Source organism: Sceloporus occidentalis, unplaced genomic scaffold (genome assembly GCF_023333645.1).
Source record: "Sceloporus occidentalis isolate IW3139 unplaced genomic scaffold, rSceOcc1.0.p SCAF_14, whole genome shotgun sequence".
Lineage (NCBI taxonomy): Eukaryota > Metazoa > Chordata > Lepidosauria > Squamata > Phrynosomatidae > Sceloporus > Sceloporus occidentalis.
The window spans coordinates 1972526-2097931 of NW_028316994.1; the positions used below are offsets into that span (position 1 = coordinate 1972526).

The 125406-nt window shown below is 43.6% G+C and overlaps 2 protein-coding genes across 11 annotated transcripts; both read right to left on the reverse strand.

Moving 5' to 3' along the window:
• Positions 1 to 12292: 12292 nt before the first annotated feature.
• LOC149303500 (von Willebrand factor A domain-containing protein 5A-like) lies at positions 12293 to 37074 on the reverse strand. 4 transcript variants are annotated; one of them, XM_089479933.1, is made up of 21 exons: positions 36405 to 37074; positions 32007 to 32100; positions 30956 to 31158; positions 30633 to 30855; positions 30092 to 30264; positions 28370 to 28484; positions 28093 to 28256; positions 26885 to 26973; positions 25917 to 26061; positions 24573 to 24652; positions 24376 to 24490; positions 23803 to 23967; positions 23517 to 23620; positions 21494 to 21699; positions 20492 to 20554; positions 18682 to 18771; positions 18421 to 18486; positions 16128 to 16276; positions 14643 to 14766; positions 13449 to 13501; positions 12293 to 12768 (listed from the first exon to the last, which is right to left on the reverse strand). In XM_089479933.1, exons 2-21 carry the CDS (start codon positions 32044 to 32046, stop codon positions 12766 to 12768), a joined length of 2370 nt encoding a protein of 789 aa, XP_089336059.1. In that variant the 5' UTR covers positions 32047 to 32100; positions 36405 to 37074; the 3' UTR covers positions 12293 to 12765. The 4 variants fall into 4 exon arrangements, with proteins under 4 accessions (XP_089336059.1, XP_089336061.1, XP_089336060.1 ...); XM_089479935.1 differs by lacking the exon at positions 18682 to 18771 and having other exon boundaries at positions 12293 to 13501; positions 18439 to 18486; XM_089479934.1 differs by lacking the exon at positions 18682 to 18771 and having other exon boundaries at positions 12293 to 13501.
• Positions 37075 to 37148: 74 nt separating this feature from the next.
• Positions 37149 to 112237, reverse strand: LOC149303501 (von Willebrand factor A domain-containing protein 5A-like). Of its 7 annotated transcripts, none has more exons than XM_089479925.1 (19): positions 112162 to 112237; positions 109135 to 109192; positions 108674 to 108876; positions 107082 to 107304; positions 104731 to 104903; positions 102854 to 102968; positions 102561 to 102733; positions 100778 to 100866; positions 99828 to 99972; positions 97069 to 97148; positions 96860 to 96974; positions 94584 to 94748; positions 94291 to 94394; positions 92548 to 92753; positions 90979 to 91152; positions 45701 to 45757; positions 44656 to 44792; positions 39354 to 39477; positions 37149 to 37666 (listed from the first exon to the last, which is right to left on the reverse strand). In XM_089479925.1, exons 2-19 carry the CDS (start codon positions 109175 to 109177, stop codon positions 37587 to 37589), a joined length of 2406 nt encoding a protein of 801 aa, XP_089336051.1. In that variant the 5' UTR covers positions 109178 to 109192; positions 112162 to 112237; the 3' UTR covers positions 37149 to 37586. The 7 variants fall into 7 exon arrangements, with proteins under 7 accessions (XP_089336051.1, XP_089336053.1, XP_089336054.1 ...); XM_089479927.1 differs by lacking the exons at positions 90979 to 91152; positions 92548 to 92753; positions 94291 to 94394; ... (10 more) ...; positions 109135 to 109192; positions 112162 to 112237 and adding exons at positions 48197 to 48367; positions 49749 to 49954; positions 51741 to 51844; ... (10 more) ...; positions 65011 to 65068; positions 68035 to 68115; XM_089479926.1 differs by lacking the exons at positions 37149 to 37666; positions 39354 to 39477; positions 44656 to 44792; positions 45701 to 45757 and adding exons at positions 78399 to 81358; positions 82754 to 82877; positions 84722 to 84858; positions 87540 to 87596.
• Positions 112238 to 125406: the final 13169 nt, after the last annotated feature.

Genomic DNA, 125406 nt, shown 5'->3' on the forward strand with positions numbered 1-125406 from the left:
AGACATTTTCAACTTATGGTGACCCTCAGGTGATCCGATCACAAGGTATTCTTGGGCAGATTTATTCAGATTTGTTCAAAGGGGGTTTGCTATCACCTTCTTCTGAGGCTGAAAGCATATGAATTGCTCAAGATCAGCCAATGGCTTTTCATGGATTCAAACCATTTTCCCCAGAGTCGTAATCCAATGTTCAAACCATTACACCACACTGGATCTCAAAGTTTTGACTACTAGACTACTATAAAGCATGAATATAGGTTCAGTGCTTTATAATGACATCTTTTAGTTAGTTAATTAATTAATGAGCTAACTACGTTTATTTACAGGCTTTCCATTAAAAGCAGTGTTTATGGCTGCACCCACACTGCAGAATAAATGTCGTTTGGCTCACTTTAACTGCCATGGCTTAATGCTATGGAATTCTGGGATCTGTAGTTTTGTGAGCTATGCCACCTTCTCTGTCAGAGAGCTCTGGTGCCACAACAAACTACAAACCCCAGGATTCCACAGATGGAGCCATGACAGTTAAAGTGGTGTAAAACTGCATTAATTCTGCTACATGGCAGCAACCTGAGTCAGCCAACAGCAAAACACAGATAATGTGCAGCAATATAAAGTATTAAAACAGATAATTTATGAAAACACATAAAAGTAAAAAAAGAAGAAGAAGCACCCACCACTTTTAACCTTCAGCGAATGCAGCAAAAGACATTTTCTGAATAAAAATGTCTGCCTTCTGGTGAACAAGGGAATTCTCTAGTTTGGAAGTAAAGGTCCTAATGTGCCTTTAATAGTGCAGAGGGCAGTGGAGAGGGAGATTTAGGGGATGGAGAGCATGAGATTGCCAGCAGATGGGAAGCAAAGACGCTCATTTCAGCCATGCATATATTTAATAGCAAATAATGGGGGTGGGTGGATGTTGTTCCTCAAAATTAATATGTATTTTTACAGGGAGATTGGGTTACTACCTTCTTTCCTGACCTCTCCTTCAACAGGTGCAGCTTTACTTGTCAGAGTTATGAGTATCCAGGATAGAGCACCAGTCAGACTTCTTCCCAGTTACCTCTATACAGCTAGTAAACATACAGAAATCTGTCAGAGTAGCAAGTAGCAAGCCCAAGTAAGGAGGGTCCAGATATTATAAATGGTCCCATGACAATTTAATTTCTGTCGGTATTCAGCCAGCAAGCTTGATGCTATGCACATTTACATAAGCAAGTTGTTGACATGACACTCTTAAGTATGAGTTAGAGAAACAGGGCCTAGAATGTGTTACAGCACCACACAATTGGTTGGAAAGCTGCACCCAAACAGTAGCAATTCGTGAAACAATGGCTGGCATCTGGTACTGCAGTTACGGATTCGGAACCTAGAGTTACAGAGCTGTAGCAGCTCCATGTTCAGATGTGATAACTTATTAGTACTAGTATGTGTAATTTGTATCTCATTTCCCAGAATTGGGGCCCAAAGCAGCTTACAGTCTAAAAACTTACAATTAAAAACTTACAAAAGTGACAATTAAGATAGAATTAAACTATTGCAGAGTTAAAACAGATCAATTGTTTAAAAATAGAATACAATTAAGATAAAAGCACTTAAAAACAATACATGTTTAAAACACACACCACCCCCAGGGACATTCTTTAAAAGCTTTCTGTTTTAAACTCCTGTCTAAACAAAAAAGGTCTTAGCCTGCTGGCAGAAGAACAACAGAGAGGGGGACAGCCTGGTCTCGCTGGGAAGTAATTCTAGAGTCTAGGAGCAGCCACCAAGAAGGCCCCTCTCGTCAGCTGTGTTTGCGATGGTGGTAGGACTGAGAGAAGGGCCTCTTCTCAAGATCTCAATTGCCATGATTTTAAATATCCCCCAGATCCCACCCTTCAACTTGAGGTAGCCACTCCAAGTGATGGAAATCTGACACATGGGCAAGTGGGGCACTTCAGGATGACATTTGTCCCCTTTCACCCCAAGTTGTGGTGAATTGAGCCCCCTCCTGCCCCGGAGCTGTAATGCACAATGGTGGTGGTGGGGCTAACTGTGTAATCCTGAAGTGCCCCACTCACCCATGCTATTGCTTGGAACAGCTACCATGAGTTTATTCATTACTACATTTGTAAAATAGGGTTTTAAAAGATCTTACAGAAACAAACGTAACTGACAAAAGCATCTCAGATCCAATAAAATGAGGCATACTGAGTTGGTGTTTCTTGGCTATTATTACCAATCATCCTCATCCTCATTATCATCCTGCCTTTCTCCTGATATAGGAACTCCAGGCAGCTATCAAGAAATTTAAAACAGTACAAATTAAAAGCAATACAAAAGCATTGAAAAGTGTAAATATAAAACTTTAAAACCAACTAAACAATTTATAAAGTTAAAAACATTACACATTAAAAATATTGAGATGTGTTAAAACAATATGCAAACCTTGACGTCAAAATTACATAGCATTTAAAAGCTCAACTCTCATCAGTATGAAAAAGTACGATGGCACACAAATATGTTTACCTGCTGCCTAAAGGAGTGCAGGGATGGGGCCATCATGGCCTCTCTAGGGAGTGAATTCCAGAGCTTGGGAGCAACCACCAAGAAGGTCGTCTCTCTTGTTCCCACCAAATGATCCTGAGATGGTAATGGGACAGAAAGGAGGGCCTCTTGGGATGATCTTAGCACTTTAATGGGCTCATAAAGAGAGATACGGTCCTTCAAATAACATGGACCCAAGCCATATACTTGGCTGTCAAGTACAAAATCTCCAGATGACATGACAATTTATTGTTGTTGTGTGCCTTCAAGTCATTTCCAACTTAAGGTGATCCTAAGGCAAACCTATCATGGGGCTTTCTTGGCAAGTTTCTTCAAAAGGGTGGGGTTTTTTTTTTTTGCCAGTGCTGTCCTCTGAGGCTTAGAGAGTATGACTTGCCCAAGGTCACCCAGTGGATTTCCATGGCTGAGCAGGGATTCGAACCCTGGTCTCCAGAGTCATAGTCCAACGCTCAAACCACTATGCTACAGTGACTCATGAGAATTACAACAGAGTATCTTTTTAAAAAATCAACGTGTGAGGAAGCAGGAATGAGGTGTCTACTTTTACACAGTTATGAATGCAATGTAGGGTCTTGAGCAATGTCCAGATGAGACGGAGGTAACTGCTTCTATGACCAGTGGCCAGCAAAATTTCCACTGATTAACTTCTTAAAGAATTTGGAAATATGCTTGTCAAATATGCATACAATACCAAGTGGGAAGAACCTGCAAATACTTGAAAAGATATGAGTAACATTTAAATCATGCTTCATTAAACTAGAATACAGGTTTATAAGTAAAATTCATGAGATACAAATATGAAAAAGGAAGCAAATGTACATTAGAGATGGAAAGAATATTTGAAAAATGGTTGAAAAACATGTTTTTCAAGAGTTGAGAAATCCTGAGAAGGATACTGGAGAGACAGGAATCTTTGTAGAATATGTTTAGGACTTATTCTGTACAAAATTCACACATTGCAGTTTTGTGCTAAAACCAGCATTTTCTGTATAAGAAATAGCATCTTCTGTGCAGGAAATAATATTTCTGTGCATATTTCCTGTGCTGAAAAAGCTGGTTTCTATGTAGAAAATGCATTCTGGGATTTGTAGTTTGTTGTAACACCACTGATAGAGAAGGCTAAATATCATACAAAACTACAAACTACAGAATAACATAGCACTGAACCATGCATTATTTCTGCAGTGCAGATGCAGCCTCATTGAAGAAATACATTCCTAATGTACAGATATTAACATTTACTTCTGCTAATAGGAAATTAATGTGGAGAATGCTGACAAGACTGGATCTCCAATAGCGCAATTACAAACAGGAAGGAGGGACATGCATGTTCAGGAAAAATGTCCATTTAAAAGTCCATTTAAGAGCACCCAAAGGAACATGTGCGTGTATGTGCCCTCAAGTTGCATGTGGCTTATGCAATTCATAAGGTTTTCTTACTCAAGGAACACTCAGAGGTGGTTGTGCCAGTTTCTTCCATGGTGCTCTTGGACATCTCAGCGGCTTTCGATACCATAGACCATGGTATCCTTCTGGGACTCCTGGCAGAGGTGGGGATCGGGGGCACTGTGCTCCAGTGGTTCCGCTCCTACCTCTCCGGGAGATCCCAGATGGTGCAGCTGGGAGACGTGTGCTCCGATGAGAGGCCCCTTAAAACCGGGGTCCCTCAAGGGGCCATTCTGTCTCCCATGCTATTTAACATTTACATGAAACCGCTGGGAGAGATCATCCGGAGACATGGGGCGCGGGGTTATCAGTATGCTGATGACACCCAAATCATCTTCTCTATGTCTCCGACTGATGCAGTGACTGGGGATGGCGTCTCTCCTCTCGTGGCCTGTCTAGAGTCAGTAATGGGCTGGATGAGGGAAAACCGACTCAAGCTGAATCCAGAGAAAATGGAGGTACTAGTGATAGGTTCTCCTGGCCCAGGCATGGCGGTGGTTCCACCTGTCCTGAACGGGGTCACGCTCCCTGTGAAGGACTCCGTGCGCAGTCTGGGGGTGCTTCTTGACTCGTCGCTTCACCTGACAGCTCAGGTGAATGCGACGGTCAAGAGCACCTGTTATCAGCTTCGGCTGATTCGCCAGCTGCGCCCATACCTGGCCCAGAGGGACCTAGAAACTGTTGTACATGCTCTGGTAACTTCGAGACTGGATTTCTGCAATGCACTCTACATGGGGCAACCCTTATACCAAACTCGGAAGCTGCAAATGGTACAGAACATGGCAGCCCGGCTGGTCACTGGTGCTCCCAGGACCAACCATATAACACCGGTTTTAAGAGATCTTCATTGGCTGCCCATTCGTTTCCGAGCTCAATATAAGGTGTTGGTAATTACCTATAAAGCCCTAAATGGCTTGGGCCCAGGATACCTAAAGAACCGCCTCTCCTCGTACATTCCGCCTCGCACCCTCAGAACGTCTGGGCAGCAGCTACTGAAGGTGCCTGGGGCTAGGTTAGCCTCCACTTCTCGGAGGACGTTTTCCATAGCTGCCCCAGCCCTTTGGAATGCGCTGCCCACAGAGCTCCGCTCGTCTATTACCCTGGCCCAATTTAGGAAGGACCTTAAAACCTTCCTATTCCAACAGGCATTCCCCGAATAGATATCCTGTGGGCCTCCCTCCTCTTTCGTGGCCAAGAGGTTGGGCTATGGGGCTTTTTACTGTTGGTTTTGTTTTCATGTGTATTTTTATTTAGTGTGTATTTTAACTTGTTATATTTTACTGTGTTGTAAGCCGCCCTGATCGAAGGAAGGGCGGCATATAAATAAAAATTTTATTATTATTTTATTAAAATATAGCCTACAGAACCTGATATTCCTTAGTGGTCGCCCATCCTAGTTCTAATCAGAGCTGCCCCTGTTTGGCTTCCAAGATCAGACAAGATCTGGTGCCTTTAGGGTATTTCGGCATGGTCAAAGGAATGTAATCCCCTTCAAATAGCAAGCAGAGGACAAATCATGTTCAGTGCCCACATAACCTTGGATGTAAGATGGAAAAGAAAATGGGATGAAAAAAGGTGGAGATGTAAAACTAGGGTATTCTGGAAGACACGGCTTAAGGGGGACTGAGATGGATTTCCAGATAGAATCAGTATTACAGGCCAGAATTAACTGCAAACAGCATGTGGACTTGTAACTTGTCACTGCTGCAAAAGGGGCTCAACCAGGAGTGTATCTACTTTTGATTTGGAAGGGTTACTTCCACTGGGCTTCTGGGATTGCTAGGCTGAAAACTAGGAAGGACATTTGCACTTTTAATGATTGGGTGGAAGAGAAGGGTTGCTAGTCACTCAACAAGGAGTGGTCTACCCTTCTTGGTCTTCTAATTGAAATGTAGTTCTCCATTGCTAGTGTTCTGGTTTTCCTTTTAGGGTTGGCATCTGATAATGGTGAGCTCCTCTTGTTCCATGACTCTGCTATCAGCATGGCTTTGTATTACATGTGGGCTCATTTTTTTTATTGTGTCTGACCTTGCAACCTATCCTAGGACATGGCTACTAAGGGCTAGCTAGGCAGAGTGTAGGAAAAACTAAAGTTCAACTGCAGGGTAATTACACGAAAAGGAAAACATTTACATGTACATCTATCTCTGTAGCACTCCTTTGAAAAACTAGCAATTTCTTTTATACTGCTCAATATAACTTGCAATGGCAACAAGTGTAGACATGTAATGATAACATCAACATACTGGAGCCAAGATTATATATAATGTGAATTACCCTTGCCATTTTAAACAAGAAGAAGTTCATAATCTTCAACAAGTTTCACACTTGCCATACCACAATGTATGTAAAGAGATCTTGAAGAACCTTTGAGACTAAGTGAAAGAAAGACGTTGGCAGCATGAGCTTTTGTAGACTTAAGTCTCCTTCCTCAGATGCCTTTGGACATACAATGTGTTAGGTATAAGACTGAATCAGTTTAGTGGAGTAGTTAAAAGTGCTGGACTATATGTGGTGCCCTTTCACACTGCACAGTTACAGCACTATCATACTGCTTCAGTTGTCACAGTTGTATTCTAGGAGATCTTGGGGTTTGTAGTTTGGTGAGGCACTAGAGCTCTCTGGCTGAAAATTCTTGATACCTCTCCCTAAACTGCAAATACCAGGATTCCATAGATGTTCCTAAAGCAGTTAATTCAGAATCATGATGTTATAATTATGTAGTGTGAAAGGGGTCCTGGAAAGAGGAAGGCAGAAATCCTTGCAAAGTCACAAAGTTTAACTGTAATTCTTGCTTACCCAAGGTGATCAGACAAACAGATATTCACTACCTTGAATCAGCCAGGCCGGTAGCTTGTATTAAAAAGTTCAGTAGATTTAAAACAGATAGACTGGTCAAAATATGACCTTGTGGTAACCTTTAGAATGGACTATTTGGAACTGGCAAGTTTATTATGCCAGGTTTTGATTTTGGCATCAAAAAAAGGAAACAAATAGTGAAGGGAGACCTTTAATAAAGGTAATTATGGGTTTGCCACATACACATGCTTAAAGGAGTTTACAAGGAATTAGGCACATATAACTAAAACAAAGGGGGGGGGGGAACCTAAGCAGGGCAGAATGACAGTTTGTAAATATTGAAAAGTAGGTTGTGTAGCTTTGCATGCCAAGAAAGGCTAAGTATGTGCCAAGAAAGTTTAATCTGGAAAATACAGGCTGCACTTTAAGTCTCAATAATACAGAATGTAGGCCACTTCCCTCACTGGTGATTCTGACCAGAACAGCTTAAGTACAGTCGAAGAAATGATGACTGTCATGTGTGTAGGTTTAATACAGCATCGGACAGGGACAGATCTTGAAAGTGGTGATGCATTTGTACAAAGTCCACTGCCACCTGCTGGGTGCTTTGTGTTTTTGTCAAGTCAAGTTTTATCTAGTCTCTTATAAGCCACCACACGTGACAGGAGGCCTGTGTTTAGTTTAGCAGCCCACAAAGTCGTACAAATTATGTTTGCATAAACCATAGCTTTTATACAAATAAATTACAAAGACTGTTTATTTGCTCTGGGCAATAAGTTGATGTGGTAAAGGGACAGCTACTGTTCTTCAATGCCATGGACAGAAGCTTCAATCTTATGTGACACTGCTGGTAGTGTGTAGGATTGCCAGATCTCAGGGCCTGGCCTGGAGTCTCCAGTTTTCATGAGTCATTTCTGGCAAAACACAAGGCTTCAAATTCTCTAGTTTTTGTGGGCTCAGCTCTGGACAAGGAGAAAAGACTATGTGCAAATCTCCAACTCACCTTGGAGAGCACCAGCTTGCTACATTTTCAAAGATTTGAATGGTTACTACAACATGCAAAGACTCTTGGGACAAGTCTCTTAGTTAGCTTTCTCCTTCCTTCCCCAACAAAATGGGGGGAGTGTTTTAAAAAATGTTGAATCTGTTCCTGCTGCCACCACCACCACCATTAATCTCCTCGGGGGGCTGTGGCACCCTGAAATGATGAGCAGTGGGGGGTGGTGGTGGTGGTGGTGGACTCAGGCCTTTATATTCCTGCTGCCACCCTGAGAGATGAGTAGCAGTGGTGGCAAGGGAGTGGAGGATTCAGGCCTCCATGTTCCTGCCACCATCGTCACTTATTTCCTTAGGGGCTATGGGCCTCAAAGAGATGAGCAGTGGTGGCAGTGAGTGCATGCATGGAGGACTCAGGCCTCCATGTTCTTGCCACTAGTTTCCTCAGTGTGCCATGGGCCCCAAAGAGATGAGCAGTGGCAGCTGAGTCTAGGACTCAGGTCTCCACATTCCTGTCCCCCTGACATTTTTTCCCCTCAGATTGGCAAGGGCCCCAAAGAGATGAGCAGTGGTGGTGGTGTGCGCATGCATGGAGGGCTCAGACCTCCATGCTGCTTGTTTCCTCAAGGTGCCACAGGTCCCCAAAAGCTGAGCAGTGGCAGCTGTGTGTGTATTATGACTCAGGCCTCCATGTTCTTGCCACTGCTGCCAATGCTCATATGTGTAGGCTTAAGTCCTCCATGTTCTTGCTGGCGCCACTGCTGCTCGTTTCCTCAGGGAGCTGCAGCACCCTGTAGAGATAAGCAGCAGGTGATGGGTGAAGGACTCAAGCTTCCATGTTCCTGCCACTGCTGCTGCCATTCCATTCTTTAGAGGGCCACACCAGGTGACATCTTAGAGGAGATGATCCAGACTTCCTAGTGACACCCCTCCTTGGGCTCAAAAGTGATTGAAAATGTTCTTGCTCTGTGCCAGGCATTCTGGTTACCTCAAACTCAGTGTCCTCATGCAAAATCAGCTGGGTGGGCAAAATCCCCATCAGATGCCCATAAGAATAGCAGATGACCTCTAAAGGTAAGGATCTGGTTTCACAATCTTCACAGATCTTTGGCAGCAGACTTCCCACTGAAGTTGTCTGGTGGGCCACACTAACTGTATACATGTATAGTTGGATTTAGTACTTTTGAATGATTTCAGTACTTCCACAATTCACTATGCAAACCACTCATGCTCACAGTGTACATGAACTACAAGATTCAGTTCAGACTGAAGATTCAGAGGTTTGGCAAGCATTTTAGTTTGACTTAGGGTGATTCAGAGGAGGCCCAGTTGGAATCTAGTTTAAGGGTGTATCTACACTGCAGAAATGAAGCGGGTTGAAACCTTTTTAACTGCCATGACTCTTATCCTACCAAAATCCTGATATTTGTAGTTTGGTGAATCACCAGAACTCTGACAGAACAGGATGAACAAATCCCAAGATTCCACAAGTTGTAGCTATGACAAAATGGTGTCAAACTGCTTTATTTCGGCAGTGTGCCAAGTCTCTTAATCTCAGTTCAGAAAACCCCATTTTGTACCAACAATAATATTTTTGTAACAACTATAACATTTCCTCTGTGGGTCAGAACCGGCTGCTATTTAAAGGCTTCTGTGTCCTATAAGAGGGGATTAAACCTACCAAATGTCAGACAAATAGACAGAGCGCTACTTGGGTTGCACGTCTTTAAGAGCTGCCAATGACTGTTTCATATCTTAGTGGAACCGGATGTAATTTGCAGGGAGAATTTCCTCTTGTGTTGGAATTAAACCACTGAATAGAAACATCCTTTACAGTCTTGGATTTTCAAAACAAAAAGGGATATGCTTATTTCCCTCTGTTGTTTTTTGGGAAGTGGAAATATCATGTGCCACAAAAGTGTTCCTAGGCAAGAACCCTGTGAAATTTTATGTGATACATTATTGGGCTAGGGAGTTAGGTTGGATAAAAAAACAGTTTTAAGATATATTTTATTTTCCTGTCAGTTAGCACTAAAGTTAGTTACTGTGCAACAGGCCAAGGGGGCAGGATGAATGGGGAGCATACACTTCCTCCAAGTTCAATTTGCAAACACATCTGTAGAAGTATTCAGATTTGGATTTGGTCCATTTTATGAGTCCTGCACTGATTCAGACATCTGTTCAACCCAGCCCAGTTCAGTACTAGATCCATGCAAATCTGAAACAAACCCCCAGTTTTTACTTATGTCCAGAACTCTCTCTAATGAAGAAGGAAAAAATGCAGCCTTCAGTACAGTTTTATTGGGGATTCCAATGTTTTCCTCATGCAGAGTGCCATCTGGAGGCCACTATCAAAAAGCTTATACAAGCAATCTTATTCCAAATCTCTATGAGATTTTTCTTCTGAGTAATCAACTCCACACTCATTATACTTAAACAACATGCCTACCAAAAATGCAACTGATGAAGAAAATTGTCCTTCTAATACAGCTCCATTATATGGATTGAGCACAGTTAAGTCCAAGTTTACAAGATGGTGAGACTTTACATTATCTGAATAAATCATAACTAGCTTAAACACAGGACCATCTTAGAAACAGAGGCAGCTAAGTGAAAAGCCAGCATGGTGGAGTGGTTTGAGCAGGGTTAGCTGGTTAAAACCAAGTTTAATGGCTTAAAAACACTCCTTTTTTAATTATTATTTTTTAAAAGTTTGGCTATTTACTATTTTCCAACTCTTTTACCAGATCAACAGTGAGTGCTTGAATGTAAACATTTTAACTTTATTGGCAATTGCTCATTGCAAGGCCAGCATCCAGTGTCAGTCACTTTCTTAAAAAATATTTTATAGTGCAAAAAATGCCATTCAGAAAAAAATTATTCAACCCAAAAAACAGAGTATTTTGCATGCATTATTATGTATAGTCTATAAATATTCATATTGAATAGGAAAAATAAGTAGTAAAATGGGTGTATGTTGAAAGCTATAAATCATATCAAAGCTTAATAACCTTGGCTTGCTAATGCTAGAAAGCATTAAAACATGATCTAGCTTTCTAATACATAAAACAATGTCTCACAGTATTAATATAAGCAAGATTCCAGTTTTACACCCATTAAAACATTCATGCAAAAAACCTGGTTTAAATCCCCAAACCCAGTTATTTTGTTTTTTTTGTTTTTGTTTAAATCTGTATTTTTTCCCAACCCTGGGTCTGAGTGTTAGACTAGGATTCAAGGAGACCAGGGTTCAAATTCTCATTCAGCCATGGAAACCTACTGGGTGACTTTGGGCAAATTACACTCTTTGAGCTTGAGGAAGGAAGCGGCAAACCTTCTTGGAATAATATTGCCAAGAAAGCCCTAGGCCAGGATTTCCATTGACTTGAAGGCATGTAACAACAGCAACAATGTAGGTGGCATCATGCAAAGGATGAAACAGTGGTAGCCAGTCCTCATGAAGCATTTGCTTGCAAAACTGTAAAAGTGTTTCAGATTCCTGGGTATTGACTGTTGTGCTTTGTCTATCTCTAACCACCACTCCAGCGAAGTTTTATGGAGCAAGAGCAGAGGCAACTTTTGCAACTATGCCCTATAAGTCACACCAATCATCAGACTCTTCCACCCATCTTCTCAGTTACTTCTATAATATACCCACTGACCTATTGTCTGGCACATTGGTATTGTTTACTTTCTTCAGCACTCCCCATGTCCCTTTCTTAATTGATCACAATGCATTATAATTGATTTTTCTGCCTCAAATGGGTGATGCTCCTGGATTGAGTTTGCTTCATATCTTTTGTTACTTCTAGTGCTCCCTCCTATTAGATTGGCACAAGGTGTCCGTACACGTGCAAAGATCCTGTGGCCAGCCTTTCTGTCCATTGTTGCATTGGGACCTAAGAATGTGATGGGTTCACAAAACCCCTGGTGTTTCAGCTATATCTTTTATATGTTAAGCATCTGAGCTGTTCCATTTTTTCATTGTTACAAAGAGAAAAAGGCTTACATAAAAATATTAGTTGCAAATTCTTCTGCGTCCATCAAATTAGCAAAGGGCCACAGGCACTATTGTGTGCATATGTGCCTTTAAGTCACCTGCCAACTTATGGCAGCCCCATGAATTTAATAGGGTTTTCTTAGGCAAGGATTATTCAGAGGTGGTTTTACCTGATCCTTCCTCTAAAATATATCTTACAGCACCTGGTATTTATTGGCAGTCTCCTACGCAAGTACTAACCAGGGCTGACCCTGATGAGCTTCCAAGATCAGAAAAAATCTGAACAGCCATTATTGCCTCCTCCCAAATCAAGAAAATCAAAGAGAGTTGTTTTCTGAGTATTTAATTAGATGATTTGGCTGCCAAGATTTACTTCATGTACAGATATGGAGCCAGGTAGATCCATGGAAGAAGGAGGGAGAAGCCTTGAAAGTGACCCTGCATTCCCAATAAAAAACAACACGAAGCACCCAGAAAGAAACAGACAGACATGTCTTTTTTCATGCAGTTTAATCTGGCTCAGTGACTGAACAGTGCTACAAGCACATACTTTGGTATAGCATAGGTGATAGTTCACTTCAATTACAAAGGTTCTTGTTGGTGATCTAATCCAACCTTGCGGCTCAGTGCAGGAAATTCCAGAGCAAAAACAACCTTAACAGATGGCTGTTGAGACTGCTTGCAGAACTCCAGTGAGAGAGAGAGACAGATCCTCCAAAACACGGTTCTTTTATCAAATTACTCTTATCGTTAAGAATTTGCTGTAATTTACACTGTATCTTAATTGTGTTGTGTCGTGAGCTGGATTTGATTTTTAAGATTTATTCATTTTTAATCTCATTGACTGGTACATTTTAAAAACTGACAGAGAGAAGGCCTTGGAAAAACTGTTGGAGCCGAGGCAGGAATGAGACTGGGCTCTGTAGCTTGCTTTTCCTCTCTATGGAGTGCACCATCCACTCCATCATTCCTATTTACTGCAGCATGAGAGAAGGACAACCCATTTCAGAATGTTCTCATGTAGAACAGTGAAAAAGAAGGAACTCTTAGTAGTATTGCTCAAGAAACATTGTTCTATAGAGAGTTTTGGGGAAAGCAACAGAACTTTGCTATGATAAGGCATTTGAGGGCCGGGGAAACCATCCTGAATGAGGGGAAATAACAGCATGCCATCAAGGAGGAAAGAGACTCAGGCAGGGGTGGGATGACTTCATTCTGACATGTCCTTCCTCCATTGTACTAGATTCCCAAATACTACAAAGCTAAAAAGCATGGGCGCAAACTCAGAATCTTGTAACAGTTAAGGCACCACCATTCTGTGTTGATTCTGAGAATGCCCTTTTGCTTTTGAATGTTTGCTAGGTTCAGCCATATGCACTTAAATCAAGCACTCACTGCAAAAGTAACAATATGCACCATACAGTAAAAGGTCCACCTGAAAAGCCAGTAGCCATGTGGCGGACCACCATTTATCTCTTGCCCACTCCCTGCACTAAGGCACTCTAAGCATTGGCAATAATCCTAGCAGAAGGAGGCACTGACATAACTGTAGAGAAACAGCAGGTTCAGGAACAGTAAGACACAGTAAAGCAGAAGTCCCAGCTTAAGATGCAGGATTACATATTGCAGCTCAGAGACCAAAATCTTGGAGGCTTACACTGGTTCCCAGCAGAACATTTCCAGCCTTTATACATTCAGCCAGCTGAAGTCCTGCAAAAAAGAGAGGCAATGATGGAAAGTCCAATACTGCACAAATATGCCTGAACGACTTTATATTCTTCTGAGACTGATAAACCCTGAGGCATGGCCAGTTGTTGTTACCTATGTGGCATCTACTCATTTAACCTTAAGAGTCATCCCTTCCACTTCTAAAATCAGGACATTGTCCCCTCTTAGGGCACGAGTCCTATCATGCTGCAACTATGCTTGTTAAAGAAAATGGAAGCATGGCTGTTTGTCAGCAGCCATTATCACAAGGCTTGTCAATTGCACAACTGGGACTGCTTCTGTCATCATGCTCTCTTCCAGATTCCCCTTAATCCTGCCTCCCTGCCCTGTGCATGCCTTTCAGATTTTAATTTTTTTGTTTTTATTTTCACTTTTTAATGCAATTCCAGAGTGGTTTAAGTGGATAGTGTGGTTTAAGTTAAAAAAAATTAAAAAAGGCTGCTCTGGAATAGTGAAGGGATGGGGGACAGGGGGAAAGGAGGAGACTGTGTCACTATGTGACTGTGAATATCATAACTGCTATGGCAGTGACATTTTGCACATGAAGATTAGAGTGACTGTTGTGCAATTGGTAGATTATTGATGGGTTTCCCCTTTCAATGAAAAGGAATGCCCATACCACACATCTCAGACACAGCAGCTACAGGTCGGAGGCAACATCATGTGCTAAGTATTGCCAAAGGTAGTATTTTACAACTATAATTGCAGTTTGAAAACCATATATAATCTCCTTCAAATGGTCCCTGCCTTCCCATGCCTAATTTTGACGAACTCTTCCAGGGAGCCTGGAGAGAGACTAGTTCTGCTACCCTCCCTAGCCAAAGGGAACACAAGTTATGGGACAGAATTTCAGTACTCAGTTTTTAATTGGATTTGACTTACTTTCATAAGGAGTGTTACAGACAACTGAGCCCAAATCCATTAAGAAAAAGTGGTTAGTACTTGATGAGAGGAAAATGCTTGGTCTACCCTGACAGATTCAAGAAATCTATATTTGGCAGGAGAATGGGTTGCAATAGGAATAAAAGATGAGTACTGGTGTTCATTTTTCCAAATGTTACACTCCCTATTCCAGTATCTTTCCTTAACCCATTCTTGGATCCCTCCAACCAGTACATATCACCTTCTGTTGCCCGGAGCCATCTTAGAGCTTTCATTTCCAGTAGCTCCCATTCATTGCACTGTTCTTTAGCATGGGAGTGGAGCCAGAGGATAGCCAGCACTGTTGCCCACACATTTGGGGCCACCTGGAAGTAATGAACGGCAAACAAGAGACACATTGAGTCTTGGTGTTTCATTGAGTTGTGCCAGACGCAAGGCTGCGTCTTATCTATTTTTTTTAAAACCCTATGAATTAAACATGCACTTGAATAGCTAGGTCATAGGCTACAAACCATGGCATGAAACTATGCTTTGAGGCAGGATGGCTGATGTCTCCCATCAGTGATTCCACCAGAGCAATTCAGGTTTTAGTCAGGCCTTTAAAGGAATCATCCAAGGAAGTAAATCTATTTTGGGGATAGGGTTGAGCATCTTGGGTACCTTCTCTAAATTTGAGACTCAAACTCAAGAGTGGATTCACCAACCCACTGACATGGGTGCTTCCAGTTACCACTTGGCATAGTCTCTGTTAACCATTATTAAATGTGACTCCTGTATAGAGCAAATCATGATGAACTCACCCAGCTGTTAAAGTGACAGGAGGATCACACTAACATCTCTTTAACTCTACAAGCTAAACCATGACAGTCTGCAGTTTTAAAAAGAAGAAAGCATGAAACTATGGTTATTTCTAATAGTGCTATATTTGCAGTGGAAAATTATGTCAGAAGTAGTTAGCAACAGTCCTTTGCATTAAGCTTCCCTACATTCTGTAGCCTTCATACATCCTTAAGACTGGTTAAATACATCCCTAACTCTAGCAGTTACAATTACAGCTAAGCAGATGGGATATGGCATCCACCATGCATGAGACAGCACTGGCATCTGCTTCAGGGGTTTAGTTAATTGGGTGCAGGAGAGGAATAAGGAGATTGCCACCTCAACTAAGAATTCTGGCCCTGATGAGATTTTCTTTCAGTCCCCAAGTTTCCATTATTGCAGAGTGAGACACTGAGTCATTCAAACCTGAAATTCATATATTTGCTGTGCCTGCATTTTCTTGGCAACTTTCCTTGTCTCTTTTATTGTTGTTGCACATTTGAGTTGCTTCTGACTTATGTTAGCCCTAAGTCAGCATAAAACCCTATGATTCAGTTTTATGGGCAAGATTTAGTCACAGGAGGTTTGCCAACCTCAGAGGTTGAGAAAGTGTGACTGGCCTAACACAGCTGGTTTCCACAGGTGACTGTGGCCTCCTGGAGTCCTAGTTCAATACTCAGATCACTATACCATATTTGATTCCTTCTCTTTGGATACCTAACATGTACTTCTGGAAATCATTATGAAGTTTTAGGTTACAGCAATGCTAGAAATTTGGGTACTGTAGGAAAATTTCATGAGGAGGAGAGAGAATTCCTATTTGGAGGGAATGTTCTCATTTTTCCTCTGCCTTCATGGCTATACCTTTGGTCCAGTCCAATGCCAAGATTTAAACCCATACACTCACTTGGGCTGGTGTTTTGCTCATAATGTCAGCTTCAGCTAACCCAAGGATGCTGGCCAGGCCACAATTGAGAAGCCAGGAACCATTGGCATTCTGCAAGGAGATCAGGGTCAAGAGAAGGGATTCTGCCTTTTTTGGCACAGACTCACTATCTGCAATAGATAAGACAGACAGTTAAAAGGGAGTTCACCCGTTTTTATCCATAGGTAACTGCAAGGTACAATATGGCCCAAAAAGGCCTATTTACTGTAAAGAAGACTCATTTAGGACTTTATCACGAGACCACAAAAGAGATTTTAACAGGATAAAATCATCTTACATTACCTCGTGCCCTTTCTGATGTCACCCTGCATTCCATTTATTGCTGTAGTGTATTTTTAATTAACAGAGAATACCCTCAATCTTGCAGCTATTCCATTATTGCTTTTGTGCCACAGGTTCCTTCTACTGCAGTTCCACTTCTCAGGCAGTCATGTAGTGTGAGTGGGCTTGATACTGCTCCTCTTTCCCCCTTGCAGTCAGCACAGCTGTCAACAGGTTTCTGAAGCCAATTGCCGTGTTCACATTTGCACAGCAGCTGGTTTTGAGAGGTGGTTGGCAGCCACGATTGTTCATTCCCACTCAGTTGTCTTCCTCACAGAAGGCAGCATGAGTATCCAGCTTGTTGGAAGCAACTGGCTTACACATTGTAAACTGCTAGAGTGTGCTTCGTTCACTATGAAGTGGTATAGAAATGTTGTTATTGCCATTTGACAGTGTAGACAAGAGATTGCGTGACCACGGACCACCAAAGCACTATCATGGGAAAAAGGGTGTTAAGAAATTATGCCAAACTGGTATGACTCCATTGTTTTACTAGCATGATTGTGAAAAAGCTGCAAGCTGATGTGAAAAAGTCCTTAGGTAAATAGCACTGGGGAGGGGTTTTGGTGGAAAAACAGCATGGAGAAGAAAGGTCTCCCTGCCCTTCTCAGTCCTGACTGGATCTCCCCATATTGCCTCAGATGGTTAAGTCACACATAATAAACTTAAAAAGTAATTAATGTAACATAGGGTTTTATTAACTCCTAAGGTGGTTTGGACATCCATGGCAAATTCACATGACTTCCAGAACCATCACTTATCTCTCCCTCATGCCAATGTCTGCAATATATTGCATTATGTTAAAGCTCTATTTTATCTTTCTTCTCTTGTCCAGTCACTTCATTTGCCCAGGCACTACTTTGGGTGCAACCTTTTTAAAACTTTAATATTCTGGAATGCACAGAATTTTTAACTAGGTAAACTCCACATTGGCAATAGTTGGACATCACACATAATGAATTTATAGAACTCACTGCCGTAAGATATGTTAATGTTCCCAGCTTCACAGGGTTTGAAGAAAGATAGATAAGTTTACAGAGAAGTCAGCCAACTATTTAGTGAGTCTTCTTCAAGAACAGGCTTTTGTGATGGAATTGCATGGCTCATTGAGTCACATTTTATTAAGGAGGGGTGTCTCCTCCTCATCTTATCATCCACTGAATTCTTCCTATGTTTTTCTAATGTCGTTGCCATCATTTTTTGTCTGACTTTTTGGGGGGAGGGGGTGACTGTGGTGGAAGAGCAATGCACTGTTCCCAGGTGTAGATTCCATTAGTGCAATGGTTCTTAAATTTTGGTCCTCTAGATATTTTGGACTTCAGCTCCCAGAATTCCTGACTGTTGGCCAAACTGGCTGGGACTTCTGGAAGTTCAGGTTCAAAACACCTGGAGGACTAAAGTTTGGGAATCATTGCCTTAGTGCTATTTTCCTGCCTTTTCTCCTGATAGCCTTGGCTGAAGAGCTGGGTATTATTATTATTATTATTATTATTATTATTATTTAAAATTATGGGCTTGACATAGGCAGTGGCTGAACAGGTATTATTCAGTGCTCAACAGGTATTCGTTATAGCCTTTGTGGTAGGTGCTAGGTCTTTTTAATTTTCCTTTTAGGTTATTCTAAAATATTTTTCAGATATTTACAAATATATTTGAAACAACAATGAAACATCACTTAAGTGAAGCACTGTAGCCCATACTGCAATCCAACATGTGACCCCTGATGTTATTTAAGGAAGAATGATTTCTTCATCTACCTGCTGGACAATTACTGCATCCCCAATTCTTCTTTGCACTCATATTACTGGAGGTTGGTGTTAAGCCTCTCAGCCTAGAGTGCATGAAGGCCCCAAGGCTATTTTTGGGGCACTTGGCCACTCCAAAATCCCTGCACTGCAATTGTTTTGAATTTAAAAAGGTGCGAGTTGCTTACAGTCCTTATGATGATTACCTGAAGATGGAAAGCCTATGGCATGTGGAGCATCTTCAGAATAGTGCTCTGCAAAGGAATATAAGTAAAAATGTTTTAGAAGATTTCTGCACCAGGGCATCTTTAAGTATCTTCCTTCTGTTGAATTAAATATAATGTCCCTTATTTCATACCAGAGTTAGGAAACCATTTCTGTTGTTCATGACTTTTATATCCTGTTTCATCATCCCCTTTACACTGAGCAGCCATTATGATTTAGATTACCTGAAGTTGGGGAGTTTACTGTCTGAAGTACACAGTCCCTTTCCTTAACACACATCTTTATTGCTTCCAACTCCATTGACTCCAACTTCACTGTGAAGAAGGATAAGAAAAGGGGATTTCACTGCACTTTCCCACCTTTCTTTAAAAGGTTTTGTTATGCAGAAACCACACTTTCTCTCTGTAATTGTTTCTTCTCTTTAACATATTTAAGTAACTCCTGACTGTTACACTCTATACTTGAAGGAGGCAAGCCATATCCCATTCCATACCCTTTCTGTCTAATCCCTTGAAGTTATGATTCAACAGCTTAACACAGGCTTTTGGAATCATTCTAAGGCAGATCAATCCCAACAAATGATGAGAGATTGTTTCAACTACATCAGAGCAATCCAAACAATGGGTATGGGTGGTAATTTGAAATATTTGAAAGTTCTAGCTAGAATTTTCAATCAGCTACTTCATTAAATATAATTAACATAGGGACTGTACAGACTGGCAAGAAACCGGCAAGAAATATACTTAACATAGGGGCTGTACAGACTGGCAAGAACCAAACCTAAACGTAAAATACGCCTTAGCCTGAAGGTAATTTTATACATACACAATATTTGTCATGATCATAACTTCCCCAAAATGTCTTTATCAGACATCAGCTTCATGAGGAGAAGGAGGTCCATTCTACTGGCTATTGGAGCAAGGCTGAATAATGTTTTCCTCAGGCCTGGAGGGGGGTGGTGTTGGGCCAGAATAGTCTTTCCTCCAATTTAAACTCTAACCTGCTCCACATGAAACTGCTCTTGGCTTCTCGTACAAGGAATCAAACAAGGAGCAGAATCATAGACTCATAGAGTTGGAAGAGACCACAAGGGCCATCATATCCAAACTCTTGCCATGCAGGAATGCACACTCACAGATAGCCATCCAGCCTTTGTTTAAAACCCTCCAAAGAAGGAGACCCCACCACATTCTGAGGGATGTATTCTACTGTCAAACAGCTCTTACTGTCAAGACGTTCTTTCTGATATTCCTAATATAAAGCCAATCAGTCAGTCAATCAGAGCATCTGTATCTGTTTTCCATTTCATTGCTAGTAGAAACTACAGGGTAAGAGGGTGAGTGAGGTAAGGATTTTGGATGGGAAGATAAGAGTGAGAGAGTTGGGCCAGGAGAAGTTACTTAGTTAGGTATATTTTGTTAACTAAGTAGATGATACAGAATTTTGGCCTCTGTTCTGAAAACTTAATTTCCAGACTTCACTTCCAAGACATAAAACAACAACTAATCCCTCAAAGTTGTTTGGAAATTATCAAGGGTGAAAGCACTCTGACACCAACAGTAAGAATTTGGAGGGTATAAAACCCTGGCTTCCATCAATGCATCCCATACTGCCACTCTTGCTCCATCCCATACATCAGTCTGTATCCCATTCTATGAACAGTTCCTCTCAAATCAACAGCACAACCTGCTCATCACTTTTATGAAACAATAACACTGAGTATTTCCAGTCAAAGCTTTTATTGTGTAACTGCTTTGCTTTATCTGTTGACTATCACAGGGCATCCAGGCCTTGTAATCCTCCATTTGTAACATTCCCAGTGTTACTGCAAAAGACTCATTAAGGAAAATTAGAACAGTTCCTCAAAGCCTTTTAGTTAATAGCATCAGATCCCTTTGCAATGACAAATGGAAATGCAACTCAAACTCATAATTCAAATAAATATCTTGATTTACATCATAGTAAATTTGTCTCCTGCATAAAGAGCTAGAACTTTCCAGTTGGATCAGTAAAGAACTAAAGTGATTTTATTACCTGTTGCAATGGCTGCACGTTTTGTTCGCTTTGCAAATAAACGTGGCTTTGAAGGATAGCACCCTAGAATGAGAAAAAGAGATGGCAAAAATGAGTAGAGCAGCCAGCCAAGACAAATACAACATTGTTTCTTTTTCTTCTTCTGTTTTGAGTCAACATCTTGTATCCTGTATCCTCATCTCAGGTGGAACACATGCTGGTAGCTGACTGAGGTAAGGATGCAAGCATTTCCCACACTGGAAATACCATAAAGGCACTAGATCCTGCCAACCCTCTCTTCATTGAGCATTTGAAGTGGGGCTTTGACACAATAACAATAACATCAACAACAAAAAACCCTGCAAAAGCTGGATCATGTTTTGCAGGATAACCCCTTCCCAAATAAGATTAGGAAGAATCTACATGACAGTATGGTCTGAGCTTGTTCTAAATTGGTTTCAGTGTATTTTTTATTTGAGTCAGCCCTTGGCATGCTATACTTTTTTTTAAAAGTCCAAATCTGAACTGATCTTATGAACTGCATAGTTGGTTTTCAAGTGCAAAATCAGAATAAAGGGCGATGCCAGCAATATGTAGGAGAGTGTCTCATTTGCATGGAATTTGGTATTGTCTTTATGATAGGAATTGGGGATAACCTACAGTCATTCCCCCCCCCCCCCCAAAAGTCACACATGCACATAAGCACTACACAGAGAGAGAGAGAGAGAGAAAGAGAGAAAATATTAACACTTCTCCTCAAATAACCAGCAAGAGGTTTAACTTATGTGGTAGATTTTTCAAAGGGAGTCCTACCTCATTCACAACAGCTTGTCCTCCTTATCACAGGCTGGCCTGTCTACTAACCAAGAAAATGTCTATCTTACTGGGGTAAGACTTTAAAAACAAAACCTTCCTCCAATCTGCTCCTGTGCCTAGAGTATGCTTGGGACTTAAGAGAGAAGCAGCCCTTTCTGACTGATTCAAAAGGCTCAGTCATCATCTCAATCATGTTCTTCAACTTACATTCAAGAGGTACTTCACGATGGAGAAGGGGCTCTTGAATTGGGATGCCCCTCTCTATGTTCACCCCCACAAATGCTGTTTGTGCACACACCACGCCAGAACTCAAACTTGTCTCAAGTGCCAGACATTTCTTTTCCTCATCCTTCTCTGCAGCTCCTTCTAGTTCTTGCAAAAGGGCATGAGCTGCCAGCCGGTGAATAGGGAACCTGGGTAAACAAGGAGAGTTTGGAGCACATCTGATTATTGCAAAATTTGTGGTTCTTGCCTCAGGCACTATAGTGAGCATAAGCAATCCAAATACAGAAATGCAAGGGCCTTTACTCTGTTTATTTGTACATGCTTATTACTTGAAGCTGTGTTGGCAAAAGAGGAGATACCTCTAATCTTATCTAGAAGCTTCTAATAATGCTTGGCTTATGCCAGCAAGACCTCTTTCTGTCAAAACAGAACTGATGGCAACCATTTTAGATATATCCATAATATGTTCCTAACAAAATTCTAAGCCACAGCCACAACAGTTTGCCATGCCATCTCATATCAATATTTAGTGATTACAACCTGGATCTTCAGACAGCAGCTATGGTACATTAATGGGTGTGAAGAGTAGCTAAAAATCTAAACACCTTGAACTTGTAATTCAGAAGTTGTGAAACAATGACTCCCCAGATGTTACTGGACTACAGTTCTCCAAATCCCTGACCATTGATAGTGCTGTCTGGGCTAAGAGGAGCAGTACTCTAAAAACCAAGGTCACAAGCTCTCCATCTTGGTCTTAGTTGAACCACTTTTTTCTGCAGGAGTTGTGTTTTAAAATAAGCTTAATGGATATCTTTATGATCACAGAGCAACTTAACACCTATTATCCACACAGCAACTTGGCACATATTTAATATGGTTGAAAACTAGGGTTCTGCAGACATTTTCAACTAGAACAGTAACAGTAGATGCTGCTAATGGTGTGAAATGTTACTGGTGAACTGTTTAAGTCACCAATACTAAATCAGTATGAAGAAAGAGTTCTAGTCTTTAGGATTAGTCTCTGTGAAGCACCACTAGTTCAATACTGTCAATACTGATGCATTGCCTACCTTTACAGTCAGCCTAGACAATATATGAGAGATATAACTGAGCTGAGTGCATTATTTTCATCTACCACCCCCCAACCCCATCAGACATAAATCAGATTGGATCAGGGCCTTGGCTCAGACTATGGGGGATACAGATGGGCAGAAAGTGGTGGAGGCCCAGATGGAGGCCACAGCAGACAAACCCCGACGGGTTCTTTCTACGCCACACTCGTGTGCAATGATGACGTATGCACAGTGTGGCACTGTTTGGGCACTGCACTGTGCAGACATCATCATTGTGTGCGCTGTATAGACAGGTGCATGCAATCATGGCACTCTCATGCCAATAGTAGGGTTGGACACATGTGGACGCCCAGCCCTACAGAATCCTAATTTTGGCTCCAAAGCGCTGGTCTGTACAGGACATATGGCTACTGCCACACTGCACAATTAATGCAGTTTTACACCATTTTAAATGTCATGCTTCCATCCTATGAAAACATGGGATTTGTAGTTTGTTGTTGCACCAGAGCTCTTTGACAGGGAAGGCTAAATAGCTTTAAAAAAATTCCAGTCTCAGAATTCCATAGTATTGAGCCATGGAGGTTAAAGCAATGTCAAACTGCATTAATTCCACACTGTAGATGCAGCTGGAGTGTGGGCTTGATCTTTTCTTTCTGCATCGCAGACTTGAGGAAAACTTTCTGGAGGGTGGATAAACTTCTGTTACGGTTGTGTTGTGGAAAGAACTGGGCAACACTTCCTCTATGCAATCTCAATCCTCATCTAAGGTAGCTACTATTAAAAAGCAATAAAGTATTACCATGAAAGTCAGTCACAGGTTTTGCATATTGTCTAGGTGGGCTCTTAGTCCCTCCTCATTCCTTCTATCAACCATACACAACATTTCCAAACATTCGATTTCTATCTCAGATGCCTTGATGGAGATGTCTCACCTGTCACTTTCCTGAACTTGGAGTGAGAACTTCATTGTCTCCTCTAAGGTTTCATCTTGGAAGGTGTACTGAAGAACAACACTGCCCTCTGTAGAGCCTGAAGACTGAGGGAGAACAAAAAATGTCACAGAAGAGGAAGGTGGAGTATGGCCAAGGAGGAGTACCTTATGGAACTGTAAACTCCAGTGAGCCAATACTTCAGGGTGTGACTTCCAGGGTTGTTGGGATTAGGAATCTGTTGGTGGAAAGGGAGTCTCAAATCATTCCTCAATTAGGAGCTACTTGCCTGATTCTGCCCATGGATCTGGGCATAGATGAGGCAGCGATGCCCTGGAAAAATGACCTGAGGACCTGATCCTACAAGCACAGCCTCAAGACCAGCAGGTAAGTCCCAATTCCAAGAGAACCCTGTCACTGCTGGCTGCAGGGCCTTCTTCAAAGACTGTAGTGCCTGCAAGAAGACAGCCATCTTATATTGGAAGTGGAAAGTGGCAATGCTCTATTACAAAATTAAAAAAAAGGAAAACTTTTACTTTTTTGTCCCCCCCCCCCCCCCCAAACTAGATCACTTAGCTAGTTCATCTGGAAATCAGATTTTGATTGAAAATTTGTGGCTCCTGACATCTGGGCAGGTGATGTTAGATTTCTTCTTTGGGCTGCAGTAGATAATGCCAGGGACCTCATGCCCACCCACCAGCACTTGAAAGCTACCTTCCAGGAAGAGCACTGTGCTCCAACTGTGTGATACAAGATCTTCTCCTTAGATGTGCAGAACACAATAAATGTAGCTCAGTTACCAAAAACTCAAGCTAAAGGAGTAAAAAAAATGGAGTTGGAGCCAAAGCTCCTTCATCCTCACCTTGGTCTGCATGCGCTCCTTTTCTGTGATGAATTCTGCACTGCCACCAGCTGCTCGAGCCATGCCATTGATGAGGGAGGTGGAGGCCCCTTGGCCAATCCCAAAGGTGAAGCACCTGTTGTAAAGATCAATTGTCAAAGCAGACACCAGCCAGTATGTAAAGGACAAAAAGATGAACTCGCATTTTCAGATCATACCTGTGGGAGCTTCTGTGACGAGAAACTTCAGCAATGACCTGCTCTGTATTACCCACCTCTCCATCGGTGAACACAAACAGCTGGGGAGAGAGAGGTGAGATCAAACCTTTCCAAGTCCTATGACGACCTGCTAATACAGAGCTGAATGCTTGAGAGTAGGGTAACCCTGGAAGTAATTTAAACACCTGCCCCTAGATACTGCCACAGCAGTTAAAGTGATATCAAAGTCTTCTAACTCTGTAATGTGCAACAATGGCATCACTAGGCTTGTTGTCACTCAGTGTAGTAAATCATGATGTCAGCCCCACACTGACCTCCTCCCACACCACATCATATGGAATCCTTAATTTTTTTTGTACTAGGTTACTTGTAAATTGTAACTCCCGTAAATCATCGAATGTAATAGCAATAGCTGTGGTATAGAACAACAAGCAAAATTAAAATTATACCTTTAAATTACAGTATCATACACACCGCCTAAATGTATTTACATGTACATAGTTTCATGCGGTTCAAGGGGAAATTTGGTATGCTGTGATGTTTTTAAAGAAAAATTTAAAAGAAAAAAGTTTAAATTTAATATTTTTAAATTAAAATTATTATTTTTTTAAATCTGGGGCTCCTCCTTTCTCCTTCCACTGGGTCTTTCCCCTCTCACACCATCTCTTCCACTGAACTCCACCATTTTAATGGGAGACAGACAAAAACTGCAGCCCATTTTTGCCAAAAGGCAGATGGTTGGGGATCCATGGTGTCACCCCCCACCCCCCCACTTTGGATGTCACCTGGTGCAATCTGCACACCCTTAGTGACAACCCTGATGCAAAAGAGACTTAAATCCTATTGGTTGTGTCAACTTGAGTAAAGGCATTGAATCAAATGTTGTATGATATTGAATGATATGTCAAAATAGGGGTAAACCCCACTGAACACTAACAACAGGATTTAGGCTTAAGATTCCTATTTGTCTGTCTATTTGTCTATCTATAGTATTTCTATATCCCACTCTACAATGGCTCCTGAAGCAATAAATAAATAAAATAATTAAAACAGCAAAAAGATAAAACATTTTAAAAATACAATTAAAATATTCTTTAGAATTCTAAAACAATTCTAAAATCCATTTTTGAAACAGTTGAAACATTAAAGGCCATGTGGAACAACACTGTTTGGGCTGCCTGCCAGAAGTTCAAAAGGGATGGACTCCTAAATCTCCTAAAAGAGATGCAGAGATTTCTAAATACTGGAATTGTACCTTGATGACATTCAGCAAATACAGTATTTGTCACAGTGTATACTTGGCTCAATACATAATGGAACAGTCCCTCATAGAACTCTTGATACCTGACGGGGATGACTTTTCTGACATGGCAGTTTGTAAATGGCCTTCAGAGGCTTCAAGATCTCCGTTCCACCCAAATTAGCCTTCAGCTTCTCGAGACGCTCCAGGGACTCTGACATGGTCTGCTGCGAGTACTCTACACTCTGCCTGCAAGGGTAAAGAATGCAGAGATCCTAGTTTCCTCGATCAAATCTCTGACCTCCATCTTGTTCCTTCCCCTGCTGGTCACACTCAGCCACACCAACCCAGACTATTCCAACACATTCCCAATTCCAAGATGCCTGTTGATTGATGGTCACCCCATGGATCTCATAGGGTTTTCTTAGGCAAGGAATCCTCAAGATGTGGTTTTGTCAGTTCCTTTAACTGAAATACAGCCTACAGCACCTGGTATTTGTTGGTGATCTCCCACCCTGCCTAACTTACAAGATCAAATGGGATCTGGTGTCTTTCAGGTATTTTAGGCCCTGTGTAATCACCAATCATCAGACAACACAAGCCATCAATTTACTCTCCCAAATTTTATTCACCTCATAATCCAATCCCTCATGCACTCAGATTCACATGTTTTATCTTGTCAATACCCCAGTGATAAGTGCAAATGGAACAAAAGTGTGGAAAGCAGAGATGGGGAAAGAAAAACCAGTGGGGCAATGTCAGGGAAGAACATATGTAGTGGTCTAGGCTATATTGCCTTGCATAATGAAGAGATCTAAGACAGAGAAATGAAACACAGGTAGAGGCAAGACCCTTCCTGGGCTATTCAACTGAAAACTTTTTCACGTTTCTTTTCAGTATCTTGGATAAGCCTTTCAATGTTTTTTCATATTCATTTTGTCAAAGTTCTGTTTTTGTCATGGTCTTCCCCTCCTTTCCCTGTTAGTATAAAGAGGTAACAGAGAGAGCAGGGAGCTAGAGAAACAAGGAACCAAGATGGCTGATAGGATACCTCTGACATTCTGATACTCACGGGTAGAAGGATTCATAATCAGTTCCAAAGCCATAGATGTTGAAGTAACACCCCAGTGGGAGACTCTTCAGCAGAAGAAGCAAAGTTTCCTGAGATGGAGAAGAAACAACCACCTTTAACAGTGCAGTTTATTATTACATGTCCTAGCAACATTACAGGCCCCCAGTTTCCAACCCACCTTTTCCCACAGATTACTTCCTGGGAGTTTGACTACCTAAAGTACAGGACAGAAGTTGGCTGCCTCAGCAACTGAGTCACGCTTTAGCATTGGTAATGAGATGGTTTTTGTTTTTACCACACCTAATGGCAGCAAGAGTGACTTGAGCAGGACTCTACTAATCATAGAATCATAGAGTTGGAAGAGACCTCAAGGGCCATCCAGCCCAACCCCTGCCATGCAGGAACTCTAGATCAAAGCATCCTGACAGATGGCCATCCAGCCTCTGTTTAAAGACCTCCAAGGAAACAGTCATTCAGGAATCACCCAGTATCCACTGCTTAAGGCAGTTGCTTCAGCTTGCCTAACTGTAGGGCTTATGCCAGACTGAATTTCCTCTGTCTCTGCAGGCCTGAGCCAACAGAGATGGGCAAAGTGTGACTGGTAAACCATATGCTGCTCAAACCTCTTTTTGGTGTTCCGAATCCTCCAGGATACCTCCAAAACCCCTCCCTCCAATTTGAAACTAAATATCCTAAAGATCCCAAAATGTGACAGTCTGGTTTGATTTACACCCCAGAATCCTCTCAAATTGAGAAAAAACAGCAAATATAGGGGCAAAATTTGATTAAAACTGAGAACAGCATTCTAAGAACTGTGTTGGTGGGCCATGTTGGGGGCACAGAAGCAAAAACTGGAAGTTGCCCATCCCTGAGGTATAACAAGGCAACAGCCCCAGGTAGCAATGATTAAAGTATGCCAACAAGTTGCTGGAGGAAAGAGCTGTGTGTGCTTATGTAGCTTGTCTTGTTAAGCAAGCTTGTTTTCCTCACGTGTTGTACAAAAAACTGTCCCATTTGTTGTTAAGTTGTAAGAGTCAATTGCCACTCTGCTAGGCTTCTATGACTAGAATAAGGGGCATCTTGCCCTTTGCCTCAGGTATGTCTTGGGCCTTCCATATTCCTGTGTATACTCGTGCTTGTTCCTTCACCCTTCCTTTTCCAAAGGCGCTGACCCATTCTATTCATGCATGCATGCATTCACAGAGCACCTTGGCACTCTGGATGCGTGATCGTGGTGAATAAGTGTTGCAGTCCATGCTGCCAGAGCGATCCAGCAAGAAGATAAATTCTCCAGCATCATTCGGGATAGGTTTTGGAGCAGGAAGACTGGGATACAAGGTAAGTAGAAGCACTGGGTCTCCCATCAGCGAGCCTGAGGGTTGCAAGAGGAAGAGATCCAACTGGCATTTTAACCCACAATTACAACATTCTACTTCTCAGCAGCCCTTGTATTTTGCTCCCGTCCCCATTCCCAGGCTTGCTCACCAGGGTCAGCTCCAGGCTTTCCTGCTTCTACAAGGGCACTGGGTTTATGAACATCATTGTAATAAATCAGCAGCTCCACATCTTGATTGAATTTGTGCCCTTCAGCCAAGGAGACCTTTGGGAGCAGAGAATAAAAAGAAAAAAGGCAATGTTGAGTTCTGGGTTACATTTCTGTTTCCCAGAGGTATTTAAGCCCAACTTGTTAGTTTGTGGAAAACTGAATTAGCTCATTTCTATATTTTGCACTCCAAGAACATTGTTAATATAACAAAATGGAAATGCATGAATTTTAAACAATGAAATCTAAATTTGAGCAGATATGGAGGCAACTAATCTTTGGATTATACACTCTTGACTTACTGCCAAGTAACCTCTACTAAGGGTGATAACTCTTTCCCATCTGTGAATTGGATCTGATGTAGCCATTCCACAAAGATATTCACATGTAATAGTGCATCTACACATGTTTTCATATCAATCTCAACATGCTGGTTGTATCCCTGAAAAAGTATAGTATAGGTATTCTCCATTATTCTACACATCCTGCAACCTGTATTCTTTTGAATTTCCCAGCTGATAAAGTGTGAAAGTAGAGAGGTCACTTGACCCTTATGGTCCTCTCCTCAGAAAGCACCAATGTCCGGCAGCTTCCCACGTTTTCAACAGATAGTACAACTGGAGAAGTGAAGAGATATGGGGCAACTAAAACAGGGAGAAAAATTAAAAAGAGTGCTGTTGCATTCTGAGATTTTTTAAATTAAAGATACAGGGGAATCATGGGCAGAGTGAGAATGTGCAAACAGCTTCCAGAAGATGAAAGATAGGGCAAAGGAAAGCAATGATAAACCATAAAATACAGGTTGAGTATCCCTTATCCGAAATTCCAAAATACTTCAAAATCCAAAACTGTCCACATGAGGGGCTGAGATAGTGATTCCTTTGCTTTTGGTGGTTCAGTATATACAAACTTTGCTTCATCCACATAAATTTTATACACAAAAATATTGTATATAAAATTACATAATATTTCAAGCTATGTGTATAAAGTGTATACGAAACATAAATAAATTTCATGTTTAGACTTGGGTTCCATCTCCAAGATCTCATTTTGTATGTGCAAATATTCAAAAATCCAAATGAATAAATAAATAAATAAATCTGAAAACCCCAAAACACTTCAGGTCCCAAGCATTTTAGATAAGGGATAATTCAACCTGTAACTCCATTCAGGGTTACATGATATAAATCAAGGAAAGCAAGAACTCCAGAAAGGAGGCATCCAACATCCCTTCAACAGTGTCATCCCATTTTGTTTTACAGGGCCTTTTGCTGCATTAGTTCCACCTCAAAGACTACCCATTCAGAAATGTTACATGGCAATACCATATCATTTCATGAAGGCGGAAAGCTCATCCAGGTTGGCAAAAACAAAAGGCCTCTATTCATACTGAAAACAAGCAAAACAATACTAGGATTAAGCTAGATCCTTTCCACTCTCCAAATGCTCATTTTTAAAGGCACAGTAGAACATGAAGAGTAAAAATAGCACTCTTCAAAGCTCGAAAACTGGTGCTGTCTAAAACTGTGCAGCCATGATTTAGATCTCCACCAACAGTAAAGAACTGTGATGAAGTGAGTAGGGATTTTATAGCACAGCAAGGAGAAAAACAACATTCCTCTGTTCAGATATAGTTGCCAATTCCATTTCCTAAGTAGCCTTACCTGGGCAGCGGTATGGTCTTCTGTTATGTAGCGCAGGGGATCAAGAGTGCATTTTGACTCTACGCAGTTGATGCCATAGGAGGACTTCACAGTGGTGCTGAGGCTGAGTGTATATGGAAGCTGACCCTCGGGCACTCGTGGTATGCATGTGGTGACACTTTTCTTTTCTGAGCCTGCAGAAAGAGCCATGGGTACAAATGCTGATTTATAGGACAATGTGGGCAAACCAACTCATTTACACAAAAATCAACCCAAGTCCATGTGGAAGCAGAACCACCATGAGGCAGATATAGGGCTAAATATCTGATTGGAACAGTGGCTGTTTTTTTGTATTTCTTTCCCCAGTGGGGCTGGTCCACGGTGGATAATGGAGGTACAAATACCTAGTTATTAAGAGGTAAGGCAGAATGGTGCCTGCTTCAGCTGGCTCAGTAGCATTGAGGTATACACACCAGCATTGTAACAAGATGGGTATGACAGCAAATTGTTTTTGTGAAGGGATCTTTAGGCCAGTTTTGTGTATTAGGTGGAAAGCTCTTACAATGAGGTACATAACGGGGGTTGAGGACAGCAGGCAGGACAAAGCGGATGGCCCCATCAGGCTCTGGAGCTAACGCCTGGACATAGCGCAGCTTCAGTGTGGCCTCCCCATCAGAAGGAAGGTTCCCAAGTACACAGGTAAAGACATCACTGGCATTTTCTTCTCTTTCAAGCAGGAAAGCCTCACGGCCTTCAATCAGAGCATCCTCATACTCCTCCTGTGCCTGTAATGGAGAACAGAGAATTAGTTATAAAGCAGGCAAGGAGAAGCTTAAAAATAATATGGAAGACTCTCTTCCATTAACTGATTGTATTTTGGCACACCTTTTCCTTTTTTCGGATTTGGGCCTCAATCCGTGTCCCCCCAATCAAGCCCTCAAAGGCATATACAGCAGCCTCTTCAGCCATGGGGAAGACAAATTTGACCTCCACTGGGTTCTCCTCCTCATTTTGGTACCGAAGTTCAGATACCACATCAGCCACAAAGCCTTGGACCACCACATCCACAGAAATGCTTCTCAAGGCCACTGGAGTATTAAAACAGAAAGGCAGGAAAGTGATTTCAAGGTCTGTTCTGCTCCAGATCAGTAAACCACAACATGTTCTTTGGTCAGGGTGTTGTTGTTGTGAGCCTTCCAGTCTTTTTCAACCTATGGCGATCCTATCATAGGGTTTTCTGGGCAAGATTTGTTCAGAGGGAGTTTGCCTTTGTCTTCCTCTGAAGCTGAGGAAGTGTGCCTAAGATCACCCAGCATCTTTATTTTATAGTTCAAGAAATGTCATTCAGAAAAAAATCCTCCCATTAACTTATGTTCAACCAAAACAACTTGCTTTAAAGGAGAACTTTGTAAAGAACAATTATTATTTAAGCTAATAGTCATAATATCTGAACTGTGTTTTGCTACTATGTTTTCTGATTTAGTCCTTTATTGGTGTAGTGAGAGTCAGTGTGGTATAATGGTTTGAGTGTTGGACCATGACTCTATAGAGACCAGGGTTTGAATCCCAGCTCAGCCATGAAACCAACTGGATGATCTTGGGCACATCACATACTATCAGCCTCAGAGGAAAGCAATGGCAAACCTCCTATGAACAAATCTTGCCACGAAAACCCCAAGACAGGGCTTTAGGGTTGTCATAAATCAGAATGGCTCGAAGGCAAACAACAACAGTGAAATCTGCATAAACTAAAAAAAAAAAAAAAAATCTGCTTTAAATAAAAACCAAAACAAAAAACCCACCACCATCACCAAAACCCCACAGTTTTTTAAAAAGCTGGGTTTTTCCTCAGGACCCTGCAATTAGTCAGCTGTCCTTCCTTTAAAAATTCAGCTGTAAGCACCCTTATTTGAATAACCAGAGGCAGGCGACTCACCTGGATCCTGACTGCCTGTGAGAAGGCCATAAGCAACCATGGCAGAAGATTCCTTACCAAGGGAGGCACTGGACTAATGACACACACACACCAGCTGTGAAAGTAACAATGAATATCTGCTTTTATTTTTGTGGGCAGAGATGGAAAGAGTTAATAGCTCTGAATTTGTTTACTCTCGTCATCTGCCTCATCTGTAACATACCCCAGCCTAGACACTACCCCATGCTAATGACAAGAACTTGAAACAGCTCTTCAAATTCTAAGCTTGTCCAATTTATGTAATTTAACTGATGCACATATGTGCTTTTCTTTTAACAATCATTTAACATTACAGTATGACCCATTGGCGGGCTTACCATGGACACGTGAACCTGTGGATGAAAATGAACTCTATTGAAGTGAATGACTTCATAGAAGCATACCAAAAAATTATGCTAGAAGATCCAGAAAATGCCTAAGGAGGACCTTTTTTTGGATGCAGGTGAAATACAGATATTGGTCTTGCAGTTACAGGGGGCTACTGTATATAATAATAATGATGATGATGATTTATTTATAGCCCACCTTTTCACGGGGAATCAAGGCGGGTTACAACATCTAAAAACAGTGACTTACATATCAAATCCAGTTAAAATTAATCCCCCGCCTAACCCCCCCTCCATGATAATAAAACTAAATTAAATTTACAGTATAAAAACATTGTGATGTTTTTATCTGCATTTGTTTTAATTTTTGTTAAGTACTTTGAACCCCAGTTTAAGAAAAAGGTGAGGTATAAGTAAGTGAATAAGAAAACAAATGTGGGAAGAGCCACACTACATCAGATAAGAGATAATCATAATCAAATTGTCTTCAGTTTACCAGTCTAGCTTGGAGGGAGAGAAATGGCTGGCAGAGCTCCACCATCCTTAGCCCAGAGGAAGATGAAAGGCCCTTCTTCCATTCCAACTGCTACCACCCTGGCCTTGGACGGAGAGAAAGAACCAGAAGTATCTTCCCCATTGCTGTTCCCTTCTCCTTTTGAGTCATGTCTTTTTTGATGGTAAGCCTGAGGGCAGGGAACTGTCTAACACAGTGGTTCCCAACCTTCCTAATGCTGTGACCCTTTAATCCAATTCCTCATGTCATGGTGACGCAAACCCATGAAATTATTTTCATTGCTACTTCACAACTGTAATTAAATAGGTGTTTTCCAATGGTCTTAGGTGACCCCCATGAAATGGTCATTCGACACCCAAAGGGGTCCCGACCCACAGGTTGGGAACCACTGGTCTAACAAATTGTAAGCCACTCTGAGAGCATTTCTGAAGAGTGGGGTATAAATATAATAAATAAATAAATAAATAAAAGGTTCATGCTAACCATAGTGCTTGAACCCATGGCTTGAATCCAAAGAAACTGTGGTTGACACTCCCCGATTACTGCCATCTGATCAACATTTGTTTCTTAAATACAAGTATTCACCTCTATTACTAGGGTGTAACACTATCTCAAAGGGCAATATTGCTATAACTGTATTTTGTGAATATCTTGTCAAACTGTCAACAGAAGCAAGAACAAATGTTTCCAAACCAGGTGCTACTCCATACCTGCTAACTTTTCACAGATGCATACATGGGCACCTGACATCAGAATATGGTCAAGATGACAAAAGATTATTAGCGAGGAAGAACAGGCAAGCTAGGAGACGCTGCGGCAGTTTGCTTTTGCTTGAGCCAAATTGCAGCAGTGAGAAACTGGAACTTTTGACTAGTGGGTGCTGTCCTGCCAAATTGGAGGTTATGTTATTGTGGTTGGGTAGCCCCCATCCAGAAGGCCAGTGTGGTATAGCAGCTTACAACTCTGGAGGACAGAGTTCAAATCTCCACTCCTACATAAAAACCCATTGGGTGACGTTGGACAAGTAACACTCTCGCAGCCTCAGAGGATGGCAACGGCAACGCCTTTCTGAAGAAACCTGCCAAGAAAACCCTAGGATAAGTTTGCCTTAGAGTCGTCATAAGTCAAAAATGACTTGGAGGCACACAACAACAACAGTAACAAGCCCCGTTCCAACAAAAGGTGGCTTTTAAGCTGACAGGTTCAGACCCAAAACTCAAAAGCATGGCTTGGTGGGATGAATGCAGTCTTTAATGGGAAGTACCCATATGTGCAATGAGTGCCTTTGGAGCACAGGCCAAACGTTTCTTCTTTCAGCACTGAACAGCTGGGGTTGGATTCACTAGATCAACTGGCTTCCGAGCAGAGTTAATCCCTTGGTGCCTCTGACAATCAGAAATTAAAGAAGGGAGAGGGACACAGCCCAGTAATGCTATTTATCTGGATGGACAGAACTGCAGGGAAAGCAGGATTCATTACTGTGCAATTGTGGAAGGGGAGGTTAGTGAACAGTTCCAGGATTCAAATAGAAAATGTGCACCAAGGCAGGTTTGCTGGGCGATTGTACACAGAAGACAGAAATGAGCGGCAGGACTGGCCTAACAGTACAAGTCGTGGTGTGCCTTTTCCAAGATGTGCAATGCAGTGGTTCTCAAACCTATTATCCTTATGACCCCCTTTTCATTTACATGGGAATGTCACCTCCACCCCCAGTCGATGTAGTATTTAAAGAAAAATATTTTGTTTGTTGTTGTTGTGTGCCTTCAAGTTGTTCCCGACTTATGGTGACCCTAGCATAGGGATTTCTTGGCAAATTTCTTCAGAGGCTGCCATCCTCTGAGGCTGAGAGAATGTGACTTGCCCAAGGTCACCCAGTGGATCTTATAGCAAAGCTGGATTTGAACCCTAGTCTCTAGGGTCATAATCCAATGCTCAAACCACTATACCACACTTTCCCTTTGGATGGGGCTACCCAACCACAATAACATCCCCCCCCAATTTGGCAGGGACAGTATTCACAAATCCTCTTTCATCCCAAATGTCCCAGTTTCTCGCTGCTCCTTCCACTTTCCCTCTTCATCCTCAGTTGTGCAGCCTATTTCAATGGCTGCAAACTGAAATCAAATAGCAAGCCTTTTGCTCGCAGCCCAGCAAGGAGGAGAGGTGAGAGGGCCAGAATCTTTTGCCTCCACCAGTTGCTGGGGAAAAGCAAACTGCTGCACCTTCTCTTTGCTTGTCTGTTCTTCCTCATTAGCAGCTGTGTTTCCATTTGTATATTCCTAGTTTAACACTTAATAAAGAAATAAAATGGCTCAAAATTGGAACAGGTTTGTCTGAATAAATGCAATACTTAATGCATGTGTAAATATCACATGTACTGTATCTCACCCACAACTGCAGCTCCAAGCACCCTCCTTGCCATTCGCTTCCCCTCCAGGACAGAAAATATTTGGGCAAAGGAGGAGGAGGAGGGAACAGGGCCTCCATGTCTTGTGCCCCCTTGGGCAACCCTCACCTCACAGCTGGAGAATGGCTGGCATAAGGCTAAGCGTGGAGGGTGGGGCAGGGATCTACTCCTCACAGGTCCAAGCAAGGGGGCATCCCCATTGTAGATATAATGCAGTCTGACACCACTTTAAATGCTGTAGCTCCTTCCTATGGAATCCTGGGATTTGTAGGTTTACCAGCTCCTCAGCCTCTTCCACCAAAGCGTGGGGGTGCCTCGTTGTTGTTGTTATTGTTATGTGCCTTCCAAGCTGTTTGCAACTTAGGGCAACCTTCAGGCAAACCCATCCTAGGGTTTTCTTGGCAAGTGTCTTCAGAAGGGCTTTGAGAGAGTGTTGCCCAGGGAGTTTCCAAGGGCCAGGAGGGTTTGAACCCAGGTCTCCCAGTGTTCTACACCCCCTGACAGAAGGACTAAACCCCCATGGAACTACAAATCCCAGGATTATGTAGGATGAAGCAGTGTCAAACCGCAATATTTTTGCAGTGTAGATGGACCCTCATAAATTCAGGGGAAGTTCTCAGCCTGACCTCCCTCTAAGGCAGGGTGACTAGACGTCCTAACCGCAAAGGAGGACAAGGCACCGCCAAATGTAGGACCCTCAAGAAAAATGTAGGACACAACCAATGAGAACACATAAGTAAACCTAAACGCCTGCTTCTTAGTGATGCTCAAAATGGAGGATAGAAGGCTGAGATGTAGGACATGTGCTGGAAAGGGAGGACAAGTGGCCACACTCCTCTAAGCTGAAGACGGGAGGCTTTTCTAAGAAGAGGCCCGGGGAAGAGTGTGACGGACCTGTCCTCTTTTCCCCGGACCGGTCCTCCATTCCCACCTCTCCAAGAGGAAGGCCCCAAAGGTCCCCCATTTGGAGCATGCCTAAGAAACATGCATTTAATAAAAGCTTTTCTTGGGTCAGATCCTCCATTTTTGCTGGGGCCAGGTCCTCCATTTTGTCCTCCTTGTCCGGAAAGCAGCAGCAGCAGCTCCTGAAGGGGGAGCCGGCCTTTCCTTACCTGGGAGGCTGGAGACCGCTCCTGGCTCTGCAGGCGACACTGAAGGCGAAAAGCACTGCCTTCCCTGCTGCTTTGCTTCTGCTTCCCTGCCCAGGGAACGTCCACAAATTCAGCCCCAGCCAGACGCTTGGAAGGCGGAGGAAGAGCCCTCCCTCAGCTGGAGCAGAGAAAGAGGAGGAGGCAGCTGCTGATCATCAGCATCATCATCAGCATCATCCCCACCTCCTGATGCGGATGAGGATGGTCACTCTGGGAGGGACTACAACAAATCAGGAATCAGTGGGGAACCTGATCCTGGGGTTTTCTTGTCAAGTTTCTTTACAGGGGATTTCTCTATCTCCTAGGCGTCCTTAGACCACAGATGAACAATCCCTGTTAGATGTTGCTGGACTGCAGCTCCTTGCAGCCCAAGCCAGTATAGCCAATACTGCGGAATGCTAGGAGTTGCAGTTGAGTAACTTCTGGGGAGCTGCACAATTCTCACCCCAGCATAATGGCTTGGCAGAGTTCCTTGGCTGTCCGGAGGATATCTGGCCATTGATACTATAAGCTGAAACATGGCAATGAAATGAAGGGCTGGTTTTCCTTCTGTGTCAACCCATGGCAGTTCCTGGGGTGTGGAATGCCCAAATTGTTTGACATATGTCATTAATAAATCCACTTGCCCATATGCCCAAGGGCAGCTTTAATCACATATCCAAAATCTGATTATTCACTAAGGAATAACACACTAAGTAAGCATGGTTATGTCGATTTGCAATTTATTTGTTCATCTAGAACAAGTAATATAGAAGAGACAATTAATCAACGTTAATGTGATATACTTCAGGTTACAAGGCATAGGCCATACATCTGAAGGCTTGTTTCCATTTTCTTTCCTTTTTCTGTAAAGATCTCTCTCTCTCTCTCTGAGCTTGTGTTTATTTTACAAAAGGAGATATTCTCTTTTTTGCATATTAATAGCATGTTTTTAGCCTGAATCACTAGATTTAAAAAAGGTCTAGACCACCTAGATAAGGCATCTTTAAATAAGAGTAAATTCCAGCACTTCGGAGGCATCAGAAGGAGCTATAACCCAGGGATCAATGCCACTCCTTGGGGAATGCAGCAAGAGATACTTTGGCAGGAAGACAGAAGAGAAGCAGAAACTCCAGTTTAATTTGCAAGGTTACATTGTAGAATTCAGAGCCCAAATATCTGGGGGCTGACACTGGTTCCCAGCAGGGCATTGCCAGCCTTCACACAGTCAGCCAGCTGAGGCCCTGAAAGAAGATAGATAGATAGATAGATAGATAGATAGATAGAGAGAGAGAGAGAGAGAGAGAGAGAGAGTTAAGCACTTCCACTTCTTTTTAGTCAATGGACAAGTATTCAGGAAGAGTTAAATATCAATCACACGTAAACTTGGACATACATAATGATTGATATGTTGGAAATATAGGTCCAAATGGGCCATTTGTGATGCCCTTGTCATGTGCTAGGGTTGCCTCAGGGTGCTCCACCCACATGCCCCTCAACCCTAGCATGTGACAAGGACATAATCATGGTGGCCTCCCATACACATGGGGGCCGCTATGATTACGTCACACATACGCTGTGTCCAAACAGCATATGTGACATCTTTGTGCCACCCCAGGCTGCTTACAGTGGCCTTGGCACGGCACAGAAAGAAGCTCTAAAATGGAGCTCCTTCTGGGGGCACACCTCATTCCCACAGCCACCAAACGGCTGCAGAAACAGCACCAGGGAGAAAGGGACCAAGTGGCCCCTTTCTCCTCTGGCTGTGGCTCTCAGGGTTTCCTGGGGCACCAAGCCCCAAGGACAGCCCTTTTCAGAACCAAGGAGGTGCAGTTTTCCCTGGTCCCAAAAAGTGCTGGATTGGGGCCTCTGGGCTGCTGGTGTGGCTGCCCTGGCCCTAATCTGTGCTGCAAAGTGGCAAGTGTAGGCCGCCCTAAAGGGGCGGTCTGTACCGCGCCTTAGCTTTTCATGATGCAACTCACTTTTTAAAGTGTTTGATGAACAGAAATATTCTTAAAGGGCAATGGGGTGGTAATTGAGAATGGAGAAATGAGCTTCTGGCATCTGGGCTGCTCTCATTCTGAATTATATGAGATGGTAATTCAAAAAGGAACAGAGAAGAATACCCAGTAGAGCCTGAGAGCATTAAGCCACATGTGAGTTAAAGGGGCAAACAACCAAGGAGAATTGATCATTCTTAAGCTATACAGCCTCTATTTTATGCTCTCTTTCATAGCCAGAGGGATAGCTGGAGACATCTTTCCTCTTATCTCTAGACTTTCCTTTCTACAATGATCACAGGCCTCTCTTGATTTACATTTGAAAAACTGTTAATTCTGGACTGATGAGAATCACAGGGCTTTTACAAAAATAGGTATTCCAGCTTAAAATACAGTTTGAGATAGGCCTAAGGCTCAAAACCAAAAGAACTTCAAGTGCATTTACAGGGATGCAATAAAGTGTTACCTGCTGCAGCTTTGGCACAACAGAAATGTTTTAATATGGTTTGGGCAGTATGTTTTGAAACTGAATGATACTTGCTGTGCATAATGCCCTTGTCATTTAATTAATTAATACATTAATAAAGTCTAATTTATTCAGTTTTCCTGTTTTTACAACTTCACATTATAAAATTTTCAGCTCCACATTTTGTGTCCAATGCACATAAACAAAAACTTGGAGAAGCCCAGTGATGCAACTTAATCTGACAAATGGAAACTCTGGCAGTAAGCCATTATGACCATCATTGTTACTATCATTTATTTTTTAAAAAATGCAGACCTTTCCCACGAATTTGAGCCTTAATGAGGGATTGATTCTACCAGAGGAATGGGGCTGCAGTTGGGGTCTTATCCCCCTCCCCTTCCAGGCCCTGTACCCCTCCATTCATCCTCATCCCATTCGTAGTCTTGCAGGCCTACTGCATCTCACCTGCAGCCACCTGAAGCCAGTTGAGAGCTTTTGCTTCCAGTAGCTCCCACTCATCCCTCTGCTCTGAAGCCTTGGAGTGGAGCCAGAGGATGGCAAGCACTGTTGCCCACACATTTGGGGCCACCTGGTGATAATGGAGAAAAAACAAGAGACATGTTGATTCCTGTTCACAGTGCCCATTCTTAAAGAAAACAAATGATGGTTCATACCCTCATGGCATCATTTCAAACCCTAAACTTTGGGGCCATTCACGTTACAATTTACCCTGGTTCTGAAATCGATTCTTGCACGTGAAGTTCATATTCACCCTGAATCCCCCACAAGCGAATCAGAGGCTTGCACACCCATTCCGTGGCAAATGCCCCTTAGAGCAGGTTAAAAGAAATCGGCACAAATAGCGTTTCTTTTGAGAAACCCCGGGTTCTGTGGAATATGAACTTGCCCCCGATCATGACCGGGGCAAATTGAGGGAGGGATTTGGGTCAGAGGGTGGGCAAAGGGCAGGGCATTCCCTCCCATCATCAGAAGGGAGGGGGAAGGGGGAGGAGGAGGAGGAGGAGGAGGAGGAGGAAAGAGCCGGAAAAAAGGGGAATCTGGATGCAAAGGGGTGACTTTTGGGCTGCAGAGGGCTGTCAGAGAGAGGTGGGGGTGGAGAAAGTTATGAAGGAGGAGGAGGAGGAGGAGGAGGAAGAGGAGGAGGAGGAGGAGGAGGATGAAGGAGCTGGGGGGGAAGAGTCAAGGGGCATCCCCGAGGAAGGAGAGGGTCTGAAGGAAGGAGGAGGAGGATGAGGATTTCCAGGGGGAATTGGGTTGCGGGGCTATGCTGGGGCATGTAGGGAAATCTAGCTGCAGCAGAAGCAGCCTCTTCTATTTCTGATAATTTCCCTTTGATGTGTATTTTTTAAAAATTATTTTTGGCAAAAAATGCGCATGTTCTTGGCAATAGATATATATAGATATATAGATAGATGGTGAGCAGGAGCAGGGGTCATTTCAGGGCAGGTGCGGGGGGGTCAGAGCAAGACAAGCCTCTCCTATCCATCAGGGACCTTTTCCCTTTGATGTGTATTCTTTTAAAATTATTTTTGGCAAAAAATGTGCATATTCTTGGCAATAGATATACATATAGATATATAGATATAAGATAGATAGTGAGCAGGAGCAAGGGTAATTTCAGGGCAGGTGGGGGGGGGGGCAGAGCAAGACAAGCCTCTCCTATCCATCAGGGACCTTTTCCCTTTGATGTGTATTCTTTTAAAATTATTTTTCTCTGTCTATTCTATGCGCATAGTCGTTCCTTTGGAATGACAGCTGGATTGCGAATGAATGTTACAAACCGAATGTAATGTTGCAACTTGGCAAATTGATACAGCTTTTGCTAGGGCAGGCTATTATTTCCTTTGGAATGACGGCTGGATGAATGTTACCAATTGAAAGTAATGCTTCTCTTTCCAATTATGTAAACTGACAAATTGATACAGCTTTTGCTAGGAATTCAGGGGTAGCCTAGGGAGAGCCAAAAAAAGCATCCTTTTCTGGCATTCCGAGGTGAGGAATTAATATTATTGATATTATTATTATTATTACCTGTGTATGAGGCATTATGGGGTGGCAAGGAATGGGGGATACTGGATGCATTAACTTGCATTTTGGGGTTGAAAATGGGGCCAGGGGGAGATCATAACCTGCCCCCCCCCCCCCCACACACAAAGAGGTTTATTTGACAAAAGGTGTGCACTTTGGGGCATCTTGTGCATGGCTCTTTAAAAAAAAGGAGGGGGGAGGACACTTCCGATGCCCCTGCAAACGTCACCTATGACGATTGCTTGATTGACAGCAGGTGCCCTCAAGTTAAATATGATAAGGCATTCGGTTTAAAATGCCCCTCAATCGGTAGTGGGCACTTGCTAATGGAGAGATTCGGGGGAGGGGCATCCGAATCTACCCAGTTCCACCCACGTTAACTGGGCCAGTGGGAATGGGGCCTTTGGTTGACAATCCAGAACATAAAAGCGTGGTTTGAAGTGGATGCAGAAATAATGAACAATGATTAAGCTTCAGATTTCCATGGAATAATGAAGCAGTTTCCTGTCTCCCCCATCTCCCTACTGCGGAGGGAACAGAATGCTGAACTGGATATGCCTTTGGTCTGATCTAGCTTGGTTCAGTCATTAATATCAGAATGGATAATATCAGAATGGCTATCAGATGGCAGTAGAAATCAGAAGACCAGGGCTTGGAAGGTCAGCTATGAAAGAATTAGAAAAGATCCTGAAATGTAAAGATATATCACTGAATATTACAGTTAGGATTGTACATACCATCATTTCCCCATTTCTATGTACGGTTATGAAAGCTGGACAGTGAAGAATAGAGATAGGAAAAAAAACCCTCATTTGAAATGTAGTGCTGGAGAAGAGTTCTATAGATACTATGAAGTGCTCAAAGGAAAAATAAATGGGTTCTAGAGCAAATCAAGCCTGAACTCTAACTCAAAGCCAAGATGACTAATCTGAGACTCTTGTACAGGGGTAGGCAACCTACGGCCTGCAGGCCGGATCCGGCCCGCCGAGGCCTTCCCACCGGCCCCTGCGCAGTCCTGCCGCCGATCGCCCCGTTTTTCCGCTGCTCCGGGTGCCATTTTGTTTTTCAAAATGGCGGCCGAAGTATCGCGTGATCTCAGGATGGCAAAGCTCACGCGAGACTTCGTCGCCATTTTGAAAAACAAAATGGCGGTGCCCATCTAGGAGGCCCGGTGCAGCCCCTGGAGCACTCCAACAGGACTCCAGGGGCTGCAGCAGGCCTGTAGCAGGCTCCACCTAGCCCTCCGCCCTCCTCCTCCCTAAGAGCAGGGAAAGGAGGAGAGGCAGAAGGAGTGCAGAGCGAGGGAGAAAGGGAGCCAGGGAGCCACAGCCACAGCGAGGCAAGAGAGGTTGGTTCATTGGGGGAGGGGGTTAGCTGAAGCTACACCAACTACTTGTGACTTTCTGGGTTGAGCCAGTGCATGCTTGCTGCCTTTAATTTTGAATTGCATTTTAGCAATTTCCATGCCTGTAACTTTAATATTATTATGATTATTATTATTATTTACTTGCCCTTGGTGTACTTTCTGCAAAATTCCCTCTCAATGAGAAAGAGGAGGAGGAGGAGTGTGACTTTCCAAAGTGCATTTCTGTGTATTTTTGGTGCATTTATTGCTGAAAGGTCTGCTATAACAATGATAGTAGTGGTGATGATGATGATGATGCTTCGGTGGAAGCTCTGCCCCTAGAGGGTGGAAGCTCCACCCCTGGCATGTGGCTCTACCCCTGGAGGGTGGAAGCTCCACCCTGGCATGTGGCTCCACCCCCTGGGGGTTGGAAGGTCCACCCCTGGCATGCGGCTCCGCCCCCGGAGGGTGGAAGGTCCACCACCGGCTTCGGCCCCCCAGTTGTCTGAGGGACAGCAATCTGGCCCCCGGCTCAAAAAGGTTGCCTACCCCTGCTCTTGTACCTTGGCCATTTCAGGAGAAGATGTGATACACTAGAAAAGACAGTTATGGTAAGGCAATGCTTGGTAAGATGGAAAACAGTAGAAAAAGAGGAAGAACAGATGGATAGATTGAGGGCCCGAACAGACAGGCCAAAATAAAGCTGCATTGGGTCACTTTGGAGGTATGATGTTTAAATGATGCATACCTCCTAAGAGGCCGGAACTCGCACCAAAGCCATGCTCCAGTCCTAAGGACTGGAGCACAGCTTTGGCGCAGCTTCTGGCCTCTTAAGATTTGTATGTCATTTAAACAGCATACCTCCAAAGTGACCCGAAGCAGCTTTATTTTGGCTTGTCTGTTCGAGCCCTGTATTAAGTAAGCCACAGCCTTAAGTCTGTAAGACCTGAGCAAGGGCATTGATGATAGGGATGATGTGGAGTTCTTTCACCATAAGTCAAAGCTGAATTGACAACAGGTAACAACAGCAACAACATGCCTCTTATTATTAATAATATTTTTAGATTATTTTTCTGCCCACTCAGGATCCCAAAATGACATGCAACAAAAACATTTTAAAAATTCTTTAAAAATGAATTCAGAACATATTTTAAAAGCCAATTTTTAAAATCAAAGCCCATGCTGAATAGTACCATTTTGGCTCCTTGTTGGAAGCTCAGAGCCCATACAGACAGGCCAAAATAAAGCTGCTTCAGGTCTCTTTGGAGGTATGCTGTTTAAATGAGACATACATTTAAGAGGCCAGAAGCTGTGCCAACGCTGCATTCCAGTCTTTGGGACTGGAATGTGGCATTGGCATGGATTCCAGCCTCTTAGGACTCATGCATCATTTAAACAACAGACCTCCAAGGAGACCTGAAGCAGGTTTATTTTGCCCTGTCTGCACAGGCTCTCAGTAAAGATGGAAGCACTCTGACTTCATATCTTCATAAAGCGGCCTCCCTTGCATCTCATTCCACATGTCATTAATTTACTGCACTGTTGTGTGCCTTCAAATCATCTCCAACTTATGGCAACTCTGGTGAATGAACACCAAGTGTTACAGGCTATATTTCAGGGGAAGGAACTGGCAAAGCCACCTTTAAGTACTCTTTACCTATGAAAATCATATGAAATTCATAGTGTTGCCATAAGTGAACAGGTGACTTGAAGCTGTGCGTGTGTATATACACACACACACAGCAAGTCTATAATCAGGTTTTCTTGGCAGGATTTGTTCAGAGGGGATTTGTCTTTGCCTTCCTCAGGGGCTGAGAGTGTGTGACTTGACCAAGGTAACCTAGTGGGTTTCCATAGCCATGTGGTATTTAAATCTGGTCTCCAGAGCTGCAGTCGTATGTTCAAACTACTATGCCATGCTGCCTATCCATAATTCATGCTAAGTATAAAATCTTAAACTATCTGTATGGCCACAATCCATAGGAAGCATTAATATTATCGCTTGAATCCTATTATGTTTCCAACTAGAGTAAAGAGATTAACTCAATTGGATTTACTTAGCTATTGATTTAACTTGGGTCTAGTCGAGACTACCAACAGGATTTTGGGCACATGTCTGAATGGAGTCACTTGTCAATCCCAATAGTTCATACTAAATTCTCTCCAGTTTTCAAATTTTAAAAGTTAAGACGGCCATTTCAAACCACAGGAACCTAGTATTTTATTGTACACCGCTATGATCATTGCGGAATAGCGGTCTATAAATAAAACATATTATTATTATTATTATTGTTATTGTTATTGTTATTAGTCAGATGAACAAGACCCTCATTTTTTTCCATTTTGGACATCCCAGCCCTGCCACAAACTCACTTGAGAAGGTGTTTTGCTCAAGGTAGTTTCAGTGTGTCCCAGAATGCGGGCCAGTCCAGAATCAAGAAGCCATGAACCATCAACATTTTGCAGGGAGACCAGGTTCAAGAATGGCGATTCTTTTTCTGCCGCTTCATCTAAAACATACAAACCAGATTTCAACGTTTTCAGAGCTAGAATTTATTTTGTAATCCAAATATGCTTTTAAGGATCTGTTTATTTTTCTATGAAATTGTTATTGTAGGTGTACTGGTGTTGCAGACCACCATAGATCAAGACATGATCCTAATCTATCCTTGCTCTATCCTTGCCGGGATCTTACCTGCCATTCCTAACTGTACTTTTTGAGCTATTGTGAGACCTTTGTTCCTGAGTTGATCTCTCAGGGGTCATGAGCTGTATCCACAACTGTGAATGCACCTAATCCCAGCTCATAGCTGTGTTTATAACCACCCTCATATGAAAGGCCTCATCAGGGCTGCAACCATGAGATTAGTTCTGTATAGATGAAAAAACTTGAAAGCCAGTTCCACCAGCTCCTATCTGTCCTATGCCACCAGATGGTTTTTTCTTATTTTCATTCAGACTCTCCCAGTCTTTCCTCTTTACCTTCTGTTAGAGCAAGGAAAAAAAACATTGACACATTCTCCGCCTCCACATGATCTTATCCACATTGGCTTGTGAGAGATGATCACCCAGGGGCATGGTCAAATTCCCAAAAGGGATTGCCCCATAAGCTACATTCCCACATGCACTTCTGGAGCGATGCAGTGGGCTGCCCTGAGTGGCATAGGGCCATATCTGTGGACATGGCAACTGATATGGTATCTGTGGGGTGAAATGGAGGGGGGCATGTGTCAATGACCCAAATCCTCACCTTGAGGAGTGGGGAGACTTCTTTCCCCCTAAAACTCCTGAACCCTCAGTGCTCAATGCAACCTGAAAAATTGGTGCTATCCAATCCCCCCCCCCCCCCCTTTTTGGGAACCTGTATCCTTGTTACCATGTTCATCTGCATGGGGCCCAGAATTGTCTGGAAACTCACCTGCCGAGTCTTCTTCAGACTCTTCACACTCGTCACCACCTTCGTCACACAGAAAGCCTTCCCAAAGGACAAGATGTTAAAAGCATGTTTTCTCTTTCCCTTATCATTACAAACAGCTGTCTTTTCGTGGGGCATATAGGTTTCCAACTACTCCAGGCTGGCCAGTGTCTCTGCCCTGCCTCCCATTTCTGGTCTAGTGAAGTGAGGGCCTATGTGGGCACTTGACAGGGGGCTTCTTGACTAGGGAGTTCCCTTTAGCACCTTTCCACGTTCATGGACACCATGCTCAAAACTAGGCAAACCATGTTGGAAAGCTCAGGTGATTCTGACCGACTGGATTCCTGTTCCCTCTCATCCAAAAACAACAATCAAAGGCAACCATTATCCTAGTCCAACACTCAAACAGAACCACCCAAAGGCTGGAGGTGAAATGCAGTTCACCGCATGTCTAAAGGATGGGGACTGGCTATTGCCATCCCCTGTATTGCCTTAGGCAAAGAAGTAACTCAAAATAGGCAGTGCCCCCAACCAGCAGGCCTGCAAATCTCCAGTGAGGCCAAGTACTGTACCCCAGAAGTGGGTGTGAATGCCCGTAGGGGCTGCCACGCCAGCTGCAAGCAGCCTCTCACAAACACACACCAACTGCAAGCAGCCTCTCACAAACAGACAGCCTCTCAGGCACATACACAGTGGTGGGTGGTGAATGCCCTCATGGTCTTCTGTGCCAGCTGTGGGCAGGGGATGAACACGCACAGGCGCTTTGCTCACATGGTTGCACATGCATAGACAGGCGGTGTGTGCAAAAGCCCACAGCATCTGCCATGCCAGCAAGAGCAGACTAACAGACACTCACAAAGGAGGGGTGATGTGTCTGGGGCAACCTATGGAACATGGGAAAAGTCACAGGGAAGGATGTGCAGGCTTTATGCGTGCTGAAAGTCCACCCCACCTCCAACATAATGAGGCCTCGTACCAGATGCAAAGGCTTCTGGACTCCTTCCCTTGGAGGCCATCAAAGGTGGTCCCTCCCACACAGCACTAGTTCTCATATGTCCAGGAACCCATTATTTTGCTGACTGTCTGACCTATTCTAGAATGCATGTATTTTATTTTTTTAAAAATAAAATCTTTAATTACCATATCTACTTGTGTGCAACTCGGCCTCAAGTATAAGTCAAGGGAAGGTTTTAGGACCAAAATCATGGATTTTGATATGATCTGTGAGTAAGTCGAGGGTAAAATTTAGGGACACATAACAAAGGTTGTAAAGGGGATCAGGTCCAGCAGTTCTTCTCTCCCTCTGAGGCCTGGACCAAGGCAGATGGACTGGAGGGAGGGCTCTTCTTCTTCAGGCTAGCCCTGATGGAATTGGGCCAGCCTACTCTCTCCCTCAGAGGCCAGAAGATGATAGTTATGGAGGGAGGAGTCTCTTTCTTCAGGCTAGCCCCTGATGAAACGGGGCCAGCCTACTCTCTCCCTCAGAGGCCGGAAGATGACAGTTATGGAAGGAGGAGTCTCTTTCTTCAGGCTAGCCCCTGATGGAACGGGGCCAGCCTACTCTCTCCCTCAGAGGCCAGAAGATGACAGTTATGGAAGGAGGAATCTCTTTCTTCAGGCTAGCCCCTGATGGAACGGGGCCAGCCTACTCTCTCCCTCAGAGGCCGGAAGATGACAGTTATGGAGGGAGGAGTCTCTTTCTTCAGGCTAGCCCCTGATGGAACGGGGCCAGCCTACTCTCTCCCTCAGAGGCCGGAAGATGACAGTTATAGAGGGAGGAGTCTCTTTCTTCAGGCTAGCCCCTGATGGAACGGGGCCAGCCTACTCTCTCTCTCAGAGGCCGGAAGATGACAGTTATGGAAGGAGGAATCTCTTTCTTCAGGCTAGCCCCTGATGGAACGGGGCCAGCCTACTCTCTCCCTCAGAGGCCGAAAGATGACAGTTAGGGAGGGAGGAGCCTCTTTCTTCAGGCTAGCCCCTGATGGAACGGGGCCAGCCTACTCTCTCCCTCAGAGGCCGGAAGATGACAGTTATGGAAGGAGGAGTCTCTTTCTTCAGGCTAGCCCCTGATGGAACGGGGCCAGCTTACTCTCTCCCTCAGAGGCCGGAAGATGATAGTTACGGAAGAGGAGTCTCTTTCTTCAGGCTAGCCCCTGATGGAATGGGGCCAGCTTACTCTCTCCCTCATAGGCCAGAAGTAGGATTTTGTGGAGCACAAATCCCTGGCCTCACAATGGTTCTTTCTAATTTTCTCTCAATACCACATTCACACCACTTCTCCAATTCAAAAACTTCAGCATCAAATAAATGTACCAGTGCAACTACTGTATATGCAAACATGCAAAAATACAGACAGCTGCACATGATTTATGGTACGTAATTCATTGTCATTACACACATTTGCACGCATCCGTGCACGCATGCACACACCTATGTTCAGTCTGTATCTTCTCTCCAGAATGTGAAAGCAGCCTGCAATTAATGCATTCATTTACTTACCACAGAGCCGTGGCTGACATCTCTCACTCTTAAGAAAAGTAGGTTTAGACAGTTTCCCACGCTTCGGTAATATCCCAGATATTTTAGGTGCACACTGTGCCTGTGCTGACCGCAACATTAAACACTGTGCTTGTAGCACTGCATGACAAGATGCTGCAGCAGAAGGAAAACCTTGGAAACAACATCAAAAAGAAAAGAAAAAGAAAAGAAAAAGCTCTGGTGACTGTAGTTTTTGGCATCCAAGATGAATACACTTTTCTTTCTTTCTCTTTAAATCATAGGGACACAGAAATCTTGAGATCACTGAGGCCAGAATTATCAACAGTGGCATCATTAGTACTGCATTGAGTGACACCTGAAAGGGGGTGTCACCTAGGGGGGTAGTATACCTGGTGTGGGCTGGCACAGCTGCCAGGTGAGTGAGAAAGAGTGTCTCATCCCTTTCTTGCTTGCCCTGGTGGCGCAGTGGTTAAATGCCTTTACTGCAGCCACTCACTCAAACCCATAAGGTTGCGAGTTGAATACCAGTGAAAGGGATCAAGCTTGACTCAGGCTTGCATCCTTCCAAGGTCGCTAAAATGAGTACCCAGATTGTTGGGGGAAATTAGCTTACAGTTGTAAACTGCTTAGACACTGTTCAGTAAGAAGCAGTATATAAATGAAATTGTTTGTTTTGCCCAGCAGTTGCATGAGAACCAAAATGGTTCTCTGCATGCCACAGCACTGGCCCCACCTCCACAAGGAGTGGATGCATTGCCTTTAGTTTGTGATTCAGTGTGCCTGCACCTCCAAGCAGTGATCCCAAACAGCCCTCTGGAGGCTCCCCCCCCCCCCCCCCGGGGAGTGGGCACAGTGCCTTTCATTAGGGATCCAACATGGCTGCTTCTCTGAGCAGCTGCTCCAAATCTCAAATGGCTGGCCTCAGCACTGGCCTCAGCACCCAGCAGCTTGGAGGAGGGGGGTGCCTTTTGTTCTGGATCTGCTATGGCTGCTCCTCTGAGCAGCCATGCTAGGCTCCAAACAGCCATTAGGAGGCTGCAGCAACCCCACTCCAGCAGTCTTGCCAGGCAGTGGCAGGCCAGGTGGGAGGCAGGCAAGCAAAGCATTGGAATAGTAGGAGGATGGCAGGGCAGTCTGCCTCCTCACTGACCCCCTCCCCTGCATTGAGTGATACCAACCATAGGGTGTCAACTCCTCTGACTGTCAACACTGACTGGCAGAAGCTCTCTAGAATGCCAGGCAGGATTCATTCCTAGCTCTTTCTGGAAACCCTTAGGAAATATTAACCAGGCCAACCCAGCTTTTAAAATTAGTAAGGTTAGTAAGTTCAGGTTTATATGTTGACCCCTGTTCTGCCATTCCTCCATGGAGCCAAGGGTGATCTAGAGCAGTACTAATCAACATGGTACTCTGTAGACCACAGATGCTTCCTGAGCCATCATCTGCCAGTCTGTGTTGAATTTTCAGGAGGGAAAGAAGTAGTTGTAGCTGTCTTTCATTTTGATTGTCCCTCAGTGATCAGCCCATTCAAAAAACATTTTCTTTAATTCACCTTGATATGTGACTGGTATATTTCTATGGATGAGAGGCCCTTGAATTGGTTTGCCCAGCTCTGTGTTGACACCAACATAGGCTGTCTGTGAACACACCACCCCAGAGCTCAGGCTTGTCTCCAGTGCCAGGTGTTTCTTGTCCATTTCCTCTGCCCCATCCAGTTCCTGCAACAGGGCCTGAGCTGCCAGCCGATGAACAGGGAACCTGGAGAGAGGGAGAGAGAGAGAGAGAGAGAGAGAGAGAGAGAGAGAGAGAGAGAGAGAGAGAGAGAGAGGTATGGGCACTACTCTGCAAGCTTGATTAGATTGAAAGACCACAGGCTTTGCCTTAAGATGGATGAAAATCACCAGCTAAAGAAATCTAGGTCTTTTCCACTTGCCTTCTTCTGTGTGAGCATGGAAAAACAAGCCACTAATCATGGTTTGACCATGTGACTTAAACTTTCAAAACCCACGGGAGTTAGTGTTTAGATGGCTTTCAGGGGAACCACTTTGGAGTAACTCATTGATTTGCGCATCTTACATGCTCTCTTTTTGTCTGAAAATCATCCTCCAAACATGTTTTTTTTTAAAATGAGGAATTCAGTATAGGCTTGCAAGAATGAAAACTGGAAAGTGGGATATAAATACTCCAAAGAACCAAAGAATTAATAATGATTGTGAAGAAGACAGAATGTTGTTTGCTACCTGGCTGTGTTCAAATTCTTTTTTCTACAAAATCATTATAGATACAATGTGAAGTCGAAGGCTTTCATGGCCAGCATCCATTGTTTTTTGTGGGTTTTTCGGGCTATGTGGCCATGTTCTAGAAGAGTTTCTTCCTGAAGTTTCGCCAGCCACATAGCCTGAAAAAACCACAAAAAACCATTATAGATACAGTTGGCCCTTCAGATCCATGGGGGTTCTATTCTGGACCCCCCCCCCCCACAGATGCTGGAACCCACAGAACCTCAAGTCCTGTTGATTTTAATGGTGGTGCAACTATGTGCATGCATCGCCATTGGAGTGACAGGTTGGGGCCATCCACGGATGCTCAGATTTGCAGATAACAAGCCTGTGGTTGGAATGGGCTGACTTTATATGTCCTAATTAGGTTGATTTGGGAAGGAGTAGTGTCTGCAAAAGTGGAGTCTAAGGGCTGCATGTGGCCCATGGGTTGCACTTTTCCCTTTCCTCCTCTCCACAGTGGTAGGGCTGGCATTAGTGGGAAATTATATTGGAACATCCAGTGTTATTGCTACACACTGTTACAGCTAGATAAGCCCACCAGATTATACTGACAAAAGGGTGCTCTGAAGACAGGTTGTCCAGGACCCCAACCAAACTTGTTGTACCTACTGAAGCTTTGGCCTGTTACAGACAGCCCAAATAAAGCTGCTTCGAGTCACAGTGGAGGTATGGTGTTTCAATGATGCATGCGTCCTAAGAGTCCAGAAGCCACACCAAAGCCACACTCCAGTCCTTAGGGATGGAGCATGGCTTTGGTGCGACTTCTGGACTCTTAGGACGCATGCATCATTGAAACACCATACCTCCACTGTGACTCGAAGCAGCTTTATTTTGGCTGTCTGTAACAGGCCTTTGTTAACTTCTCAACCACCTGCATGCAGTGAACTTAACAAAGTACACTCAGATATCTATAATTTATGTCCTAGGCTGAATCTGCACTGCAGAATAAATACATTTTGATACTGCTTAACTGGCTCCATCCTATGGAATCCTGGGATTTGTAGTTTGTTGTGGCACCAGATGGCTAAATATCTCACAAAACTACAACCCCCTGAATTCTATAGCATTAAGCCATGGCTGTTAAAGTGGTGTCAAGTGCATCAATGCTGCAGTGCAGATTTAGCCCTAAACATGGAGCTCAGGAACTTCACATTGGAACCAGGATGATCCTAGTTTTTCCATTTTGCTAGAAATCACAGTACAATGAGAACTCCCCTTTCATCAATGGCAAACTCTGTGAGAGTATACAAAGACAGACGTACCTATCCTTTTCTTGAGCACTGAGGGAGAACTTTGCCTTTTCCATGAAAGTCTGATCTTGGATGGCATAATGAAGGACAGCAGTTCCTTCTGTAGAGTGTGATGACTGCAGAGGAATAGAAAGTACCTCAGTAGAGTGATGTGGGTGGTAGCAGCTTCCCCTTGACATGCTAGGATTGTAAATCTCCAGAGGTTGCTATGCTAGAACTCCCTCAGCAAAGGCTTGTCTGATTTGTTATTTAGGATATGAGTCAGGGATTTTTCAGCGATTAGGATCCCGACAGAGATTACTTGCCTGATGCTGCCCACAGAGCTGGGCATAGATGAGGCACCGCTGCCCTTGGAAAATGACCTGAGGCCCAGATCCCACAACCACAGCTTCAAGATCAGGAGGCAAGTCCCAGTTGAGAGAAATCTTTGTCACTGCTGGCTGCAGGGCCTTCTTCAAAGACTGTAGTGCCTGTAAAAAGATAGCCATCTTATATAGGAGTTGGAGAGTGCCAGTGCTCTATTGCAAAATTAGCAGCTCAATTTTCACATCAAAACAACAACCCAACAAAAATTGAAACCCCACTACAAATCCTCTCAGTCTCTAGATCTTATGGATGTGAGGTTCTGCTTAAATCTGTCAGGGCACTGGCTACAAAGAAGCCAGAAAGGTGGCTGAAAAAGATGCCCGATTACATATCTTATCTATCTGGTTTTATATCCTGCCTTCTACAAGTGGGACCACAGGATGATTAAAGGTGGCATTAAATAAAAACAGAGTAAGCTATAGCATTGCGCTGAACTAGGATACTGTGAGGCCAGGGTACAAATTCCCACTTGGGCATGGAAATCCACTGGGTGTCCTTGAGCAAGTTATACACTCTCAGAAAACGCTCAGTCTCAGAAAAAGGCAATGACAATGACCCTCTGAACAAACCTGGCCAGGAAAATCCCATGGTCTCCATAAGTCAGAAAAGAATCAAATGCACACAACATTAATTTATAAAATCAATACACAGTTTTTAAAAGTTTAAACAGCACAACAACAACTATTATTATTATTATTATTATTATTATTAAAATAGAATATGCAGCACCAGTAATTTAAAAACCCTTCCTCAGCATCTACTCAGTTATCAAAAGTGTACTAGAATATGTAGGTCTTTGTCTGATGATCGAAGGAAAACACAGAGAAGGCCAGTCCAGCTGTTATTGGAAAGGAGTTCCAGAGCTTGGAAACAGCCATGGAGAGCCCTTCTATACCACACAAATACAGCACTATGCTTACACTTTAACAGCCACAACAGCCTTCTATGGAATTCAGGGATTTGTAATTTGGTGAGCCACTGGAGCACTCTGGTTGGAAATTCTAAATACCCCTCTCTAAACTGCCAATCTCAGGGTTCCATAGGGTGGAAAACATGGTGGTTACAGTGCAATCACAGTGCTATAATTCTATAATGTGAAAGGGCCTCAAGAATCCTTCTCCTGCATTCTAGCCAAATGTGGTAGGAATGAGATAAGAGTTTTTCCAGAAAATTTCAGCAACCCATGCAGGCTTGTATGGGGAATACAATATTTCAGACAGCCTGGCTGCAAGTCATATGCAGTATGACCCCTGTGTCTGTGGGACTGGTAATTGCGGTTTCACTTGCCATATGGGGAAAAAAGGTCTCTCTAGGCATCTCGACATCCTACAGCATGACTCTATGGTCAAACTCTGTAGAAATATACTGTTTGCATTTAACTGTGGTTTCACTTATCCATGGCAATCATGGGAATAGATCCCCTGCAGATACAGGAGTTGTACTTATAGCTTTTAAGGTCATAAACAGCATTCTGTACTTGCACTTCGAAACAGATGGCAGTCAGCAAAGCTGTTATAACAAGTTATAACATGTAAATGACCCTGGTCCGTAGTCTGGCGACCGCCTATAGTATAAACATTCTCCAAACACCCTTTGAATGCAGATTGACATACAGCACATTGTTGTTGTTGTTGTTATTGTGTGCTTTCAAGTCATTTCTGACTCATGGAGACCCTAAGGTGACTCTATTCCAGGGTTTTCTAGGCATGTTTAATCAGAGGGGATTTGCCATGCCATCTTCTGAGGCTGTTACAGGAATCCAAATTGAATACAACTAGGGCACTGTGGTCACATCAGACAAATCGAGGAATGGACACAACTGGCATACGTGTTTAAAATGTGCAGACTCATGGCCATTGAAGAATCTTAGGCCCAAATCCCACTAGAGCACAAATATTGACTCAGTGTGAAACAGGCATCTAGGCAAACAAAGGGAGGAGAGGAGAAGACTATGCCAAAATGCCAGTCCAAGGCTCAACTGCTTTAATGCCCAGCCTCTTAAGATTTGGATGAACATCCAGAGAGAGAATCTTTATTTATTGAGGTTTTACTCATGTTCTCCACATTAAACTCAACTGCTTTTTAGGGTAAGGATACTAAAATCTGACACTGAAAAGAAGTATGGCAAATTGCCTGCAGCTTAGGCAAGACAACTGGAGATGAACACATTGAGCAGGAAGAAGAGCTCTTCTGCCCTCACCTTGGCCTGCATGCGCTCCTTGCCTGTGATGAACTCTGCACTGCCACCAGCTGCCCGCGCCACACCTTTGATGAGGGCAGTAGATGCCCCTTCCCCAATCCCAAAGGAGAAGCACCTGTTGAGGGGAAGAGGAGGAAAGCAGGTCAAAGAAGTCAAAGAACCAGGAATGCAGGCTGGGAGGCATTTTAGCTTCTCTTCTCTAGCCTTACCTGTGGGAGTTGCTGTGACTTTTAACTTCAGCAATGACTTCATTTGTATTATGGACTTCACCATCGGTAAACATGAAGAGCTAAGGGAAGAGAGAATGGGGGGGGGGGACAGAATGGAAGTGTGAGGTAAAGGCTATTCTAGCCCTTGGGTGATTCGATGACAGAGAAGAACAGGAAAAAGGACAAGGGCAGTTCTATACAATGTCTCTACACCGAGGTCCACTCTGAGGCAGGTGATGTCAATCACAATGAAGGATGGGGCAAAACAGATTGCCCTTTTGCAGTAGCGTCCCACTGCCCCTTTCCTAGCCAGATCAGGGCCATGGAAACCTCATGCCATGGCCCCCATCTGGCACTTTGCCAGCACTAAAATGAACGGCAAAATGCTGCTTCTTTTAGCGCTGGCAAAAAGGTGCCCTTGCCACTGCCACAGTGGCTTTTCAGGGTTTCTTTGATACTGTGTGTCTAAACACTGTGCTAAAGAACTGGTGTGATGCTGCCTGCCATCTGGTTAGGCGGGCGGTATGATGCCAGTGTTGGGGCAGAGTCGGAGTATGCACTGTGTGAATATCATGTCCCCACTTTGCCCTGAGGCTGGCGTTAAACACCGGTCTGTTTAGCCCCTAAGTTATTCAAGTGTTTTTAAAGTGAGAAATAACTCTAATCAAGAATTGTGAAAAAAAATCAAAAATATCCTTGGTCTCCTTGTATGTCCTTCCATTAAGAGCCCTATATGAAAGATTCTGCTACTCAGAGACAGTGTGGTGTTGCTGGACTGGAACTAGGAAGATACAAATCCACAGTCATGTCAGGAAGACTTATTTGGTGGTCTTGAACCAGGCTCTCTCTGTTTCTCAGCTTGAGTTTACTTGTGGGCTAGTTACAATGATATAGTGAAAAGGATAGATTATACTTTGAGATCACTGAATGAATTGTAACTGAAAGTAACTAATTATTTAATAATTAGTAATTAGATATAATTAGTGGATTAGTTAATAAGATGTGAAGACATGTTTACTTATTTGTGCAGAGCTACAGTTAGAGATTTTTGAATGGTAACATCCATGGAACCACTACCCTTCCCAAAAAAATTAACATCCCTATATTTACTAATATTTTGGAGGTCTTTTGACTTCTCCACAAAATGTGATCCTCTACAAAGGAATTATTCCCCTGCACAGACCCTCAGTACCTGCCGAGGATGTCCTTCACGGCACGGCTGGCTGTAAATAGCCTTCAGAGGCTGCAGGATCTCTGTTCCTCCCAAATCAGCCTTCAGATTCTTGATACGCTCTAGGGACTCTGACATGGTCTTCTGGGTATATTCTACACTCTGCCTGCAGAAGAGACCAGAGAGACAAAGCTAGAATGGCATTTCCCCAAATTCAGCAAAACATTTTTATGGGTCTGGACCACTTGTCTCATTACTAAAACTCAGGCTCAGGTAGAGTTTACATAAATAGGGGGAGGAATGCATAAATAGGGAGGAAAAGACTTGGGATAGCAGGGCCAGTCCAAGATATTTTGCTGCCTCAGGCAGAGCAAGAAGGGATACCCTCCCTATTGGGTAATATATTGTATCTAGGGCATCTGGGCTATAAAATCCTAACAAAAGAATTTCATAGAAGTGAAAAGAGGAAGCATGGAGAAAAAAACTCATAGGAAGAACAGAATGGAAAAGAGGAAAACACAAGTTAGACACAGCAGCCAAGATAATTTACATCTAGGATGTTCTTCCATTAAGTAATCTGCAGATTACTACTGCAAGGAAAAGGAGCTGGCTTACCTAAGGCTCCTTCTTTCCTACTTTTCTTTTCCCTCCATGATTAAGTATGTTGGCTTTGATTAATTGCCCTTTTCAAGACCAAGAAAGCATCCAGTTCTCCAAATAATTCAATAGTACCTAGTTTTAATCAAAATCAAATGACAACCCAGAAACCAGTGGGAGTTGGAAAAGTGAGGATGTAAAGGTGGCTGGGAGAACTTTTGGTCTTCCAGGTGTTTTGGACTACAGCTCCCACAATACCTTGCAAGTGGACATTCTGGCTGGGGATTCTGGAAGTTCTAAAAACTCTGAGGGTCAAAAGTTTCACTCCCCTGGAGCATACTGGGTATGCTATGCTGATTTGTTTTAATACTCACGGGTAGAATGAGTCATATGTGGATCCAAAACCATAGATGTTGAAGTAACATCCCAAAGGAAGACTCTTCAGTAAGAGGATCAGGGTCTCCTGAGATGTGGAAACATGAAAAGAAAAAAAGGCTTGAGTCACCCTGAATATCCTAACCTACAATTTAGGATGTGTTTCAACATTATAGGTTCAACATTATTCTTCCGCAATCCCACCCACCTCCAGTCTTTCATAATGCTGTTCTTCAGTCCTGGTGTTGTGATGGTTGGAGTAAAGGATTAGGGCTTGGGAAAGCAAGGGTGCTAGCATTACTTAACCAAGAGCCTCTCTTTCTGACCTCATCCAATCACTACTTCACAGGCTTATTGTTAGATTAAAATGGGTGCATGAGAATGAACCACTGTGAGCATCAGTGGCATTTGACAGTTTCCATGTCAATAGGCCATAGAATCATAGAGTTGGAAGAGACCACAAGGGCCATCCAGTCCAACTATCTGCCATGCAGGAAATCACAGTCAAAGCATCCCCAACAGATGGCCATCCAGCCTCTGCTCCAAGGAGGGAAATTCCACTACACTCTGAGGGAGTGTGTTCCACTGTCGAACAGCCCTTACTGTCAGGAAGTTCCTCCTAATGTTCAGGTGGAATCTCTTTTCCTGTAGCTTGCATCCGTTGTTACGGGTCCTAGTCTCTGGAGCAGCAGAAAACAAGCTAGCTCCCTCCTCAATATAGCATCCCTTCAAATATTTAAACAGAGCTATCATATCATCTCTTAACCTTCTCTTCTCCAGGCTAAACGTCCCCAGCTCCCTAAGTCGCTCCTCATAGCACATAGATTCCAGATCCTTTAGTCACCCTCCTTTGGACATGCTCCAGTTTCTCAATGTCCTTTTTGAATTGTGGTGCCCAGAACTGGACACAATATTCCAGGTGGGGCCTGACTAAAGCAGAATACAGTAGCACTACATTACTTCTCTTGATCTAAACACTATACTTTTATTGATGCAGCCTAAAATTGCATTAGCCTTTTTAGCTGCCGCATCACACTGTTGACTCATGCTCAACTTGTGGTCCACTTGTACTCCTAGATCTCTTTCACACGTAGTCTCTTTCAGCCAGGTGTCCCCCATCCTATATCTGTGCATTTCATTTTTCTGCCTGAGGTGCAGTACCTTACATTTCTCTATATTGATTTTCATTTTGTTAGCTTTGGCCCAGCTTTCTAGTCTATTCAGGTCATTTTGAATTTTGTTCCTGTCCTCTGGAGTATTAGCTATTTCTCCTGATATGGTGTCATCTGCACATTTGATAAGTATGCCTCCAATTTTGACATCCAAGTCATTGATAATAGCACTGGGACCAGGACAGAGCCTTGTGGGACCCCCCTGGTCCCTTCTCTCCAGGATGAAAAGAAACCGTTGTTGAGCACCCTTTGGCTTCAGCCAGTCAACCAATTACAAATCCATGTAACAGTTACCTTGCCTAGCCCACACTTTACAAGCTTGTTTGCAAGAATGTCATGGGAACCCTTGTCAAAGGCCTTACTGAAATCTTCTCTTGGGTTTTCTTTGAAGTTGAAAGGGATTATCCAAGGTGATGAGCTTGATTTGGCCAGATATAGTTCAGCACCTTGGATAAAGTCTGGAGAAGATTAACTTCACCCACTAACTTGAGTCACATACATAGTAGCACACACTGTCCCCCACGTTTCCCAAAGTCCCATCATTCCATTTCATGCATCCACAGGGTACCTTGGCACTCTGAATACGCAAGGGTGACTCCTGATTGTAGTCAGTGTTGCAAGCCATGCTGCCAGAACGATCCAGCAGGAAGATGAATTCCCCAGTAGCATTCTGACCTGGTTTGGAGGCTGTGATACTGGGGTACAAGGTAAGCAGAAGTGCTGGGTCCCCCATCAGTGAACCTGTGTTTTGAAGAAAGAAGGGATGTTCAAACAAGGATTTGCAACCCATGGTGGTACATGGGTTCACAGCAACCTTTTCACTGCAGCCTCCACCCTGGCCATCACCTTAGGCTTTGCTCACCAGGGGCAACTCCAGGCTTCCCAGGTTCAAAGAAGGCACTAGGCTTGTGAACATCCTTGTAATATATCAGGAACTCCACATCTCGGTCAAATTGGTGCCCTTCAGCCAAAGAGACCTTTGGGAAGAGAGAGATAAACAAAACACCTTGCCAACTGACCTTCAGATAAGCTCCCCCTCTTCTGTTTTCCCTTCGCTGTACATCATTTGGAAACATTACTGCAGTTTGTGCAATATGTATTTCCAAACCATGTGTCCAGCTGAACTTCTAAGTGGGGATAATAAAATAAGTTATAAAAAATTGATGTAACTGATAGGGATCAACAGCTGAGGAGGCTGCCTGCTGTTTCGCTGCCGATCTGCCCTTTTTGTATAGGCATGATGATAGTTCTAGGCCAGAGTTGACTAAAGTCCTCTGAAGCCTGCAGAGGAAAATGAAGATAGTGGAGCTTGCTGTTTTCAGGGTGTAGTTCATGGGATGTGTGCTGTGCATCTGGGATGGAATAACTGGCCCTGACCCACATAGTTGACAACCCCTATTCTAGACTAATGCAAAGATCACTCATGAATCAGGATAAGTGTTTATCCTTCAAGCATAGGGCCATTTTTGATTCTTGAAGAGAATGTTTTTAGCTCACAGAAACATAATAAGAAAAGTGGGAGTAGTTTATCTTTAAAGCACTTGCATCCCTTTGATGTGATTTTCCCCACACCTTATTTTAATTCCAAATCTAATTCTTGTCAAAATAGGACACTGCCTTCCATTTGTTTCTAGTTTCATTTTGAGGGCCTGATGCATATCCCAGGTGATCCTGGGGAGCAGAACTAATGGATCTCAGACCTCAGGAGCTGCCCATCCCTCCTCTACAGCCTGGAAACTGGGCTTGGATATAATCACTTTAAGGCTGCAAGTCTCAATCTCTTAAAACTGCCAGTCTCAAATGCAATCTTAATCTAAAGGAATTCACTCTGGATTCAGCATGAAGCCTCTCACACCCTATGCATACTTTTTGTTAACCTGGTAATGTTTGCACTCGTTCATTCATTTATTCTATAGTGCTGTTTGCTCATGCATAGAGATGACAAATAGCACTGTAACTGGGATTAACTCCTCGAATCCAGCCTGCCTTGTGATATCAACATGTGACTTGCTTGATGGTGGTGGATTCTGGTGCTTTCTGTTTTTAAAACTTTGAGGCTACACCTGCTGAACTAGTCTTGCAGTTTAGTGACAATTCAGCAAATAGGACTACAAAAAAGCCATTGTGTTGTTTTCAGTATGCCTCTCCCTAGCTCAAAAAGCAAACCACCACCTGGTGATTCATACAGAAGATAATGAGTCAGTGTACTGTTATATGTCTATCCTTTATAGGTGATAAAGGCCCATTCTTGCTCAAAACAGTGAATTAGCAAACAAAATAGCAAGGTAACCTAGCTATGGGGAGAGAGAAGGTAATAAGGATCAGAACCGTGGCATGGGAGTAGGAGGAGATATAATATTAGGTTTTCCCCTCAATTCCCAAGGAAATCTTCCCTAACTATCTGCTGGGTATTTGCAATTAGAGCTTTTCTTAGAATGTTCTCATCTAAAAGTAGATTAGGAAATATGTTGACACAGATTAAGAAAACATTAAGCAGTGAAGACTTCATTTTCATATTTCATGACTCCAGTCCATGTTATCACTTCTGCCCGCACGGATTAGCTGTGTAAACATAACATTTCTAGCTTGGCCTGAATGTCCCAGTACAAACTGCCCTGGATTTGGATGGGATGTGTATGGGCTTTGCTACGGAGAACAGAACAAAAGACACACTAGTTTTCCAAAACTGTCATTAACTCATCAGTAGCCCTACCTGGGCACTGGTTTGGTCTTCGGCTATGTAGCGCAGTGGCTCAAGGGTGCATTTTGATTCTATACGATTGATGCCATAGGTGGACTCCACTGTGGCACTCAGACTAAGTGTGTAGGGAAGCTGTCCCTTGGGCACTCGTGCTATATTCTGAGTGACAGTGGTTCCTTCTGATCCTGAGGAGAAAGAGACACACAAAAGGTGATGACAACACAACTCAGTGGACTGAGAGCAATAGGAGAGCAATAACCAGGGTGGACTAATCTGCCAACTTCATTCCGCTCGCTCCACATCCAAATACTTTAAATCTCCATTTCAAGTTAGAAGAAATGTGCAGATACCAACTAAACACTAATCAGAAACAAATTTAAGTACTAGTCAAATTCAAAAGGTAGTTTTTATCAAAAGAGAGAGGGTCAACCTGCTATGTAACTGTTAAAAGATAAGAAGCCTCTTAGAAAAATACCTTGGATCTGTTAACTCTGGACAACAAACACAGTTGAACATATAGGGATTTAAAGCTAGACTTTTGGTTTTTCACTTACAGCCCTCTGTCTGGATGACAAAACTGGCAGTTTTGCATTGTACTACATTCAAATTATTTTAAATCTCAAGTTCCTACTACTATGTTTGTGAATTTTGGGTAGCTTGTTGAAAATCTTATAGTGAACTAACAGCATTACTTCATGCTACACTGAAAATTATATCCTAAATAATGCATCACAGCTCTAGGATCTGAAGGATAAAGGAACAGAACTGTGCATATCATTAGGTAAGAACCTTAACTGGGAGAGGCCACAATAAGACTGGGACTGTCTTAGGCTTACTCTACATACATCCTCATAGTGGAACGCATTACTTCAGGCAGCACTTTGGAGGAAGTAGGGATGCAATTTTGAATTCTGATTATTAAAAACAAAGAATGGAAAACAGACTGGTGTATAAGAAAGAGAGAGAGGGAGAGAGAAAGAGAGAGAGAGAGGGAATCCTCACACTCCTTACTTCTTTTCTCAAGCTCTTAAAAGTTTATTTTGATGCGAAAGAACATTAGTAGTGTGCCCATCTCCAGCTGCTCTCTGAATGGTATGCTACATTCTTGCACCTCATTCTGTCCCATGTGCAGACCAAGCTTGAATGAATGTGTTATGTCTTTATTATTACAGACCAGCATAAAATTATACAAAACAACAACAGTGTTATAACAATAATGATAAAAATGCATTAAGAATGAATGTGTGCATTTTTGACAGTCCACATATTGTGGACAACTATTCCCACAGTCCTTTAACATTGGTCATGGTGGGTGGAGCTTCTAGGAGTTGAAATCCCAAAGACCTGGAGAGTCTCTGTCTCTAGAAAGCCTGACATGTGGATGCAAATAGCATACAGAAACAAAGACATGAGGTGTGGGTAGGAGCAATTTGAGATGCCCCACTGTTGTTGTTGTTGTTGTTGTGTGCCTTCAAGTCATGAGGATGTCTGGAGCTGAGTGTGTGTGACTCGCCCAAGGTCACCTAGTGGGTTTCCATGGCTGAGCGGAGAATCAAACCCTGATCTCCAGAGTTGTAACCCAACACTCAAACTACTACACCACAATGGATCTCTCTGATGCACCAACTGGGGGTTCTCAAAATAAGAGAAGATTAAGGACCAGAACATCTATGTTCCTTGATGCTTTTTTATCTGGGGTCTAACTCCTAAATTTGCAGATTTGTAAGAGCCCTAATGGCAGTGGCACCCCTAGGCTTGGCCTCCTCCCATTTCACACCATACAATATCCTTAATAATGCCTTTTTGCACTAATGTTAGTTGTAAATCCTAATCCCCATATACCACTGAATGTACTAATAGTTGTGACATAAAACATTTAGCAAAATACACCTTCAGATTACAATAGCATGATTCACAGCCTAAATGTATTTACAAATACGTAGTGAAGATTTGGTTAAGATGTGATTTTTTAAAAAAATAATAATTAAAATTTCAATTAAAAAAATTCTGGGGCCTCTCCTTTCTCCTCCCACTGAGCTTCACCCCACTCCTACGATCTCTTAAAGCATTTTAAAGAGATACAGATGAATGTCACAGCCTGTTTCTGCCAAAAGATAGGTGTTTTAGAAGCAGTGGTGTCATCCCCCCCCCCCTTAGGCTATTACCTGGTGTGGGCAGCACCCTCTGCACCCCACTAGTGATGCCACTGCCTGGTGGCAGAGTGGTGAAATGCCAGTACTGCAGCCACTCACTCACAAACCACAGGTCTGTGAATTCAGTCCCAGCCAGAGGCTCAGGATTGACTCAGACTGCCATCTTTCCAAGGTCACTGAAATGACTACCCAGCTTGTTGGGGGCAATAAGTTTACAGTTGTAAACTGCTTAGAGACTGCCTAGTGCAGTATGAAGTGGTATATAAATGAAGCTGCTATTGCTACCTTGTGGCACATAGCGGGGGTTCAGGACAGCAGGCAGGACAAAACGGATGGCTCCATCAGGCTCTGGAGCTAATGCCTGGACATAGCGCAGCTTCAGTGTGGCTTCCCCCTCAGGGGGCAGGTTCCCCAAACTGCAGGTGAAAATGTCACTGGTGTTTTCTTCTCTTCCAAGCATGAAAGCCTCACGGCCTTCACTCAAAGCATCCTCATACTCCTCCTCCGCCTGAAATGGATGAACACAAAACAGAGAGAGAGAGACAGAGAGACAGGGATCATAAGGTATCAAGAGGTCAATGGTGCTGGAAGATATAGTAATAAGCAAGGACTTCTTTGAAACTTAAAAAACCCTGTGGCTTTTGACTGATTGGTTTTCATGCAAATAGAAGCCACTACTGCTGGCTTCCATGCAAATAGAACTTGTTTATTAAATCTTAACACAGGTTCTGCTATTTTGAAGATAGCTACAGAAAGCAAAAGTGTGAGTAAACCTGGAAAATATTTATTCAAATCTGGAAATGCCCTTCTTTAACTTCAGCACTTCAAAGACATATGAAATGGCCAATCTAGTTTGTTTGTGGGCTCCCTGGTGGGTTTTCTTTAATTCTAAAGGAAAGCACCTGTGGGGCCACCAGAATCATACTGAGGCCACGAAGCCTGGGGAAAGTAAATGGATTTAATCCCTTTCCTGGTTCCCCAGTTGAAACCACACTTCCATGGTAGAAAGCCTACAGTGATCACATCTTAAGATGTTGACTGTTCTGTAAATGCACAATCATGGCTAATAAAACACAGGAGAACCCTTCATGTAAATGTGACTGAGAGGGCCTTCTTGGGAATCGTTTCCAATTGTGGGATTTCTTCCTACTTGAGCTTAGGCTGCTCTCAGACACCCTGTTCTCCATCTACCAGCAGCCAGAGATCTTTGTATTTAGACAGGCTTTTGGCTATTAAGTGGTTGCTGCAAATTTGAGGTCTTCTCTCGGTTCATCATCAAGGTTATGTTTTAAATGCCTTTAAATGGTTTTAAATTTTTAAAGACTTTTTAAAAGAGAATACCTTAATTTTTTATCGATTATAATAATAATAGTTTCTTAGCTATATTTTTAAAAATCTTTTGTGTATGTCACCTTGGGCCTATATTGGGAGAAAGGAGAGGATATATATTGTATTAAAAATAAATGAATATAATAAATAAATAAATAAATATCTGAAAAGCTTTATGTGTAGAACAAATTCCAAGCATAATATGAAGGCTTCTTGACACAAGACGTTAATGTGAAGATCTTGTCTTGTGTGCCTTCAAGTTGTTCCTGATTTATGACAACTCTATCACAAGATTTTTTTGGCAAGGTTTGTTTTGCCTTCCTCTGAGGCTAAGAATGCGTGACTTGTCCAAGGTCACCCAGTGGATTTCCATGGTCAAGCAAGGATTCAAACTCTGGTCTCATGAGTCCTAGTCCAACACCAAACCACTATACCACTGCGACTCTCTCAATGTGAAGGTAATGTCTTCTCTAATAAATGTTCTGCCTCCCCTCAAAAACTAGACCACAATATTCCCCGAAGATTTAGTCTCTTCAAGACTCATATACCTGTTTTTTCTCTCGGATCTGGGCCTCAATCCGAGTCCCTCCGATCACACCCTCGAAGGCATATACGGCAGCCTCATCATCCAGAGGGAAGACAAAGACAGCCTCCACTGGGTTTTTTTCCTCATTCTTGTACCGAAGCTCAGAAACTACATCAGCAATGAAGCCTTGGACCAACACATCCACGGAGATACCTTTCAGCGGCACTGGACAAGGAAACAGACCAGTTAGTACAAAGCCTAGTTTGGGCTGCCCCTGCTCAGAGTCCTCAGATGCATGGACCCTTCTCCAGACACCTTGGCCCTTCAAGAATAGGCTAACCAATTGGCTGGACTAAGAACCAGGCCATCACAGTATCATTTTTAAGCTGTATACAGCACCTGAAACTCAGTTTACAGTTTGAAGTATCAGATAACTGCCATTCTGCAAACCGTTTGCTGAATAACCACAGGGAGAGGATTTACCTGGTTGCTGTGACTTTGTCAGAAGGCCACAAACAGTTGTCATGGCTGATGATGATCTCTGAAACAGAAAGAGAGGCCACGTGACATATCCAACAACTATAGAAAACAACACTTTTATCTCTGCTTTTGCTTTTAGTTGGCAGGACTGCAAGAGGTCATGAGAATAAGGCTACAATCCTTTAAAGGGTGTTATCTACAGCATCGAAATAATGCAGCCTGACATCACTTTAACGCCCATGACTCTATCCTACAGAATCCTGGGATTTGTACTTTTGTGAAGCACCAACGTGTTTGGTAGAGAAAGCTAAAAGTACAAATCCCAGGATTTCATAAAATGGAGCTACAGCACTTAACAGTTGTGTCAAATTACATTATTTCTACAGTGTAGGTTCACCCAAAGACTTGCAGGTCACCATAAATTCGAAACAATCTGAAGGCACACAACAACAAACTCCCAAATCATAAGATTCCCTAGGGCCGAATTGTGGGTCCAGGAGAAGCAGGGGAATCGGAGAGAGCAAACAGGGATTCAGGATGATTTGAATGGAGTGGCTTCCTCTTAGGAGCCCAAGATCCAAAACACACTGCAGAAATAATCCAGTTTGAGACCACTTTAACTGCCCTGGTTCAGTGCTAGGGAAATCTGGGAATTGTAGTTTATTGTTGCAACAGACCTTTCTGACAGACACTGCAAATATCTCACACAACTACGGTTCCCAGAATTCCCTAGCATTGAGCCAGGGCAGTTAAAACAGCCTCAATCTGGATTATTTCTGCAGTGTGTTTTGGACCCAAGCTGGCAAGCCCTGAGGGTTTTCTGTTGCCAACAGGACTAGATGTGAAAGAAAAGGGCAACATATCTGGAGGCGCTAGAGTGCCAGGGTTTGAGGGGAGTGCCACTACAGGCCAGGACATGAACTTTAAATTCCTGATCCTCCAGATATGTTGCTCTTTCCTTCTGCATCTAGTCCTTTTCGCAACAGAAAACACTCTGGGCTTCCCTAGGATCTTGGGCCCCTAAGAAGAAGCCACTCCATTCAAACCATCCTGAATCCCTGAAGGGACATAATGCAAAACAGAAGAGCCTTCTTATAAAGCAATAACATAAAAGGTAGAAAGAAGTGATGAAATGCAAGGTAGGCATAAAGCAGGGGGTGCCCAACTTGGAAGGAGGTAGGGGCCAAAATTAAGGTCAGCTAGGTTGTTCAGGCTGCCAATAGGTTTAGGACAGTGAAATGTAGGACATTCAAACAAAATGGAGGACATGGCCAAATAAAAGTTGAAAGCATATAAATGTAAATCCATACTTCTTAGCCATGCTCAAAATGGAGGACACTGTAGAATCCCCCCTCCTGGACAGGAAGGATGAGATGGGGGACATGTCTGGGAAAAGGAGGGAAAGTCTGGTCACCTTAATAAAGGGCAGGCATCCCCTCCCTCCCTCCCTCCCTCCCTCCTTTCTTTCTTTCCCTGCTTCCTTCCTTCTTTCCTTCCTTCCTTCCTTCCTTCCTTCCTTCCTTCCTTCACTCCATTTTTTCCTCCCTCCCTTCCTTCTTTCTTTCTAGAGGAGGAGGATGGGGAAAGAGACAAGGATGCCTGTGCACCGCGTTACCCTCCTCCTCCTCTGCCGAGTTGTTCGCCTTTGAGCGGTCTGGGGGTTTTGCCAGGCAGGCAGCCTTGCCAACTTGGCAGAAGAGGAGGAGGACAATGCACTGGGCAGGGTCCTTGTCTCTTCCCCCATCCTCTCTTTTCCCTTTCCCCATTGCTGGGTGGGCAGACTTGAAGGGGGAGAGGGAGGACGGGGGTAAGAGACAAGACATCCTGCCCATCGCATTGTCCTTTTCTGCCAAGCCGTTCATCTTTGAGCGGCAAGGCTGCCTGCCCGGAAAAAACCCCAGACCACTCGAATGACATGGCAGAGGATGAGGAGGACAACGCAGTGGGTGGGCTGCCTTATCTCTTTTCCCTTCTTCCTCCTCCTCTGCCGAGTCTTTCACCTTGGAGTGGCCTGGGAGCTTTGCCAGGAGGGTAGCCTTGTGAGGATGAGGATCTCGAATCCCAAGCCACTGGCCAAAAGCATGGCAGACTCCTGCTCCTCCACTCCCATCCACACCCCAGGGAAGACCCCAGGCCCCTTACCTTAATGAGCCAAACCCGTGCCCTCTCTTGCTCTTTTGCTATCTCGTTCCCTGCTCTCTCTCTCTCTCTCTCTGCCCTCCCGGCTCTACTCTGCCGCTTGGCCTGCAAAAATCTTCTCCCTCTGGGCCGCACTCCTGTAAGCCTGTCCCCACCCAGCAAAAGCTCTCCTGGGAAGTCTGGAGGAAGAGTCCATTGCTCCCATCCTCCAAAGTCCCGTGTGATCAGGGAGGACTCTCAGAGCCAGGACATCCTCCTGTTCCTAACTATTTGGCCACGGGCCTCCAGAAATCCTCTGGCGGGCCGCATGCGGCCCTGGGCCGCAGGTTTGTGCACCCCTGGTACAAAGGGAAAAAAGGAGATGATGGGAAAATAATTAAAGTAAGAAGGAGAGGGGAGAGATATGCAAGAGGAAAAAGAAGGAAGAAAGGGAAATTGAAAAGGAAGGAATATGAGAAAGAAAGGGGAAAGGAAAATAAAAGAGAATGACATAGAAAGAGATCTAAGTGAGAAGGTTAAAAGAGACATGTGAAGAGAGACAGGGAAAAGAGGAAAGGGACAGAAAAGCAAAATGGGAGAAAAGATTGTGATACCAGAAATGTTTGCCAGAAAAGAAGATTACCTAACTTGGTAGATGCATACACTTTACACATCAAACAGTTTGTATCCTAGGGTCTACACTGCATCAGTCAATAATGGAAGATTAACATTGTACCTAAATATAATTTAATATATTAACTGGAAAGAGGGTTCAGCAACTGTGTGCTATTGTACTATGCTGTCATGGTTTTTGTTTATGTAATATATATATATATATATATATATGTAGAATTTCTTAGTAAAAATAATTAGAAAAGAATGCAATCACAAAAAATATAAGAGTCTTACCCTGCTGATCCTGGGTGGTTTGCTGCTGCTTCCTTCTTTGGTCAAAACAACCAAAGAACTGAAAGTGAAAGGAGAGCTTGTCAGAGCAAAATGCTGAAAGCCTTGCCTCTTATCCCTGCCTCTGCTTAGGGAGCATCTACAAATTCAGTACCAGGCACAATGCAGTACCTTCCACCCACAAATCTCATCCTGATGCACAGTGGGCCCTCTACATCCCCTGGAGTTAGTGTGGGGTAATTTAAGGGCCCGAAAAGATAAGCCAAAATAAAGCTGCTTTGAGTCACTTTGGAGGTATGCTGTTTAAATGACACATGCATCTTAAGAGGCCAGAAGCTGTGCCAAAGCTGCACTCCAGTCTTTAGGACTGGGGCGTGACTTTGGCATGGATTCCAGCCTCTTAGTACTCAGGCATCATTTAAACAGCATGCCGTCAAAGTGACCCGAAGCAGCTTTATTTTGGCCTGTGTGTTCAGGCCCTAAGTTTCCTAAGGCTTCTGTCTTTTGTAAAAAATCTAGGGCATTCAAGAAAAGTGTCAGACACGACAAAATACAAGCTGAAAATACTGACATAAATTTATTTCATAGGGTTTATTTAGGTCAGGGTTACCAGATGCCATAACTGCAAAGGAAGACAAGGCACTTGCAAAATGTAGGGCATTCAGGAAAAGTGCGGGATAATATAAAATAAAAGTTAAAAACACTAATATTAATATAAATTCATATTAATATAAATATAATATTAATATAAATTCATATTCATATCCAGCTCCATCAGGGACAGCCTGAAGGAAGAGGCTCCTCCCTCTTTCAACTGTCCACCGGGCAGGAGCGGCCCCAGGGAACTTTGCTGTTGCCGCCGGAGCGGCGTTTTCGGAGGGGGGAGGTCGGTGACAACGGCCCTTTAAAGCCGACTCACCGGCTCCCGAAGAGGATGCTGCCCGCCCCATTCCATCGGGCAGGAGCGGCCCCAGGGGACTTTGCTGTAGCCGTCGGAGCGGCGTTTTCGGAGGGGGGAGGCCGGTGCGAGCGGCCCCTTTAAAGCCGGCTCACTGGCTCCCGAAGAGGACGCCGCCCGCCCCACTCCATCGGGCAGGAGCGGCCCCAGGGGTCTTTGCTGTTGCCGCCGGAGTGGCATTTTTGGAGGGGGGAGGCCGGTGAGAGCGGCCCTTTAAAGCTGGCTCACCGGCTCCCGAAGAGGACGCCGCCCGCCCCACTCCATCGGGCAGGAGCGGCCCCAGGGGACTTTGCTGTTGCCGCCGGAGCGGCGTTTTCGGAGGGGGGAGGTCGGTGAGAGCGGCCTCTTTAAAGCCGGCTCACCGGCTCCCGAAGAGGACGCTGCTCACGTTTTCCCCCATACCATCGGGGAGGAGTGGCAAGGACTGCTGCCTGCTGCCGCCATTGCGGACTCTTAGGAGGGAGGGAGATTGAAGAGAGGGTGTGCTGTTAGTACTGTCAGGAGACTGTTGGACATGGTGTGCACTTGGCTTGGTGAGGGAAAGGGAGACGTGGCTGTGTTGAGCGGGGCTCCTATTGGAGTAGTGTGGGGCAGGGGGAGTTATAGCGGTAGGAGAGTGGAGTCATTCCGCAAGGGAAGGCGGGATCGATGCGTAATATCTATCCCACCTTCCATCCACTCTCCTAGCCAAAGAGGTCTGAGGGTCAGTCCAACTGTACCACAAACCCTGTCTCTGCTCCTGTGCAATGCCAGGTCTGTAAAGAATAAGACCCACATAATATATGATCTCGTGGATGATAAGAACTGCGACCTGGCTTGCATTACTGAGACCTGGCTTGGGCCTGAGAGTGAAGCGGTGTGGGCACAGGCCCTCAGTGAAGGACCAGATCAGGGTAAGTGGGCGGGGGGGGGGAGTCGCCTTGATCTATAAGAACACCCTCTCCTTGACCAGGAACCATGTCCGCCAGACAGACTATATCGAGTGTATATACCTGACCCTGAAGGCCAGGGACAGGTTAGGGATTCTGTTGGTCTACAGGCCACCCCGTGTGCTAACAGACTCCCTGGCCGAGCTGACACAGCTAGTCTCAGAGCTGGTGCTGGAGTCCCCCAGGCTTCTTGTCCTGGGGGACCTCAACATCCCCTTTGAGGCCGGTTTTGTTCCAACTGGTGCGGCTCGGGAATTCATGGCTACCATGACTGCCATGGGCCTGTCCCAATTGGTCTCAGGGCCCATGCATTCTGCTGGTAATACACTTGATGTTGTCTTCTGTACGGACATGGAGTCTCCGTGGGCAGAGGTAACAAATATCTCTGCCCTGTCATGGACGGATCATTTCTTGGTCGAGGCTAGCATCAAGGCCCACCCAGATCCCCCCCGGGGGTGGCGGACCTATTAGAATGGTCCATCCTCGAAGGTTGATGGAACCCAAAAGATTCCAGGAAGCCCTAGAGGGTTATTTGGTTGGAACTGACGGCGATTCTGTTGATGCCCTGACTAACATCTGGGATACTGATCTCTCCAGGGCTATACACAGCATCGCTCCCAAGTGTCCTTTCCGGCCTGCTTCCAATAAAAAGCCCTGGTATACGGAAGATCTCAGGGCAAGGAAGCGGGCTGTGCAACGACTAGAGCACAATTGGCGGACACATCAGGACTTAGCCGACAAGACACTCCTAGAGTCTCATTTGCAGGCCTACGGAGTAGCAATAGATGCAGCCAAGAACTCGTTCTTTGCTGCACGTATTGCGTCCGCAGAGTCGCGTCCGGCAGAGCTGTTCAGGGTTGTGAGAGAGCTCACTCAACTAGCTCCCCCCCCCTGAACCCACTATTGGAGCCATCTAAAGCCTGTTGTGAGGAGTTTAACAACTTTTTCGCGGATAAAATTTCTCGGCTAAGGGATGATCTCGACGCTGTTATTGCTTCAGAATCGAGAGTAGAGGCGTCCAGAGCTTCCGTGGACTCAGTTATACTGGATCATTTTGAGTCTGTAAGTACCAAGGATGTGGACAGGATCCTCAGTAGCGTTAGGAAGACGACGTGCTCTCTCGATCCCTGTCCTTCATGGCTGGCAGTTCAAGGGGGAACGGCGATAACTGAGATGTTGCGCCGAATTGTCAATTCATCTCTCAGGGAGGGCCGATTGCCATCTAGTTTAAAAATGGCCATTGTGAAACCCTTATTAAAAAAGCCCTCCCTTGACCCCCTAATTCGAAATAATTATCGGCCTGTTTCACTGCTGTCATTTCTAGGAAAGGTGATCGAGAGAGCGGTTGTCTCCCAGCTACAGGGGGTCTTGAAGGATACGGATTATCTAGACCCATTTCAAACCGGCTTCCGGGCGGGCTATGGGGTTGAGACTGCCATGGTCGCCTTAGTCGATGATCTCCGTCTGGGCATGGACAGGGGTAGCGTGTCCCTGTTAGTGCTTTTGGACATCTCTGCAGCCTTCGATACCATTGACCATGGTATCCTTCTGGATCGCCTGGGGGAGTTGGGTATCGGGGGCACTGCTCTGCAGTGGTTCCGTTCCTACCTCTCAGGCAGATTCCAGATGGTGGAGCTGGGGGACTGTCGCTCCGATAAGAGGGCCCTTACATCTGGGGTCCCTCAGGGAGCGATTTGGTCCCCTATGCTATTCAACATTTACATGAAGCCGCTGGGAGAGATCATCCGGAGACACGGGGCGCGGTGTTATCAGTACGCTGATGACACCCAAATAGCCTTCTCTCTGTCTCCAACTGATGCAATGTCTAGGGATGGCATCTCTCCGCTCAGTGCCTGTCTGGAGTCGGTAATAGGCTGGATGAGGGAAAATAGACTCAGCCTGAATCCAGAGAAAACGGAAATACTTGTGATAGGCTCCCCCGGTCCCGGGAAGGAAATTTGTCCAACCGTCCTGAACGGGGTCACGCTCCCCGTGAAGGACACAGTTCGCAGTCTGGGGGTGCTTCTGGACTCGTCGCTTCACCTGACTCCTCAGGTGGATGCGACAGTTAGAAGTGCCTGTTATCAGCTTCGGCTGATACGCCAGCTGCGACCCTTCTTGGGTCAGGGGGACCTTGAAACAGTGGTACATGCACTGGTAACCTCTCGACTTGATTTCTGTAATGCGCTCTACATGGGGCAACCCCTGTACCAAACTCGGAAGCTACAGTTGGTTCAGAATATGGCAGCAAGACTGGTCACTGGCAGCTCCAGGGCCAGCCATATAACACCTATATTGAAAGATCTGCATTGGCTGCCAATCCGCTTCCAGGCACAATACAAGGTGTTGGTTGTTACCTATAAAGCCCTAAATGGCTTGGGCCCAGAGTATTTGGAGGACTGCCTCTCCCCATATAATCCGCCCCGCAATCTCAGGTCGAGTGAGAGACAACTTTTGAGAGTTCCTAAGGTGAAATATACAGCGTCTGCGCATAGGGCTTTTTCTGTTTCAGCCCCGCGGACTTGGAACTCTCTCCCTGACGAGCTCCGCTTGGCCCCCTCCCTCGAGTCTTTTAAGAAAAATCTCAAGACTTACCTCTTCCGCCAAGCTTTCCCCCACATGTCCTAATCACTATTTTTCTCCTGTGTATTGTGTGTATTGTATTGATTGAATTGTCTGATTGTTTTTTAACTGGTTTTAATGATTGAATGATGCATTTTAATTGATGTATTGTACTGTTTAATATGGGGGACTTTTGCTAATGTAACTTGTATTTTATTATTCTGTAAACCGCCGTGATCGAAGGAACGGCGGTATATAAATAAAGACTCATTCATTCATTCATTCATTCATTTCATATTGTTTATTTGGGTCAGGGTGACCAGATGTCATAACCGACAGAGAATGGGCACCATAAAATGTAGGACAGTCAAGAAAAATGTAGGGCATGACAGAAGAAAACTTGTGGGTAACTTTAGGTCCCAAAGTGGAGCCATCCACAGAGAAAGGGGTGCATATACGGAACGTTTGATTCTATATGTAAGTATATATGTATACACACACATACACATGTATATGTGTATATGTGTGTACACACACACACAAACTCACACATATATATTTATAGGTGTGTGTGTATATACACATATACACATATACATATATAATATAGTAATACAACACACACACATATGTATAGACATATATATATATATATTCATACATATACATATACACACAAATAAATAATAATAATAATAATAATAATAATAATAATTCTTTATTTATATAGCGCTGTAGATTTGCACAGTGCTGTACATACAAACAATAAATAGATAAGAGTAAACCTGCCTATGGCGTACAATCTAGGAAATAATCAGATAATACATATAAAATACATAGCAATACAGGAAATGGTTCAATAAAACAGGCAACAAAAAAGAACATCAAATAGTAAATGATAATCATGCAATGCCTGAGAACGCTTCTCTGAACAGGATTGTCTTCAACTCCGTGTGCATAATATAACACACACACACATACACACACACACACACACACACACACACACACAAAGGGGTCTGTTGGGCCTAAGGCTTTCTTGCTGGGCTGCAGCTGCAGCAATGGTTCTAGTCAAGCAAATGGGAAGCCACTGGAGCCACCCACAGAGAAAGGGATGCATATGTGTAACGTTTCATTCTATATATATATGTGTGTGTATGTGTGTATATATTACAGACACACACACACACATACATAGACACACACACATGTATATGTGTATATATGTGTATACACAAACACACACATATATGTGTATACACACATATACATATATATACTATAGTAATACAATGCACACAAATATGTATAGACGCACACACACACATATGTTCATACACACATACACATACATAGACACACACACATGTATATGTGTATATATGTGTATACACAAACACACACATATATGTGTGTGTACACATATATAATATAGTAATACAATACACACATATGTATAGAGAGTTATATATACAAGGACTCCCTGAAACAACACATACACATACACACACACACACACACACACACACACACAGATAAATGTAGGATATTACAGAATAAAAGTTGTGGGCAACTTTGACGAGGTCGGTCCCAAAGTGCTCTGGGCACCTTCCAGAGGGGCAATAGCCTGTCATAAATCTCAGACAATGATCTCCCTACCTCCCTGTGAATACAGAAATGAATACAGTTCATTTCTGTCTAGAAGACTATAGCTGTTTTTTCTTTTTTAAAACAGCATTTTAAAAAATATTGAACAATGCACAGGTTGTAGGCTGCTGCCACACTGAAAAATTAATGCAGTTTGACAACGGTTTAACTGTTATGGCTCCATCTACAGAATCCTGGGATTTGTAGTTTGTTGTGGCACCAAGTCCATAGCTCTCTGACAGAGAATGTTAAATATCTCACAAAACTACCAGTCCCAGAATTCCATAGCATTTAACCCTGACAGTTAAAGGAGTGCCAAACTGCATGGGTCCCAACTTGGGAGAAAGGTGGGATAAAAATAAAGTAAATAAATAATAAATTAATTCTGCAGTTCAGATGCAGCCTAAAGTGTATTTAAAAGGGGAATCATCCTTCCTGGAAGTTGCTATGATAGCTAATTCACCTATTTTCTTTTGACCAGACAAATGGCTGTTGGAGAGTTTCAGGGACTACAAGAAAGACGTGGTGCCCTTGTGCTACATTGTGCCCAGCCCTTCCATACAGCTTGGCCTACATCCTTTAAACTAGCCAGCTATCCTACAATGTGGAGCTCTGGTGCCACAACAAACTATGCTTTCCAGAAGTCCATAGCATTGTGCCAGGGCTGTTCAAGTGGTGTCAAACCAGATTATTTCTGCACTGCAGACTCTCTCTCTCTCTCTCTCTCTCTCTCTCTCTCACTCACTCACTCACTCACTCACTCTCTGTGTTATATTTTGTCCTTCATCTCAAGATTTTTGAGGTGGTCAGATTAGAACGTTCAGCATCTTAATATTTTATGACAGGGCAGTAAACCAGGGGACTTGATCTGTGTCTTGCAACTCTGACCCTGTTTTCATCTGTGGAATGTGGGAAATCATGCAGTTTCTATATCAGAGGAAGTTGTGGGTGGGGGAAGTTGGTCAGCGTGGGAAGTAAAACTAGACTATCTTTTCTCCCCAGACCTGCCCCCCCATGTGATCGTGCAAACCTTCATGGCCTCTTTAAGGCAGCAAGTACATGCATGGGCATGGGAGCTTGAAACTTCACCATATGCAAAGAAGTGGAATGAAATACTTCTGCTTTTCAGGCGCAAGGCAGTTCCAGAGCTTGTCAGATGTAATAATAATCATCATAATAATAAGCTTTATTTGTATACCGCTTTTACGTGGACGATCAAAGTGGTTTCCAATATCAAATTAACAAAACATAACACATCATGACTCTGCTTCTCTCCCCTCAAGATGGTGGTTGGGAGGAGGGCTCGTCTTCTTAGCAGGCAGAAGCCTGTTGTTGCTGGCCTGCTTCTCTCCCCCTCAAGATGGTGGTCAGGAGGAGGGCTACATCTAGTGATGTAGGCAACATCACTAGAGCAGCAAAGAACAGAATTGTATATTCAGAACATTGGCATGCTTATGATTGGTGACACCCAGTGTGGAGGTGGACAGTGAGGAGGCCAGACTGCCATGTTCTCCAGAGGGCCATTTGGGGTCCAGTATGGCTGCAGCCATGTTGCTGCATTGGTGTTGCTGCAGCCCTGCCAGAGCCCAAACAGAAGATACTGCACCCACCAGCAGCCTGGAGGGCTGTTCAGGGTCTGGTGTGACTGCTGGGCAAGTCAGAAAGGGATACAATGCCCTTCCTCACTTGCCCTGCAGTTGCGCCAGTCCCATGGGCTGTACCATTCCACTGAATATACATTCCCCTCTGAGGTGTCACCCAGTGTAGTCTGCACCCACTGCACTCCCTTGTGATGTCACTGATTGAGAGAAGAGTGTGCTTTTTTTTTGTAGACATGTAGCATGACATAGTGGTTTGAGTGTTGCACTACAACTCTGGAGATCCAGGTTTGATTCACAGCTTGGCCATGGAAACCCACTGGGTCACCTTGGGAAAGTTACATGCTCTCAGCCTCAGGAGAAGGCAATGGCAAATCTCCTCTGACCAAAACTTGCCAGAAGTCAGAAACAACTTGAAGGCACACAACACACTATACAAGCTTGTTTCAGACTGCTCTTTGCCATAGCAAGGCCATTTTCCCAATGGAGGATAACCCTCCAACGTAGGATAAAACATTTGTAGGCCCTGTTAGAAAGGTATTTGTGCCACAGTTGTAGTTTGTTTGTGGCACTAGAGCTCTCCGACAGAGAAGGCTGAATGTTTCTTTGTCTTAACTGCACTCCTCCTTCTTCTAAGTCTAAACCTGCTCTTCATTTGATATTTTCTGCATAGGGTTTGAACAGATAGGGTGAAAGGATGCATGTGTGTCTAGCAGAGAGCCAATACAACTGCTTCAAAGGGTCTTGCATTCCACTGAGGGGCAACATGGTCCAGCACTTCAGGACAAATACTGGCCTAGTTCGTAAGGGTCTACATCCTACAGGACAGCAAAGGAGCCTGAGTTGGGTAGCTAGGTTAGAGAAACATGAGGTAGTCTCAAGTGAGGAAAATAGAGTACTAGTCTGTATCTTGGGCTCTGTCCATGGCCCTGAAAAGCTTGCTCCCGAGTGTGGATTGATTTCAGGCTCCAAGGCCTTGAGGAAACTCATCTCCTCCTACTAAATGATACTGGCTAGAATTAAAAACTTTTTAATTGTGGCTGTTTCATTGCCAGGAGAGGGCAGTGGATATTTTTTATGTACATCACTGACTGAACATGGAGAAGACAGATCATACATGCTGCTGGCACACACGTACTACAACAGGTATTGAGGAAAACTACAACAGGTACTGAGCAAAAAAAGAAGAGAATTTCCTAGCCATCCAGTGGCACTTATTTTAAAAGAATCATAAATTTGGAAGAGACCACAAGGGTCATTTAGTTCAACCCCCTGCCATGGAGGAACTCACAATCAAAGTACCCATGACAGATGACCATCCAGCCGCTATTTAAAGGCCTCCAAAAAGGAGACTCCACCACACTCCAAGAATGTGTTTCATTGTTGAACAGCTCTTACTGTCAGGACGTTGTTTCTGGAATCTCTTTTCCCTGTAGCTTGCATCCATTGTTCTGGGTCCTATTCTCTGGAGCTACAGCAAACAAGCTTGCTCCATCCTCAGTATGACACCCCTTTAAATACTTAAAGAGGGCTATCGTATCAGGCATTTCTTTTCTCTTTTTATAAAACAGTACAATCAGTACAATGAAAATGCGGAAAAACTATTCCCAGTGAAGGGTAGGGAGACTCCTAATTTTAAATGTCAGGATTATGTTTAGCTACCCTACAGTGTGGGTAAGCAACTTTAGCAGGTCTGGAAGACCACTTGGACTGCCCCTGTAGTGAAGTGGAATGTGATGAAAAACATTTTTTTAGAGGCCCAGTGTATTTGGAAGGTTCACAAAGAACAAAAGCAACCTTGGAGTCCATGTCCAGCTCCAAGATAACTTTTTTGACCATCCCTGTCCTATAGTTGGAGAGAAAGAAGAGGACCAAAATAAATATTTTGTGGTTTTTTGGAGACAGGAAAGATACTTTAATATCTTACTTAAAATTCAGGGCAAATGAGAGGTTTATGGTCTGTGCATTTCTTAGGGGAGAAAGACGAAATACCTTTTGGGAAGCAGCTACCAATCACATCTCCTTCGTTCATCAGTAGCCCTAGTGGCATAGTAGTTCAGTATGCTGCTGTATAGTGGTCAGGTTCAAAGATATGCTTTGGATCCACACAGTTGATGCTGTAGGTGCTACAATTAAAATGTAGGGCAATTCCAGTATAATGCCAAGGATGAGTGTATAGAGGACATTGGCCATAGTTTTCTATGAAGCCCATCCCAAACCCTCCTAGGTGTCCACGGACCACAGGTGAAGAATCCCTGTTAGATGTTGCTGGACTGCAGCTCCTTGCAGCCCAAGCCAGTATAGCCAATACTGCGGAATGCTAGGAGTTGCAGCTGAGTAACTTCTGGAGAGCTGCAGAATTCTCATCCCAGCATAATGACTTGGCAGAGTTCCTTGGCTATCCGGAGGATGACTGGCCATTGATACTATAAGCTGAAACATGGCACCTGCAATGAAATTAAGGTCTGGTTTTCCTTCTGTGTCAACTCATGGCAGTTACTAGGGTGTGGAATGCCCAAATTGTTTGACATATTTGTCATTAATAAATCTACTTGCCCATATGCCCAAGGGTAGCTTTAATCATGCATCCAAAATCTGATTATTCACTAAGTAATAATGCACTAAGTAAGCACGGTTATATGGATTTGTAATTCATTTGTTAATCTCCTGGATTATTATGCTTTATTTATATAGCACTGTAGAGTTGCACAGTGCTGTACATACAAACAATGAAATAGATTAGAATAAACCTGCCCATGGTGTACAATCTAAGAAGTAGTAGCACAATACATGTAAATAATATATAACAATACAGGAAAGGGTCCAATAAAACAGGCAACAAATTAAAAACGTCAAATAGCAAATAATAGTCATGCAATGCCTGGGAAAGCTTCTCTGAACAGGAGGGTCTTCAACTCGGTTTTGAAACTAGTTAGAGAAGTGATGACCCATGTTCGTGGGGGAAGAAGGTTCCAGAAGTGAGCGGCAGCAAGTGAAAAGGGACAAATCTGGTATGGGGCAGAGAAAATCCTTGGCTGAGATAGCAGACGTTGACTACCAGAATAGAGGGCCCGAGCGGGAAGGTGAGGAGAAAGTTCTGATAAATAAGGAGCCCATACAGGGCTTTAAAAGTCAACAAAAGGAGCTTATACTGAATACAGAAAGGGAGGGGGAGCCAGTGAAGGGATGACAACAAAGGGGAGATATGGTCAGAGCGGTGAGCAGATGTAATAATCTGTGCAGCTGAATGCTGAACAGAAATTAAAGGACAGAGGTAAGAAAGAGGAAGCCCAGCCAGGAGGATGTTACAGAAATCAAGTCATGATACCACTAGGGCATGGACCAGAATCTTGGCAGTAGAGGCAGAAGAGATATGGTCAGATTTTGGCAATATGTTATAAAAAGAATCTACATGCCTTGGCTGTGGTCTAGATCTGGGGGAAACACGACAGAGAAGAATCAAAAATAAAACCAAGACTGTGGGCTTGCTGGACTGGTCAAATAGAAATGTCATCAACAGAAACAGAAAAGGAGTGTTGAAGAGTAGGCTTAGGTGTCAAAATGAGAAGCAATGTTTTGGACATACTGAGCTTCAAGCGTCGCTGCTGCATCCACTGAGAGACATTTATAAGACAATATGAAACTTGCTGTTCAAGAGCCGGAGAAATGTCAGGGGTGGAAAGATACAGCTGAGTGTCATCGGCGTACAGATGATAGGAAAAGCTGAAAGAACTAATGATTTTTCCTAGGAACAGTGTGTAGAGAGAGAACAAAAGGGGACCCAAAATAGAGCCCTGGGGAACTCCAACAGATAGGGGAACAGAGGATGACATCTGATCACCCGCGACCACTGCAAAAGCTCTGTCTGACAAATAAGATCTAAACCAGTCGAGAACGGAGTCTGAAAACCCAAGGTCAGAAAGTATGTCAACTAGAAGACTGTGATCAACAGTGTCAAAGTCTGCAGACAAATCAAGAAGAATGAGAACAGAGTAAAGGCCATTAGCCTTGTCCTGTAAAAGATCATCCGAGATCTTAGTGAGAGCCGTCTCTGTAGAATGCCATGGGCGGAAACTGGACTGAAAGGGATTGAGAATGTAGTTGGCTTCAAGAAACTCAAGACAGTGAGAATTAACTACCTGTTCCAAAACCTTAGAATAATAATAATAATAATAATAATTTTATTTCTATCCCGCTTTTTGCCAGGCAATCAAAGTGGCGTACAACAGGTTAAAATACATCCATATATACATAATACCCCCCCTTATAACAAGATTAAACAATGTAAGATTAAAAACTTCATATTAAAACCAACTAAGCTAAAAAAAATCATCATGGGCAGAGTTCGCTGGATGGGAAGTCTTATTTGTGGCCGAGCATTTTATTCCGGGAAGGCTTGCTGGAAGAGATCCGTCTTAATGGCCTTTTTAAAGCTCTCTAGGTTGGTAATTTGACGGATCTCGTCCGGCAGGCCATTCCATAAATTGGGAGAAAAGGTTGGAGAGAAATCGGATGATAGTTAGAGAAAGAGGGGTTAAGAGAAGTTTTTTTCAGAATAGGGGAAACTAAATCATGTTTAAATACCGTAGGGAAAGAATCCATGGAGAGAGAGAGATTAAAGATATAGAGAAGTGAGGGCAGGAAAAAGGGAGCTATAGAAATTAAAAGACGAGTAGGAATTGGATCAAGAGAACAAAATGCAGGTTTGGAAGAATTCAGTGGTGTAGAGAGTTCATCCAAAGAAACAAGAGGAAATACATAATTTTTTTTAGATGGGGGTGATAGAAGATTAGGAGTAGAAGAAGAATTGGGAGGGACTATCTCAGAGTGAATAGTGGTAATCTTTGAGATGAAATAGTGAAATCATTAGGAGAGAATGATGAAGAGACAGGAGGAGAGGGAGGTTTAAGCAAAATGTTGAAGGTGGAGAACAAATGCTGCGGGCGCCTCTCATTGGCGCAGATCAATGATTTGTAGTAATTCTGTTTTGCCATGGACAGGGCACATGAAAAGGAAGAAAGAACAAATTTGTAATGAATAAAATCAACCCATTCCCTGGACTTTTTCCAAAGGCGTTTGGCTGCTTAAGAGCAGGATTGGGCCTCAGCATACCTCCAAAGAGACCCACAGCAGCTTTATTTTGGCAGTCTGTAACAGGCCATAGAAGAGACAATTAACCAATGTTAATGTGATATACTTCAGGTTACAAGGCATAGGCCATACATCTGAAGGCTTGTTTCCATTTTCTTTCACCTTTCTGTAAAGATCTCTCTCTCTCTCTGAGCTTGTGTTTATTTTACAAAAGGAGATATTCTCTTTTTTGCATATTAATAGCATGTTTTTAGCCTGAATCACTAGATTTAAAAAAGGTCTAGACCACCTAGATAAGGCATCTTTAAATAAGAGTAAATTCCAGCACTTTGGAGGCATCAAAAGGAGCTATAACCCAGGGATCAATGCCACGCCTTGGGGGATGCAGCAAGAGACACTTTGGTAGGAAGACAGAAGAGAAGCAGAAACTCCAGTTTAATCTGCAAGGTTACATTGTAGCATTCAGAGCCCAAAAACCTGGGGGCTGACACTGGTTCCCAGCAGGGCATTGCCAGCCTTCACACAGTCAGCCAGCTGAGGCCCTGAAAGAAAAGAGTCCATGGACAAGTATTCATCAAGACTTAAATGTCAATCACACATAAACCTGGACATACATAATGATTGATATGTTGGAAATATAGTTTTTCATGATGCAACTCACTTTTTAAAGTGTCTGATGAACAGAAATATTCTTATTGAGTAATGAGGTGGTAACTGAGAATGGAGAAATGGGCTTCTGGCATCTGAGCTTCTCTCATTCTCAATTATATGAGATGGTAATCCAAAAAGGAACATAGAGGAATACCCAGGAGAGCCTGGGAGCATTAAGCCACTGGTGAGTCAAAGGGGCAAACAACCAAGGAGGATTGATCATTCTTAGCTATGCAGCCTTCATTTTATGCTCTCTTCCATGGCCAGAGGGATAGCTGGAGACATCTTTGCTCTCATCTCTAGACTTTCCTTTCTAGCCCTCTCCTGGTTTACATTTGAAAAACTGTTAATTCAGGTGAGAATTCTGATTAGAATCATAGGGCTTTTACAAAAATAAGTATTCCAGGTGCAGAAATCGCACCTTTTGCAAAAGGAAAATAGGTTTTGAGATAGGCCTAAGGCACAAAACCAAAAGTACTTCAAGGGCATTTACAAGGATGCAAGAAAGTGTTACCTGCCTGCAGATGAAGGTGAAAAAGAAAAGGCTCTGGCACAACAGAAAGTGTTTTAATACTGTTTGGGCAGTATATTTCGAAACTGAATGCTACTTTCTGTGTATAATGCCCTTGTCATTTAATTAATCAATGAACAGCCAGTAAGTCTAATGTGTTCAATTTTCCTCCCTATTTTTATAACTTCACATTATAAAATTTCCAGTTCCACATTTTATGTCCAATGCACATAAACAAAAACTTGGAGAAGCCCACTGATGCAACCTAATCTGACAAATGGAAGCTCTTTCAATAAGCCATCATGTCCATCATTGTTACCATCATTTATTTAAAAATAAAATAAAGATCTGAATTGAGACAAAATAAAGCCCAACTTCCCAGAAAGCCCTACCAAGCATTATTTCCATGCACCTGTCTCTGAAAAACTGCTATTTTTCCTCTGTCTCTCTTTTATTCCTTTCAGGAAATTTTGGTGATGCCTTACAAACTCATCTGTACTTTACCCCTTCCCGCTTCACTGTATCTCCTTCTCCTGCCTACTGGTAACAGATCACTATTTTTATTTGTATTGTCATTAAAGAAAAAGAAAATCAAAACTGGAATGAGAGCCAAGTAGGATTACTTCTTTCTCACAAATTTGAGTCTTAACGAGGGATTGATTCTACCAGAGGAATGGGGCTGCAGTTGGGGTCTTATCCCCCTCCCCTTCCAGGCCCTGTACCCCTCCATTCATCCTCATCCCATTCGTAGTCTTGCAGGCCTACTGCATCTCACCTGCAGCCACCTGAAGCCAGTTGAGAGCTTTTGCTTCCAGTAGCTCCCACTCATCCCTCTGCTCTGAAGCCTTGGAGTGGAGCCAGAGGATGGCAAGCACTGTTGCCCACACATTTGGGGCCACCTGGTGATAATGGAGAAAAAACAAGAGACATGTTGATTCCTGTTCACAGTGCCCATTCTTAAAGAAAACAAACGATGGTTCATAACTGCATCATTTCAAACCCTAAACTTTGGTCAAGAATCCAGAACATAAAAGCGTGGTTTGAAGTGGATGCAGAAATCATGAACAATGATTAAGCTTCAGATTTCCATGGAATAATGAAGCAGTTTCCTGTCTCTCACACCTCCCTACTGCTGAATTGGATATGTCTTTGGTCTGATCTAGCTTGGTTCAGTCATTAATATCAGAATGGAATATATCAATGAATGGATATCAGATGGCAGTAGAAATCAGAAGACCAGGGCTTGGCAGGTCAGCTATGAAAGAATTAGAAAAGATCCTGAAATGTAAAGATATATCACTGAATATTACAGTTAGGATTGTACATACCATCATTTCCCCATTTCTATGTACGGTTGTGAAAGCTGGACAGTGAAGAATAGAGATAGGGGGGAAAACCCATTTGAAATGTAGTGCTGGAGAAGAGTTCTATAGATACTATGGAGTGCTAAAAGGAAAACTAAATGGGTTCTAGAGCAAATCAAGCCTGAACTCTAACTCAAAACCAAGATGACTAATCTGAGACTCTTGTACCTTGGCCATTTTAGGAGAAAATGTGACACACTAGAAAAGACAATGCTTGGTAATATAGAAAACAGTAGAAAAAGAGGAAGAACAGATGATAGAATGAATTAAGTAAGCCACAGCCCTAAGTCTTCAAAACCTGAGCAGGGCTATTGATGATAGGGTGATGTGGAGGTCTTTCACCCTAAGTCTAAGCTGATCTGACAACAGGTGGCAACAACAACAACAACAACAACAACATGCCTCTTATTAATGTTTTTAGATTATTTTTCTGCCCACTCAGGATCCCAAAATGGTATACAACCAAAATATTTTTTAAATTCTTTAAAAATGGATTAAGAACATATTTTAAAAGCCAATTTTAAAAACCAAAGCCCATGCTGAATCGTACCATTTTGGCTCCTTGCTGGAAGCTCAGTAAAGATGGAAGCACTCTGACTTCATATCTTCATAAGGCAGCCTCCCTTGCATCTCATTCCATATTACATTAATTTGCTGCTGTTGTTGTTGTTGTTGTTGTTGTTGTTGTTGTTGTTGTTGTGTGCCTTCAAATCAACTTATGGCAACCCTAAGGTGAATGAACACCAGATGTTGCCAGCTATATTTCAGGGGAAGGAACTGGCAAAGCCACCTTTAAGTATTCTTTATCTATGAAAAACCTATGAAATTCATAGGGTTTCCATAAGTGAACACAGGTGACTTGAAGCTGTGCGCGTACACAGACACACACAGACACAGCAAATCTATAATCAGGTTTTCTTGGCCAGATTGACTTGTGACTTGACCAATGTAACCTAGTGGGTTTCCATAGCTGAGTGGTATTTAAACCCTGGTCTCCAGAGCTGCAGTTGAATGTTCAAAGTTCTATGCCACACTGCCTATCCATAATTCATGCAATGTATAAAATCTTAAACTAGCTGTATGCCATAAAACCACAGGCAGCATTAATATTATGGCTTGAATCGTATTATGTTTCCAACAAGAGTAAAGAGATTAACTCAATTGGATTTACTTAGCTTGGGTCTAGTCGAAACTTTCAATAGAATTGGGGCACATGTTTGAACTGAGTCACTTGTCAATCCCAATAGCCCTTATTTAATTCTCTCCAGCTTTCAAATTTTAAAAATTAAGATGGCCATTTCAAACCACAGGAACCTAGTCAGATTAATAAGACCCTCTTTTCCCCCATTTTGGACATCCCAGCCCTGCCACAAACTCACTTGAGAAGGTGTTTTGCTCAAGGTAGTTTCAGTGTGGCCCAGAATGCGGGCCAGTCCAGTATCAGGAAGCCACGAACCATCAATGTTCTGCAGGGAGACCAGGTTCAAGAATGGCGATTCTTTTTCTGCCACTTCATCTAAAACATACAAACCAGATTTCAACGTTTTCAGAGCTAGAATTTATTTTTTAATCCAAATACACTTTTAAGGATGTTTATTTTTCTATGAAATTGTTATAGTAGCTGTACTGGTGTTGCTGATCAAGGATAGAGTGAGGATAAATCATGATCCTGATTTATCCTTGCTCTATCCTTGCTGGGATCTTAACTGCCATTCCTATCTGTACTTTTTGAAATATATGCATATTGTGAGACCTTTGTTCCTGAGTTGATCTCTCAGGGGTCATGAGGTGTATCCACAACTGTGAATGCACCTGATCCCAACACATAGCTGTGTTCATAGCCACCCTCATATGAAAGGCCTTATCATACTATAATCATGCAGGTCCCTCAAAATCAACATATTTTTAATAAGTCTTTATTAAAACATTTTAACGTATATACAATGTTGCATATGCCCCATTCCCTGCTCCTCCCTCCCCACTCCTGCATTGCTTGAAAGAGTTTAGAATCAGTACACTGTTTACAATTAATACCTAACATTCAATATGTGGTATTTAATTACATTATTGACTTCATTGTACTCTGTATTCCCTTTAACCTTCTCAAGCAGGAACTCAAAATCAACATATAATCTATGAATTATATCCCTATATTGGATGAGTGGAAACAATGTCCAGGGCTGCAACCATGAGATTAGTTCTGTATAGATGAAAATCTTGAAATCCAGTTCCACCAGCTCCTATTTGTCCTGTGCCACCAGATGTTTTTTTCTTATTCTCATTCAGATTCTCCCAGTCTTTCCTCTTTACCTTCTTCTGATAGTGCAAGGAAAAAACATTAATAATAATAATAATAATAATAATAATAATATGTTTTATTTATAAACTGCTATTCCAAACAGATCATAGCGGTGTACATTGACATATTCTCCGCCACCACATGATCTTATCCACATTGGCTTGTGAGAGATGATCACCCAGGGGCATGGTCAAATTCCTGAAAGGGATTGCCCCATAAGCTACATTCCCACATGCACTGCCAGAGGGATCCAGTGGGCTGCCCTGAGTGGCATAGGGTCACATCTGTGGACATGGCAACTGATATGGTATCTGTGGGGTGAAATGGAGGGGGGCATGTGTCATAGAATCATAGAATCGTAGAGTTGGAAGAGACCACTAGGGCCATCCAGTCCAACCCCCTGCCATGCAGGAAATCCAAATCAAAGCATCCCTGACAGATGGCCATCCAGCCTCTGTTTAAAGACCTCCAAGGAAGGAGACTCTATCACCTTCCGAGGAAGTGCATTCCACTGACGAACAGCCCTTACTGTCAGGAAGTTCCTCCTAATGTTCAGGTGGAATCTCTTTTCCTGTAGCTTGCATCCATTGTTCCGGGTCCTGTTCTCTGGAGCAGCAGAAAACAAGCTTGCTCCCTCCTCAATATGACATCCTTTCAAATATTTAAACAGGGCTATCATATCACCTCTTAACCTTCTTTTCTCCAGGCTAAACATCCCCAGCTCCCTAAGTCGTTCCTCATAGGGCATGGTTTCCAGACCCTTCACCATTTTTGTTGCCCTCCTTTGGACACGCTCCAGTTTCTCAATGTCCTTTTTGAATTGTGGCGCCCAGAACTGGACACAATATTCTAGGTGGGGCCTGACCAAAGCAGAATACAGTGGCACTATTACTTCTCTTGATCTAGACACTATACTTCTATTGATGCAGCCTAAAATAGCATTGGCCTTTTTAGCTGCCGCATCACACTGTTCACTCATGTTCAACTTGTGGTCTACTTGGACTCCTAGATCCCTTTCACACGTAGTTTCATTCAGCCAGGTGTCACCCATCCTATATCTGTGCATTTTATTTTTCCGCCCTAAGTGCAATACCTTGCATTTCTCTGTGTTGAATTTCATTTTGTTAGCTTTGGCCCAGCTTTCTAGTCTATTCAGGTCATTTTGAATCTTGATCCTGTCCTCTGGGGTATTAGCTATTCCCCCTAATTTGGTGTCATCTGCAAATTTGATAAGTATGCTCCCAATTCTGTCATCCAGGTCATTGATAAAGATGTTGAATAGCACTGGGCCCAGGACAGAGCCCTATGGGACCCCACTGGTCACTTCTCTCCAGAATGAAAAGGAGCCATTGTTGAGTACCCTTTGGCTTCGGCCGGCCAACCAATTACAGATCCATTTAACAGTTCCTTTGTCTAGCCCACATTTTACAATCTTGTTTGCAAGTATGTCATGGGAAACCTTGTCAAAGGCCTTACTGAAATCAAGATATACTATATCCACAGCATTCCCTTCATCTACCAAGCTGGTAATTTTGTCAAAGAAAGAGATTAGATTTGTCTGGCATGACTTGTTTCTCTGAAACCCATGTTGACTTTTTGTGATTATGGCATTGCCTTCTAGATGTTCACAGACTCTCTGTTTAATGATCTGCTCCAGAATCTTTCCTAGAACTGATGTCAGACTAACTGTCTGACATCAGTCAATGTCAATGACCCAAATCCTCACCTTGAGGAGTGGGGAGACTTCTTTCCCCCTAAAACTCCTGAACCCTTAGTGCTCAATGCAACCTGAAAAATTGGTGCTATCCAATCCCCCCCCCCCCCCCCCCCTTTTTGGGAACCTGTATCCTTGTTACCATGTTCATCTGCATGGGGCCCAGAATTGTCTGGAAACTCACCTGCCGAGTCTTCTTCCGATTCTTCACACTCGTCACCACCTTCGTCACACAGAAAGCCTTCCCAAAGGACAAGATGTTAAAAGCATGTTTTCTCTTTCCCTTATCATTACAAACAGCTGTCTTTTTTGTGGGGCATATAGGTTTCCAACTACTCCAGGCTGGCCAGTGTCTCTGCCCTGCCTCCCATTTCTGGTCTAGTGAAGTGAGGGCCTATGTGGGCACTTGACAGGGGGCTTCTTGACTAGGGAGTTCCCTTTAGCACCTTTCCACGTTCATGGACACCATGCTCAAAACTAGGCAAACCATGTTGGAAAGCTCAGGTGATTCTGACCGACTGGATTCCTGTTCCCTCTCATCCAAAAACAACAATCAAAGGCAACCATTATCCTAGTCCAACACTCAAACAGAACCACCCAAAGGCTGGAGGTGAAATGCAGTTCACCGCATGTCTAAAGGATGGGGACTGGCTATTGCCATCCCCTGTATTGCCTTAGGCAAAGAAGCAACTCAAAATAGGCAGTGCCCCCAACCAGCAGGCCTGCAAATCTCCAGTGAGGCCAAGTACTGTACCCCAGAAGTGGGTGTGAATGCCCGTAGGGGCTGCCACGCCAGCTGCAAGCAGCCTCTCACAAACACACACCAACTGCAAGCAGCCTCTCACAAACAGACAGCCTCTCAGGCACATACACAGTGGTGGGTGGTGAATGCCCTCATGGTCTTCTGTGCCAGCCATGGGCAGGGGATGAACACGCACAGGTGCTTTGCTCATATGGTTGCACATACATAGACAGGCTGTGTGTGCAAAAGCCCACAGCATCTGCCATGCCAGCAAGAGCAGACTAACAGACACTCACAAAGGAGGGGTGATGAGTTCGGGGCAACCTATGGAACATGGGAAAAGACACATGGAAGGATGTGCAGGCTTTATACGGGTTAAAAGTCCACCCCACCTCCAACATAATGATGCCTCATACCAGATGCAAAGGCTTCTGGACTACATCCCTTGGAGGCCATCAAAAGTGGTTGCTCCTACACTGCACTAGTGCCCACATGTCCAGGAACCCATTATTTTGCTGACTGTCTGACCTATTCTAGAATGCATAACATAACATAATAACTTTATTACGGCCATTTGGCCAGCACATTCTAGAATGCATGTATTTTTTTTTTAAATCAAATCTTTAATTACCATATATACTTGTGTGCAAGTCAGCCTCAAGTATAAGTTGAGGGAAGGTTTTAGGACCAAAACCATGTATTTTGATATGATCTGTGGGTAAGTCGAGGGTAAAATTTAGGGGCACATAACAAAGGGCCCATTCACATTACAAAAAAAATCGGTTCTGAAACCGATTCAATCACGTGAAGTTCCTACTCACCCCGAATCTCACACAAGCGAATCCGGGGCTTGCACACCCGTTCCGTGTTAAATGGCCCCTAGCGCGGTGTTTTTGAAATCGGCGCAAATACCGTTTCTTTTGGAAAACCCCGGGTCCTGGGAATGAGAACTTGGCCTCGATCACGATCGAGGCAAATTGAGGGAGGGATTTAGGTCAGAGGGTGGGCAAAGGGCAAGGCATTTCCTCCCCTCATCGGAGGGGAGGGGGAGGAGGAAAGAGCCCTGGGAAGAAGAGAGCAAGGGAAGGCATTCTTTAGGAACCTCTTTTCCCTGCATCCCCTGCCCAAAGCCCTCTGTCGCTGGGCATTCTTTCCCTTGCAGGAGGAAAAAATTCAGGTCACGAACGGAGCTCATGTCAGGCAACCCCCCCCCCCCTTTTCAAATTCAAACAATTTTTTTGGAGCAAATATGCGCATTGAATACATTATGTTTGTATTCCAGAGGCAGATGGAGCTGGGCTTGCACTTTATATCCTTGGATCTCCTTGCCTTCTGCAGAGGGGGAAGCTACAAATGTTGCAAACAATCAATGTTACATTTTTAACAATTTTTTTGGAGCAAATATGCGCATGGTTTGTCTTCTTGAGCAGATACAGCAAGGGAAGCAAAGGGAAAGCTAATGTTGCTTTTAAAAGCATAAAAAAAATGCATGGCAATCCCATCCTTTGCCTGGGACAGGGGCAGATCTGACCCCAAAGCCCACAGGTTTATAAAAAAAGAGAGAGAGAGAGGCATCTCTCTCCCTGCTTCAGCCGCTGAAACCCCTGTGCCTGGCTCTTTAAAAAGGGAGGACACTTTCCCCAATGCCCTGCAAACGTCACCATGACGATAGCTTGATTGGCAGCAGCCACCTCGCCAGCAGACACAGAATGCATTCGATTTCTAATTTGCAAGGTCAAAATGCATTCGATTTCAAATTTGTATGGGCACTTGCTAACGGAGCGATTCGGGGGAGGGGCATCCGGATCAGCCCAGTTCCTTCCAGGTCTTTTAGACCAGTATGAATGGGGCCAAAGGTTGTAAAGGATATCGAATCCTTCTCTGTCAGCAGCAGGGAACAAAGGGAAAACACCACTTCCCTCCCACCCTCTTCCTCTCTGGACCTCTCACCATGACCAAATAGCCATTTCCCTGGTGCTGGAGAAAGTTTTACATCGAAGTGACAAGGGAAGGAACTGGATGGAAGTGGGGTTTAGTGATCAGGAAGAAAGAGGTCCATAGAGGGAGAAAGATGATGAGATGGGGTGGGGTGGAAAAGGTTTTAACATCAGACTGATGTTTCGCACCCACCTACTCCCTGCTTGGCAGCTCTTTCAGACATCACTGCCGAGGCAGGGAGAGTGGGGTATTTTAGTACTTTTCTGAGCAATATTACTGTACTGACCCATATATAAGTTGACCCAGGATTTTAGAGTCCATTTTTGGGCATAATTTTTTTGACTTAGAGTATATACGGTATACTTTCTGTTTGAAGCAAAGATGTATCCTGATACATATAGTCCCTGAGCTGTTCCTTCTTTTTCTGATTTATTGATCTGGGCTAGATTTTGAAAGCCACAGCAGAATATGGCTCCAAAAACTGAAGCTTCAAGATATTGAAAAAAATATCGCTTTTTAGGAGCAAAGTTATAGATCTCATTGGTATTTACAGACCATCCAATGTTCAGGTTTTAAAGCATCTTGGTATCTGATACTTGGACTAAATGGACTAAAGAAGAGTCCAAGTGATATCCTTAGAAGTAGTATTTTGTGGAGCACAATTCCCTGGCCTCACAATGGTTCTTTCGGATTTTCTCTCAAGTTAATACCACATTCACACCACCTCTCCAAATCAAAAACTTCAGCATCAGAAGAATGTACCAGTGCAACTATATGCAAACATGCAAAGATACAGACAGCTGCACATGATTTCTGGTACATAATTCATTGTCATTACACACATGTGAATGCATCTGTGCACACATGCACACACCTATGTGCAGTCTGTCTCTTCTGTCCAGAATATGAAAGCAGCCTGCAATGAATGCATTCATTTACTTACCATGGAACCGTGACTGAAATATTTCACTCTGAGGAAAAATATGTTTAGACAGTTTCCCACGCTTCGGTAATATCCCAGCTTTTCTGCATGCGCTCTGTGCATATAGCTGTGGTTGTAATGGCATTGAACACATTAGATTCATTCCACCAAAAGATGCTGCAGCAGAAGAAAAACCTTGGAAGCAACAACATCAAAAAGAAAAGAAAAAAGAAAAGAAAAAGCTCCTGTGACTGTATTTTTTGGCATCCAAGATGAATACACTTCTTTTCTTTCTTTTTCTTTTAAATCATAGGGACACAGAAACCTTCTGAATATCTAGTGAGATCACTGAGGCCAGAACTGTCAACAGTGGCATCATTAGTACTGCACTGAGTGACACCTGAAAGGGGGTGTCACCTAGGGGGGTAGTATACCTGGTGTGGGCTGGCACAGCTGCCAGGTGAGTGAGAAAGAGTGTCTCATCCCTTTCTTGCTTGCCCTGGTGGCGCAGTGGTTAAATGCCTTTACTGCAGCCACTCACTCAAACCCATAAGGTTGCGAGTTGAATACCAGTGAAAGGGATCAAGCTTGACTCAGGCTTGCATCCTTCCAAGGTCGCTAAAATGAGTACCCAGATTGTTGGGGGAAATTAGCTTACAGTTGTAAACTGCTTAGACACTGTTCAGTAAGAAGCAGTATATAAATGAAATTGTTTGTTTTGCCCAGCAGTTGCATGAGAACCAAAATGGTTCTCTGCATGCCACAGCACTGGCCCCACCTCCACAAGGAGTGGATGCATTGCCTTTAGTTTGTGATTCAGTGTGCCTGCACCTCCAAGCAGTGATCCCAAACAGCCCTCTGGAGGCTCCCCCCCCCGGGCAGTGGGCACAGTGCCTTTCATTAGGGATCCAACATGGCTGCTTCTCTGAGCAGCTGCTCCAAATCTCAAATGGCTGGCCTCAGCACTGGCCTCAGCACCCAGCAGCTTGGAGGAGGGGGGTGCCTTTTGTTCTGGATCTGCTATGGCTGCTCCTCTGAGCAGCCATGCTAGGCTCCAAACAGCCATTAGGAGGCTGCAGCAACCCCACTCCAGCAGTCTTGCCAGGCAGTGGCAGGCCAGGTGGGAGGCAGGCAAGCAAAGCATTGGAATAGTAGGAGGATGGCAGGGCAGTCTGCCTCCTCACTGACCCCCTCCCCTGCATTGAGTGATACCAACCATAGGGTGTCAACTCCTCTGACTGTCAACACTGACTGGCAGAAGCTCTCTAGAATGCCAGGCAGGATTCATTCCTAGCTCTTTCTGGAAACCCTTAGGAAATATTAACCAGGCCAACCCAGCTTTTAAAATTAGTAAGGTTAGTAAGTTCAGGTTTATATGTTGACCCCTGTTCTGCCATTCCTCCATGGAGCCAAGGGTGATCTAGAGCAGTACTAATCAACATGGTACTCTGTAGACCACAGATGCTTCCTGAGCCATCATCTGCCAGTCTGTGTTGAATTTTCAGGAGGGAAAGAAGTAGTTGTAGCTGTCTTTCATTTTGATTGTCCCTCAGTGATCAGCCCATTCAAAAAACATTTTCTTTAATTCACCTTGATATGTGACTGGTATATTTCTATGGATGAGAGGCCCTTGAATTGGTTTGCCCAGCTCTGTGTTGACACCAACATAGGCTGTCTGTGAACACACCACCCCAGAGCTCAGGCTTGTCTCCAGTGCCAGGTGTTTCTTGTCCATTTCCTCTGCCCCATCCAGTTCCTGCAACAGGGCCTGAGCTGCCAGCCGATGAACAGGGAACCTGGAGAGAGAGAGAGAGAGAGAGAGAGAGAGAGAGAGAGAGAGAGAGAGAGAGAGGTATGGGCACTACTCTGCAAGCTTGATTAGATTGAAAGACCACAGGCTTTGCCTTAAGATGGATGAAAATCACCAGCTAAAGAAATCTAGGTCTTTTCCACTTGCCTTCTTCTGTGTGAGCATGGAAAAACAAGCCACTAATCATGGTTTGACCATGTGACTTAAACTTTCAAAACCCACGGGAGTTAGTGTTTAGATGGCTTTCAGGGGAACCACTTTGGAGTAACTCATTGATTTGCGCATCTTACATGCTCTCTTTTTGTCTGAAAATCATCCTCCAAACATGTTTTTTTTTAAAATGAGGAATTCAGTATAGGCTTGCAAGAATGAAAACTGGAAAGTGGGATATAAATACTCCAAAGAACCAAAGAATTAATAATGATTGTGAAGAAGACAGAATGTTGTTTGCTACCTGGCTGTGTTCAAATTCTTTTTTCTACAAAATCATTATAGATACAATGTGAAGTCGAAGGCTTTCATGGCCAGCATCCATTGTTTTTTGTGGGTTTTTCGGGCTATGTGGCCATGTTCTAGAAGAGTTTCTTCCTGAAGTTTCGCCAGCCACATAGCCTGAAAAAACCACAAAAAACCATTATAGATACAGTTGGCCCTTCAGATCCATGGGGGTTCTATTCTGGACCCCCCCCCCCCCACAGATGCTGGAACCCACAGAACCTCAAGTCCTGTTGATTTTAATGGTGGTGCAACTATGTGCATGCATCGCCATTGGAGTGACAGGTTGGGGCCATCCACGGATGCTCAGATTTGCAGATAACAAGCCTGTGGTTGGAATGGGCTGACTTTATATGTCCTAATTAGGTTGATTTGGGAAGGAGTAGTGTCTGCAAAAGTGGAGTCTAAGGGCTGCATGTGGCCCATGGGTTGCACTTTTCCCTTTCCTCCTCTCCACAGTGGTAGGGCTGGCATTAGTGGGAAATTATATTGGAACATCCAGTGTTATTGCTACACACTGTTACAGCTAGATAAGCCCACCAGATTATACTGACAAAAGGGTGCTCTGAAGACAGGTTGTCCAGGACCCCAACCAAACTTGTTGTACCTACTGAAGCTTTGTCAACTTCTCAACCACCTGCATGCAGTGAACTTAACAAAGTACACTCAGATATCTATAATTTATGTCCTAGGCTGAATCTGCACTGCAGAATAAATACATTTTGATACTGCTTAACTGGCTCCATCCTATGGAATCCTGGGATTTGTAGTTTGTTGTGGCACCAGATGGCTAAATATCTCACAAAACTACAAACCCCTGAAGTCTACAGCATTAAGCCATGGCTGTTAAAGTGGTGTCAACTGCATCAATTCTCCAGTGCAGATTCAGGGCTAAACATGGAGCTCAGGAATTTCACATTGGAACCAGGATGATCCTAACTTCTCCATCTTGCTAGAAATCATGGTACAATGAGAACTCCCCTTTCATCAGTGGCAAACTCTGTGAGAGTATACAAAGACAGACATACCTATCCTTTTCTTGAGCACTGAGGGAGAACTTTGCCTTTTCCATGAAAGTCTGATCTTGGATGGTGTAATGAAGGACAGCAGTTCCTTCTGTAGAGTGTGATGACTGCAGAGGAATAGAAAGTACCTCATCAAAGTGATGCAGGTGGTAGCAGCTTCCCCTTGACATGTTAGGATTGTAAATCTCCAGAGGTTGCCAAGCTAGAACTCCCTTAGCAAAGGCTTGTCTGATTTGTTATTTAGGATATGAGTCAGGGATTCTTCAGTGATTAGGATCCCGACAGAGGTTACTTACCTGATGCTGCCCACGGAGCTGGGCATAGATGAGGCACCGCTGCCCTTGGAAAATGACCTGAGGCCCAGATCCCACAACCACAGCTTCAAGATCAGGAGGCAAGTCCCAGTTGAGAGAAATCTTTGTCACTGCTGGCTGCAGGGCCTTCTTCAAAGACTGTAGTGCCTGTAAAAAGATAGCCATCTTATATAGGAGTTGGAGAGTGCCAGTGCTCTATTGCAAAATTAGCAGCTCAATTTTCACATCAAAACAACAACCCAACAAAAATTGAAACCCCACTACAAATCCTCTCAGTCTCTAGATCTTATGGATGTGAGGTTCTGCTTAAATCTGTCAGGGCACTGGTACAAAGAAGCCAGAAAAGTGGCTGAAAAAGATGCCTGATTATCTTATCTATCTGATTTTATATCCTGCCTACCACAAGTGGGACCACAGGGACTCACAGGATGATTAAATAATAAAAAAGAGTAAGTTATAGCATTGTGGTTTAAGTGCTGAACTAGGATACTATGAGACCAGGGTTCAAATTCCCACTTGGCCATGGAAACCCATTGGGTGTCCTTGAGCAAGTTATACACTCTCAGTCTCAGAAAAAGGCAATGACAATAACCCTCTAAATAAATTTGGCCAGGAAAATCCCATGATGGGTTCGTGTTAGGGTCTCCGTAAGTCATAAAAGAATTAAATTCACACAACATTAATTTATAACATAAATACAGTTTTTAAAAGTTTAAATAGCACAACAACAACAATTATTATTATTATTATTATTATTATTATTATTAAAAATCGAATATGCAGCACCAATAGTTTAAAAACGCTCCCTCAGCATCTACTCAGTTGTCAAAAGTCTACTTGTATATAGGTCTTTGTCTGATGATCGAAGGAAAACACAGAGAAGGCCAGTCCAGCTTTTATTGGAAAGGAGTTCCAGAGCCTGGAAACAGCCATGGAGAAGAGCCCTTCTATACTACACAATTACAGCATTATGATTACACTTTAACAGCTACAACAGCCTCCTATGGAATTCAGGGCTTTGTAGTTTGGTGAGCCACTGCAACACTCTGGTTGAGAATTCTAAATACCCCTCTCTAAACTGCCAATCTCAGGGTTCCATAGGGTGGAAAACATGGTGGTTACAGTGGAATCATAGTGCTATAATTCTGTAATATGAAAGGGCCTCAAGAATCCTTCTCCTGCATTCTAGCCAAATGTGGTAGGAATGAGATACGAGTTTTTCCTGAAAATTTCAGCAACCCATGCAGGCTTGTATGGGGAATACAATATTTCAGACAGCCTGGCTGCAAGTCATATGCAGTATGACCCCTGTGTCTGTGGGACTGGTAATTGCGGTTTCACTTGCCATATGGGGAAAAAAGGTCTCTCTAGGCATCTCGACATCCTACAGCATGACTCTATGGTCAAACTCTGTAGAAATATACTGTTTGCATTTAACTGTGGTTTCACTTATCCATGGCAATCATGGGAATAGATCCCCTGCAGATACAGGAGTTGTACTTATAGCTTTTAAGGTCATAAACAGCATTCTGTACTTGCACTTCGAAACAGATGGCAGTCAGCAAAGCTGTTATAACAAGTTATAACATGTAAATGACCCTGGTCCGTAGTCTGGCGACCGCCTATAGTATAAACATTCTCCAAACACCCTTTGAATGCAGATTGACATACAGCACATTGTTGTTGTTGTTGTTATTGTGTGCTTTCAAGTCATTTCTGACTCATGGAGACCCTAAGGTGACTCTATTCCAGGGTTTTCTAGGCATGTTTAATCAGAGGGGATTTGCCATGCCATCTTCTGAGGCTGTTACAGGAATCCAAATTGAATACAACTAGGGCACTGTGGTCACATCAGACAAATCGAGGAATGGACACAACTGGCATACGTGTTTAAAATGTGCAGACTCATGGCCATTGAAGAATCTTAGGCCCAAATCCCACTAGAGCACAAATATTGACTCAGTGTGAAACAGGCATCTAGGCAAACAAAGGGAGGAGAGGAGAAGACTATGCCAAAATGCCAGTCCAAGGCTCAACTGCTTTAATGCCCAGCCTCTTAAGATTTGGATGAACATCCAGAGAGAGAATCTTTATTTATTGAGGTTTTACTCATGTTCTCCACATTAAACTCAACTGCTTTTTAGGGTAAGGATACTAAAATCTGACACTGAAAAGAAGTATGGCAAATTGCCTGCAGCTTAGGCAAGACAACTGGAGATGAACACATTGAGCAGGAAGAAGAGCTCTTCTGCCCTCACCTTGGCCTGCATGCGCTCCTTGCCTGTGATGAACTCTGCACTGCCACCAGCTGCCCGCGCCACACCTTTGATGAGGGCAGTAGATGCCCCTTCCCCAATCCCAAAGGAGAAGCACCTGTTGAGGGGAAGAGGAGGAAAGCAGGTCAAAGAAGTCAAAGAACCAGGAATGCAGGCTGGGAGGCATTTTAGCTTCTCTTCTCTAGCCTTACCTGTGGGAGTTGCTGTGACTTTTAACTTCAGCAATGACTTCATTTGTATTATGGACTTCACCATCGGTAAACATGAAGAGCTAAGGGAAGAGAGAATGGGGGGGGGGGGACAGAATGGAAGTGTGAGGTAAAGGCTATTCTAGCCCTTGGGTGATTCGATGACAGAGAAGAACAGGAAAAAGGACAAGGGCAGTTCTATACAATGTCTCTACACCGAGGTCCACTCTGAGGCAGGTGATGTCAATCACAATGAAGGATGGGGCAAAACAGATTGCCCTTTTGCAGTAGCGTCCCACTGCCCCTTTCCTAGCCAGATCAGGGCCATGGAAACCTCATGCCATGGCCCCCATCTGGCACTTTGCCAGCACTAAAATGAACGGCAAAATGCTGCTTCTTTTAGCGCTGGCAAAAAGGTGCCCTTGCCACTGCCACAGTGGCTTTTCAGGGTTTCTTTGATACTGTGTGTCTAAACACTGTGCTAAAGAACTGGTGTGATGCTGCCTGCCATCTGGTTAGGCGGGCGGTATGATGCCAGTGTTGGGGCAGAGTCGGAGTATGCACTGTGTGAATATCATGTCCCCACTTTGCCCTGAGGCTGGCGTTAAACACCGGTCTGTTTAGCCCCTAAGTTATTCAAGTGTTTTTAAAGTGAGAAATAACTCTAATCAAGAATTGTGAAAAAAAATCAAAAATATCCTTGGTCTCCTTGTATGTCCTTCCATTAAGAGCCCTATATGAAAGATTCTGCTACTCAGAGACAGTGTGGTGTTGCTGGACTGGAACTAGGAAGATACAAATCCACAGTCATGTCAGGAAGACTTATTTGGTGGTCTTGAACCAGGCTCTCTCTGTTTCTCAGCTTGGATACGGAGTTGAGACGGCCTTGGTCGCCTTAGTCGATGATCTCTGTCTAGGCATCGACAGGGGAAGTGTGACCCTGCTGGTGCTCTTAGACCTCACAGCGGCCTTCGATACCATCGACCATGGTATCCTTCTGGAACGCCTGAGAGAGTTAGGTATCGGAGGCACTGTTCTACAGTGGTTCCGATCCTACCTTTCAGGCAGATTCCAGATGGTGGCGCTAGGAGACAGTTGCTCTTCTAAAAGAGAGATAAAATTTGGTGTACCCCAGGGCGCAATATTGTCTCCTATGCTGTTTAACATTTACATGAAGCCGCTGGGAAAAATCATCCGGAGACATGGGGCAGGATGTTATCAGTACGCTGATGACACCCAAATATATTTCTCTATGTCTCAAACTGATGCAGTGTCTATGGATGGCATCTCTCCTCTGAATGCCTGTCTTGGGGCGGTAATGGACTGGATGAGGGAAAACCGACTCAAGCTGAATCCAGGTAAGACGGAGGTACTTGTTATAGGAAACCCAAGCCCAGGTATGGAATTATGTCAGCCAGTTCTGGATGGGGTCACACTTCCCCTGAAAGACTCTGTCCGCAGCTTAGGGGTGCTCCTTGACTCGTCGCTTCACCTGACAGCTCAGGTAGATGCGACAGTCAGGAGCACTTGTTATCAGCTTCGGCTGATACGCCAGCTGCGCCCCTTCCTGGAGCAGGGAGACCTTGAAACAGTTGTACATGCGCTGGTCACCTCTCGATTGGACTTCTGTAATGCGCTGTATATGGGGCTACCCTTGTGCCAAGTTCAGAAACTTCAACTTGTACAAAATATGGCAGCCAGGTTAATTACAGGTACTTGTCGTACCGACCACATAACACTGGTTTTGAAATCCCTTCACTGGCTGCCAATTAGTTTCCGGGCAAGGTACAAGGTGTTGGTGATTACCTTCAAAGCCCTACATGGCTTGGGTCCAGAATACTTAGGAGACCGCCTACTTCCATACTGTCCGTCCCGCACTCTAAGGTCCTCGGGGAAGAATCTACTTCAGCCAATAAAATCTAGGCTAACTTCAGTCACCCAGAGGGCCTTTTCCATCGCAGCTCCGAAGCTATGGAATGACCTGCCGAAGGAGATCCGTGACATTTCTACTCTTACAGCCTTTAAGAAGGCTCTTAAAACAGATCTCTTCCGGCAAGCCTTCCCTACCTAGTTCTACTCCCCATTTACTGTGACTTATGTCACTCTGTCCACCAATTCTTCTCTTAAATTTAATGAGAAGAATTAAATTAAAATTAATTAAAATAAAATCCTTGCCTCAAGAAGAAGAGCCCTCCCTCCCATCAGACCTGGGAGGGAGTGAAAAAGAGAGGCCCAACTTCCATCAGGCCTAACTGTGAATGTTCTCACTTCGCTCTCTGTAATTTTATTGTATTTTATTTATTTATTGTATTTTATTTTATTATCTTTATTTTTACTGTTGTAACCCGCCTGGATTCCTTGTGATTGGGCGGGCTATAAATAAATTATTATTATTATTATTATTATTATTATTATTATTATTATTATTATTGAGTTTACTTGTGGGCTAGTTACAATGATATAGTGAAAAGGATAGATTATACTTTGAGATCACTGAATGAATTGTAACTGAAAGTAACTAATTATTTAATAATTAGTAATTAGATATAATTAGTGGATTAGTTAATAAGATGTGAAGACATGTTTACTTATTTGTGCAGAGCTACAGTTAGAGATTTTTGAATGGTAACATCCATGGAACCACTACCCTTCCCAAAAAAATTAACATCCCTATATTTACTAATATTTTGGAGGTCTTTTGACTTCTCCACAAAATGTGATCCTCTACAAAGGAATTATTCCCCTGCACAGACCCTCAGTACCTGCCGAGGATGTCCTTCACGGCACGGCTGGCTGTAAATAGCCTTCAGAGGCTGCAGGATCTCTGTTCCTCCCAAATCAGCCTTCAGATTCTTGATACGCTCTAGGGACTCTGACATGGTCTTCTGGGTATATTCTACACTCTGCCTGCAGAAGAGACCAGAGAGACAAAGCTAGAATGGCATTTCCCCAAATTCAGCAAAACATTTTTATGGGTCTGGACCACTTGTCTCATTACTAAAACTCAGGCTCAGGTAGAGTTTACATAAATAGGGGGAGGAATGCATAAATAGGGAGGAAAAGACTTGGGATAGCAGGGCCAGTCCAAGATATTTTGCTGCCTCAGGCAGAGCAAGAAGGGATACCCTCCCTATTGGGTAATATATTGTATCTAGGGCATCTGGGCTATAAAATCCTAACAAAAGAATTTCATAGAAGTGAAAAGAGGAAGCATGGAGAAAAAAACTCATAGGAAGAACAGAATGGAAAAGAGGAAAACACAAGTTAGACACAGCAGCCAAGATAATTTACATCTAGGATGTTCTTCCATTAAGTAATCTGCAGATTACTACTGCAAGGAAAAGGAGCTGGCTTACCTAAGGCTCCTTCTTTCCTACTTTTCTTTTCCCTCCATGATTAAGTATGTTGGCTTTGATTAATTGCCCTTTTCAAGACCAAGAAAGCATCCAGTTCTCCAAATAATTCAATAGTACCTAGTTTTAATCAAAATCAAATGACAACCCAGAAACCAGTGGGAGTTGGAAAAGTGAGGATGTAAAGGTGGCTGGGAGAACTTTTGGTCTTCCAGGTGTTTTGGACTACAGCTCCCACAATACCTTGCAAGTGGACATTCTGGCTGGGGATTCTGGAAGTTCTAAAAACTCTGAGGGTCAAAAGTTTCACTCCCCTGGAGCATACTGGGTATGCTATGCTGATTTTTTTTAATACTCACGGGTAGAATGAGTCATATGTGGATCCAAAACCATAGATGTTGAAGTAACATCCCAAAGGAAGACTCTTCAGTAAGAGGATCAGGGTCTCCTGAGATGTGGAAACATGAAAAGAAAAAAAGGCTTGAGTCACCCTGAATATCCTAACCTACAATTTAGGATGTGTTTCAACATTATAGGTTCAACATTATTCTTCCGCAATCCCACCCACCTCCAGTCTTTCATAATGCTGTTCTTCAGTCCTGGTGTTGTGATGGTTGGAGTAAAGGATTAGGGCTTGGGAAAGCAAGGGTTCTAGCATTACTTAACCAAGAGCCTCACTTTCTGACCTCATACAATCACTACTTCACAGGCTTATTGTTAGATTAAAATGGGTGCATGAGAATGAACCACTGTGAGCATCAGTGGCATTTGACAGTTTCCATGTCAATGGGCCATAGAATCATAGAATCGTAGAGTTGGAAGAGATCACAAGGGCCATCCAGTCCAACTATTTGCCATGCAGGAAATCACAATCAAAGCATCCCTGACCGGTGGCCATCCAGCCTCTGCTTAAAGACCTCCAAGGAGGGTGATTCCACTACAATCCAAGGGAGTGTGTTCCACTGTCGAACAGCCCTTACTCTCAGGAAGTTCCTCCTAATGTTGGGGTGGAATCTCTTTTCCTGTAGCTTGCATCCATTGTTCCGGATCCTAGTCTTCAGAGCATCAGAAAACAAGCTTGCTCCCTCATCAATATAGCATCCCTTCAAATATTTAAACAGGGCTATCATATCACCTCTTAACCTTCTCTTCTCCAGGCTAAACATCCATAGCTTCCCAAGTCATTCCTCATAGCACATAGTTTCCAGACCCTTCACCATTTTAGTCACCCTCCTTTGGACACGCTCCAGTTTCTCAATGTCCTTTTTGAATTGTGGTGCCCAGAACTGGACACAATATTCCAGGTGGGGCCTGACCAAAGCAGAATACAGTGGCACTACATTACTTCTCTTGATCTAGACACTCTATTTTTATTGATGCAGCCTAAAATTGTATTGGCCTTTTTAGCTGCCGCATCACAATGTTGACTCATGTTCAACTTGTGGTCCACTTGGACTCCTAGATCTCTTTCACATGTAGTCTCATTCAGCCAGGTGTACCCCATCCTATATCTGTGCATTTTTCCCTGCCCTAAGTGCAGTACCGTACATTTCTCCGTATTGAATTTCATTTTGTTAGCTTTGGCCCAGCTTTCTAGTCTATTCAAGTCATTTTGAATTTTGATCCTGTCCTCTGGAATATTAACTATTCCTCCTAATTTGGTGTCATCTGCAAATTTGATAAGTATGGCCCCAATTCTGTAATCCAAGTAATTGATAAAGATGTTGAATAGCACTGGGCCCAGGACAGAGCCCTGTGGGACCCCACTGGTCACTTCTCTCCAGGATGAAAAGGAGCCATTGTTGAGCACCTTTTAGTTTCAGGCAGTCAACCAATTACAAATCCATGTAACAGTGACCTTGTCTAGCCCACACTTTACAAGCTTGTTTGCAAGAATGTAATGGGAAACCTTGTCAAAGGCCTTACTGAAATCAAGATTAATCTTCTCTTGGGTTTTCTTTGAAGTTGAAAGGGGTTATCCAAGGTGATGAGCTTGATTTGGCCAGACATAGTTCAGCACCTTGGCTAAAGTCTGGAGAAGATTAACTTCACCCACTAACATCAGTCACATACACAGCAGCACACACTGCCCCCCACGTTTCCCAAAGTCCCATTATTCCATTTCATGTATCCACAGGGTACCTTGGCACTCTGAATACGCAAGGGTGAATCCTGACTGTAGTCAGTGTTGCAATCCATACTGCCAGAACGATCCAGCAGGAAGATGAATTCCCCAGTAGCATCCTGACCTGGTTTGGAGGCTGTGATACTGGGGTACAAAGTAAGCAGAAGTGCTGGGTCCCCCATCAGTGAACCTGTGTTTTGAAGAAAGAAGGGATGTCCAAACAAGGATTTGCAACCCATGGTGGCACATGGGTTCACAGCAACCTTTTCACTGCAGCCCCCATCCCGCCATCACCTTAGGCTTTGCTCACCAGGGACAACTCCAGGCTTCCCAGCTTCAAAGAGGGCATTAGGCTTATGAACATCCTCGTAATATACCAGGAACTCCACATCTCGGTCAAATTGGTGCCCTTCAGCCAAAGAGACCTTTGGGAAGAGAGAGATAAACAAAACACCTTGCCAACTGAACTTCAGATGAGCTCCCCCTCTTCTGTTTTCCCTTCGCTGTACATCATTTGGAAACATTACTGCAGGTTGTGCAATATGTATTTCCAAACCATGTGTCCAGCTGAACTTCTAAGTGGGGATAATAAATTAAGTTATGAACGATCACTGTAACTCAAAGGGATCAACGGCTGAGGAGGCTGCCTGCTGTTTCTTTGCCGATCTGCCCTTTTTGTATAGGCATGATGATAGTTCTAGGCCAGAGTTGACCAAAGTCCTCTGAAGCCAGCAGAGGAAAATGAAGATAGTGGGGCTTGATGTGTTCAGGGTGTAGTTCATGGGATGTGTGCTGTGCATCTGGGATGGAAGAATTGGCCCTGCCTCACATAGCTGACAACCCCTATTCTAGATTAATGCAAAGATCACTCATGAATCAGGATAAGTGTTTCTCTTTCTACAATAGGGGTGGGAAACATGTTCCCTCAAGGCCATTTTTATGTTTCTTGAAGGGAATGTTTTTCCCTCACAGGAACATAATAAGAAAAGGTGGGAATAGTTTATCTTTAAAACACTTGCATCCCTTTGATGTGATTTCCCTCACACTTTATTTTAATTCCAAACCTAATAATTGTCAAAATAGGACACTGCCTTCCATTTGTTTCTAGTTTCATTTTGAGGGCCTGATGCATATCCCAGGGGATCCTGGGGAGCAGAACTAATGGATCTCAGACCTCAGGAGCTGCCCATCCCTCCTCTACAGCCTGGAAACTGGGCTTGGATATAATCACTTTAAGGCTGCAAGTCTTAATCTCTTAAAACTGCCAGTCTCAAATGCAATCTTAATCTAAAGGAATTCACTCTGGATTCAGCATGAAGCCTCTCACACCCTATGCATACTTTTTGTTAACCTGGTAATGTTTGCACTCGTTCATTCATTTATTCTATAGTGCTGTTTGCTCATGCATAGAGATGACAAATAGCACTGTAACTGGGATTAACTCCTCGAATCCAGCCTGCCTTGTGATATCAACATGTGACTTGCTTGATGGTGGTGGATTCTGGTGCTTTCTGTTTTTAAAACTTTGAGGCTACACCTGCTGAACTAGTCTTGCAGTTTAGTGACAATTCAGCAAATAGGACTACAAAAAAGCCATTGTGTTGTTTTCAGTATGCCTCTCCCTAGCTCAAAAAGCAAACCACCACCTGGTGATTCATACAGAAGATAATGAGTCAGTGTACTGTTATATGTCTATCCTTTATAGGTGATAAAGGCCCATTCTTGCTCAAAACAGTGAATTAGCAAACAAAATAGCAAGGTAACCTAGCTATGGGGAGAGAGAAGGTAATAAGGATCAGAACCGTGGCATGGGAGTAGGAGGAGATATAATATTAGGTTTTCCCCTCAATTCCCAAGGAAATCTTCCCTAACTATCTGCTGGGTATTTGCAATTAGAGCTTTTCTTAGAATGTTCTCATCTAAAAGTAGATTAGGAAATATGTTGACACAGATTAAGAAAACATTAAGCAGTGAAGACTTCATTTTCATATTTCATGACTCCAGTCCATGTTATCACTTCTGCCCGCACGGATTAGCTGTGTAAACATAACATTTCTAGCTTGGCCTGAATGTCCCAGTACAAACTGCCCTGGATTTGGATGGGATGTGTATGGGCTTTGCTACGGAGAACAGAACAAAAGACACACTAGTTTTCCAAAACTGTCATTAACTCATCAGTAGCCCTACCTGGGCACTGGTTTGGTCTTCGGCTATGTAGCGCAGTGGCTCAAGGGTGCATTTTGATTCTATACGATTGATGCCATAGGTGGACTCCACTGTGGCACTCAGACTAAGTGTGTAGGGAAGCTGTCCCTTGGGCACTCGTGCTATATTCTGAGTGACAGTGGTTCCTTCTGATCCTGAGGAGAAAGAGACACACAAAAGGTGATGACAACACAACTCAGTGGACTGAGAGCAATAGGAGAGCAATAACCAGGGTGGACTAATCTGCCAACTTCATTCCGCCCGCTCCACATCCAAATACTTTAAATCTCTATTTCAAGTTAGAAGAAATGTGCAGATACCAACTAAAAACTAATCAGAAACAAATTTAAGTGCTAATCAAATTCAAAAGGTAGTTTTTCTCAGAAGAGAGAGGGTCAACCTGCTATGTAACTGTTAAGAAGCCTCTTAGAACTCTGGACAACAAACACAGTTGAACATATAGGGATTTAAAGCTAGACTTTTGGTTTTTCACTTAAAGCCCTCTGCCTGGATGACAAAACTGGAAGTTTTGCATTGTACCACATTCAAATTATTTTAAATCTCAAGTTCCTACCACTGTGTTTGTGAATTTTGGGAAGTTCTTGTTGAAAATCTTATACTGAACTAACAGCATCACCATATGCTACACTGAAAATTATATCCTAAATGATGCACAGTTCTAGGAATGGAAGGATAAAGGAAACAAATTGTGCATATTATTAGGCAAGAACCTTAACTGGGAGAGGTCACAATAAGACTGGGACTGGCTTAGGCTTACTCTACATACTTTCCAAAACAAGGGTTTTGGCATCCTGATAGTGGAATGCATTACTTCAGGCAGCACTTTGGAGGAAGTAGGGATGCAATTTTGAATTCTGATTATTAAAAACAAAGAATGGAAAACAGACTAGTATTAAGGGGAAGAGAAAGGGGAGGATCCTCAGACTCCTTACTTCTTTTCTCAAGCTTTTAAAATTTTATTTAGATGCCAAAGAACATTAGTAGTGTGCCCATCTCCAGCTGCTCTCTAAATGGTATGCTACATTCTTGCACCTCATTCTGTCCCATGTGCAGACCAAGCTTTAATGAATGTGTGAATTTTTGACAATCCACATATTTTGGACAGCTATTCCCACAGTCCTTTAACAGTGATTTTGGTAGATGGAGCTTCTAGGAGTGGAAATCCTAAAGACTTGGAGGGCTTCTGTCTCTAGAAAGCCTGACATGTGGCTGCAAACAGCATATAGAAACAAAGACATGAGGTGTGGGTAGGAGCAATTTGAGATGCCCTGTTGTTGTTGTTGTGTCCCTTCAAGTCATTAATGACTTATAGCAACCCTATCATGAGGATGTCTGGGGCTGAGAGTGTGTGACTCACCCAAGGACACCTAGTGGGTTTCCATGGCTGAGCGGAGAATCAAACCCTGATCTCCAGAGTTGTAACCCAACACTCAAACCATTACACCACATTGGATCTCTCTGATGCACCAACCAAGGGTTCTCAAAATAAGAGAAGATTATGGACCAGAACATCTATGTTCCTTGATGCTTTTTTATCTGGGGTCTAACTCCTAAATTTCCAGATTTGTAAGAGCCCTAATGGCAGTGGCGTCCCTAGAGTTGGTCTCCTCCCATTTCATACCCTACAATATCCTTAATAATACCTTTTGGCACTAATGTTACTCGTAAATCCTAATCCCCATATACCACTGAATGTACTAATAGTTGTGACATAAAACATTTAGCAAAATACACATTCAAATTACAATAGCCTAAATTTATTTACAGATAAGTAGTGAAGATTTGGTTAAGATGTGATGTTTTTAAAGAAAATTTTAAAATTTCAATTTTTTAACACAAAACTTAAAATTTTGAAATCTGAAATATTAATTTTAACAAATTCTGAGCACTCCCCTTTCTCCTCCCACTGAGCTTCACCCCACTCCTATGATCTCTTAAAGCATTTTAAAGAGATACAGATGAATGTCACAGCCTGTTTCTGCCAAAAGATAGGTGTTTTAGAAGCAGTGGTGTCATCCCCCCCCCCCTTAGGCTATTACCTGGTGTGGGCAGCACCCTCTGCACCCCACTAGTGATGCCACTGCCTGGTGGCAGAGTGGTGAAATGCCAGTACTGCAGCCACTCACTCACAAACCACAGGTCTGTGAATTCAGTCCCAGCCAGAGGCTCAGGATTGACTCAGACTGCCATCTTTCCAAGGTCACTGAAATGACTACCCAGCTTGTTGGGGGCAATAAGTTTACAGTTGTAAACTGCTTAGAGACTGCCTAGTGCAGTATGAAGTGGTATATAAATGAAGCTGCTATTGCTACCTTGTGGCACATAGCGGGGGTTCAGGACAGCAGGCAGGACAAAACGGATGGCTCCATCAGGCTCTGGAGCTAATGCCTGGACATAGCGCAGCTTCAGTGTGGCTTCCCCCTCAGGGGGCAGGTTCCCCAAACTGCAGGTGAAAATGTCACTGGTGTTTTCTTCTCTTCCAAGCATGAAAGCCTCACGGCCTTCACTCAAAGCATCCTCATACTCCTCCTCCGCCTGAAATGGATGAACACAAAACAGAGAGAGAGAGACAGAGAGACAGGGATCATAAGGTATCAAGAGGTCAATGGTGCTGGAAGATATAGTAATAAGCAAGGACTTCTTTGAAACTTAAAAAACCCTGTGGCTTTTGACTGATTGGTTTTCATGCAAATAGAAGCCACTACTGCTGGCTTCCATGCAAATAGAACTTGTTTATTAAATCTTAACACAGGTTCTGCTATTTTGAAGATAGCTACAGAAAGCAAAAGTGTGAGTAAACCTGGAAAATATTTATTCAAATCTGGAAATGCCCTTCTTTAACTTCAGCACTTCAAAGACATATGAAATGGCCAATCTAGTTTGTTTGTGGGCTCCCTGGTGGGTTTTCTTTAATTCTAAAGGAAAGCACCTGTGGGGCCACCAGAATCATACTGAGGCCACGAAGCCTGGGGAAAGTAAATGGATTTAATCCCTTTCCTGGTTCCCCAGTTGAAACCACACTTCCATGGTAGAAAGCCTACAGTGATCACATCTTAAGATGTTGACTGTTCTGTAAATGCACAATCATGGCTAATAAAACACAGGAGAACCCTTCATGTAAATGTGACTGAGAGGGCCTTCTTGGGAATCGTTTCCAATTGTGGGATTTCTTCCTACTTGAGCTTAGGCTGCTCTCAGACACCCTGTTCTCCATCTACCAGCAGCCAGAGATCTTTGTATTTAGACAGGCTTTTGGCTATTAAGTGGTTGCTGCAAATTTGAGGTCTTCTCTCGGTTCATCATCAAGGTTATGTTTTAAATGCCTTTAAATGGTTTTAAATTTTTAAAGACTTTTTAAAAGAGAATACCTTAATTTTTTATCGATTATAATAATAATAGTTTCTTAGCTATATTTTTAAAAATCTTTTGTGTATGTCACCTTGGGCCTATATTGGGAGAAAGGAGAGGATATATATTGTATTAAAAATAAATGAATATAATAAATAAATAAATAAATATCTGAAAAGCTTTATGTGTAGAACAAATTCCAAGCATAATATGAAGGCTTCTTGACACAAGACGTTAATGTGAAGATCTTGTCTTGTGTGCCTTCAAGTTGTTCCTGATTTATGACAACTCTATCACAAGATTTTTTTGGCAAGGTTTGTTTTGCCTTCCTCTGAGGCTAAGAATGCGTGACTTGTCCAAGGTCACCCAGTGGATTTCCATGGTCAAGCAAGGATTCAAACTCTGGTCTCATGAGTCCTAGTCCAACACCAAACCACTATACCACTGCGACTCTCTCAATGTGAAGGTAATGTCTTCTCTAATAAATGTTCTGCCTCCCCTCAAAAACTAGACCACAATATTCCCCGAAGATTTAGTCTCTTCAAGACTCATATACCTGTTTTTTCTCTCGGATCTGGGCCTCAATCCGAGTCCCTCCGATCACACCCTCGAAGGCATATACGGCAGCCTCATCATCCAGAGGGAAGACAAAGACAGCCTCCACTGGGTTTTTTTCCTCATTCTTGTACCGAAGCTCAGAAACTACATCAGCAATGAAGCCTTGGACCAACACATCCACGGAGATACCTTTCAGCGGCACTGGACAAGGAAACAGACCAGTTAGTACAAAGCCTAGTTTGGGCTGCCCCTGCTCAGAGTCCTCAGATGCATGGACCCTTCTCCAGACACCTTGGCCCTTCAAGAATAGGCTAACCAATTGGCTGGACTAAGAACCAGGCCATCACAGTATCATTTTTAAGCTGTATACAGCACCTGAAACTCAGTTTACAGTTTGAAGTATCAGATAACTGCCATTCTGCAAACCGTTTGCTGAATAACCACAGGGAGAGGATTTACCTGGTTGCTGTGACTTTGTCAGAAGGCCACAAACAGTTGTCATGGCTGATGATGATCTCTGAAACAGAAGGAGAGGCCATGTGACATATCCAACAACTATAGAAAACAACAGTTTTATCTCTGCTTTTGCTTTTAGTTGGCAGGACTGCAAGAGGTCATGAGAATAAGGCTACAATCCTTTAAAGGGTGTTATCTACAGCATCGAAATAATGCAGCCTGACATCACTTTAACGCCCATGACTCTATCCTACAGAATCCTGGGATTTGTACTTTTGTGAAGCACCAACGTGTTTGGTAGAGAAAGTCAAAGACCTTGTAAAACTATAAGTCCCAGGATTCCATAAGATGGAACTACAGCACTTAACAGTTGTGTCAAATTGCACCCAAAGACTTGCAGGTCACCATAAGTCAGAAATGATCTGAAGGCATACAACAACAAACTCCCAAACCTCAAGATTCTCTAGGGCTGAATCGTGGCAATAAAAATGGAGCCATAGACTTCTAAGTCCATAGTGTGAGTATGCTACATGGCAGATTCCTGCAGACAGCTCCACTAGGCCCAGAAAAATGGCTTCATCTTCCAAATTATCTATGTTCAAAGTACAGGAAAAAATATATCATATCAAGTATTATTGACTAGAGGCATGGAAAAAGAAATGATCAAGGAAAGTATGATAAAGTGGGCAAGGGATATTGGTCATGTAATTCCATATGAAGATTGGCAGAAAGCATGGAAAAGAACAAGCAATTTTACAACCTCACAAGATCTTAAGGAAAATTATAAGAAAATATCTAACAGGTGGTATTTAACACCAATAAAATTAAATAGAATCTGTAATTACATGATCAAAAATGTTGGCGCTGTGAAAATGATGTGCGTTCTATATGTCATGTGTGATGGTCATGTGCAAAAATAACAGAATATTGGATGGAGATACATAGACAAATCCAAAATATATTTAAAATTCAATTTGAAATGGTTCTGGACTTATACTTGTTAAATATAACATCAGTTATGAAAGACTAGGATGAAAGGAACCATTGGAGAGTAATCTTACATTTTATAACAGCAGCCAGAATAATGATAGCTAAAAATTGGAAAAATAAAGAAAGCCTGCTTATAGAAGAATAGGTAATAAAGGTACAAGAATTAAGAGAGATGGACAGATTCACATATTTGATTAACAACAAACCAAAAAATAAACTAGAAGAAGAATGGTCCCCAATTGGTGGCAAGACATATTTGGAATTAAGAATGACCTTTTCAAATATTAAGAATCACGGAGTTTAGAAAGATATATAGAAGTGAGAAAGATTTTATATAGAGAAACAAAGAAGTTATGATAATACAGCAAAATAAAGGCTAAGATTGATTTATTTGTTTTCATGAGGTTAAGATTAATTTAATTTATAAATGAAGGAAAATAGGTGACCAGCGGTTCAATCAAGATACTAATAAAAACTATAAAGAAGCTGTATAATATTTATACTGAAGAGAAAGTCAATTCAATGTATACATTCAACAATGTACAATGTTTTTTCATGTGTATTTTTATTTTAACTTCAATAACGTTAAAAAACAAAACAAAAAACAAAGTAGAACTGTCACCCATCTGCTGTTGTCACCTTGCATCTAGACTGCTTTAACAGCCATGGCTCAATGCTATGGAATGCTGGGATTTGTAGCTTGGTGAGCTATTTTTTCTTCTCTGTCAGAGAGTTCTGAGGCCTCGCCATACTACAAATCCCAGGATTCCATAGCGTTGAGCCATGGCAGTAAAAGGCGTGTCAAACTGCACTGATTTCACAGTGTGGCAGCAGCCTTTAATAGGGAAGATGGTGGTGTGGGGAGGGAGACTGGAAAGTGAGATTTTCACCCCATACCTTTTAGTGAGTCCAGCAGGGGAACTAGGAAGAGGAAACAGGGATTCAGGGTGATTTGAATGGATTGGCTTCCTCTTAGGAGCCCAAGATCCAAAATACAGTACTGAAATAATCCAGTTTGAGACCACTTTAACTGCCCTGGTCCTGTGCTGGGGAATCCTAGTTTATTGTTTCACCAGAGCTTTCTGATAGAGAAGGCAAATATCTTACACAATTACAGTTCCCAGAATTCCGTAGCATTGAGCCAAGGCAGTTAAAGCAGCCTCAAACTGGATTATTTCTGCAGTGTGTTTTGGACTCAAGATGACAAGCTCAGAGGGTTTTCTGCTGCCCCAGGTCTAGATGTGAAAGAAAAGGGCAATCTATCTGGAGGATTTAGGGTGCCAGGGTTTGAGAGGAGTGCCACTACAGTCCAGGACATGAACTTTAAATGATCCTCCAGATGCTTTCTGCATCTAGTCCTGTTTGCAACAGAAAACCTCTGGGCTTCCCTAGGATCTTGGGCTCCAAAGAAGAAGCCACTCCATTCAATCCATACAAAACAGAAGAGCCTTCTCAGAAAGCAATAACATGAAAGGCAGAAAGAAGTGATGAAATGGAAGGTAGGCATAAAGGAAAAAAAGAGAGATGATGTCAAAATAATTAAAGTAAGAAAGAGAGGGGAGAGAAAGGGAAAAGAAGGAAGAAAGGGAAACTGAAAAGGAATATGAGAAAGAAAGGGGGAGAGGAAAATAAAAGAGAAAGATATAGAAAGAGATATAAGTGAGAAGGTTCAAAGAGACATGCGAAGAAAGACAGGGAAAAGAGGAATGGGTCAGAAAAGAAAAATGGGAGAAAAGATTGTGGTACCAGAAATGTTTGCCTGAAAAGAAGATTACCGAACTTGGTAGATGCATACACTTTACACATCAAACAGTTTGTATCACAGTAGGGAATACATTATAACAATAAATAATGGATGATTAACATAGTCTCTAAATACAGATTAATGTCTAAATGGGAAAGAGGCTTCAGCAACTGTGTGCTATTCTACTATGCTGCTATGGTTTTTGTTTATATATATATATATATATATATGGAGAATGTCTTAATAAGAATAATTAGAAAAAGAAAGAATGCAATCACAGAAAAGAAGAGTCTTACCCTGCTGATCCTGGGTGGTTTGCTGCTGCCTCCTCCCTTGGTCAAAACAACCAAAGAACTGAAAGTGAAAGGAGAGCTTGTCAGAGTAAAGCCTTGCCTCTTATCCCCGCCTCTGCCTAGGGAGCAGCTACAAATTCAGTACCAGGCACAATGCAGTACCTGCCATCCACAAATCTCATTCTGATGCACAGTGGGCCCTCTACATTCCCTGGGGTTTGTGTGGGGAAATTTAAGGGCTCGAACAGACAGGCCAAAATAAAGCTGCTTCAGGTCACTTTGGAGGTATGCTGTTTAAATGACACATGCATCTTAAGAGGCCAGAAGCTGTGCCAAAGCTGTGCTGAAGCCTTTAGGACTGTAGTGTGGCTTTGGCACAGCTTCTGGCCTCTTAGGACACATGTGTCATTTAAACAGCATACTTCCAAAGTGACTCAAAGCAGCTTTATTTGGGCCTGTCTGTTTGGGCCCTTACATTTTTTAAGGCTTCTTCTGCCTTTGGTAAGGAAACAAACATACGGAAATATCAAAAATGTCAAAGCCAAGCCTGTTAGGGTCCACCTCAAAATTCTAGAAATCTTGCAAATAAACTTTGAACTAAGACCAGAGATTTCGATCCTCAAATTGAAAGGAAATATGAAAGAGTTCTCCTATATATGATTAGAGCATCTAGATTTTTACAAGGAGAGAAACAGGAAAAAACAAGAAATAGTGACTGTCTGTAGATGAATGGTTACTGAAACTTAAAGGAATGTTAGAGATGGACAGATTCACATCATTATTGAATCATGGCGATACTGATAAGGTGGATGAAGAGGGGTCCCCAGTCCAAGTTTATTGTAAGGAAATAAGGCAGCAAAGTGGCAAGCAACCATAGTCATGGATTAAGAGATATTTAATTTTGTATGGCATGTTATGATAATAGGATAGAAATGAGAGATACTGTTACATGAGTATCAAAGAAGACATATAAACAATAACTGTAAGAGAAAATAAGGCACTTACTATTGTAGGAACAAAGGAAGTTGTTATATAATCTGTTGTATATCATTTTGTATTATGATGATAGAAATAGTTGTATTTTTATGTTTTAATTACATTTTTAATAATAATAATAATAATAAAGAAATGTTCCTCTAATGATGCTTCCTTAAGAACTGAAACTGACCCCAAAATCAACACAAGCAGCTTGTAGTTCAAAACAAAAGTTTACTAATGGCTTTAATCTGTATTCGCATAAAAGGCTATATTTTAATCTAGCTAGCGAATAGCTCAGATTATTATTATTAACCTTTATTTATAAAGCGCTGTAAATTTACACAGCGCTGTACATACAATCTTTTTAATTAGACAGCTGAGAAGATATCTTTATCTCACCATCTTTCCCAAGAAAGTTGAGAGAGAAAGAAGATGGAGGACCAACAGTTCAGATGAAAATCTTGAGAGAGAATGTCTGTTAGTCCTAAAGGGGGAGTGAGCTAAATCAGACGGCTAGTTTGAATGAGAGAGGGAGGGAGGGAGAGGAGTTTGCATGCAGGAAATCGATCTAAGGAGGGGGGAAGAGAATACAAAAATCTTCCAACAGTTAAGTGCCCAGGATACCTGTGATAGTGGAAAAACAGCAAAACAAAAACAAAACTCAAAACCTGTTGTTGTTGTTTAACCTGAGAGAACACCTTCAGCCTCCAGTGCCCACTTCTGGAAGACGCTGACTATAGAAGCACTGGAGGAACTTTGTATGTAGAGAGATCTTGTAGGACTTTTGAGACTAACTGAAAGAAAGAAGTTGGCAGCATGAGCTTTCATAGACTAAAGTCTGCTTCCTCAGATGCATTTGGAGGAACTTTGTTGTTGTTGTTAGCTGTCCTTGAGTGGACTAGAACTCATGGTGACCCTGTGGATGAGACACCTCCAAGACTCCCTTGGGAGGAGGCCCTGCAAACCTATATCTGTGGCCTCCCTGATTGAGTCCACCCATCTTATATGTGGTTTCCCCTCCTTCTTCTACCTCTACCTTTCCTAGCATTATTGTTTTTTACCAATGAGTTGTGTCTTCTCATGATGTGGCCAAAGTATGACAGCCTCAGTTTGATCATCTTGGCTTCCAAGGAGAGTTCTGGTTTGATCCTTCCGGTCCCCCTCCCAACCTAAGGGACTTGAGGGTCGCTCCAACCGTGCCACAAACCCTGTCGCTGCTCCTGTGCAATGCCAGATCTATCAAAAACAAGACCCACATCCTCCACGATTTGTTGGAGGACCGTAGTTGCGATCTGGCTTGCATTACCGAGACCTGGCTGGGGCCTGAAGGGGATGCAGTGTGGGCTCAGGCCCTGCCTGCCGGGTTCTCGGTGAAGGACCAGCCCAGGTTAGGTGGGCGGGGGGGGGGTGTGGCCTTGATACATAGGAACACCGTGTCCCTCACTAGGAACCACATTAGACAGACGTCCTATATCGAGTGTATTTACCTGACCCTTAAAGCTAGGGACAGTCTAGGGATTCTGTTGGTGTATCGGCCACCCCGTGCGCTAACGGACTCCCTTAACGAGCTGACACAGCTGGTCGCTGAGCTGATGTTGGAGACGCCCAGGCTACTTGTCCTGGGCGACTTCAATATCTCACTCACGGCCAGCTATGTTCCACCCGGTGCGGCTCGCGAATTCATGGACACCATGGCTGCCATGGGCCTGTCCCAGCTAATTCAGGGTCCTACGCATTGTGCGGGTAATACCCTCGATTTGGTCTTCTGTTCTGATGTGGAAAATCCGTGGGTGGAAATATCTGATATTTCCCCCTTGCCATGGACGGATCACTTCCTGGTTGAGGTGAAAATCAAGGTCTCTACCCAGATCCCTCCCGGGGGTGGTGGACCTATTAGGATGGTCCACCCTCGAAGGCTAATGGAACCTGGCCGGTTCCAGGAAGCCCTAGAGGGATACATGGTTGGAAGCGACGGCGATTCTGTTGATGCCCTGACTGGTATTTGGAATACCGGTCTCTCGAGGGCTATACACAGTATCGCTCCCAAGCGCCCTCTCAGACCCGCTTCCAAACGTAAGCCCTGGTATACGGAAGATCTCCGGGCAAGGAAGCGGGAGCTGCGACGGCTAGAGTACCGTTGGCGGAAACACCTTCGCTCACACGACAAGACTCTCCTAGCCCAACGGTTAGAGGACTACGGAGAGGCGATACGAGCAGCAAAGAATTCGTTCTATGGTGCTCGTATCGCGTCCGCGGAGTCGCGTCCAGCAGAGTTGTTCAGGGTAGTCAGGGAGCTAACTCAGCTCCCTCCTGCCCCGAACCAGATCCTGGAACCTTCTAAGGCCTGCTGTGACTTATTTAATGACTTCTTCGTGGATAAAACTTCTCGTATAAGCGAAGGTCTTAACGCCGACATTCAGGCAGAACCTAATGTAGAGGCGTCCAGGGCCTCCGTGGACTTAGTTAAGCTGGATCAGTTCGAGTCGGTTAGTACCGAGGATGTGGACAGGATCCTCGGAAGCGTTCGGAAGACAACCTGCTCTCTCGATCCCTGTCCTTCGTGGTTAGCAGCCCAGGGGGGACCGGTTGTAACCTCATTGTTACACCGGATAATTAATACATCTTTGAGGGAAGGGCAATTTCCATCTGTTCTTAAATTGGCCGTGGTAAAACCTTTGTTAAAAAAGCCCTCCCTCGACCCCCTGGTGTATAATAATTATCGGCCTGTTTCACTGCTGCCATTTTTAGGGAAGGTGATCGAGAGGGCGGTTGCAATCCAGCTTCAGGGGGTCTTGGATGAAACGGATTATCTGGACCCATTTCAAACTGGCTTTCGGGCAGGTTATGGAGTTGAGACGGCCATGGTCGCCTTGGTCGATGATCTCCGTCTGGGCATCGACAGGGGAAGCGTGTCCCTGTTGGTGCTCTTGGACATCTCAGCGGCTTTCGATACCATAGACCATGGTATCCTTCTGGGACGCCTGGCAGAGGTGGGGATCGGGGGCACTGCGCTCCAGTGGTTCCGGTCCTACCTCTCCGGGAGGTCCCAGATGGTGCAGCTGGGAGACGTGTGCTCCGATGAGAGACCCCTTAAAACTGGGGTCCCTCAAGGGGCCATTCTGTCTCCCATGCTATTTAACATTTACATGAAACCGCTGGGAGAGATCATCCGGAGACATGGGGCGCGGGGTTATCAGTACGCTGATGACACCCAGATCATCTTCTCTATGTCTCCGACTGATGCAGTGACCGAGGATGGCGTCTCTCCTCTCGTGGCCTGTTTGGAGTCAGTAATGGGCTGGATGAGGGAAAACCGACTAAAGCTAAATCCAGAGAAAACGGAGGTACTCGTGATAGGTTCCCCTGGTCCAGGAATGGCGGTGGTTCCACCTGTCCTGAACGGGGTCACGCTCCCTGTGAAGGACTCCGTGCGCAGTCTGGGGGTGCTTCTTGACTCGTCCCTTCACCTGACTGCTCAGGTGAATGCGACGGTCAAGAGCACCTGTTATCAGCTTCGGCTTCTTCGCCAGCTGCGCCCATACCTGACCCAGAGGGACCTTGAAACTGTGGTACATGCCCTGGTAACCTCGAGATTGGATTTCTGCAATGGGCTCTACATGGGACAGCCCTTGTACCTAACCCGGAAGCTTCAACTGGTGCAGAACATGGCTGCAAGGCTGGTCACTGGCACATCCAGGGCCAGCCATATAACACCGGTTCTAAAAAACCTCCATTGGCTGCCCATTTGCTTCCGGGCGCAATACAAGGTGCTGGTAATGACCTATAAAGTCCTAAATGGCTTGGGCCCAGGTTACCTGAAGGACCGCCTCTCCCCATACATTCCGCCTCGCACCCTCAGAACATCTGGGCAGCAACTCCTTAGGGTTCCCGGGGCGAGGCTATCCTCCACTTCCAGGAGGTCTTTCTCCATCGCCGCCCCGGCCCTTTGGAATACGCTGCCCATAGAGCTCCGCTCAGTCACCTCCCCGGCCCAATTCAAGCGGGAGCTGAAGACCCACCTGTTTGGCATCGCATTCCCCGATTAGTCCTTATAAGCCCCCCCGCCATATGACCGCACAGGCAATGGGTATCTAACCGGGGGCATTTATTTATTTATTGTTGTTTTTATGTAGTTGTATTTTAACTTTGTATATTGAAACTTTTATGTAATTTTTTATTGTTGTGAACCGCCCTGATCTTTGGAAGGGCGGTATATAAATAAACCATTTATTATTATTATTATTTATCTGTTCAATTACCTATTTGTTTTTCTTTTTGGCTGTCCATGGTATCCTAAGTACTCTTCTCCAGCACCATGTCTCAGATGCATTGATATTCCTTCTGTCTGCTTCCTTTACTGTCCAGCCCTCGCATCTGTACATGGCGATGTGGAATACAAACTCTTGGACAATTATAACTTGAGTACTCAGGCCCGTTACAGATGGGCCTAAAAGTGCTTGCTCCGTGCGTGCTAGGGTTACAAAGGGGCGTCCTTTCTGGACGCCCCCAACCCTAGCACGCGCGGAGTGCACACAAAATGGCAGCGGCCGTTCCACATGGCTGCTGCCATTACAATGTCATGACCGCACCACCTCCAAATGAGGCGGTGTGGACGTGACATCTTTGCGCTGCGCAAGGGCGCCTAGAGCGCCCTTTCCACGGTGCAAGAAGGAGCTCTGAAACGGAGCTCCTCCTGGGATTTGCGTCACTGGGTGCAGCCTTTAGATGGCTGCGCCCAGCGATGCAGAGGAGAAAAAGGCCAAGCGGCCCCTTTCTCCTTCTCCCCGCCGTCACCGGGTGTCCTTGGGGCTTGAAGCCCCAAGGACACCCCTTTCCTTTTGCCGCTTCCCCGTGGCCTGCAAAGCGGCGGATCGGGGCCTCGGAGGCTGCCGGTCTGGAAGCTGAGGCCCTGACATAGCGGGGAAAGGGGCGGGTGCAGGCTGCCCCAAACGGGTGGTCTGTAACCCACCTCAGTTGAATATCTTTTCTCTTCAGGATCTTTTCTAATTTCTTCATTGCTGCCCTTCCCATTAGTCTTCTTATTTCCTGAGTGCAGTCACCACTCTGGTCAATGTTTGATGGGAATTTTCTGATGCAGGGAGACCAGGATTCAAATCCTGGCTCAGCCATGAAAACCCACTGGGTGACCTGGGGCAAGTCACACTGTCTCAGCCTCAGAGGAATGCAATGACAACCTCCCCTCTGAAGACACTTGCCAAGAAAACCCCATGATAGGTTCGCCTTAGGGTTGCAGTAAGTCAGAAATGACTTGGAGGCACACAACAACTACAACAAGAACAATATGGCAAGTGGCCAAACTGGAGGGACTCTTCTAGGTACCTAAATTCCAATTCCCCCAAATGGAACTGGTTCAAGCTCTATATCTTCTTCAGGGCCAGGGATTGGGACAAGTTCCTTTTTTTTTTGTACCCCAAATTCCCCAAATGGAACTTGTTCAAGCTCTATCATGAGCCCACCTTCAGGGCTAGAGGTAGAGACAAGTTCCTTTTTTTGTACCTCGATACCCAGAACCCCTCAGCTTTGCTGGCTGGGGATTCCAGAGGAGAAGAGTCCAAAACAGTTGTTTGTTTAAGCATAGCAATAATGCAGTTGGACCCCACTTTCAGGGCTGCAGCTGGCTCCCATGGAACCCTGGGATTTGTAGTTTCCCATGGTCTGTCAAAAGCCAGGTCTGCCAAAAGCAGTGCTGGTGTCCCAGGAGTCTGTAAGATGGAGCCAGGCAGGGATGTAGCCGGGGGGGGGGGGTCGTGGGGTACGGACCCCCCTTCCATTAGATACAGTGAATGGTGTGCACTGCTGCACCACTGTGCCCAAGCCCCATTATAATGGTGGCACTTAGTCTGGACCCCCCTTCCTAAAATTCTGGCTACATCCCTGAGCCAGGGTGGTTGAAACGGTGTCAAACTGCACACACACACAAGTTGTTGTTGTTGTTGTGTGCCTTCAAGTCGTTAGGCCCACCTATTAAGGAGCAGAGGATGGGGTTTGCCCGACCTCCTTCCAAAAAGGCCAAAGGGCGCCTGAAGCAGAGCAGGGCTTGCCCTTTCTGGGAATGTGGGGGCGGATTCTGGCTCTGTGCTGGGAAGCCAAAGGAAAGGCCGAGAGAAGAAATGGCTTTGAATCCTGTATGGTCCCTCCTCCTCCTCCTTCTCCTCCTCCTCCTCCTCCTTCCCACCTAGGGAGCGTCCCCAAATTCCATCCCAGACCCACATTCCCTGCCATGCTCCCATCTCTGCCTCCTCCTCCTTCTTGAAGGAACTGTCCAGGCTTAACAGCTTTCACAGAGAGGGCTCTGTTGGGCCTAAGGCAGGGCTTGCAGTTGCAGCAGCAACCGTTCTGGGGGCCATTCCCACTGGGCATATAACGTGACATATATAGCTGCGATTCTGAAGCAGATTTTTTTCTGAGTTGTATTGTAATCGAATCTGACCCATCATTCCCATTAAAAACGGGTGCAAACAGACCCGGTTTTTTAACCCCTGTTTTTGTTCCCATTGGTATTTTCCCTGTGGTAATTTGAAGCAGGTTATTTTGCTCCCCGTTCCCATTCCCGTTCCAGAACCTCTTTTTTTAAAGCAGCTGTCAATCAAGCGCCTAAGCGCTTGACATCACAGCCAATCAGTCGCTTAGATGTTTTTCCCCTCCAGGAAACGGAAAAGGGAGCCTCTATTCCCCTCAAATCCCCTTGCATCTCAGGCTCTTCTGTGTCTTCCCATAGTTCCTCTGGAAGAGAGAAGGAGCCTCTATTTCCCCCAAATTCCTCTGCATCCTAGGCTCTTCTGTGTCTTCCCTGCTTCCCACTCCACCGAGGGAAAGGCTAGGCGAACGGGCGAAATGGCGCTGGTAATGCAGGAAAGAAAACAAGCGGGTGACACCCCCAGCTCAGTCCCTTGAGCACTGCTCCTTCCATCCCCAAGCACCTGAATCGGACATCCTTGTCGTTCCCATTCGTATGCCGTGAATCAGACTCAGGAGGCACAGGAAAACTTGTGGAAAATGCTTTGTTAAATTAAACTGGTTTATCAGCCACTGATTCGGGTTTTTTTCAGGATAATTCGATCACATGGGAGTCAGATTCGAATTCCAATGGGAACGATATCGGAGCAGTGTGGATCTAATGTGCGCTCAAGTGGGAACGATGCACCCATGATTCGCGTCCTGATCCGTGTTATATGCCAGTGGGAATGGGGCCCTAGTCAGGCAAATGGAAAGGCACTGGAGCAACCCACAGAAGGGGGTACATGTATGGAACGTTTGGTTCTACACACACACACACACACACACACACACACGTACACACGTACACTCATACCTTCATATTTGCGGCTTTGATATTTGCAGCTTTGATTATTCACAGATTTGATTAACATGTCCTCTCTAGGAATATATAGGTCCTCCAGTACAACTCTATGGTCAATTTTAACTAAAGGTTGCACTGAAAGACCTAGAGATTCCTAGAGAGAATACTCTACGAGGCCTTTGTAGCGCCTCCAGGGCAGTTCTATGGTCAGTGTCTGTTGAACGTTGACCACAGAGTTGCTCTGGAGATCCTAGAGATTCCTAGAGAGGTGTCCTCTCAGGTAAAAGCATGGTGGTTTTGTTATTTGCGGTTTTTCCATATTCATGAGGGGTCTTGTGCCCCTAACCCTAGCAAATATGGAGGGACAGGTGTGTGTGTGTGTGTGTGTGTGTGGCAGCAGTGGACTTGCAGGACGGGGCAGTGGGATGCATTTCAAATGCATGGTATTTTTTGCTCCAATGGCTTCTGCTTGTGGGTGGGTGAGTGGAGGGTGCTTTTTTATTTCACTTTTTACAACTTCCTCCTCTTCAGACATACTATAATGATTATATTTCTTTCACTGTTTCCTGTATATGACTTCTGCTGCACCAGCACTGCAGAAATAATCAAGTTTGACACCACTTTAACTGCTGTGGCTTGATGCAATGAAATCCTGGGGATTGTAGTTTGTTGTGGCACCAGAGCTCTCTGACAGAGAAGGCTGAATGTCTCATAAAACTACAGTTCCCAGAATTCCATAGCACTGAGCCAGGGCAGTTAAAGTGGTATCAAACTGGATTATTTCTGCACTGCGGATGCAGCCAAAGTTGTTTGCAGTTCACAAACACTTGTGACCCAATACACATTATTACAGTACTGTGATCAGAGTAGGTGGGTGAAGAGCATGTGTGGGAGACACAACTTGCATAGCAGCACAAAATGAACATTAAAACACACACATCATATTGGCATGTCTGCTACTCGATTTGTAGTTTTTTCCTTTCCTTTTCAGTATTTAGGTTTCTATCCCAGGCTTCATATACATTACTAGGGCAGCTTCTGATAAAATAGTAAATCCTGGATTAATTGGAGTATTTTCACACTACACAAAGATAGCACCATGATTCTATTTTGTCAGCCATGGCAACATCATATAGAATCCTGGGTTTGTAGTTTAGGGAGAGGCATTTAGAATTCTCAGCCAGAGAATTCTAGCAACCCCCCAAACTACAAATTCCAGGATTTAGACATAGCAGTTAAAGTAGAATCACAACGCTATACAATATTTAGATAATGTGGCAGGTTAGAGCTCAGATATTAGATGATGTTGGACTGCAAGTCCTAATGTGATGAGTCCAATAACATCCGGAGGGCTGCATGATTCCTATCTGTGGCATAAAGGCTTGGTAAGGGCAGCTGACAACAAGGCAAAGTGGCTCTGTTGCAGCTTGATGCTGGCTGTCCCTATAGCATAATATTGTTAAAGCACAGGCAGATACTGCATATGTCTGGGGAAGACAAAATCGGGAATACATGCAGTAGAACAGCAGTCACCAGCAGATGGCCTTTTCCCCTTTCACAACAGTTTTGATGAGGAATGCTGTACCTGGGCAATATGAAGTTAGAATTTCCACTGCAGGGCGGTCATGAATCAGCTGCCTTGACTCCCAGTACTGGGAAAAAAGCAGGATGGTAATGAATATACAGTTGGCCCTCCACATTTGCAGCTTTGACTTTTGTGAATTTATTTTTGGATTTGATTAACATATTCTCTCTAGGAATCTCTGCCTTGACCATAAAGATTTCTTGAGAAAACACTTCTCTAGACATTTGTAGGTCCTCCAGCACAATTTTATGGTCAACTTCCATTTGATGTTGACCACAGAGTAGTGCTAGGACCTAGGGTTTCCTAGAGGTATGTTATCTGAGGTTTAAAAAAGTGGCTTTTTATTTGTGGTTTTTCCATTTTCACAGGGATCCTACATCCCTAACCCCAATGAATGAGGAGGACCAACTGTAGTACTATTACTTACTACTACCAACACCACTACTTCCACTCTAGACTGAGGAGATTACCGCACCACAAAATAAACTGACTGACCCCTGATGGGCTCCATTTTTTTCTACAACTGCAATCTGGCTGTATCCTAAGTCCAAGCAGCACTTAGCTGGCTGATTTTCCAAAACAGGAGCTTGCTGCTGGGACCCAGGATGCAGCTGGATTGCAGTTGCCCAGTGGCAGCAGTGGTGATTTGAGTATGATAATATCAGGTAGCAATCTGAAATGTGACTGTATCCTATCAAGGATCAGTCACTTTATTTTGTGGTGCGATAATCTCCTGGGACCTTACCATTTGAGGTCTCTTCCTCCAACAAAGGTAAAACATTTTCCTTAAAAATTTGGACTACATTTGGAATCTTTTACCAAACCTAATATGTTTCCCAATGCAAAAATATAGAAGGATTCCTTAGAAATTCAGTACTCTCTACCTAACAAAAGAGTTTTTGTCTTCACAAAGGACTGAGCAAATTGGATCTCAAGAGAAGAATCTCTTTTTTTCTTTCTAATCGAACTTAATCCTATCCCCCACAAGTACACACATAGCAAGGCGAAGAGGCTGGCCTGCATAAATGTCCCTTCAACAACACCTGAACTGAGAGCAGCAAATGTCTTCAAACTGCAGGCTTGTGACTAACATACTTTTTGTTGTCCTCCTGTACGATTTTAACATCTTTGCCTGATGAAGAAGCCAGCAGAGCTTAGAAAGCTTGCAACATGTATTTTGTGCATTTTGATTGGCCAATAAGGGTATTACTGTTTTGTGGATTTTGCATGTTATTGCACTTTACTTCTGCTGTTGTTGTTATGTGCCTTCAAATCATTTACAACTTGTGGTGACACTAAGGTCAACCTATTACATGGTTTTCCTGGCAAGATTTATTCAGAGGTAGTCTGCCATTGCTTTTCTCTGAGACTGAGAGAGTGTGATTTGTCAGCAGTCACCTAGTAGGTTTCCATGGCTGAGCAGAGATTTGAAACCTGATGTCCTAGAGTCCTAGTCCAATGATGAGACTACTATACCATCCTGGCTCTCACCACCCCTACAAGAATTACTAGTCAAAAAGGTGATACAAAAATCCTGCTGGACTTTAAGATTCAAACCAGCAAAACATTACAACATCATATGCCAGACATAATCTGAGGCTGGGAAAAAGGAAATTTGCTGGATGCAGCAATACAAGAATCAAAGACAAAGAGAAGGGAAAGAATTTGTTGTTGTTGTATGTTTCCAAGTTATTCTTGGCTTATGATGACCTTAAGGCGAACCTATCCTAGGGTTTTCTTGTCAAGTTTCTTCAGATAGGGTTTGTCATTATCATCCTCTGAGGCTGAGAGTGTATAACTTGCCCAAGGTCATCCAATGGGTTTTTATGCTTGAGTGGAGATTTGAACCCCCATTGGTCTCAAATTGAGATTCAAAGGAGAAAAAAAAAAAGCCGGTGGTTCCAGTAGTGATCAGTGCTTTGGGAGTAATTCCAATTGAACTGACAAAATGTCTGAATGAAATTGTCATAGATTGCCATTGGCACAATTAGAAAAAAGTGACACTGCTTGGAACGTGCCACATTATCTGATAATATCTCTTTGATTCCTAGATTGTTGGATAGGTTCCAAGTCATTGATGGTCCAAAACTCCCAATGGTAACACCTGGAAGAGTGTGGAACTGATGATGATAATGACCAATATAGTGACACTTGTATAACTGTGGTCATAAAATTGAGACCTTGCAGTGGCCTTACAAATTGCTAGTACGAGTGCTGATGTTTTAGCAGTAACAGACTTTTGCTTTTTTAAAACTGTTACAACAGGTAAATGTGATGGCCTCATCTGAATTTGCCACTTTTTAGGCTCAATGAGCCGGTAAAAGATATAGGTGCATTTCTGGAATTGCCAGAGATTAGAACATGATGGATTTTTCTTATTGTAACAGTTCCACTGACTGTTCAGTTTCTGGGTACAATTTAAAGTGCTGTTGTTGACCTACAAAGCTCTATATGGCTCAGTCCAGACTTTTTGTAGGACCATATCTCCCTTTATGAGTTCATCAGAGTTCCAGGATCTGCTGGAGAGGCCCTTCTCTCTGTCCTATTATCTTCTCAGGATTGTTTGGTGTGACCAAGGGAGAGCTCCTTCTTGGTGGCTGTTCCAAGACTTTGGAACCCTCTCCCTAGGGAAGCCAAGATGACTCTATTCTTTCTCCTAATTCATCAAGTTAAAATATGTTTCTGCCATCAGACATTTAGAAACAGACTGGGGTGGGCTTCTAGTGCTGTGTGATGCTGTTTTTCAGTTGTATGCTTTAGGGTTGCCATAAATCAGAAATGACTTGTAGGCATACAAGTTTTTACTGTTTAATCTTTTAAATGTTATAAATGGTTTGTTTTAAAATAACTTTAATATTTATACTTTTATAGAAGGTTTTGTATTGTATTGTTTTAAAATATGTTGTTAGCTACCTTGAGTCTCATTATTGAAAGGTGGGGATATAAATGAATACAATCCACCTGGGTCAGAGTAGCACCCTACTGACATGGATGTTACTAGCCACCATGGGGAAATGTAGACATTTTTGCACAAGTGAACATTGCCAGGTTTTGGAAGTGTATTGGTATGACTTATCTGCTTAGCAGTTCCTCCTGCCAGCATGGATGTTGACATCTCACTTACAGTGTTGTTTACTAGCACAATTCCAGGGAAACCGGCTCTGCGAGTGCCCAGGCTCTTTTTCAGCTGCTCCCATGGGAGGCAAGTGGGGCAGGGATGTGGAACAGAAGCCTGGAGGAGATGGGAGGGTAGCTGAATTTACGGGAAGGAAACTGGAGGAGCTACAATGAACTGGGCTATTGATTTTGATGCATAGCATTGATGCCTTGCTGGTTTACGTAAGAGACAAATGAAGGCTCTGAT

What these genes read in the sequence shown, in the direction of transcription:
- LOC149303500 (XM_089479933.1), bottom strand. Translation starts at nt 32,046, where the DNA reads ATGGTTGCTTATGGCCTTCTCACAGGCAGTCAGGATCCAG. An exon ending in AAATCCGAAAAAAGGAAAAG is followed by an intron (nt 30,856 to 30,955) that starts GTGTGCCAAAAT and finishes TCTCCATTACAG; the next exon opens with GCACAGGAGGAGTATGAGGA. An exon ending in AAAGCCTGGAGCTGACCCTG is followed by an intron (nt 28,257 to 28,369) that starts GTGAGCAAGCCT and finishes TGCAACCCTCAG; the next exon opens with GCTCGCTGATGGGAGACCCA.
- LOC149303501 (XM_089479925.1), bottom strand. Translation starts at nt 109,177, where the DNA reads ATGACAACTGTTTGTGGCCTTCTGACAAAGTCACAGCAACCAG. An exon ending in GTGAAGGACATCCTCGGCAG is followed by an intron (nt 97,149 to 99,827) that starts GTACTGAGGGTC and finishes CTCTTCCCTTAG; the next exon opens with CTCTTCATGTTTACCGATGG. An exon ending in GTCTGAAGAAGACTCGGCAG is followed by an intron (nt 44,793 to 45,700) that starts GTGAGTTTCCAG and finishes TGTATGTTTTAG; the next exon opens with ATGAAGCGGCAGAAAAAGAA.